Source organism: Oryctolagus cuniculus, chromosome 1 (genome assembly GCF_051225735.1).
Source record: "Oryctolagus cuniculus isolate XC-2025 breed Fujian yellow rabbit chromosome 1, ASM5122573v1, whole genome shotgun sequence".
NCBI lineage: Eukaryota > Metazoa > Chordata > Mammalia > Lagomorpha > Leporidae > Oryctolagus > Oryctolagus cuniculus.
This window is the reverse complement of record NC_142867.1, coordinates 69007418-69122337: the sequence shown is the minus strand read 5'-3', so window position 1 is coordinate 69122337 and position 114920 is coordinate 69007418. Positions and strand designations below refer to the sequence as shown.

General features: G+C 44.2%; 1 protein-coding gene, 2 long non-coding RNA genes and 1 pseudogene across 7 annotated transcripts; 1 reads left to right on the top strand and 3 right to left on the bottom strand.

Annotated features, from left to right (window-relative positions):
- Positions 1-5784: 5784 nt before the first annotated feature.
- On the top strand, positions 5785-114703 carry INTS4 (integrator complex subunit 4). 4 transcript variants are annotated; one of them, XM_002708672.6, is made up of 23 exons: positions 5785-6048; positions 8273-8467; positions 17829-17946; positions 19398-19504; positions 39857-40042; positions 40775-40825; positions 42369-42457; positions 44664-44784; positions 47435-47506; positions 48950-49124; positions 58067-58272; positions 67412-67554; positions 75223-75338; positions 76569-76702; positions 79246-79403; positions 92270-92363; positions 96054-96134; positions 99352-99482; positions 102984-103043; positions 105383-105542; positions 105747-105890; positions 109419-109539; positions 114303-114703. In XM_002708672.6, the coding sequence occupies exons 1-23, from the start codon at positions 5995-5997 to the stop codon at positions 114479-114481; spliced, it is 2895 nt and encodes a 964-aa protein (XP_002708718.1). In that variant the 5' UTR covers positions 5785-5994; the 3' UTR covers positions 114482-114703. The 4 variants fall into 4 exon arrangements, 3 of the variants coding, with proteins under 3 accessions (XP_002708718.1, XP_089187606.1, XP_089187604.1); XR_016233027.1 differs by lacking the exon at positions 67412-67554; XM_089331478.1 differs by lacking the exon at positions 48950-49124 and having other exon boundaries at positions 5976-6048.
- Positions 25384-31805, bottom strand: LOC149128459 (ras GTPase-activating protein-binding protein 1-like; annotated as a pseudogene). The gene is made up of 3 exons (XR_016233037.1): positions 27042-31805; positions 25813-26724; positions 25384-25453 (listed from the first exon to the last, which is right to left on the bottom strand). The product of XR_016233037.1 is annotated as a ras GTPase-activating protein-binding protein 1-like (transcript).
- LOC108177230 (uncharacterized) lies at positions 79609-89096 on the bottom strand. Its single transcript, XR_001794046.3, has 2 exons — positions 88908-89096; positions 79609-79823 (listed from the first exon to the last, which is right to left on the bottom strand). It is a non-coding gene; the product is annotated as an uncharacterized LOC108177230 (long non-coding RNA).
- LOC149128458 (uncharacterized) lies at positions 110054-113097 on the bottom strand. The gene is made up of 2 exons (XR_016233067.1): positions 112932-113097; positions 110054-110209 (listed from the first exon to the last, which is right to left on the bottom strand). It is a non-coding gene; the product is annotated as an uncharacterized LOC149128458 (long non-coding RNA).
- Positions 114704-114920: the final 217 nt, after the last annotated feature.

Here is a 114920-nt window from a genome sequence, read left to right as displayed (position 1 = left end):
GCAGGAGCCAGGAGCCAGGTGCTTTTCCTGGTCTCCCATGGGGTGCAGGGCCCAAGCACCTGGGCCATCCTCCACTGCACTCCCTGGCCATAGCAGAGAGCTGGCCTGGAAGAGGGGCAACCGGGACAGAATCCGGCGCCCCAACCGGGACTAGAACCCGGTGTGCCGGCGCCGCAAGGTGGAGGATTAGCCTATTGAGCCACGGCGCCGGCTTCATTTTACTTCTATACTTCTGTTTCTCTTATCCCCGCGGCTTCCCAGCGTCCGCCCCGAGGCGGCTTCTCGGCGCCTCGCCCCGCAGCGGCTTCCCGGCTCTGCGCGGCTTCCCAGCTTCGCGCGCGCTCTGCGGTCTCCATGCCTTTTTGCGGCCGACCCACAGCCTCCACGCTAGCCCCGCACTCTTCTAACTACTCGCACCCCGTGTGCTCTCTCCGTGCGTGCCCCGCGCGCTCTCTGCACTTGGCAGCTTCCGCAAATCACGGCCTAGCTCACGTTTCCGCTTTTCGGTTTAGTTTTCAGTCTAAGTTCCCCGGGCTAACCTGACGAATTCCAACCTAGCTTAAGTCTCCGCTTTTCGGTTTGGCTTCCCGTTTTTTGCTCCCCAGGCTAATCTGACGGATCCCAACCTAGCTTACGTCTCCGCTTTCGGTTTGGCCTCCTGTCTTTTGCTCCCCGGGCTGACTTGACGAATTCCAACCTAGCTTACGTCTCCGCTTCGGCCTACCCCCACGGCTTCATTTTCCCTAGCTTATATTTTTCTCTAGCCGGTACATTTCCTAGCTTTCTTCCAACAATATTTCTCTCTCATTTCTCCTGGCTTCTCCCCACAGTCCGTATCCAAGTCTGTTTCTTCTAGCTTTCACTTTTGCTTTCAACCTTAGCTTTCTCCTAGCTTCTCCCCGCAGTCCGTATCCAAGTCTAAGTTTCTTCTAGCTTTCACTTTCACTTTCAATCTTAGATTTCTCCTAGCTTCTTCCCGCAGTCCGTATCCGAGTTTGTTTTTTCTAGCTTTCACTTTCGCTTTCAATCCTAACTTCTTCCAGCACTTTTTCCATCCGGCTTTTCCCTAGGCTCTTCCCTAGTCTCTCTCTCCGGTATTTTCCCGCTTTTTCCCTCCTAGGTTTCATATCTGAGTCACGGCACCATTATGTCGCTCCCCCATTAGTGGAGGAACGACACTAGACCCTGTGCTGTTCTTTTGTCTGCTCGGCTCTTCCTGGGTTAGCTGCCGGTCCCTCACTCGTGGAGGAACAACGCCGTCCTGGAGGTGGAGGGGCGGCACCCCCGCCACTTTCCCTGCTTCCGCGGGAGCGGCACACCGCCGGCCGGCTCTCTCGGGGGCTGCTCAGATGTTCCTCAGGTGTTCCTTCAGATGTTCCCGGTGCATGTTGTCTCTCTCCTCCTTTATAGTCCTCTTCCACCAATCCCAACTCTGCTGCCCACATGCCGAGCACGCTGCTCTCCTCCAATCAGGAGCAGGATCAGCTCCTGCAGCTTATCAGTCAAATTGGCGAGAGGCAGCTGTGTAGAAGTTTACTCCTCCCCAGCGCCATATTGTGGGAGAGCAGATGCATAGAATAAGTCTTAATTCCAGTATCTTAGTCTAGTCTCAGTTGCTCCCCACACCAGGAGCCAGAAACTCAGTCTAGGTCCTGTGGAGGGTAGCAGGGCTTCCATATGTGAGCTGTCATCTGCAGCCTCCCAGGGTGTGCATTGGCAGGAAATGGATCAGAAGCTGAGGTAGAACTTGAACTCAGACACTCTGATACAGGATGCAGGCATTACAAGTGACAGCCTAATTTGCTGTGCCATAATACCTGCCCCAAAGACTGTTTTTTTTTTTTTAACTTTCTCCCGAAGACAGTTTTTAAATTCAACATTAAAGCGTTTATGTTCTTATTCACATACCAATACGGCCCCAACCTCTCAACTTTTATTGCTTTTTCCTATTCCCAGTATACACTTTACGAACTAAATTTCTTTTTTTATTGCAACAAATTCCTTCATAAAGCCATGTTTTTAATAATAATAATTATGATACTTTCTATCAGTTGTTAAGATGCACAATTTTTTAAAAGATTTATTTGAAAGTTAGAGTTACACAGAGAGAGAAGGAGAGAGAGAGAGAGAGAGAGGGAGAGAGAGGTCTTCCATCTGCTGGTTCACTCCCCAGTTGGTTGCAATGGCCAGAGCTGCAACGATCTGAAGCCAGGAGCCAGGAGCTTCTCCTAGGTCTCCCACATAAATTCAGGGGCCCAAGGACCTGGGCCATCTTCTACTGCTTTCCCAGGCCATAGCAGAGAGCTGGATCGGAAGTGGAGCAGCCGGGACTCAAACTGGTGCCCATATGGGATGCTGGCACTGCAGGTGGCAGCTTTACCTGCTACATCACAGTGCCAGCCCCAAGATGCACAATTAACACCTCTGAAATCAGGATTGTGTCTTTTAAAAAAATATTTATTTATTTATTTATTTGAAAGAGTTACAGAGAGAAGTGGAAACAGAGAGAGAGGTCCTCCATCCGCTGGTTCATTCCCCAGATGGCCGCAATGGGCAGAGCTTTGCCGAGCTGAAGCCAGGAGTCAGAAGCTTCCTCCCAGTCCCCGACGTGGGTGCAGGGGCCCACAGACCTGGGCCATCTTCCACTGCTATCCCAGGCCATAGCAGAGAGCTGGATCAGAAGAGGAGCAGCTGGGATTAGAACCGGCACCCATAATATGGGATGCTGATGCTTCAGGCCAGGGTGTAACCAGCTGTGCCACAGTGCCAGCCCCAGGATGGTATCCTAAAATTGCTGCTGGCCAATTGCTTTTAGCAATTAATGTCAATTTTGGTACTACTTACATTGTTTTAAATTACCATTTTTTAAAAAAGGTTACTCTATAATCTGACATTGAGATGAAGTTTTTATGTGCACAGAAAAAGCTGGAAACACAGCAGTATGACATAAGATACAAATTTATGTCTAAGTAATGAGTAAGCTTAAAAGAGCTTTCAATAGGTATATATAACAAATCTAAGCAGTAATAAACCATTTCAGCATGCTTAGTGTAATTCATAAAAATGCTTATTTTACAGTTACCAGAAGCTTAGATTTGATAGACTATGATGACCATGTTAACATAAGCTTAGGGGTCAGCATTGTGGCGCAGTGGGCCATGCTGCCACTTGCAATCCAAGCATCCCATGTAGGTGCTGGTTTAATTCCTGGTTGCTTCACTTCCAATCCAACTCCCTGCCAAAACATGGGAAGGCAAGAGAGGATGCCCAAGTGTTTGGGCCAGTACCACCCATGTAGGATGTCTGGATGAAGCTCCTGGCTTTGGCCTGACCTAGCCCTGGCTGTCATGGCCATCTTGGGGAGTGACCAAGAAGATGGAAGCGCTCTCTCTCTTAGCTTGGCCTTTCAAATACATAAATAAATCTTAAAAAAAAAAAAAACAACTAACAGAAGCTAGCACTTATTGAAGACACTGTTTGCTAAGTGTTTTTTGTTTCCCTTGACACATTTGTATAACCTATAGTCTCTGTGGTCTAGCATTCCGTTCCTTCTTATGAAAAACTAATAAAGCTAGATTAAAAGTTTGCATTGTGGGTTAAGCTGTAGCTTGCAATGCTGGCATCCCTTATCACAGTGCAGGTTGGAGTCTCTGCTTCCACTCCATTATTCCTGCTAATGTGGCCATAAAGGCAGTAGAAGATGGATCAGGTACTTGGGCCCCTGCCTCTCATTTGAGAGATCCCAACAGAGTTCCTAGCTCCTGGCTGCAGCCTTGCCCAGCCTTTGCTGTTGCAGGCTTTTGGACAGTGAACCAGTGGATGGAAGATCTCTCTTTTTTCTGCTGCTCTTTCAAATAAGTAAGTCTTAAATTTTCTCTGCAAGGCTTCCTTGAGGCAATTAGTTCTGTTTGAACCACATTCCAGTTATGCAGCACACTTCAGTTGCTCTGTAAAAGATCAGCTTGGGAGGCCGGCGCTGCAGCTCACTAGGCTAATCCTCCGCCTAGCGGTGCCCGCACACCGGGTTCTAGTCCGGGTTGGGGCACCGGATTCTGTCCTGGTTGCCCCTCTTCCAGGCCAGCCCTCTGCTGTGGCCAGGGAGTGCAGTGGAGGATGGCCCAGGTGCTTGGGCCCTGCACCCCATGGGAGACCAGGAAAAGCACCTGGCTCCTGGCTCCTGCCATCGGATCAGCGCGGTGCGCCGGCCGCTGCAGCCATTGGAGGGTGAACCAACGGCAAAAGGAAGACCTTTCTCTCTGTCTCTCACTGTCCACGCTGCCTATCAAAAAAAAAAAAAAAAAAAAAAAAAAAAAAAAAAAAAAAAAAGATCAGCTTGGGGGGCTGGCGCTGTGGCGTAGTGGGTAAAGCTGCCGCCTGCAGTGCCGGCATCCCATATGGGTGTTGGGTTCGGTCCCGGTTGCTCCACTTCCTTTCCAGCTCTCTGGTATGGCCTGGGAAAGCAGTGGAAGATGACCCAAATCCTCAGGCCCCTGCACCCGCGTGGGAAACCCGGAAGAAGCTCCTGGCTCCTGGCTTTAGATTGGCGCAGCTCCGGCCATTGCGGCCAACTGGGGAGTGAACCAGCAGATGGAAGACCTCTCTCTCTCTGCCTGCCCTTCTTTCTCTGTGCAACTCTTTCAAATAAATAAATGCATCTTAAAAAAAATCAGCTTGGGTTCTGTCTTCCCAGACTGTAAGGCCTTGAAAGTAGGCTATCTTTCCACATTTCTGAGTCCTCTCTAGCTACTATAGCCTCTTGCTTTTTCTAAGTATCCTGCATCACCTTTTTCTTCTTTCGTTTTTTCCCTGCATCAACTTTTAAAAGAACAAAACAATGAAGAACTAAAGTTTCCTGTAGATTATAAAACTTGCCCACGGATTTATTAACGCTAAACACAGGTGCTGACTTCACAGTCTATACAACGGTCCCACATATTCATTCCATTGTCTGCCAGGTTAGGTATTACCAGCGCATTTGTCCTCGCGGCCACTTACTCATTCAGTGCCACAGCCTAGTCTGTGCGTGGGGAAGCTTTTTGGATGACCCTTGGTCTTGACATTCTTTTTTACTGTGTTGTAGCTTTCAGAGTAATTGATTCCTTAAAGGATGAATAACTTTAGAAAAACTGGTGGGAGCAGGAAAAGGCATCCCATAGGCTTGTGTGGTGGCGCAGCCAGCTGTTCCAGCTGCTCTGCTTCTTATGCAGTTCCCTGCTAAAGCGCCTGGAAAGGCAGCAGATGGCGGCTCAAGTGTTTGGACCCTGCTACCCAAGTGGGAGATCCGGATGGAGTTCAGTGTTTCTGGCTTCAGCATGGCCCAGACCCCCAGACCTGGATGCTGTGGAAACTTGGGGAGTGAATCAGTGGATGGGAGATCTCTGTTTCTCCTTCAGGCTCTCTCTCTGACTTTCATTTACATAAATACTTAGGGCGAAAAGAAAAGAAAGACAAGGCACCACAGGGCAGGGGAGGAATATCGCAAGCTTGAACAAAGGCAAGGCACAGAAATAGCAAACACTGGGAACAGCAACAGACGACGGGACTGGCGGCTTAGCCTCTTTCCCTTATTTCGTGACCCAAAACTCTTATGGGGCTCCAAGTTGTGTTTCCAGCCTCGGTCGCCCCGCCCCGTTCCTTTAACTTGTATTTTCTTCCACCGCTTTGCTCTGCGCCAGTCTCTCCGTCACTCGGAGACCACCAGCGGGCTTCCGAAAGGGCTGATTGGCTCAGCCTCCTTTTCAGTCCCGCCTCCTTCGGCCTGAGGCCCCGCCCCCTGCGCGCTACGCTCTCGGTTTTTTCGTTCTTCCGGCGCAGGCGTCATCAGCGGCCCAGTCTGGCGCTACAGCTGTCGAGCAGCAGGAAGCGGCCTCTCTTTCCTCAGATCCCGCTGCCTTGTGGGATCGCGGCGGGTTCCTCTCGTCCAGAAGGGTTTCCGGGTTTCTCCAGCCCCGCATCTGTCGCTGAGTACGGAAGCTGAAAGGGTCCGCGGGCAGCATGGCGGCGCACCTCAAAAAGCGGGTGTATGAGGAGTTCACTAAAGTTGTTCAGGTAAGTCCTGGCAGGAAGGGTCCCGGTAGCCGTCGAGGGTGGGGAAGCCATCCGGGCCTCAGGCAATCTGCCCGAAGAGGCGCCAGGAGTCTGTGTGGAGTGCCGACGACTTGATAGGCTGAGACTGCACGGTAGTGGGCGTGTTAGTTTGCAGTCGCTGTTGTTATCAGCATGTGTAACCGGACATGTTTCTTAGAAGAAACAGATCATGCTTTACAGTTTACAGAACTCTCCTGTTATTTCTTTCCCACACAGCCTAGCTAGATGGGGTTACGTTAGCATCCTCGGTGGACATTGCGGCTAACGGACGGGTGCAAAGCCGCTTCCACAGAAGCGCCCAGGGGAAAGTTGGGCTGTAAGCAAAGCTCTAAGGGGCTGGAAAAGGGGTCTGTAGAGTTCCTCACGGTCGGATAAGAGCAGGCGAGGGTGACAGGCATCGTCTTCACTGGGAGGGAGCTGTTACCTGGGAAGGAGGGCAGTGCCCTCGTCCCTTTGGAGTTCTCAGTGACTCTCCATGGGTCTCCACACGGATATCGCTAAAGTAGAGGCTGGTGCCGAGGCATCCTTGTGTCCTACTTCTCCAGTCACCCGAGGATTTTGTTAGACTATACATGCTATTAAGTCAATCATTTGGGGGAGTGAGGCAGGACTTTGCATTTCTGACAAGCCCCCAACTCGTGCGGGAGGATCAGCAGCATCCTTAGGGCTTTAGGTTTGTAGACTAGCAAAGTGTAGACCATCCAGCAGGAAGTTGATCCCTCTATTTTTTTTTTTAAGATTTTATTTATTTATTTGAGAGGTAGAGTTACAGTCAGAGGGAAAGACAGAGAGAAAGGTCTTCTGTCTCTGGTTCATTCCGCAAACGGCAGCATGTGGCTAGAGCTAGGCTGATCTGAAGCCAGGAGTCAGGAGCTTCTTGCCAGTCTCCCACATGCCTGCAGGGGCCCAATGACTTGGGCCATCCTCTATTGCTTTCCCAGGCCACAGCAGAGAGCTGGATCAGAAGAGGGGTAGCCAGAACATGAACCGGTGCCCATAGGGGATGCCAACGCACAGGCATAGGCTTAGTCTACTACACAACATCACCCGTCCCACAGTGACCACACTAATTCAATTCTTTTCTAAGATTTTTATTTGAGAGGTAGAGTTACAGACAGTGAGAGGGAAAGACAGAGATCTGCTGGTTCACTCTGCAAATGGCCGCGATCGCCGGATCTGGGCCGATTTGGAGCTAGGAGCCAGGAGCTTCTTCTGGTGCAGGTGCCCAAGCACTTGGGCCATCTTCTACTGCTTTCTCAGGCCATAGCAAAGAGCTGAATTGGAACAGGAACAGCAGGGACTAGAACCGGCGCACTGCAGGCAGAGGATTAATCTGTGCCACAGTACTGCCCCATCCATACTTCTAATAAAGGCAGAGTAGTTGAGGTAAAGATAGTTAACTGGAATGAGGGTAAAATTTTTTTCTTCAGTGTAAATTACAGTTTCCATCAGTTTTAATTTTCTGATAAAGCTAGATGAAACTCATGGATGCCTCGGCCATCTCAGTATATTTCTAGAATTGTTATTTTTTTTTTTAAGATTTATTTTATTTATTTGAAAGTCAGTTAGAGAGAGGAAGAGAAAGAAGTAAGAGATGTTTCAGCCACTGGTTCACTTCCCAGATGGCCACAATGGCTGGAACTACGTTAAGCTGAAGCCAGGAACCAAGAGCTTCCTTTGGGTCTCCCCCATGGGTGTCAGGGACCCAAGCACTTGGATCATCTTCTGTTGCTTTCCAAGGCACATTAGCCAAGAGCTGGATCAGAATTGGAGCAACCAGGACTCAAACTGGCACTCACATGGGATCCCAGCATCACAGGAGGTGGCTTATTTAACCTGCTACCGCGTGGTGCTGGTACTGCATTTATTTTCTAATAAAGAATTAAGTAGATCATTAATGTGACCCCTTAACCCCAAAGCTGCAACAATCCTCAGAGAAAGAAGCTGAGACTTGGAGAAATTCAGTGGCTAAACTTGTAGGAGCTAGGGAAAGACGGAATTATGACTCATGGCCTTGTCTTCAATGGAGTGCTTTTTTTCCAGTCTACATTACTGCTTTTTCCTAAGGTTAATTCTGTTAGCTAAGTGGATGATTTGTTATAAGGGAAAATTATTTCCATCAAGGAGGCAAAATTAAATTTGCAGGCTCTTTGTTTTCACGTTTTATCTCTACATCCCCTTACAGCAACAACAGGAGGAAATTGCGACTAAGAAACTCCGACTGACAAAACCCAGTAAATCCGCAGCACTCCACATAGACCTGTGTAAGGCCACCTCCCCTGCAGATGCTTTGCAGTACCTCCTGCAGTTTGCCAGGAAGCCTGTTGAGGCAGAAAGTGTGGAGGGAGTGGTCAGGATTCTCTTGGAACATTATTACAAGGTAAGAAGATCTCGTGGACCTGTTGGGAGTGTGTGTATGAGTTGTGTTGTGTCTGCACATTGCCTTAATCCTGAAAATAAGTAAGAAATAAGTAAGCTTTTACTGAGTGTTTTCTCTGTGCTGGTACTGAATTCAGAGATTAAAAAAACAAAAGCAGCATGTTCTGTCCTCATGTTCTGTCCTCAGAAGCTTACTAAATGGAGACAGACATGTAAACAATAAGGTGTGTCGTGTCAATGAAGGTATCGTCAGTGTAATATGTACAGAGTGCAGTGGGAGCACAAAGGAGGAGTAAACATCATCTACAACCTTTCTGTTACTGTGATGTCTCTGGAATGTAGCCCTTCTTCATCCTGCTATTCCTATCCTAATTCAGGGTCCCCATATGTAACTGAAATAACCCTCATTTTTTCTTTTTAAAACGTTATGTATTTAATTATTTTCATTTTATTTGAAAGGCTGAGAGAGAAAGAAGAGAGACAGATAGAGATCTTCCATCCTTTGGTTCTTTCCCCAAATACCTGCCGTGGCTGGTCCACACCTAAGTCAGGAGCCCAGAGCTCTGCATTGGGGGAGGCACGCAAGTACTTGAGCTGTCATCTGCTGCCTCCCAGGGTGAGCATTAGCAGAATGCTGGATAGGAAGTGGAGAAGCCAGGGCTTGAACCAGGCACTTCTGTATGGGATGTGGGCTTCCCAAGCAGTGATTTTGCTTTGTCACATACCCTCTTTTTTTTTTTTTTGAGTGGCAGAGAGGCAGAGGCAGATCACACATACACACACACACACACACACTCACATACTCACACAGTCACACACACTCGGGGCTCCCATCTCACATGCCCACAGCAGCTCCTGCATGGGTCTGATGCCAGAAGCCACCAACCCAACCTAGGTCTTCCATGTAGGTGGCAAGGATCCAACCCCCTTCAGCAGTCACTGCTGCCTCCCAGGGTCCATACCAGCAGGAACTGGAGTCAGGAGCTAGAGGTGAGCATTGAACCCAGGCACTCTGATATGGGATATTGACATTTCACCTGGCATCCTAACCTCTAGGTGGAATGGCAGGCCCTGGTCTTTTTTTTTTTTTTTTTTGTTTAGTTTATTTGAAAGGCAAAGTGACAGAGAAGGAAAGAGAGAAGAGAGCTTCTATCCGCTGATTCACTCAAAACGGCTGCAATAGTTGGGGCTGATCCAGGTTGAATCCAGAAGCCCAGAGCTCCATCTGGGTCTCCCATGTGGTGGGCAGGAGCCTGAGCACTGGAATACTGGAACCATCTTCTGTTGCCTTCCCAGACAGATTATCAGGGAGCTACGTCAGAAGCAAAGCTAGGTGGGACTCAGCTGGCACTCCAGTACAGGATGTTGGCATTATAGGCTGCAACTTAGTTTGCTGTGCTACAGTACTGTTCCTCCCCCCCACCCCCGTCTTTTATTAAACTTTAGAACAATTTCCATTATTTTGGTGATGTTGATCTGATGAAGAAACTAGGTTACTTGTTGATAAAACGTCTTGTTTTCTGGATTTGTTACAACCTTTGGAGCTTAACATTATTCTATTCCATGTGTTTGTTATGGATGGAAGTTAGATCTGGAGACTTTGTTAGATTTAGTATAAGCATAATTTTTGGGAATTTTAAATATTTTATAGCAGATGATTTCTACTTCATATGCACCTTTCAGGATGCATGCTATATGTTTAAAATATTTTTTTAAGATTTGTGTTATTTATTTGAAAGGCAGAATGACAGAGAGGGACAGAGTAAGAAAGAGATCTTCCATCCACTGGACCAAAATGGCCCAATATGGCCTCAACACCCAGGGTAGGACCAGGCTGAAGCCAGGAGCCTGTAATTCAAACTGAGTGTCCCATGGGAGTCACAGGGGCCCAAGTTCTTTGGCCATCCTCTGCTGCTTTCCCAGGTACACTGGCAAGGAGCTGGAAGCAGAGCAGCAGGGACTCAAGACAGCATTCCAACATGGATTGCTGGCTTTGTAGGTTGTGGCTTAACCTGCTGTGCCACAATGCTGGTTCCTTTTGGAAAAAAAAAAAAATTTGTGAACATTTTTTTTAGATGGCTATTTGTTTATATACATTTACTTGAAAAGCAGATTGACAGAAAAAGAGAGATCTTCAATCCACTTCCCAAATGACCTAGATACTTAGGGCTGGGCCTGGCCAAAGCCAGGAGCCTGAAACTCTAACCAGGTCTTCCACATGGGTAACAGGGGCCCAAGCCTTTGAGCCATCATCCACTGCCTCCCAGGATGTATAAGCAGGAAGTTAGATCAGAAATGGAGTAGCTAGAACTTGAACTGGCCCTCCAACCTGAGATGAGGGTGTTCCAAGAGGTGACTCAGTCTGCTGCACCACAATACCTCCTTCTGCATGCAAAGCCTTGATTTCTCATTTTGCAAGAGCTTCGCACTTTTCCCCTTCAGTCCCTCTAAACTGTTTAAAGCACTTATTCCCTTTACCTTTTATGTATGACATATGCTTGACAGAGAAAGTCCTGTCCTTTACATATATAATGCTTGAGTTTATACAGAATGCTTGCAGTTTTCCAAAAACCTGTGTGTTCAGAAATCATTGTCTTTTCTCATGCTATTTTCTTTTTCTAGAAGGCTTCTTCTGGCTACCCTGTGATCTGGTTAGCCATTTTCTCTGCTAAGCATATTCCATCCTCAGAGTCTGTCTGTTTATGTTTTCTTCTGCCTAGAACACTCCTCAGGTATTCTCGTGTTTGTGTCCCACATGTCATTCAAATTTTTGTTCCAACGTCACCGCTTCATTGAGGCCTTCCTTTACTGCTGTGGTTTTTTACTGGAATGACCTAACCCACCACAGTACGTCCTAACTCCTTGCCTTGATTTTGTTTTCTAGTACTTCTAATTGCCTATATAATTTGTTATAGTCCTGTTCTGTTTCCCTGTAGTAGAACAAAAGCTTTTATCGGGGCTGGCACTGTGGTATAGTGAGCTAATCTTCCGCCTGCGGTACTGGCATCCCTTGTGGGTGCCAGTTCGTGTCCTGGCTGCTCTTTTTCTGATCTAGCTCTCTGCTAATGGCTTGGGAAAGCAGTGAAAGATGGTCCAAGTGCTTGGGCCCCTGCATCCACGTGGGAGACCGGAAAGAAGCTCCTGGCTCCTGACTTTGGATGGCCAAGCCCCAACCTTTGCAGCCATTTGGGGAGTGAACCAGTGGATGGAAGACCTTTCTCTGGTTAAGAATGCCTGGGATAGTTGGGTCATATGGTAGATTTATTTTTAGTTTCAAGGAACTTTCATACTGTTTTCCATAATGGCTATATAAATATGCATTCCCACCAACAGAGTACAAGGGTTTCCTTCTTTCCACATCCTTGCCAGCGTTTGTTTTTCTTTTTCTTTTTTTTTTTTTTAAATCATAGATATTCTAACTGGAGTGAGTTGATATCTCACTTCAGTTTTGATTTATATGGGATGCTGGCACTGCAGGTGATGGCTTTACCCATTATGCCACAACACTGGCCCCCAAAAGCTTATTTCAAGCAGGGAGTTTTGATTTTTTTGTATTGCCTTAATGGGGAGGGTATGTAGCTTAACCGTTAAGACATGGTTAAGAATGCCTGTATCCTGTATCTGATTACCTGTGTTTGGTTCCTCATGCTAGCTCCTGACTCTAGCTTCTTGCTAACGCAGACCCTGGGAAGCAGTGATAGTGGCTCAAGTATTTGGGTTCCTGCCACCCACTTGCTCATCTGTCTCCTGTATTTCCTGTGAACTGGAAGTTAGATCTAAAGACCTTGTTAGACTTAGGGAGATCTGGGAAAGCAGTGGATAATGGCCCAAGTACTTGGATACCTGCCACCAACATGGGAGACCCAGATGTAGTTGTGTACTCCTGGCTTCAACCTGGCCCAGCCCTGGCTGTGGTGGTCATTTGAGGACTGAACCAGGAGAGAGAATCTCTTTCTCTGTGCCTCTCACTCTGCCATTCAAATAATTTAAAAAAAATTTTTTAAAGATTTATTTTAAAGGCAGAATGAGAGAGAGAGAGAGAAAGAAAGAAACTGCCACCCATTGGATTACTCCACAAATGGGTGCAATGGCCAGGGCTGGGCCAGGAGCGAGGAACTTCATCTGGGCCTCCCAACATGGACGCAGGGGCCCCAGGACTTCAATCATACTCTGCTGCTTTCCTATGCACATTAGCAGGAAGCTGGATTGGAAGTGGAGTAGCTAGGACTCAAACCTGCGCCCATATGGGATGCTGGCATTGCAGTCAGCTGCTTAACCTGTTATGCCACAATGTCACCCCCACCCTCTAGTTTTTTTTGAACAACTTTTCTCTCATAACCTCTTATTTTTTTTTAAAGCTTTATTTATTTATTTGAAAGTCAGAGTTACACAGAAAGAGAAGGAGAGGCAGAGAGTGAGAGATCTTCCATCTGCTGGTTCACTCCCCAGTTGGCTGCAATGGCTGGAGCTGTGCCGCTCTGAAGCCAGGAGCCAGGAGCTTCTTCCAGGCCTCTCACGTGGGTGCAGAGGCCCAAGCACTTGGGCCATCTTCTATGGCTTTCCCAGGCCACAGCAGAGAGCTGGATTGAAAGTGGAGTAGCCGGGACCCAAACCAGTACCCATTTGGAATGCTGGCACTGCAGGTGATGGCTTTACCCGTTATGTCAAAGTATTGGCCTCTCTCGTAACCTCTTAACTTCACTATTTTTGTTAGGATTGGCACGAGCAACTCCATTTTGATTCCTGTATTCAAATTTCTTTCACATCCGTTTGTTTTAGACATGGCACTCTGGGGGAAGTATGAAGGTTGGAAGAACTGGATGAGAGCAAAAATGCAGTTAGGGGTGACCATCTAAGAGACTAGTGTGGAGAAAGGGGATGAAAACCTGAACCGGGACAATTTTAATTGTTGAGAAGAGCAGTTCTTAAAGAGGGCTTACCTGGAGGTTTGTAACTTAGACGTGAATGAGTCGTAAATGAGTCTCAGTAGGAGGGCCAGAGTATTATTTCAGGAAGTTGAACTTGAGTATGGATGAGTAATTGTACTAGGTCACATACTTTTACTCCTTGCCTACCACTTTTTTCTCCATTTTTAAAATTGTGGTAGATAACATTCAATGTAGCTTTTTTTTTTATCTTGACCAATTTTAGTGTAGTTTAATGGTGTTAACATTAATATTGTGCCACTGTCACCACCATCCGTCTCCAGAACTCTTTTCATCTTCAAAACTAGAATTTTACTCATTAAATAATAGTCCTTCCCTAGCCTTTGGCAGCCACAGTTCCTTGACTGTATGATTTTGACTATTCTAAGTATGTCAAATAAGTGGAATGGTACAATGTTTGTTTTTTTGTCTCTGGCTTATTTCACTTAACATCATATCCTGCAGGTTTATCCACATTGTAGCATATGTCAGAATTTCCTTTTTTCAAAAAGGACTAGATAGTGTTCCATAATGTGTTCATAGCAAATTTTGCTTATCATTCATGTGTCAATGGATACTTGGGTTACTTCCCATGTTTTAACTATTTAATGCTGCTATGAGTATAGGTATACAAATAATTCTTTAAGAGTCTGCTTCCAATTCTTTTTTTAAGATTTTATTAGAAAGGCAGAGTTAGAGAGAGAGAGGGAGGGAGGGAGAGAGAGATATCTTCCATCCACTGGTTCACTCACCAAATGGCCATATGGCCAGGGCTGGGCCAATCTGAAGCCAAGAGCCAGGAGCTTCATCTGGGTCTCCCATTTGGGTGCAGGGGTCCAGGGACTTGGGCCATCTTCCATTGCTTTCCCAATTGAGTTATCAGGGAGCTGCATTGGAAGCAAAGCAGCTGGGACTCCAACCACTGCCCATATGGTATGCTGGTGTTGCAGGTGGTGGCTTTACCCACTATGCCAAATGGTGGCCCCCTGTTTCCAATTCTTTTTTTTTTTTTTTTTTTTTTTAAGATTTACTTATTTATTTGAAAGAGTTACACAGAGAGAGAAGGAGAGGCAGAGAGAGAGGTCTTCCATCCACTGGTTCACTACCCAAATGGCCGCAACAGCTGGAGCTGCGTAGATGCCCAAAATGGAGTTACTGGATCATATGGTGATCCTGTTTTTAATTTTATGAGGGACCATCCTACAGTTTTCTCTAGTGGCTTTACTATTTTACGTTCCTGCCAAGTATACAGAGTTCCAGTTTCTCCGTGTCTTTACCTATACTTGTTTAATTTTTTAAAAAGACTTATTTATTTGAAAGTTAGCATTACAGAGAGAGAGGGGGAGGCAGAGAGAGTGTGATCTTCGATTTGCTGGTTCACTCTCCAGTGGCTGTCATGGCAAGGTCTGGGCTAGGCCAAAGCCAGGAGCCAGGAGCTTCATCCAGGTCTTGGCAGGGGCCCAAGCACTTGAACTATCTTTTGTTGTTATTCCCAGGCCATTAACAGGGAGCCGGTTTGGAAGTGAAGTAGCCTGGACATGAACTAGCACCTGTATAGGATGCTGGCATCACAGGTGGATACATTATGTGCTATGCCACAACACTGACCCCTGTTTCCTGTTTTTTTTATTTATTTATTTATTTATTTATTTATTTATTTATTTTTATAGTAACCATCCTTAATAGGTGTGAGATTGTATCTCCTTGTGGTTTTCAAAAAAAAAAAAAGTTTAAATTAATTAACTAATTTTAGATATGGAGAGAGAGAGGAAGCTCCCCTCTACTGGTTTTCTCCTCAATGTCTGCAGCAGCCAGGGCTGGGCCTGGGCTGAGTTGGGAACTCAGTCCAGGTCTCCTATTTGGGAAACAGTAGCTCAACCATTTGAACCATCACTTGCTCCCTCCCAGGGTCTTCATTAGCAGGAAGCTAAAGTCAGAGAAAGCAGAGACTCAAACCTAGGCACTCTGATGAGGGATGATGGCATTCCAACCAGTGGCTTAACTGCTAGGCTTAAGGAAGACCTTGTAGTTTTGATTTGTATTTCTCTAATGATTAATGATGTGGAACATTTTTTCATATGTTTATTTGGATTTTTTGTATATCTTTGGGGAAATACCTATTCATATCTTTTTTTTTTAAAGATTTATTTATTTGAAAGGCAGAGTCATAGAGAGGCAAAGAGAGAGAGAGTTTTTTTTTAAAGATTTATTTTATTTATTTGAAAGTCAAAGTTAACACACAGAGAGAAGGAGAGGCAGAGAGAGAGAGAGGTCTTCCATCCGCTGGTTCACTCCCCAATTGGCTGCAACGGCCAGAGCTGCACCAATCCGAAGCTAGGAGCCAGGAGCTTCTTCCGGGTCTCCTATGCCACTGCAGGGGCCCAAGGACTTGGGCCTTCTTCTACTGCTATCCCAGGCCATAGCAGAGAGCTGGATTGGAAGAGGAGCAGCCAAGGCTAGAACCGGCGCCCATATGGGATGCCAGTGCTTCAGGCCAGGGTGTTAACCCACTGCATCACAATGCTGGTCCTGAGAGAGAGGTCTTTCATCCACTGGTTATCTCCCCAGATGGTCGCAATGGCTGGAGCTACGCTAATCTGAAGCCAGGAGCCAGCAGCTTCTTCCGGGTCTCCCACGTGGATGCAGGGGCCTAAGGATTTGGGCCATTTTCCACTGCTTTCCCAGCTGATAGCAGAGAGCTGGATCAGAAGTGGAGCACTCATTTCGGATGCTGGCACTGCAGGCGGCAGCTTTACTCACTATACCACAGCGCTGGCCCCTCCTATTCATATCTTCTGCTTGCATTTTTGTTGTGTTTCAGCAGTTCTCAATATATTCTGGTATTTTCAAATCAAGATCCTAACTTCATCATTTAAAGAAGTAGAAGATAATAAGCTAAACCCAAAGTTCATAGAAGGAAGGAGATAATTACTCTAGATCTGATGTTTGTCTGACTTACTTTTTTTTTTTTAAGAGGATGCCTTTTTTTTTTTTTTTTGACGGGCAGAGTGGACAGTGAGAGAGAGAGAGACAGAGAGAAAGTTCTTCCTTTTTGCCGTTGGTTCACCCTCCAATGGCCGCATCGCGCTGATCCGAAGGCAGGAGCCAGGTGCTTCTGCTGGTCTCCCATGCGGGTGCAGGGCCCAAGCACTTGGGCCATCCTCCACTGCACTCCCTGGCCACAGCAGAGAGCTGGCCTGGAAGAGGGGCAACCGGGACAGAATCTGGCGCCCCGACTGGGACTAGAACCCGGTGTGCCGGCACCGCAAGGCAGAGGATTCGCCTAGTGAGCCGCGGCGCCGGCCCTGTCTGATTTTCAAGTACTGGCTGTGTTCCTGATTCCAGCTACCTGCTAATGTATGTTCTGGGAAGCAGAAGGTGATGGCTCAAGAAATTGAACCCTGGGTGACGGCAACGTGACGCAGTAGGTTAATTCTCCACCTGCAGTGCCGGCATCCTATATGGTTCTAGTCTCGGCTGCTCCTCTTCTGATCCAGCTCTCTGCTATGGCCTGGAAAAGCAGTAGAAAATGGCCAAGGGCCTCTGCACCCACATGGGAGACCCAGAGGAAGCTCCTGGCTCCTGGCTTCGGATCAGCACAGCTCTGGCTGTTGTGACCATTTGGGGAGTGAACCAGCGGATGGAAGTGCTCTCTCTCTCTCTCTCTCTCCTTCTCACTGTCAGTAACTCTACCTCTCAAATGAATAAATAAAATCTTAAAAAAAAAAAAAAAGAAAGAAATTGAATCCTTGCCACTCATGTGGGTTATCTGGATTGAATTCCCAGATCCTGGTTTTGGCTAGCCCAGTCCTTTCTGTTGTAGGCACTTGGGGAGTAAATTGGTGGATGGAAGATCTCTGTCTGCCTTTCAAAATAAGTAAGAAAGTCAGTGATAGGGCAGCTGTTTGGCCTACTGATTAAGCTACTGGTTAAGATACTTCATCCCATATTGGAGTACCTGGATTTGATGCCTGCTTTGGCTCCTTATTATAGTTTTCTGCTATTGCAGACCATGGGGGATAGTGGATGGTTCAAGTAATTGGGTTCTTGCCACCGTGTAGGAGACCTGGATCAGTTCTAGGCTTCTGGCTTCAGTCTGGCCCAGCCTCAGCTGTTGCGGGCGTTTGTGAAGTAAACCAATAGATGGGAGCTTGCTCTCTCTCTCTCTTTCTGTTCCTTTCTTGCTCTGCATCTGTCTCTCTTTTTGCCTCTTAAAAAGAAAAGAAAAAAATAAGTGATCTCAGGAAGGATTTAAAAAGTTCCCATCTGTGTAGTATTTGGTGTAACATCCTGGATGAGAAAAACTGTCTCCCTTGAAGAATATAAAGTTAATTTTTTAGGAACAAATCCTTGAATCTCTTTTGTGATGTCAATTTTTTATTTATTTCTGTTTGTTGATTAAGAGCTTCAAGATGACAATAGCTTCTTTTGTTTCAGGAAAATGATCCATCTGTGAGACTGAAAATCGCATCCTTGTTGGGTTTATTATCAAAGACCACTGGATTTTCACCAGACTGCATTATGGATGATGCCATAAACATACTACAGAATGAAAGTAAGTTGCAGTTTATAAGCTGCCTAGTCAGAGTAGAAATATTTGGTTCTCTTTTTTTCAAAGATTATTTGAGAGAGTTACAGACAGAGAGGGAGAGACAGAGAGGTCTTCGTCTGTTGGTTCATTCTCCAAATGCGCTCTATGGCTGGAGCTGGGCCCATCTGAAGTCAGGAGCCAGGAGCTTCTTCTGGTTCTTCCACATGGGTGCAGGGACCTGAGCACTTGGGCCATCTTCCACTGCATTCCCAGGCCATTAGCAGGGAAGTGGATCGGAAGTGGAGCAGCCGGGACTGGAACTGGTGCCAATATGAGATGCCAGCACTGCAGGCGGAGGTGTAACCACAGCATTGGCCCCGAAATATTTAGTTTTTTTTTTTTTAATATAGAATTTAAAGCAACATTTTTCTGTGTTGATTTTTATTGAAAAAGAATTTGAGGGTGATTTAATAAAAACATGTACATATGTTTACATTAGCGTTAAAATAACAGTTTTATCTTTTTAAAAAAGGCTTATTTATTTTCATATAATTGAAAGGCAGAGGGACAGAAAGACAGACAAAGAGAGAGTGAGAGATCCTTGATCTCTGTTTCATTTCCCACAAATGCGCACAATAGCCAGGGTGGGTCAAGATGAAGCTAGGAGCCTTGATCTCTTACTGCATCTCCGGCATGGGTGCAAGGGCTCAAGCACTTGAGCTATCTTTTGTTGCTTCCCATGATCTGCATTAGCAGGAAGCTGGAGCATTAGCAGGAACTGGAGCTGGATATGGTATGTGGTATATGATGTGGTATGTGGTGGGCATCTTAACCAGCATCTTAACTGCTAGGCCAAATGCCCACCCTCAGTTTTCTTTTTCTTCTTCTTCTCTCTCTCTCTCTTGTTTTTTTCAAAAGATTTATTTATTTGGAAAGGCAGTGTCAGAGAGGGAAAGACAGAGAGAGAGACAGAGATCGTTCCATCTGCTGTTTCATTTCCCAAATGGCCATAACCGTCAGGCCTGGGCCAGGCTGAAGTCAGGACCCCAGAAGTCCATTTGGGTCTCCCACATGGGTGGCAGGGGCCTAAGAACTTGGGAGGTCCTATGCTGCTTTCTCAGGTGCATTAGCAGGAAGTTTATCAGAAACGGAGAATGGGGACTCAAACTGGCACTCTTATATGTGATGCAAATGTCACAAGGGGATGTCCAACCTGCTACAGCACAACACCAGCTCCAGGAGCACCTAGCATTTGTATAGGACTATGCCCAGTACTGCGGAAGAACTAATTTTTAGAAGCAATCTGTGTAGAAATTATAGTTTTTAGTTGAGTTTTAGGAATTTACCTTTTAGTTGAGGCTGAAATAGTAGAAGTCAGCTGATAAAAATCTACATGTTTGACCCAACTAAATTGGCTTTTATAGTGACCTCTTTTGGAAATGCTACAACTCAGCTTTTTAATCTTCCTTTTCTAGAGTCTCATCAAGTTCTAGCTCAACTGCTGGATACTTTACTTGCGATTGGTACTAAACTGCCAGAGAATCAAGCTGTTCAGATGCGATTGGTTGATGTAGCCTGCAAGGTAAGAATATAATTTATTCTTTTTTGAACAGTTTTTATTATTTGGAAAGATGGTTAGAGTTGTAAAATCTGCTGATAGCCATCCTAAAACTTAACTAAGGTTAATGGTATTAAGAGCTGCCTTTTTTTTTTTTTTTGCCTCTTGATCTTGAGTTAGGAGTAAAGTTAATATTATAAAATGAATTTCCTTATCTTCCTACAAGAAATGATAACTAGCTATTGTGTTTACTGTGCCTAGTAATATACTCTGCTGATTGATCATGTTTTATATTCAATTATAATTTGGCCATCACAATTCCTTAAGAATGTACTGAGGCTGGCGCCACAGCTCACTAGGCTAATCCTCTGCCTTGCGGCGCTGGCACACCGGGTTCTAGTCCCGGTCGGGGCGCCGGATTTTGTCCCGGTTGCCCCTCTTCCAGGCCAGCTCTCTGCTGTGGCCAGGGAAGGCAGTGGAGGATGGCCCAAGTCTTGGGCCCTGCACCCCATGGGAGACCAGGATAAGTACCTGGCTCCTGCCATTGGATCAGCGCAGTGCGCCGGCCACAGCGTGCCGGCCGCGCTGGCCATTGGAGGGTGAACCAATGGCAAAGGAAGACCTTTCTCTCTGTCTCTCTCTCACTGTCCACTCTGCCTGGCAAAAAATTAAAAAAAAAAAAGAATGTACTGATAACCCTGTTTGATAGAGGTGGAATTTGAGGTTTCAGGAGTGCAATTTTTCCAAATCTTCACAGCTAGGAGGTTGCTGAACCAGGTTATAAACTCTGGTTCCTCTGATTCCAAAACATATGTTCTTTTATTATGCCTTGTTGCTTCAGTAAACAGAACACTAGACACAAGCAACTGTTGTCAAAGTTTTTAAGTTCTTTTTTTATCTGATTATAAAAGAAGTATGTGCACATTGATTATACATTTTGATTTAATTTGGGCCTTTAGTTAACCTCCTTTTGTGTATAAGAGCAGACCCTAGAACCTTACAGAATTAGGCTTAGTTGTCATCTTTTAAAAATTTATTTGGGGCCAGTGTTGTGTTGTGATGGGTTAAGCCAACACCTGCAGTGCCAGCATCCTATATTTGGTACTTGTTCAAGTCCTGGTTGCTCCACTTCCGATCCAACTCCCTGCTAATGCGCCTGGAAAAGCAGCTGAAGATGGCCCAACTCCTTGGGCCCCTGCATCTGCGTGGGAGACCCAGATGAAGTTCCTGGCTCCTGGCTTCAGCATTGCTCAGCCCCTGCTATTTTGGCCATTTGGGGAGTGAACCAGCAGATGGAAGATCTCTCTCTCTATCTTTCTCTCTGTGTAACTCTGCCTTTTAAGTAAATTAAAAAAAAAAAAAAGAGAGAGAGAGATTTGGCTCCCAACTCATGTATATTGCAAAATCCTAAGTAAATGGCACTGAACAGCATGGCGTTTGATCCAATTATGGTGTCCAAAGGTGTGGCCTTTGGGAAGTGATTGTATTGAATTAGATTGCTAGGGTGGAGCCCTGGGATGGAATCAAAATCAGTTTGTAAGCAGAGACAGTAGATGCCCAGGTCCCTGTCTGTCTGCATCCTGCTTACTATGTGATCACTCCTCCACCATCCTCCAGCTTTACCAGACACCTGAGCCAAGGGGGCCACCAGTCCAACTTCATCTGCTTCCAATCCAGCTTCCTACTAATGTGCACTCTGGGAGGTATACGACGATGGCTCAAGTACTTGGGTCCCTGCCACCTACATGGGAGACCCAGAGTGAGTTCTAGGATCCAGGCATTCAGATTTGAAATGCAAGTGCCCAAGTGGCACTTAACTTATTATTATTATTATTATTTTTGACAGGCAGAGTGGACAGTGAGAGAGAGAGGGACAGAGAGAAAGGTCTTCCTTTGCCGTTGGGTCACCCTCCAATGGCCGCCCCGGCCGGCGCACCGCGCTGATCCGATGGCAGGAGCCAGGTACTTCTCCTGGTCTCCCATGGGGTGCAGGGCCCAAGGACTTGGGCCATCCTCCACTGCACTCCCTGGCCACAGCAGAGAGCTGGCCTGGAAGAGGGGCAACCGGGACAGAATCCGGCGCCCCGACTGGGACTAGAACCCGGTGTGCCAGCGCCGCAAGGCAGAGGATTAGCCTATTGAGCCGCGGCGCTGGCTGCACTTAACTTCTACACCAAAGGCCTACCCCTTCTTTTAATCTTTTTCATATTTTTACTGTGAGACTATCAGGTATATTTGAATTGTATTAGAGTAGTATATTTATGGAATTAGAAAGCCATTTCAGAGTCGCAGGACAGATTTCGTTTACAGAAAACACAAATATAAACCAAAATCACTTTGACAAAGTACGTTATTAAAAGCCTCAATGAAACAATCTAGAGATTATATATGTGAAAAGCAAGCATATCTCCTGTGTATAAGAATACGTATGAAGTTATGCTTGTGACAGGAGTGCCATACCATGTAAGTTGTTAGGTTTGCAATAATCGTTTCTTAAATTTGCTCTAAATTCACTTTTTACCACATAAATTCACATTCATAAATTCACATCTGCTGGTTTGTTCCACAAATCCCTATACCTGTCAAGATTGGGTAAGGGGCCGGTGCCGCGGTTCAGTAGGCTAATCCTCCGCCTGCAGCACTGGCACACCGGGTTCTAGTCCCGGTTGGGGCGCCGGATTCTGTCCCGGTTGCTCATCTTCCAGTCCATCTCTTTGCCTTGGCCCGGGAAGGCAGTGGAGGATGGCCCAGGTCCTTGGGCCCTGCACCTGCATGGGAGACCAGGAGAAAGCACCTGGCTCCTGGCTTCAGATCAGTGAAGCGTGCTAGCTGTAGCAGCCATTTGGGGGGCAAACTAACGGAAGGAAGACCTTTCTCTCTCTCTCGCTCTCTATCTCTCACTGTCTAACTCTGTCAAAAAAAAAAAAAAAAAAAGAAAAGATTGGGTTAGGCCAAAGCCAGGAGCTAGAAACTCAGTTTGGATCTCCCAGCTGGGTGGTATGGACCCTAGTACTTGTGATATTACCTGCTGTATTAACAGAGTGTGTATTAACAGGAAGGAGAATGAAGAACAGAGTTGGGACTTGAACCCAGGGGCTATACCAAACCCTTGCCCCTATAAACCTTTTTTTTTTTTTTTTAAAGATTTTATTTACTTACTTGACAAGAGTTACAGACAGTGAGAGAGAGAGAGAGACAGAGAGAAAGGTCTTCCTTCCGTTGGTTCACTCTCCAAATGGCCACAGTGCCTGGAGCTGTGCCAATCCGAAGCCAGAAGCCAGGAGCTTCTTCTTGGTCTCCCATGTGGGTACAGGGGCCCAAGCACTTGGGCCATCTTCTACTGCTTTCCCAGGCCACAGCTGGACTGGAAGAGGAGCAACCGGGACTAGAACCGGCACCCATGTGGTATGCCAGCACCACAGGCGGAGGGTTAACCTAGTGCGCCATGGCGCTGGCCCCCCCATAAACATCTTTTAAAAGTTTTTGTTTTGGGGCTGGCACTGTGTGTAGTGGGTAAAGCCTCTGCCTGCAGTGCCAGCATCACATATGGGCGGCTGGTTCAAGTCCTGGCTGCTCCACTTCCGTTCCAGCTCTCTGCTATGGCCTGGGAAAGCAGTAGAAGATGGCCCAAGTCCTTGGGCCCCTGCACCTGCATGGGAGACCCAGAAGAAGCTCCTAGCTCCTGGCTTTGGATTGGCGCAGCTATGACCATTGCAGCCAATTGGGGAGTGAACCAGCGGATGGAAGACCTCTCTCTCTCTTTCTGCCTCTCTTTCTATGTAACTCTGAGTTTGAAATAAGTAAATATTTTAAAAAAATGTAATTTATAAAAAAAGTTTTTCTTTTTTTTTTTGAAGACTTATTTATTTATTTATTTGAAAGGCAGAGTTACACAGAGAGAGGGAATAAGGGAGAGATAAATATCTTCTATATCTTCTATCTGCTGGTTCACTACCCAAATGGCTGTAATAGCCTGGTTTGGACCAGGCCAAAACCAGGAGCCAGGAGCTTCATCCAGGTCTCCCACATGGGTGGCAGGGGCCCAAGAACTTGGGCCATCTTCCGTTGCTTTCCCAGGTGCATTAGCAGGAGCTGGATTGGAAGTGGAGCTGGGAGGTCTTGATCTGGTGCCCATATGGAATGCTAGTGTTGCAGGTGGTGTTTAACCAGCTAAGCCAGAATGCTGGCTCCAAAAGTTGTTTCTAAATAATTTATTTTATTTGCAAAGCAGAATGGTAGAGAGATTGATCTTCCATCCGGTGGTTCACCCCCTAAATGTCTGCAATAGTCAGGGCTAGGCCAGGCTGAAGCCAGGAGCCTGGAACTCAATCCTGGTCTCCCACGTGGGTGTCAGGGGCCAAGCACTTCTGCCATCTTTCGTTGACTTCCAAGGTACACATTAGCAAAAAGCTGGAACAGAAGTGAATGAAGCCAGTATTCATTTAAACCGGGGACACTTCAATATGGAATGCAGGTATCCCAAGCAGTATCTTACCTGCTATGCCAAATGCCTACCCTAAAATGTAGAATTCAGTGACTTAATTACATTCATGTACAACCATCACCACCACACATTCACAGAACTCTTCATTTCGCAAAATTGTAGCTCTATGCCCTTTAAACTGTAACTCCCTATTTCTTGCTTTATTAGTCTCTAGCAACCACAAATCTGTTTTTGGTCTCTATAAATTTGACTTCTGGGGGTATTTCATATAAATGGAGTCTTACAATATTTGTGCTTTTGTGTGAGGCTTATTTTACTTAGCAGCAAGGTTAATCCATGTTGTACCATGTATCTGAAATTTTTTTTTCACTTTTTCTTTATTTGAGAGGTAGAAAATGAAAGACAGAGAGAGTGACTTCCCATCTACTATTCAGGTCCCAAAATTTCCACAACAGCCAGGTCTGGGTTGGGGCCATATCCAGGAGCTGGAAACAAAATGAGGGTTTTTCCATGTGAGTGGCAGGATCCTGGTTATTTGAGCCATCACCTCTATCTCTCCCTCTCAGGCTCTGCATTGACAGTTAAGTAGAATCTGGAAACTGGAGGTAGTAGTTGAACCCTGGCACTCTAATGTGGTATGTGAATGTCTTAACTGCTCCCAGAATTTTAAGAATGAACAATATTCCATTGTATGTATAGACCACATTTTATTTATCCATTCATCTGTTGATGGATCCTTGGGTTGCTTCTACCTCTTGGCTGATAGAAGTACAGCTGCTATAAACATTAGCCTACAAATATCCCTTCTTGTCCTAAATTCTCTTCTTTTGGATATGGGTATGATCTGAATTATATCCCTCTAAAATTCATATGTTGAAGCCCTAGCCTCTCAAGAAACTGTATTTGGAGGTAGGGTCTTTAAGGAGGCAGTTAAGGGGATAGGTTTTGAGACGGTGATTAAGGCATAGTGGTTAAAATGCCACTTGAGATGTTTGCATCCCATATGTGAGTGCCTGGGTTTGAGTTCTGGCTTGAGTTCTTGAGTTCTGGCTTGACAACAGCTTCCTGCTGTTGTACTCCCTGGGAGGTAGCAGATGATGGTCCATGTACTAAGGTCCTTGCCACCCATATGGAGATCCAGATGGAGTTCCTGACTCTTGGCCTCCATCTGGCCCAGTGCCAGCTGAAGTAAAATTGTACAAATGTAAACAGTTTATAACACACTAGGTCATACTCCAGGATATCAAGCTGGTTCTGTGGGAGCTAGGGTTTGTACTGTGTGTGAAGGTCAGTGAAGAGCAATTCACTCCCCTCAGCAGTTCCTTTCCTTTCTCACTTCAAATTCTGCTTTCTGCACCGCACCTCCATGGGGAAGGCCTCTCGTTCCACCACTCAGCCCATCACAGGGACCTCCAGGTCACCACAGGAAGTTATCTCTGTGTTCTCCTTCCTTCATGACCTAAGTTCTCAGCTCTTCCACAATTCAAAGAGACTTCACCTCTGAACATGATGGAGCTGTTACTAAGAGCCTTCTTTTTATTTTTTTATTTTTTTTAAGATTTATTAATTTATTTGAAAGTCAGAGTTACACGGAGAGAGAGGAGACAGAGAGAAAGAGAGGTCTTCCATCTGATGATTCACTCCCCAAATGGCCGCAACAGCTGGAGCTATGCCAATCCGAAGCTGGGAGCCGGGAGCTTCCTCCAGGTCTCCCATGTGGGTGCGGGGTCCCAAGGACTTGGGCCATCTTCTACTGCTTTCCCAGGCCATAGCAGAGAGCTGGATCAGAAGTGGAGCAGCCAGGTCTTGAACTGGCGCCCATATGGGATGCCGGCGCGTCAGGCCAGGATGTTAACCCACTGCACTACAGAGCCGGCCCACTAAGAGCCTTCTGAATAGTCTCAGATTCATCAAACACAAAGCCAAAATTGAATAACTTTCCACCACATTCCCGTTGTTCTGAAAGGAATCTTTAAGTTCTGATTTGTCCACCTCATGAGGCAGGTTGCAAGTTAAGAGCTGGTGACTCTCAGGGTGTCTCACAATTTTGGGGGGTTCAACATCTCCTTGCTCACCAGCTTCATACATAGGTCTGGGTCTCCTCTGGGGAGGAATGTTTACTTGCTGTTCTTGTACTCTTATCCCTCTGAGCCCTCTGCAGTGGGATCTGATGTTCAGGCTTAGATGCTAGATGGGGCTGTGCAGTGCTATCCCAGTGACTTGAATAGTTCCACTAGGTGGAAGGTTCTTACTGGTCACAGAAGCAAAGAAGATGTCCTCAAGTCTTCGTGTACTGTCTGAGCTATGTCTGTAGGGGCCTGAGAAGAATTCTTCTGAGCATTGTCAGTAGTTTTTTCTACTACTTGCTCAGACTTGTCCCCTTGGATTTCAGACATAGGTCCTTGGTCTGACTCTGGTTCAGGATCAGGCTCTAGTTCAGCAACAGGCTCCTCTGGATGTTCTTCCTAGTCACTGCTCACAGTCTAATCTCAGAAAGTTCCTAAATCATCAGGTACCACCTCAAATGTCTGCTGTCTTTATTCAGATTGCTCTACTTCCTTACATTTCTCCTGAGGCTCAGTGACAAAGCCACTGAAGACCTCATTTTGGTAGCTAACCATGACATATGAACGTGGAACTTATTTGCAACAGGAGCCTCAGGAATAAGGATAAATGACCACATGGATTTCCTGGTTAGACATCAGCTCCATCTTCTGGACCACCACAGCGTCATATAGAATGGCATGAGCATCAGCATGGCAGATCTTGATGTGACAGTTGGTGAAGTTTTGTGATATTACTTTTTTTTTTTTTTTGACAGGCAGAGTTAGACAGAGAGACAGAGAGAAAGGTCTTCCTTCCGTTGGTTCACCCCCTAAATGGCCACTATGGCCAGCATGCTGTGCCGATCTGAAGCCAGGAGCCAGGTGCTTCTCCTGGTCTCCCATGCAGGTGCAGGGCTCAAGCACTTGGGCCACCCTCCACTGCCTTCCTGGGCCACAGCAGAGAGCTGGACTGGAAGAGGAGCAACCGGGACAGAATACGGCACCCCAGCTAGGACTAGAACTCGGGGTGCTGGTGCCGCAGGCAGAGGATTAGCCTAGTGAGCCGCGGTGCTGGCCCGTGATATTACTTTCTTATAGGTTGCGTCTGCTGGCTTTACCTTTGAATCCAGTCCCCCAGGGACATAGAAAGAAAGAGTTTGTTCCATAAAATATTTAGCATTTCTGGGGGCTGATTCATCAGTTTGTAATACTGTCTCATAAATTCCCACCCACCCAGCAGGGAACTAGGCTTTTCCATAGCCGTTGTTTTGGTTAGTTCAACCTCCCAAGGTCACATGAGAATAAAATATAGGTTAGACAAGTTGCTCAACACTATGCATTGCACACAAGTGAGTGTTTTAGAAAGAATATTAATTGCTATGACTGCACACTTGGTGCTCCCTTGTTACTGACAGTGCAAGGAAGGTATGACCATTCTGTTTTGAGGATCCAAAGACTCTCATTGTACTCTGACTGCCCTTCTAAATGAAAATCTCCTTCAGATCCAAGCCAGGCTAGACTCCCTGGGCCAGGGGATTAAAGACTCCTGGCACATGAGAGGAGTACACATGAAAAGCCAGCTGGTAAGTTACACTTGTTCCCTGGCCACTGGCTCACTTGAATTTTGAAAATAGCTTGTCAAGTTCACAAGATTAGACAAAGTTTCTTAGATAAAATTGTTTATGGGGCATTCGGTGCAGTGGTTAAGATGTTGCTTGGGATGCTTGAAGCCTATGGTTGGCATAAGTACTTGGGTCCTGCCACCCACAAGGGAGACTTTGATTGAGTCCCCAACTCCTGGCTTCAGCCTGGCCCAGCCCTGGCTGTTGTAGGCATTTGGGGAGTGAAGTAGCCAATGAAAGATCTCTTTCGCTCTTCAAATTAAAAAAAAAAAGTTTCAATTGCTCCAAAAGAGCGATATGAAATAGTGTTTAACTTAAGGAATTTAGTGAAGGTTTTCTGAGGGAACTGATAGTTGAATTTAGGAAATTAAGCAAAAGGGATTTTAAGAGTGGATATGAAAATCATTTTAGGCAAAGGGAGCAGCTTATGCAAATTCCTGACTAGGAGCATACTATATTAAAAGAAGTTACTTTTCAAATAGATAAAAGTTAAACAATAACAACAGAGAGTGCAGTAAGGCCAGAGCAGTGGTTCTCAAAAGTGTGGGCTGATGACTCTTAGGATTTTTAGACTGTGAAGGGGTCTGTGGTATCTTTCCTGTTCAGCTGCTTATCTCTCAGGGACTAGAGTTTCTTCGTATACTTCAGACACAAAGAATTTATCATCTCAGATTGACTACAAAAATAGATATGAATAATTGCAAAGGAATTTGTAAATTTTTTTATTTATTGAAAGAGTTACAGAGAGAGGAGAAGAGACAGACTTAGATAGATCTTCCATCTGTTGGAGTCTCAAATGGCTGCAACGGCTGCTGCTGGGCCAGGCCAAAGCCAGGAGCCCGGAGTTTCCTTTGCATCTCCCATGTGAATGCAGGGGTCCAAGCACTTGGGCCATCATCTTTCTCTACTTTCTCAAATGCAATAGTGGGGATCTGGATCTGAAGTGGAGCAACCGGGTCTCGAACTGGCACCAATAAGGGATGCCAGTGTTGCAGGCTGAGGCTCAGCCTGCCATACCACAATGCTGGCCCCAATAAATTAATAAATATTTAAAATTTTTATTTTAGTTTCTAATGTAAGTAGTACTAATAGATATAAACCACATAAAAGCTCTTTAGAAGTCATTAATTGTTTTTTTAAAAGATTTATTTATTTTATTTGGAAGAGTTACACAGAGAGAGAAGGAGAGGCAGAGAGAGAAGAGAGGGAGAGAGGTCTTCCATCCTATAGTTCACTCTCCATTTGGCCACAATGGCTGGAGCTGGGCCATCTGAAGCCAGGAGCCAGGAGCCAGGAGCTTCTTCCCGGTCTCCCACATGGGTGCAGGGGCCAAAGGACTTGGGCCATCTTCTACTGCTTTCCCAGGCCACAGCAGAGAGCTGGATTGGAAGTGGAGCAGCAGGGACTTGTACCAGCGCCCACATGGGATGCTGACACTGCAGGCAGTGGCCTTACCCGCTATGCCACAGTGCCAGCCCCAAAGTCATTAATTGTTTTTAAGAAAATTTCTTATTTACTTACCTATTTGAAAGGCAGAGAGATGGTGAGAAACACAGATTTCTCATCTGTTATTGACTCCTCAGATGTTTGTAAGAGCTGAGCTTGGGCCAGGTTAAAGCCAGGATTCTGGAATGCAATTCAGGTCTCTCAAGTGGTTGACAGGGACTTGAACCATCATCTGTGCTTGCTGAAATGGACATAAGCAGGAATCTAGAATTGGAAACAGAGCCTGGATTCATATCCAGGCCCTCTGATGTGGGTTTTTGATGTCCCAAGTGACATCTTAATCCCTATGCCAAATACCCACCACAAATTACATTGTTTTTTTTTTTTTTTTTTTTTTTTTTTTTTTTTTTTTTAAGACTTATTTGTTTATTTATTTGAAAACAGAGTGACAGGAGAGTAAGGGAGAGGAACAGATCTTCCAGGGGGTCAGTGCTGTAGCATAGTAGGTTAAGCCTCTATCTGCAGCGCCAGCATTCCATATGGGTGCTGGTTCATGTCCCAGCTGCTCCTCTTCCAATCCAGCTCTCTGCTAAGGGCCTAGGAAAGCAGTGGAAGATGGCCCAAGTCCTTGGGCCCCTGCATCCATGGGGAGACTTAGAGGAAGCTCCTGGCTTCAGATCAGCCCAGCTTTGGCCATTGTGGCAATTTGGGGAGTGAATCAGCGGACGGAAGACTTCTCTCTCTGTCTCTTCCTTTCTGTTTTTGTAACTCTGCCTCTCAAACAGGTAAATAAATCTTTAAGAGAAGTTAATGAGTCAATTAAATTCACTATTTTTTAAAAAAAAAGGAAGATCTTTCACCTGTTGGTTTGTTCCCCAAATGGCCTCAATAGCCTGGGGCTCGTTCCAGACTAAGCCAGAGGCTCAGTATTCTATATGGGTCCCGCACATGGATTGCAGGGACCCAAGTACTTGGGCCATTCTCCGTTGCTTTCCCAAGAACATTAGAGGGGAGCTGGATCAGAATTGTAGCAGCCAGGTTCAGTGCTGTGATATGGAAGCCATCATCTCAGGCAGTGGCTTAACCTCCTGTGCAACAATGCTAACTCCCTGGTTATTATTTTTTACAAATAAGTAATTTGTGGAGAGAAACTTTGAGATTATAAATATTTTCTTCCTCATTAAACTTTTACCCACTGTTTAACAAGTTTTAGTACATCTTTTCTGATTTAGTTTTTATTGTGGTCTTTGTAAAATGGTGATTTTCTGACTCTTATTTTTCTTCTATGTCCATTTGTTGAAGGAGCCTGTCTCCTTCCCTCCCTCTTTACCTGCCTGCCTTTCTCCTATCTTCTGTTTTATTTAGTGTTATAATCTGCTCCTGTCATTTTTGGAAATTAAAATTGTCCCTTTCTAATAATTTTTAAATATGTGAGTAACTAGAACTAACAGAAGCCAGGAACCTGTTAATCCAGGTTTCTCACATGAATACCAGGGACCCATCGACTTGAGCCATCTCCTGTTCTCCCTCAGGAGAATATGCATTAATAGGAAGCAGGGATTGGGAGCAGAGCCAGGTGGGCACTCTGACATGAGATGCCAGAGTCTTTAGTGCTAGGACAAATCCTCACTCCTGTTGTATTCTTTGTAGCACAGTAGGGAGAAAGTTACACTTTTGGGTACTTTCCTGATATTTTTCAAAATTGTCTCATCTGTCTTCTCAGTAATCATTTTGTGATGTTGGATGACTGATCCGCATTTGAGAGATGAAAAGAGTTCACAGATTTGGACAGGAGATTAATATTTTCTTTTGTAGCATCTGCATAAGTGAAATAGTAGTCTTTTGCTTTTCTCTTTATTTTTGACGAATTTTGGAGAACAAAGATGTTGCTGTTTGCCTATAAGGCTTTCTTTCATCCTAAATTATTATTATTTTTTTGAAAGGTAGAAAAAGAGATGTTTCATCAGCTGGTTCACTACCCAAATGCCTATAGCAGTTGGGGCTAGACCAGGGCAAAACCAGGGCTTGAAACTCAGTATGGTTTCCTGCATGGGTGGCAAGGACCCAAGTACTTAAGCCATCACCTGCTGTCTTCTAGGGTGTGCATTGGCAGGGAGCTAGATCAGAAGTGAAGCAGCCGGGGTATGTACTGGAGTCGATGTGGGGTACTTGCGTTACAGGCAGCAGGTTTATCTGCTACATCACAATGCCAGTCCCTGAATTTCTTTTTCAAATTATTTGAGAGACAAAGAGACAGAGAGTGCCTCCATCTGCTGATCCCTTGCCAGATGCCTGCCAATGACTAGGGCTTGGCTAGGCTGAAGCTGGGAGTGGGGAACTCAATCTAGGTGGCTCACTTGGTGGTAGGTACCTAGCTGCTTGAGGGAAATAGGAATCCAGAAGCCTGCTTAGAAATCCACATTGAGGCTGGCGCCGTGGCTCACTAGGCTAATCCTCCACCTTACGGTGCCGGCACACCGGGTTCTAGTCCCGGTTGGGGCGCCGGATTCTGTCCTGGTTGCCCCTCTTCCAGGCCTGCTCTCTGCTGTGGCCAGGGAGTGCAGTGGAGGATGGCCCAGGTGCTTGGGCCCTGCACCCCATGGGAGACCAGGAAAAGCACCTGGCTCCTGGCTCCTGCCATCGGATCAGCGCGGTGCGCCGGCCGCAGCACGCCGGCCGCGGCGGCCATTGGAGGGTGAACCAACGGCAAAGGAAGACCTTTCTCTCTGTCTCTCTCTCTCACTGTCCACTCTGCCTGTCAAAAAAAAAAAAAAAAAATCCACATTGACATTTAAGAATCAATAATTTATATTGGGGAACTGGTGGTGTGGCTTAGTGGGTTACGCCTCTGCGTTGCCATGCCAGTGTCCTGTATCAGCCTGCAGGTTTGAGTCCTGGTTGCTCTACTTTCGATCCATCTTCCTGCTAATGGCCTGGGAAGGCAGTGGAAGATGGCCCAAGTACATGGGCTCCTGGCACCCATATGGAAGACTAGGTTGGAGTTCCTGGTCTTGACTTCAGCCTGACCCGGTCCCTTACCATTACAGCCATTTGGGGTGTGAACTAGCAGATGGAAGGTATCTCTCTTTTTATGACTGGAAGACCTGTGACTCTGCCTTTTTCTGTTGTTCTGCCTTTCACATAAGTACATCTTTTAATAAACAATTATTTCTGTCTGATTTAACTGAGTTTTTTTTTTTTTAAAGGATTTATTTATTTAGTTGATAGAGTAAAGGAGAGAGAAAGGAAGGGAGAGAGAGAGAGAGAGATCTTCCATCTTATGGTTCACTTCCCAGCTGCAAGGGCCATAGCTGGGCCTGGCTGAAGTCTGGAGCCTGGAATTCCATCTGGGTCTTCCACAGGCTGGCAGGGGCCCACATACTTGGGCCATCTCAGGGGCCCACGTACTTGGGCCATCTGCTGCTGCTTTCTCAGGCCTATTAACAGGTGACTGGATTGGAAGTGGAGCAGCTGGGACTTGAACCAGAGTTCATATGGAATGCTGGCATTGCAGGCAGTGGCTTAACCCGCTATGGCACAACACCAGCACCTAATTCAGCTTTTCCACTCATTGTTTTTAATAGTAAAAGCTTTAAACTAGTTGTTTTATTTTACTTTTATTTTTCACACAGATTGGTGTTGTTATAGAAGGTGTGGTTTGCTAACTGCTTTAATATGAAAAGGATAGTACTTTAATAAATATAAATAACATCTGCAGGCACTTGACAGTTCTTAATGGTGTTGATTGTGATGCAAGAAGTGATGATCTGTAGGGGAAGACATCATAAAATTGTAATTGTTGTCCTGAGGGTGTGATTTAGTCTCTTTTGGGCTATGATTCAGTGTGTAGTGAAAGGTTATGCGTCATTGTTGCCTGGTTACCTTAATAGAAGCCAGAAGGTTTTAGTTTACTGCTTGAAAATAAAAGTATTTGCAGCAGTGGTAGCAGTCTTTGAGGAACTAGTGTGTCATTCATTAGTTTAGTTATGAGAAATTGAAGAAAAACCCTGCTGCATTAATTTGACAGAGTTGTTGTCATCTTCATATCTCTTGACTTCTTGTAATTTTCAGTATCTTACTAGTTTTAAAATTCTCTTTGTTTCCATTTATTTGAAAGGCAGAGAAAAAGAGAGAGATACAAAAGAGAGAGAGAGAGAGAGAGAGAGAGAGAGAGAGTCTTCCATTAGCTGTTTCACTTTCATTCCCCAAATGCCCTCAACAGCCAAGTCTGAGTCAGATCAAAGCCAGGAACTTTATCTGAGACTCCCATGTGGATGGCCGGGACCCAAGTTCTTGAGCTGTTGTTTGCTGCCTCCTAGGGCATGTATTAGCAGGAAACTGGATCAGAAGCAGAGGTATTACTTAGCCCTTGCACTCTGATGTAAGATGTGGGTATCCCAAGTGGCAGCTTAACTGCTGTGCCACAATTCCACCCTTATTATCTTCTTTTGATGGATTATTCTGAGCCCTTACTATGTACCAGGCATTATATGGATATAAAAATATATGTGTCCCTATTTACTAACTTGGAGGCAAAATAATAACTGAATTAGGTTTAGAAGCAAGGAAGACTACTGTCTCCTATGTCAGAGTTCTTGGGTTTGAGTCTGTTCTGGATTTTAGCTTCCTGCTGATGCATACACTGGGAGGCAGTGGGTGATAGCATGAGTAGCTGGGACCCTGCCACTCATGAGGGAGTCCTGGATGGAGTTTGAGACATTTTCTTTTTTTTTTTTTTAAGATTTTTTTGTTTGTTTGTTTATTTGAAAGGCACAGTGATGAGAGATAAGGGGAGAATGAGAGGGAGAAGAGGGAAAGAGAGAGAGAGATCTTCCAGCTACTCATTCATTCCCCAAATGGCTGAAGTGGCTGGGGTTGGGCCAGACCAAAGCCAGAAGCCAGAAGCCAAGAACTCCATGAGGATCTCCTACATGGTGGCAGAGACCCAGGGGCTTGGGCTATCTTACTTTGCTTTCCCAGGAGAATTAGCAGGAAGCTGGATGGGTCAGCTGAAGCCAGGAGCTGGGAACTCAACCTGGGTCTCTCACATGGGAGATCCAACTACTTGAGCTATCACTTGCTCCCTCCCAGGGTACAGATTAACAAGAAATTGGAATCAGGAGTAGATCTGAGACTTCAACTCAGGTACTCTAATATAGGATGCAAGCATTCCAAGCAGCATCTTAATCTCCATGCCAAATGCCTGTGCCAGACCTATCATTCTTTACCTGTGAAATGGGTGATTGTTTAATTATGGCAGGTTGGGAGGAGGCAGGGGATTATTGAGAGTACTTACAATGTTAGAGTGGGAGAAAGTTGGAAAGATGGACATAGGGGTAGAATCGGGGCCAAGAAGAAAGAAACTACTTGTATGTATTTCAAATAAGTGATTTCATTTATAGGTATAAAATGCTGGAAATTTTGAATTTGAAAGGAAGATCTAAAGATCCTTCTTTAGTATTGGTCATTGTTTATGTAGTTACTGCCTCATGAAACCATGTATACACATGTGCTTTATATGTGACTTGAAAATTTCCTTACTATTTCAGATTATAGTAACATTATCTAATATTCTTTTATGGTTTATAGTACATAAAGATTTTTTCACATTTCTATTTCTATTTGACCCTCTTGATCAGCCTGTGAGTTATCTGGTATTATTTTTCCCTTTTACAGAGGAGAAAACACTCTGAGAAGTCCATTGACATACATAATGTTACACATCTAGTGAGTGCGAGCTGTAATTTGAAATCAGGTCCTTTTTTTTTTTTTTTAATTTACAGGTTTATTATAGGTCCTTTTTTTTGAAAATAGTTTATATTGTGGAAGAGTTCAAATTTACTCTTCTTTTGAGTATAGATTCCATAATTATTTATTCTTTACTATCTTTTTAATCTATTCTTATATATTAATGTAGCTATGATGCAGTTACTAACAGTAACTCCATTAATATCTCATACCAGTTTGTATGAAAATTTTCTTAATTGCACTAGAAATATCTTTTTATGGTTTGTAATGGATTTGAGTCCAAAAAGATCTACATATTGTATTGAATAGTTTTTAAAATGTCTTCTGATTTTTAAAAAGTTCCTTTTTGTTTTTTTTCTTTTTTTAAAAAAGATTTATTTTATTTGAAAGACAGAGTTACAGAGAGAGGTAGAGACACACAGAGAGAGGTTTTTTGGCCGCTGGTTCATTCCCCAAATGGCTGCAATAGCTGGAGCTGAACCAATCTGAAGCCAGGAGCCAGGAGCTTCTTCTGGGTCTCCTATGTGGGTGCAGGGGCCTACTTGGGCCATCCGCTGCTGCTTTCCCAGATGCATTAGCAGGGACCTGTATCGGAAGTGAAGCATCTGGGACTTAGGAGCTGGATCAAAAGTAAAGCAGCCTGGACTTAAACTGGCACCCATATAGAATGCTGGAGCTGCAGGCCAGGGCTTTAACCCACTGCACCACAGCACTGTCCGCCTGTTTTTTTCTTTAAATATCATTGAAGACATATCACTTGTCTTGAAGAATTTCCTGTATTCTGGATTTGTTTGAATGCTTCCCTTTGTTATCATGTAAATGTTGATGATGGGATCCTCTATGGATTAGTTTCTTTATCTTTTTAGATCTAGACTCTATTAGTCCTTGATGCCTTCCTTCCTTTCATTCATTAGGAGATACCCCAGGCTTTTTATTTTTTATTTTATTTATTTATTTTTTTGATAGGCAGAGTTAGACAGTGAGAGAGAGACAGAGAAAGGTCTTCCTTCCATTGGTTCACCCCTCAAATGGCTGCTGTGCTGTGCTGATCCGCAGCCAGGAGCCAGGTGCTTCCTCCTAGTCTCCCATGTGGGTTCAGGGCCCAAGCACTTAGGCCATCCTCCACTGCCTTTCCGGGCCACAGCAAAGAACTGGACTGGAAGAGGAGCAACCGGGACAAAACTGGCGCACCAACCGGGACTAGAACCCCGGGTGCCGGTGCTGCAGGCGGAGGATTAGCCTAGTGAGCTGTGGCACCGGCCTAGGCGTTTAGTTTTTTTTTTTTTTTTTTAAACTTTAGTCCTGGAACTAGCTATATCTGTAAGGTGCTCCATGAATCAGGTTTAAAAATTCCAATTCTCATTCACTTTTTTCCACACAAATGTCATTCACACTGATGATGATGATTCATTAGTAGGCAGTGCTATCAATTACACAATTGTTTTTTGCAAAATAATGTAGAATACAAATATCAGAATATCCTAAGATGTTTGAATAAACATTGTTTTGCTCAAGTTACTGTATGAATATGTTTTCATGTACTATGTTACACTATAAGATATATTTTTTATTGTGGGTTGTAGTCAAATTTGACTCTGTCGCTAGACCTTTCAAATAAATAAATCAGTATTTAAATGGTGGTGAGCAGAGCTAAAATAAAAATACTGATAGCACTAAATGCTGCCAAGGATGTGGAACACTAGTGCTGCTCTAGTGAAAGTACAAATCTAGTGAAAGTACAAATTAGTCTGGCCACTTTGGAAAACTATTTGTCACTATATTCTCTCTCTTTTTTAAAGGTTTATTGTATTTATTTGAAAGGCAGAGTTACAGAGAGAAGGAGAGATAGAGAAAGATCTTCCATCTGTTGGTTTACTCCCGAAGTGGCCACAACGGCTAGGGCAGAGCCAGGCTGAGGCCAGGAGACTGGAGCTTCCTAAGGAGCCCAGGAACCCACTCGTATGAGCCATTTTCTCATGCTTTCCCAGGCATATTAACAAGGAGCTAGATTGAAAGTAGAGCAGCTGGGACAGACACTGGCACCCACTTGGGATGCAGGCAACGATTTTAACTGCTATGCCACTATGCTACAATGCTGGCTGTTCCCGTCACTATCTTCTTAAGCTGAATACATGCATGTCCTGGTGTCTAGCAGTTTCATTCCTAGGTGTATACTCAACAAAAATGTGAACAACAACCGGCGCCGCGGCTCACTAGGCTAATCCTCCAGCATGCGGCACCGGCACACCAGGTTCTAGTCCCAGTCGGGGCGCTGGATTCTGTCCCGGTTGCCCCTCTTCCAGGCCAGCTCTCTGCTGTGGCCCGGGAGTGCAGTGGAGGATGGCCCAAGTGCTTGGGCCCTGCACCCCATGGGAGACCAGGATAAGCACCTGGCTCCTGCCATCGGATCAGTGCGGTGTGCCGGCCGCGGCGGCCATTGGAGGGTGAACCAACGGTAAAGGAAGACCTTTCTCTCTGTGTCTCTCTCTCTCACTGTCCACTCTGCCTGTAAAAACAACAACAACAACAACAACAACAAATTCCACATAATAATAATAGTAATACCATTATTCACATAGCCAAATATTGTAAATAACTCAGATAGCTGTCAGCAGGATTAATACATATTGGTATATTCACAAATGGAATACCACACACTTATTGGAGTGAGTGATCTTGATGCCATACCGTGAATGAATCACAAACATAATATTAAGCAAAAGAAGCTGATGCTGTGGCGTAGTGTGTAAAGCTGCAACCTGCAGTGCTGACATCCCATGTACACACCGGTTTGAGTCTCGGCTGCTGTGCTTCTGATCCAGCTTCCTGCTAATATGCTGGTAAAGCAGCAGAAGATGGCTCAAGTACTGGGGCCCCTGGACCCATGTGGGAGAACGGGAAGAAGCTCCTGGCTTCTGGCTTCTGATTTGTCCATCTCTGTCTGTTGTGCTATTTGGGGAGTGAAACAGCAGATGGAAGATCTCTGTGTATGTGTTTAACTCTGCCTTTCAAATAAATAATTCTTTAAAAAAAATTCTAAAAGAAAAAAGCCAGATGGTATTTGATTTTATAAAGTACAAAAGTAAACAAAATAAATCTATGATGACGCTTTATAAAGTTTGTGGAAATGGATTTAAAAGATAAGTTATTTTCCGTTTTTTTGTAATATACATTTTCATGACATTTTTGGAGACCTCTTTTATGCATGGATTTCTACATAGTTTGTCATAATAAACAAATTATTTTTTCCATGAACTTTTTAAAGAAAGATTTATTTATTTGACAGAGAGTGAGGGAGAGACAGAGCAAGAGAATGATCTTCTGTTCTCTGGTTCGCTACCCAGATGGCTGCAGTGGCCAGGGCTGGGCCAGGCTGAAGCCGGGAGCCAGGAGCTTCATCCAGGTCTTCCACTTGGGTAGCAAGAGCACATGTACTTGGGCATCTTCCGCTGCTTTCCCAGGCCATTAGCAAGGAGCTGGTTTGAAAGTGGAGCAGCCAGGAAACAAACCCATGCCCATATGGGATGCTGTGTTGCTGGCGACAACTTTACCCTCTGCCACAAAGCCAGTTTCTTCCATGAACTTTCTGAAGAAAGTACCTTCTTATGTGTTAGCAGTCATGCTTTTTGTGGCTGTGAAGGGTGGTGGTGGTGGTGGTACCATGGTAGCTGCGAGGAAGCATTACATGTATTTCTGAAGTGTTGATCGTGTTCCATTTCTTTATCTGAGTGCTTGTTATTTTTGTGTATTCAGTTTGTGAAAATTCATTGAGCTATACACTTTGTATTTCCATATGGATATTGAAAGTTTCAAAAATTTATGTGGCTGGCTTTGTGATACAGCAGATAAAGCATTCCATATGGGTGCTGGTTCCTGTCCCAGCTGCTCCACTTCCGGTCAGCTCTCTGCTCATGGCCTGGGAAAGGCAGTGGAGGATGGCCCAAGTGTTGTTTGGGTCCTACCACCACATGGGAGACCTAGAAGAGGCCCCTGGCTCCTGGCTTTGGCCTGGCCTGGTGCTGACTGATGTGATTGTCTGGAAGTGAACCAGCCAATAACTCTGACTTTCAAAATAAATAAAGTTTTTAAAAAATTACAAATTTTTGTCTTGTTTTGAAATTTGATAGCAAATAAAATGTAATTCAGGAATAGATTTTTTTTTGACAGGCAGAGTGGACAGTGAGAGAGAGAGAGACAGAGAGAAAGGTCTTCCTTTACCGTTGGTTCACCCTCCATTGGCCACCGCGGCCAGCACACTGCACTGATCCGAAGCCAGTAGCCAGGTGCCTCTCCTGGTCTCCCATGCGGGTGCAGGGCCCAAGCACTTGGGCCATCCTCCACTGTACTCCCTGGCCACAGCAGAGAGCTGGCCTAGAAGAGGGGCAACCAGGACAGAATCCGGTACCCCGACCGGGACTAGAACCCGGTGTGCCGGCGCCGCAAGGCGGAGGATTAGCCTATTGAGCCGCGGCGCCGTCCAGGAATAGATTTTTTTAAAAATATTTATTTATTTGCCGAGATCCCATATTGGAGTACCAGTTCTCATCCCTCTTGTTCTGCTTCCGATCTAGCTCCCTGCCAATGTGTCTGGGAAAGCAGTTGAGGATGGCCCAAGTGTTTGGGGCCTTGTCACCCAAGTGGGAGTCCCAAATGAAGCTCTGGGATCCTGGCTACAACTTGGACCATCCCTGGCTGTTGTGGCCTTTTGGGGAGTGAACCAGTGTATGGAAGATCTCTGTCTCTGTCTCTCTCTTTCTCTGTTTATCTCTTCATTTTCCATCCCCAACTCCTGTCTGTGTCACTCTGGCTTTCAAATAAATCAATCATTGAAAAAAACACTTCTGTACAACTCAAAGTGCTGGCAGTTGGAAATATCATTATATTTATGAAAATAACAAGGAGCTCCTATTTTCTGAAGAGTTTCTTTGGGAAATGCACATTCAAATAAGGTGATGCTGGAAATATACTTATTGGAGTCATCCCTGAAATTAGTGTAGTGTTTTTGTTCCTGATACTCTGTTTTTAATGATGTTTTAAACAGGTCCTTTTGTTCCCCTGTTTCTTTTTATAGCACCTGACAGATACTTCCCATGGTGTAAGAAATAAGTGCCTACAGTTACTTGGTAACCTTGGCTCTTTGGAGAAAAATGTCATAAAAGATGCAGAAGGCCTTACTGCCAGAGATGTACAGAAGATTATAGGGGATTATTTCAGCGACCAAGATCCACGTGTCAGAACAGCAGCTATAAAAGCTATGGTAAATGAGATTATGGAAACGAGTTGGGCATAGTTTTCAGTGCTTTTTTCCGCTGTTTTTAAGTTCGTGGTTAGTGCTGCCTTGGATGCATTCTGAATTTCCCCAATATATACTTATGTACATCTTCGGGGAGGTATTGGTGGTAGCATTATAGGAGTCAAAGATAAACATTCCTGTATAATTGGAGTGCTGTTCCTTGGGCTTCTCTGGTAGCTTTCCTCTATATCTCTTTAAGTATGAAAGGTACAAACCTAGTACCTTTTATAGTAGAATCAAGTCACATCTCTCCTCCAAGTCCCCAATCCTAGCAGGGAGGGAAATGACTTCATATCCTATGGTAATAAGTACAGTTGTAGTTTCTTTGTTTCAGAAGTATACATGAAAGTTACCAGGAGGGGGTACTTTTTATTGAGAGGTATTGTTAACCATTTCTTCCTTAGGAAGGGGTACTTTTAGTGGGAGGTGTTGTTAACCATTTCTTCCTTAGCCTTCTTACTATTTATGTGTTTTTTTTAATATGCCCTTTGGGCAGCCCATGGGTTAACTTTATTAAATGCTTGAGTGCTTCTTCTGAAAAGTCTTTCACCAGGTATTCTTTTTTATGTAGCACTGGTTTTAGCTGAAGGGAATCATGTAAGTCTGATATAATGGGAAAATCTGTGAGATTGTAGGGGGGCATTGGAAATACTGATGGGTTTCTCCAAGTACTCAAACTATATCTTTATTATCTAGTTGCAGCTTCATGAAAGAGGACTGAAGTTACATCAAACAATTTATAATCAGGTATCTTAAAAATTATTATCTGGAAGAGAATGCTGTGCTCCAGGCTTTTGGGTTCGGTGTGGTCCAGCCCTGGGGAGGGTGGCTGGTTCTCAGAATTTGAAAAGATAAGGGCTTTAGCTGGCTAACAGTGGATACTTTAATTGGGATGACTGTGAAGTCATACCCCAAACATACAGAGTTTTTGGACTGTGTACTTGAATAGTACTATCCCAAATATACTTTTCAGGAAGAATTTTTAGAGTAGGTAATAGAGTACTACTCCATGTGAAAAGGGTCTTTATGGGGATTTGGGTAACTCAATGTGATTGCCAGAGTACATAAAGAATATTGTAGTGTTGACAGTAATAAAAATGTCAGTGTTGCTTGGGCCATACCTGGCGTCTGTTTGGGGCACTACACTTGATGAACTTGAGTGTTTCTGGAGGAGGATGACCAAACCACGGGATAATAAGAAAAGATGTCACATGAATGTAGAAATGGTAAAGAAAAGGCCTTATGAAGTTGTGAAAAAGCTGGTTGACAGCTTAATTAAAAAGGTTTACAAGGTGGTGCTTCTCTTGGAGAATAAATGGATAAATCTAGTGACAAGCAATTTAAATCAATGCTCAGAGGCATATTTTGCTAATCTCCCAAGAGTGGTTTTCTCTCTCAAGGAAAACTAATAATTAGTTAAGCTCTTCTGACTGAAATATAAGCCAAGTTGATGTTACAAGATGAATGGATCCAAAATGTTGGTGTTCATATGATCACCACCTTCTCTCCCTATAGGAAAGTTATGTGGTAGACAAAATAATTAAAGGAACGTTGGAGAGTAATGACTCAGAGGAAAGGAAGTCAACTGATTCAGATATTTATTGGCGTAAGACTGTCAGTAATCTAGGCAAACAATGATGAGGGCCTCAGGGAGTAAGGGCAGAATGGTAGTGGAGAATTTGAGATATATGGTAGAATTTGGTTCTATAATGAGTTTGATTTTGTTTATATTGAGTTTGGAAGGTTGGTGTGACATCCATGAAGAGAATTCCAGCCATAGGTAGTTACGAAAGTATGGAGTTCTGGAGAAATCAGAGCCAAAAGTGGATATTTGGAGTTATCACTATCCATGGGGCATGAGGATACCCAGGCAGAATGAGTAGATCAAACAGAGGCCAGTATTTCAAACCAAAGTAAGCTCAAATGTGTGCTTTATGTTGAAAGGAGGGAGGAAATCCATCTTTGGTGTTTGAGCCTGTGAGACTGGTACTGTGTGATTCCAGCAGGCTTTGCTAGGTTTGGTGCTATTCCAGCTTGTTTTTGTGTTCTCTTGTTAGTCTGTGATTCTGCTTTCAGGCATGAGATGGAAGGGTGTGCAATCAGAATACAGCCAGAGCAGCTGACAGAGGCCCTCAGTTTTTTTCCTTTGGGAAAAACTTAAAGAAGTTAAAACCATCCACAAGTATTTTGATTGACATCTTATCTTGTTACCCTGTCTTCATTTTGAAAATAGTTTGACCATCACCTGGGAGGACGTGGACTAATGAACATTTGAAATCCTTCTTTGCAGGCCTGTAAATTGCTCTCTGATGACTATGAACAAGTACGCAGTGCTGCAGTCCAGCTTATCTGGGTTGTCAGTCAGCTCTACCCTGAAAGGTTAGTGAGGATGTAAGCCAACTTTTGTTCATTGCTAAACCTTTTTCTCTCCTCTTACCATGCAGAAGACCTGCCTCCAGAAAAGTGATGGTTAGATTTTTGGAAGGTGAGGTGATATGGGGGAGAACGATAGACCCTGTAAGTCAGAATGCCTGATCCTCACTGTTCATCTCTGCTGTGAACTTTCTGTGTCTCTTGGAAAAGATGCGTTAGCTCTTTGGGTCCCAACCTCCTCTTCACTTATAAGTGAATAGATTGGTCTATATTTCATAGGGGCTTTCAGCACTTTTTTTTGGCTTATCTTTACAATTGCTGGGGACCTCTGTTAATTTTTTTTTTTTAAGATTTATTTATTTATTTGAAAGTCAGAGTTACACAGAGAGAGAGAGAAAGAGAGAGAGTCTTCCATCCGCTGGTTCACTCCCCAAATGGCCGCAATGGCTGGAGCTGCACCGATCTGAAGCCAGGAGCCTCATCCGTGTCTCCTATGCGGATGCAGGGTCCCAGGGACTTGGGCCATCCTCTGCTGCTTTCCCAGGCCACAGCAGAAAACTGGACAGAAGTAGAGCAGCTGGGTTTTGAACCTATATGGGATACCAGTGCTTCAGGCCAGGGTGTTAACCCACTGCGCCACAGCACTGGCCCCATAGGGGACCTCTTTTAATTTGGCTGAGGCCAAATGCCAGATAAAGCTGTCTGGTGAGTTTGGGAATAATGATCCCTTATATAGTGTTTTGTGGTTAAAAAACGTTTTCATAACAATTAAATCATTGATTCTCACAGTGAATCTTTGAGGTAGATAGAAAAATAATATTCTGTTTTATTAGAAGAACTCCTTCTATAGGAAAAAAGATGCTTTCTCCCTTTCATTAAACTGACTTCTCGGGGCTGGCACTGTGGCACAGCAGGTTAAGCCACTGCCTGCAATGCCACATTCCATATTGGCGCTGGTTAAAGTCCCAGCTGCTCTACTTCTGATCCAGCTCCCTGCTGATGCGTCTAGGAAGGCAGTGGAGGATGGTCCACATCCTTGTGCCCCTGCACCCACTTGCGAGACCCATATGAAGCTCCAGGCTCCTGACTTCAGCCTGGCCCAGCCCCAGCTGTTGGCAACCTTATAGGGAGTGAACCATATGGGGAGTGAACCAGTGGGTGGAATATCGATTTTCTTGGATGGAAAATTTCCCTCTCTCTCTTTGTGTAACTCTGCTTTTCTAATAAATAACTAAAAATATTAAAAAAAAAAAAAAGCCCTGTTTGGGGCCGGCACTGTAGCATAGCAAATTAAGCTGCCTTCTGCAGTGCATGCATCCTGTATGGGCACAGTTCAAGTCCCGGCAGCTCCACTTCCAGTCCAGCTCCCTGCTAATGTGCCTGGGAAAGCAGTGGAAAATGGCCCAAATCCTTAGGCCCCTACACCCTCATGGGAGACCCAGAAGAAGCTCCAGGTTCCTGGCTTTGGATCGGCCCAGCTCTGGCCGTTATGGCCATTGGGGAGTGAATCAGCAGAAGGAAGCTCTCTCTCTCTCTCTCTCTCTCGCTCTCTCTCTCTGTAACACTGCCTTTCAAATAAATAAATAAGTCTTAAAAACAAAAACAACCTATCTTCTAAAATCTAAAAGCTAAAGTGAGTTAATAAGCCTGTATAGGCATGGGCTCCATTTTTCTTTTATTTTCCCCAGAAATCTTTTATTTAAGGAATATGAACTTTCCATTTTTCATTTTTTAGGGTATAGATCCTCCCTTGCAGCACCCCCCCCCATGAACACACACAGACATAGGCTCACATATACTTACACAAAGACTAATCAATGATTCCTGCTTTTAGAACCTGATTTGCAAGTATGTTTTATATTGATTTAATCTGAGATTTACTGTTTTTACAACCGTTCTAATATAGGAGATGATAAAAAGGATATGAAATATGCTATGGTAGCCAGTTTTGGTTTCTTCATACATACATCTTTGAAGTTTTGGTGGGTTATACACTTTTATTTTAAAAATACTAAAAATTTGCAGTGCAGCTAAAAGGGGATTAGTTTATGTTCCTAGGTTGGTTTGTATACTCTGAAATGTGTTTCATCATTCTAAGATTTAAATTATTCAATTTGTCTTTTCCATGTGTACCAGTTTTCTTTTTTTTTTCAGTTTATTGCCACCTTAGGCTCATGTTTTGTCATATATGTCTTCTTTTCTTTTAATTTAGCATTGTCCCAATCCCTTCTTCAAATGAAGAAATTCGTTTAGTTGATGATGCCTTTGGAAAAATTTGTCATATGGTCAGTGATGGCTCCTGGGTGGTTCGTGTTCAAGCTGCAAAACTATTGGTAAGTTATACTTTCTTCAATAAACACATTGTCCCTTAACATTTACAGACATATTACACATACACATTGCACACACACACACACACACACACGTATGTCTATTTCTATAAATGTCATAACTAGAAAATCTGAAGTTCTTTTTGAGTACTTCCTCTCTCAGGGCCCCTAGCTCTGCCACTCTTGGTGAGATTGTTGGCTGAATGCTTTGTACCTGACTATACCAAATGTAGATCTAGTGATAGTTTTAGCCCTGTGACCAATACTTATGTGAATAACTGCTGAAATCTATGTCAAGGCATTTTTTTTTTTTTTTTAAGATTTATTTATTTACTTGAAAGTTAGAGTTAAACAGAGAGAGAAGCAGAGGCAGAGAGGAAGAGGTCTTCTATCCACTGGTTCATTTCCCATTTGGACGCAACAGCTGGAGCTGTGCCGATCTGAAGCCAGGAGCCAGGTGCTTCTCCTGGTCTCCCATGCGGGTACAGAGCCCAAACACTTGGGTCATCCTACACTGCCTTCCCGGGCCACAGCAGAGAGCTGGACTGCATGCGGAGCAATTGAGACAGAATCCAGCGCCCCAACTGGGACTAGAACCCGGGGTGCCGGCGGTGCCGGCCGCAGCCGAGACTAGAACCTGGGGTGCCAGCGGTGCCGGCCGCAGCCGGAACTTTAACCAGTGCCCATGTGGGATGCCGGCATTGAAGGCGGTGGCTTCACCTGCTGTGCCACTATGCCAGCCCCAAGGCATTCATGAAGTAATAAACAATATGGATGATTTTAGTATTTCTTGCTAATAGGTTATATGCTTGTCCGAAGTAAAATAGAGTTAAGCCAGCTCTTACTAGTCTTTATTTTTGAATTTGTGTTTTGTTTTGAATTCAAGCTTTCTCTTGGTTTATGAATATTTTAAAATTCAGAACCATCCAGTCATCTGTTAAATCTTTTCATTCAGCATTATGGAGTAGGGCAGGTATTTGGGTCAATTAAGTTGCTGCTTGGGATGCCTGCATCCTGTATCAGAGTGCCTGATTCTAGTCCTGGCTATTCCACTTCTGATACAGAATTCCTGCTAATGCATCCTGGGAGGTAGCAAATGATGACTCAAGTACTCGGGTTCCTGCCACCAATGTGGGAGACACAGATGGAGCTTTGGTCTCCTGGCTTTGGCTTGGTCCTTCCCTGGGTGTTGTGGCATTCATGGAATGAACCACTGGATGGGAGATCTCTCTCTCTCTCCCTTTTAAATAATATGAAAATATATAAGTGTCCGGCGCCGCGGCTCACTAGGCTAATCCTCTGCCTTGCGGTGCTGGCACACCGGGTTCTAGTCCCGGTCGGGGCACCAGATTCTGTCCCAGTTGCCCCTCTCCCAGTCCAGCTCTCTGCTGTGGTCCAGGAAGGCAGTTCCTGGCTTCGGATTAGTGCAGCTTGGGCCATTGCGGCCAACTGGGGAGTGAACCAGCAAATGGAAGACCTCTCTCTCTCTCTGCCCCTCCTGCTCTCTCTGTATAACTCTGACTTTCAAATAAATAAATCTTTAAAAACAAACAAACAAAAAAAGGGACCAGCATTATAGTGTAGCAGGTATAACTGCTGCCTGTAAAGCCAGCATCCCGTGTGGTCACTGGTTCAAGGCTCATCTGCTTCACTTGTGTTCCAGCTCCTTGGTAATACACCTGGGAAAGCAGTGGAAAATGGCCTATGTGCTTGGGCCCCTGCACCCAAATGGGAGACCTGAATGAATCTCCTGGCTCCTGGCTTGGCCTGGCTCAGCTCTGGCTGTTGTGGCCGTTTGGGGAGTGAAGTAGCAGATGGAATATCTCTGTCTGTCTCTCTCTCTGTAACTCTGCCTCCCATATGGGCACCGGGTTCTAGTCCCAGTTGCTCCTATTCCAGTCCGGCTCTCTGTTGTAGCCCAGGAGGGCAGTGGAGGATGGCCCGAGTGCTTGGGCCCTGCACCCACATGGAAGACCAGGAGGAAGCACCTGGCTCCTGGCTTCGGATCGCTGCAGCGCCAGCCATAGCGGCAATTTGGGGGGTGAACCAAGGGAAGGAAGACCTTTTTCTCTGTCTCTCTCAGTGTCTAACTCTATCTGTCAAAAAAAATTAACAAAAAAATTTTTTTTAAAATGTCTTAAAAAATGTTTTCCTGGGCTAACGCCGTGGCTCACTTTGCTAATCCTCTGCCTGCGGTGCTGGCACCCTGGGTTCTAGTCCTGGTTGGGGCACTGGGCACTAGTCCCTGTTGCTTCTCTTCCAGTCCAGCTCTCTGCTGTGGCCTGGGAAGGCAGTGGAGGATGGCCCAAGTGCTTGGGTCCCTGAACCCGCATGGGAGACCGGGAGGAAGTACCCGGCTCCTGGCTTCGGATCAGCGCAGCACCTGCGGTAGTGGCCATTAAGGGAATGAACCAACGGAAGGAAGACCTTTCTGTCTCTCTCTCACTGTCTGTAACTCTCTCTCTCTCTTCTCTCTCTCACTTACTCTGCCTGGCAAAAAAACCCAAATTTTTCCTGACAATTTAGAATCTATAGACATCTTTATTAGCCAGAGAATTATCTTTATGCATAAAGTTACATAAAATTAAATTTTCATGTCAGTTTTCAAGTCATACAGCTTGTTTAATATGCTCTGGAATCTTTATTTTTGCAGGGCTCTATGGAACAAGTCAGTTCTCATTTCTTGGAGCAGACCCTTGACAAGAAGCTGATGTCAGATCTGAGGGTAACTTGGATTCTTCGTTATTTACACTGGGTTTCTTAACCAACATCAGTATAGCTAAACATTGAGTTGTGTTGATATTATTTGGCAGCGCTTGCACTTTTTAAATTATTGTAGGTAACTAGATTACCTTTTGTTTTAAAATCTTAGTAACTTGATCCAAATTACAACTTTATTAAATCTTTTTTTATTATAGCAAAATAAACAGGTTGTGTTTTATAAAGAGGCAAGATTAACTTTCTATTTGTTAGAAACTAAAAAGATCTGGTCTCATTTTAGGAGGTGTTAGGACATTTCAGGAGTTCTTTTTAATAGCAATTCCATCAGAAGAGTGAATGAGTGAAATAGAAGGACAGAGGAATCAATTTACTCTTACTGTCACTATCGTAACACGCTGACTTTGCCAATTTTGCCGTATTTTTCTCAGCCCTTTTTCTTGTGTACATAACTTAAACAGTGAGTCACCCTTTGCAGATTAACATTGTGTCAGGTATATTATTTCATATTGCTAGTTTCTTAAGTAATATTGTTATAGATTCTATAGTATTCTGTTAGGTAGATGTGCCATTGCCTTTTATTTCTTTTAGTTCTCTTCACACATATTACTCCAAATGGTTATGGAGTTGACATTTGTGCTTTTGGAACATTGTCGTGTGTCTTTGATTTGAGGTGGTTGTTATATATATATATGTGGTGTCATGGAACTGTAAAGAGGAATTGCTTATGGTGAATGGGGAGAGATGGGTGATGCAGGGTTTCCAAGACATATTATATTGTAAGGTGTAAGCTTGACACACTTCCTTTTACACCTAGGTAATGTATCTCATCATTGCCTCTGAGATGTCAGCCATGAGTTTTGGACAATGGAGAAGATTCACAAGAGGCTGATAAATAGAAGCAGGGTGCCAGTTCATTCATTTGTGATGAAAAGCATAAGAGTCGAGTAGACTAGACACTTACCTTTGCAGACCATTGCATTCCCTGTTAGGCAATCTGTGTGGAAAGTGAATTTGCTAGATGGCTATTTGATAAGCATATTACATTGAACAGAATGGTGTTACCATTACCTCCGATGGGACTGAAAATAATTATGTTCTAGAGTCAGTGGATAGTCTACTCAATGGAGTGTTTGGATGGGGAATGCTGTTATTTGCCTCTCTGGTGTTCCCATGTTGTCATGGCAACTGTAACCTGCTGTCTGACCAACACATTCTTCAATGTCTTCATCATCTTTAATTTGGTTACTGCTAGTTATTACAGACCTAAGAGCTTTCAGTTTCACTTTAAGTGCAATTTGCATTTTTCTGCTCTGAACTATTGAGTCATTTTTGGAAAGTATAACTCTCAGAGATCAGTTTGATTTATAGTCTTCCTGTGTTCTTGGGGCATACCTTATTGTTCTTTCATGAGCCTCCTGAAAGTCCTCCTTGTTGCTATCTTCTACAGAGGAAGCGTACTGCACATGAGCGTGCCAAGGAACTTTACAGTTCAGGGGAGTTTTCCAGTGGCAGGAAGTGGGGAGACGATGCTCCTAAGGAAGAAATAGATACTGGGGCTGTGAACTTGATCGAGTCAGGAGCTTGTGGAGCCTTTGTTCATGGGTTGGAAGATGAGATGTACGGTAAGTATGACTACATAATAGTAATAGTCGCCATTTACTGAGGAACTGCTCTGTGTCAGTATTGTATAGGGTAGCACGGTTGTCTTGTTTTGTCCTCATAGTCTGTGAAATAGCCATTTTGATTTTGATTTTACAAAGTGAAGAGGCTGAGATTCAGGTAATGTGATACAGTGGTTAAGAGCATGGGCTTTGGGTTCGTTCAGTTTTAAGTTCCAGCATTTCCACTAAATGAAGACAATATTAAGTGTCTGGTTTGTGAGAATCAAATGAAAAAATATATATGTGTCTGTGTATGTGTCTGTTTGATGAAGCATTTGACAATACATAAATTGTTTATACCTAAGCATAAAAATTTATTTATTTATTTATTTATTTTTATTTTTTTTTGCCAGGCAGAGTGGACAGTGAGAGAGAGAGAGAAAGGTCTTCTTTTGCCGTTGGGTCACCCTCCAATGGCTGCCCCGGCCGACGCACCGCGCTGATCCGATGGCAGGAGCCAGGTACTTATCCTGGTCTCCCATGGGGTGCAGGGCCCTCGTACTTGGGCCATCCTCCACTGCACTCCCGGGCCACAGCAGGGAGCTGGCCTGGAAGAGGGGCAATCGGGACAGAATCCGGCACCCTGACCGGGACTAGAACCCGGTGTGCTGGCGCCGCAAGGCGGAGGATTAGCCTAGTGAGCCGCGGTGCCGGCCTAACTGGTAGTAAAAATTGAAGCTAATAATTTGTTCTTAGACATTTAGCTTGTGAGAGATAGAAGCAGGAATTAAACCCAGGTGTAACTGGCCACAAAGACTTTATATGACTTCATTTAAAATATTTCTTCATTACCAAAGGACGTTTTCAAGGCATGCATTTATCCTAGCTTTTAAGATGCCCCTGTCCCGTATCAGAGTGCCTGGGTTCTATAACTTGTTCTGCTCTTGGCTCCAGCTTCCTAGTAATACAGGTCTGGGAAGCAGTGGTAATGGTTTAAATAGTTGGGCCTCTGCCACTCACATGGGAGACTTGGCTAGAGTTCCTGGCTCCAAGCTGGCTCACGCTTGGTCATTTGGGGAGTGAAGCAGCAGATAGGATCTTTTCCTTCTCTTCTTCCTTCTTTCATGGGAATAAAATTCTGACTTAATAGGTTTTCCCCCTTTGATTCTTAAAAAAATATTTTATTTTTTATTTATTAGAAAGGCAGAGTGACAGAGAGAGTGAGAGAGCACACGAGAGAGCGAGAGAGCTTCCATTGGCTGGTTCATTTCCCAAATGGCCACAACGGTCAAAGTTGAGTCAGGCTGAAGCTAGTGCTGTCCCAGGTGCATTAACAGGAAGCTGGATCAGAAGCGGAGCCACCTGGGCTGGAACCTCTGCTCATATGGGATTCTGGCAGTGGCCCAACCCACTGTGCCACAATGCCAGCCCCCTCTTTGGTATCCTAAAGATGTTGCTCCATAGTTAGATGTCAGTATCTACATTTGTTCTTCGGTAGATAACATGTCTTTTTTGCTCAAGCTGCTTTTACGATTTTTCTCTGTATCACTGATTTTAAGCAATTTGCCTTGGTGTATTTTTTTCTTCATGTTTCTTGCATTTGGTGTTTTTTGAGCTTCTCGGAGCAAATAGTTGATAGTAGTTATCATGTTTGAAAAGTGTTCAGCTATTTTTTTTTTTTTTTTTTAGAATGTTTTGATGGCTATGTGGCCCTTTGGATACTCCAGTTACCTGTGCATTAGAGTATTAAAGGCATTCTGCACTCATCACAGGCTGTTCTTTTTCCTTATTTTTGTTTCCCTCTGTGTGTGTGTGTGTGTGTGTGTGTGTTTGACAGGCAGAGTTAGACAGTGAGAGAGAGAGAGAAAGGTCTTCCTTCCATTGGTTCACCCCCCAGATGGCCTCTACAGCCAGTGCGCTGCGCCGATCTGAAGCCAGGAGCCAGGTGCTTCCTCCTGGTCTCCCACGCGGGTGCAGGGCCCAAGGACTCATCACATATGAGTACTGGTTTGAGTCCTAGGTGCTCTGCTTCTGATCCAGCTCCCTGCTAATGGCCTGGGAAAGCAGCAGAGACTTAGGCCCTTGCCATCCACATGGAGACCCATGTGGAGTTCCATGCTCCTGGCTTTGGCCTGGTCCAGCCCCAGCAATTGTGGACATTTGGGGAGTGATCCAGTGAATGGAAGATCTGTCTCTCCATCTGTTATTCAAATAAAAAATAAAAAAAATCTCATCCAGTGTGTTTTTCATGTCAGATATTGTGTTTTCACCCTTAGAAGTTCAATTAGAATTTGGGTCTTTTTGGTGTCTTTCATCTTTCTACTTACCATGGTTAATCTTTACCTTTTTTTAAAGATATATTTATTTATTATTTGAAAGGCAGAGTTACAGAGAGGCAGGGGCAGAAAAGGGGGGGGTCTTCCATCGCTGGTTGACTCTCCAGTTGTCTGCAACGGCCAGAGCTGCGCTAATCCAAAGCCAGGAGCCTGGAGCCTCTTTCAGGTCTCCCACGTGGCTATAGGGGCCCAAGGACTTGTGTGTAAAATATGTGCCATATTTTACTGCTTTCCCAGGCTATAGCAGAGAGCTGGATTGGAAGTGGAGTAGCCAGGACTCAAACTGGCACCCACATAGGATGCTGGCACTACAGGTGGCGGTTTAGCCCATTATACAACAGGGCTGGCCCAGCGCCTGGTAATTTTTAATTGAATGCTGCGTGTTGTAAATTTTACTTTGTTTGGTAGTGAACATTATTTCTTATTTTTGTAAATATTCTTGAGCTTATTCTGGGATGCATTTTGCTCAGGCCTTATTTTTAAGCTTTGCTAGACAGGGCCACGGCTGCATTTAGTCTGGGGTTTATTTTTCTCCGTTACTGAATTAAACTCTTCTGAATAAACTGCTACAAGGCCTTGTATGAGTTCTGGGAATTGTTTCCTCTAGTCCTTTTGGGTGATTCTTTTCCAGGCCTCAGGTTTCCTCACAGATCAGAACTCAGCTGAAGACCAAGGAGGACCCTTTGCAATCTCCCAAGTTTTCTGTCTCCTCGTGTAGTTCTTTGCTTTCTGTGAACTCTAGCAACATTGTTCTCCCCAGACATCCAGCTCTGTTAGCTCGGGGAAACCAGTAATCTGAAAATTCTTCAAGCACTAAATTGCTATAATGATGGAACTCATCCCATTTATTTCCCATCTTTTAGTGATTTCTGTCCTTCATTGCCTTAGGTTCAGGGTCTGAAATAATTGCTGTTTGTTTGGCATACAGTCATGTTCTGCATAACTTTTGGTCAGTGATAGACTGCTTACATCACTGTGCTCCCAAAAGATGATATTGGAGCTGAAAAATTCCTGTCACTTAGTACTGTCATAGCTGTTATAATGTCATAGCACAACACATTACCCTTGTGCTTGTGGTGCACATACAGTCATGTACAGTATATATGTTTGATAATGATAATGACTGCTATTGGTTTATGTATTTGCTATATGAGTACTTTTTATTATTTATTTATTTATCTGGGAGACAGAGAGCTCCTGTCTACTGGTTTACTACCCAAAAGCCCTGAATGCAGAGGTCTGGGCCATATTGAAATCAGGAGCCGAGAACTCAATCCAGGTCTTCCACATGGATAGTAGGAGCTCAATTACTTGAGCCATCACCTGCTGCCTCCAGGGGTCAGCTTAACCTAGAAGTTGGAGTCAGGAGCTGAGACTCTGATATGAGATACAGTCATCTTTACTACTAGGTTAAATGCCTGCTCCTATAATTTTTTTTCTATTCTTTTTTTTTTTTTTTAAAGATTTATTTATTTATTTGAAGTCAGAAGAGAGAGAAGAGGCAGAGAGAGAGGTCGTTCATCTGTTGGTTAACTCCCCAACTGGCCACAACAGCTGGAGCTGCACCAATCCGAAGCCAGGAGCCAGGATCTTCTTCCTGGTCTCCCATGTTGGTGCAGGGGCCCAAGGACCTGGGCCATCTTCTACTGCTTTCCCAGGCCATAGCAGGGAACTGGAATTGGAAGTGGAACAGCTGGGACTCAAACTGGAGCCCATATGGGATGCCAGCACTATGCCACAGCGCCGACCCCCATCATTATTTTCAAATGTACTCCTACTTAAAAAAGCTTAGTGTAGGGGCCCACACTGTGGCATAGCTGGTGAGGCTGGTGGCAGCATCCCATATGGGCACCGGTTTGTGTTCCGGCTACTCTACTTCTGATCCAGCTCTCTGCTATGGCCTGGAAAGGCAATGGAGGATGGCCCAAGTCGTTGGGCCCCTACACCTGTGTGGTAGACCCTGAAGAAGTTCCTGGCACCTGCTGGGCTTCGGATCGGCACAGCTCGGGCCATCGCAGCCAAATGGGGAGTGAACCATCGGATGGAAGGACCCCACCCCCCCGCCTCTCCTTCTCTCTCTGTAATTCTGACTTTCAAATAAATAAATCTTAAAAAAAAAAAAAAAAGCTTAGTGTAAAGCAGTATGCCATTTTATATCAGCAGTAGCCTCATGCATCACAAAATGTGTCTCTAGATTGTATCAGGAGGCTGTACCAAGTAATTGACCTATACATCTTGGTTTGTGTAAGTACATTCTGTAATGTTCACATAACAGTGAAAACACTTTAATGATGCGTTTCTTAGACTGTATCCCCATCATTAAGTGACACACGACTGCATTTTGTATTTGTCTTGTCCTGGTAGGATAAAGCTGGGCTTTGTTACTCCTTATAATAGAAGTGCTGTAAAGCACTGGTGATACAAGGTGAAACACCATTATATGACGCTGTCTCTGTCACATAGATTACAAAAGGTCAGTACTTTACACTGCTTGACTCGGCCTCCTCATATTCAGCGAGGGTCACAGGCATGGGAAGATAATGTTGACTGTTCAAATTTTACAATAAACTTGTGTCAGTGAAAGGATTAAAACCCTAGTCTTTAAAAAATTACCTCAGGATAGAACTTCTTACAATGGCAAAAATATTATTTGGAAAAACAATTTTTAACCAGTAGATGTAAGAGTTGGAACATATTATCCAATTTTCTCTAAGATGTTCCTTGTGTAGTCTTCTTGTGGTACTTGTGGATCATTTGTCCTGTCTGAATGCTCAAATCCTTTATATAAAATTTACATAAAAGCTATGCTTTATCATTCCATACACTTCAAATCATTTCTAGGTTCCTCTAATACCTTATGCAGTTATAAATGATATCTAATTGTTACACCGAATTGTTTAGGGAATAGTAGCAAGAAAAAAATTTCATGCATGTTTAGTACAGATGAATTCTTGTTTCCATTTTTGAGCAAAAGTTAGTTGAACCCATGGATATGGAACTGTGTAGGAATTAGTTGAAGTTGTGGTAATTTCTAGTCCACAGCGCATTGGGATGACCATAGTTCATGATAATGTATTACATGCTCTATGAAGAATCTGAAGACAGGATCTTGCAGGCTGTAAATATGAAAGATAAGGAAATGGAAGTGCTAATTACTTCATTTGATCAGTTTATAGTGTATACATGTGTTGAAATATTAACCTGTACCCCATAAAAATGTACAAGAATTATATGTGTATTAAAAAAGGAAATTATGCTAGATGAGTAACTGAAATCCATTGCATTTGGTTTCTGTTGTCTTTTTTCTTTGGCTAGTTTCTGTAATTTCATCATGATTAATACTTATGCAGTTTAGTTATAAGCTTTTCATCTTTTTAGGATGAACTAAATCCCTAAAATTTAATTAAAGTGGCTGGCACCGTGGCTCACTAGGGCAATCCTCCATCTGCAGCCCCGGCACCCCGGGTTCTAGTCCCAGTTGGGGCGCCAGTTCTGTCCCGGTTGCCCCTTTTCCAGTCCAGCTCTCTGCTGTGGCCCGGGAAGGCAGTGGAGGATGGCCCAAGTGGTTGGGCCCTGCACCCTCATGGGAGACCAGGAGAAGCACCTGGCTTCTGGCTTCGGATTGGTGCAGCGCGCTGGCCGTAGTGGCCATTTGGGGGGGTGAACCAACGGAAGGAATACCTTTCTGTCTCTCTCTCACTGTCTAATGCTGCCTGTCAAAAAAAATTTTATTAAAGTAACTTAAGTTTGGAAAGTGAACAGACCCTATTCAGGCATCAATGAGAGATAAAGAGACAAATAGACATAGGTTAATCTGAAGCTGGTCAACTTCCCAAATGCCCACAATGGCTGAAGCCTGGAGCCAGGAACTCAATCCAGGTCTCCTGTATGGGTGGTAGGAAAACAGTTAACTGACCATCACTGCTGCCTCCCAAGATCTGTATTAGCTGGAAGCTGGAGTCAGAAGTTGGAGTCAGGTGTCAGACTCCAGTACATTGATGGAGACATAGGTGTCAAACCAGTATGTTGACCACTATACTATACATACGCTTCCTCACACATACTTTTTTTTTTTTTTTTTTTTTGGACAGGCAGAGTTAGAGGGAGAGACAGAGAGAAATGTCTTCCTTTTCCGTTGGTTCACCCCTCAAATGGCTGCTACGGCTGGCGTGCTGTGGCCGGCGCTCTGCGCTGATCTGAAGCTAGGAGCCTGGTGCTTCCTCCTGGTCTCCCATGCGGGTGCAGGGCCCAAGCACTTGGGCCTTCCTCCACCGCCCTCCTAGGCCACAGCAGAGAGCTGGACTAGAAGAGGAGCAACCGGGACAGAATCCGGCGCCCTAACCGGCACTAGAACCTGGGGTGCCGTCGCCGCAGGCAGAGGATTAGCCAAGTGAGCCACGGCGCCAGCCACACACATACTTTTAGTTATCTAATTATTCCATGTTCTCCTTCCCTTTGGGGACTTTGTGTGAGCAGTTTTTCTGCCTAGAAAGATCTTTTCTTGCTTTTGGACTAGTTGCTCCTTGAGGTATTATTTTATGGTTCAGTTGTTCCAGAAAGCTGCCTCTGGTCATGGTGACTGAGCTATGTCCCTGTTTTGCCTTTTCTGTTACTCCCTGTGGTTTTCCATTGGAACACTCTTAACTCTGTAATGCTATTAATTATTCTTGTTTGTAAGTACTTATCAAGTGATAATCTATTCTTTTTCATCTTTGTATATTGGTACTAAGTACAAAGGTAGTAAGTAACTGAGCCAGGATCAGATTACACGTGTTCAGATGCTAGTGATCTTTCTGTTATCTCTCTCTCTCTCTCTCAGTATAGCATGTTGCTTTTCTCTGCCCTGGACCCTCTTAACAAGTTGCCAATTTTAAACATTCCTAAAAGCCCTATAGAAATGCTAATTTGCTTGTGTATAGCCAGGCTGTACAGGAGGTTAAAACAGGTTTCCTGGCTTCTGCTTGGAGTTGCATCAGCTCAGGTCATGTCAGAAGTTCCTCTGTGATTTCCTTTGTGGACTTGGCAGGGTTATACATAGGTCAGTATAGTGAACGGATAAAACCCTAGGAAGAAGAGCCAGTAGTAGTTAACATGCTTGGATTCATCTGTGGCTTGCTTTATGATTATTAGGAATTTCATGTGTAAATTATATTATTCTGAAGTAGAAAAATCCTTCCCTTCTCATGAAAAGGAAGAATTCATAAGTACCAAGAAAAATGTGAATCATCTCCCTTTAATGTAATAAGTCTACTTTTAATATGCCTTTAAAACCTTTCTTAGACAAAACCAAAATCCATTTTTGAGTTTCAATCATAATTTTATTTAAGTTTTTTATTTCTTAAATAAACCATATATTTTGTTGTATAACTGTTTGGGAACCACTGAAATAAAACAACCACGTTTGAAGTCTTACACGCATTTTCTGTCTCTTATTTCTTGTCTCTCTGTCTTGCTTAGTACAGGGCCTGGCATGTCGTATTAAGGAAATATTTCTTAGTGAACAACTGAAGAGCTTCCTGGGTTTTGTGACTTCACAGTTACATGTTCTGAGCATATAGAGGTAGAAGATGTACCTCTGTTCACAAAAGCCATACCCGTGCCCTTATTGAGCCTTTAACGTATGCCAGGCAGCGCATTACATGCTTTGCCTGCATTAGCTCATTACAATTCTGTAAGGGAATGGATATCTCCAGTTAACAGGTGTTAAAATTGGGTGCCAGGAAATTAAGTTACTTATTCAAGATCATTTTCCAAATTATTGGAGGAATCACTTTCTACAATGCGCTCTGAGACCTATGCCATTCTATAGCATGTACCCTTAATCATTTATGATGCTAACTTAGAATCAACATACCTGGGTCCTAGACTTGTCTCTGCCCTCACTCTGAGGCAAGTTAGTTCACTCACTTTGCTGAATCTTATTTCTGAAATGAAAATAATATCTAGATTATTATAATCTTAATAGGGATAGGATTGTGGCATAGCAGATAAAGTTGCTATCTGCAACACTGGCTTCCCATATGGGCACTGGTTCATGTCCTGGCTGCTCCACATCCAATCTAGCTCATATTAATGGCCTGGGAAAAACAGTGGAAGATAGATAGCCCAAGTGTTTGGGTCCCTGCCACCCAGGTGGGAGACCTGGATGAAGCTCCTGGCTTTGGCCTGCTCCAGCACAGGCTGTTGCTCTCATCTGGGGAGTGAACCAGCAGATAGAAGATTTCTTCTCTGTCTCTCCCTCTCTCTGTAACTCTTTCAAATAACTAAATAAATCTTTTAAAAAATAATGATACTGACATTTTAAAAATGTTTTATTGTGATTGGAATCCTGAGGAAGTAGGACAACCTAGTTTTCAAGAAATTCAATTAATGTTGACACATGTGTAACTCAGTCACATGTATGTAATGGCAGGTTTAAATCTCAGTTCTTGTGCCACCAGAGTCCATGTTCTCAGATCACTGTGAAGGTGGTAGCTCAATCTGTGGAATGTTGGAAACCTCCCAGGCAAAGTTTATAGAGTGAGAGGATTGGAGAATGGAATACCGCCTGAATGAGAAGGAGTCCATCTTGGATTGTTCCCGTGGCCCCTTACTTGCTGTGCACTTCTGTTTGTCCCCTTTCCCCAGAGGTCCGCATTGCTGCCGTGGAGGCTCTCTGCATGCTGGCCCAGTCTTCACCCTCTTTTGCTGAGAAGTGCCTTGATTTCCTGGTCGACATGTTTAACGATGAAATTGAAGAAGTACGTCTGCAGTCCATACATACTATGAGAAAAATCTCCAACAATATTACCCTCCGAGAAGATCAGCTTGACACTGTCCTGGCTGTGTTAGAGGTGAGTGTTTCCAGTTTGTTACTTCTTTCTTTCTTTCTCTGAGGCTTTTATTTATTTATTTGAAAGAGTTATAGAGAGAGAGAAGGAGTGGCAGGGAAAGAGAGAGAGGTCTTCCATCTGCTGGTCCACTCCTCAGCTGGCCCAGCCAGCACTGGGCCGATCTGAAGCCAGGAGCCAGGAGCTTCTTCTGGGTCTCCCACGCGGGTGCAGGAGCCCAAGGACTTGGGCCATCTTCTACTGCCTTTCCAGGCCATAGCAGAGAGCTGGATCAGAAGTGGAGCAGCCGGGACTGGAACCAGCACCCATATGGGATGCTGGCACTGCAGGCAGTGGCTTCACCTGCTACGCCACAGCGCTGGCCCCTTGTTACTTATTTCTTCATCAGCTACCTGTTGAGTGTCTCCCACTTCCGCCCCTTTAACAGAACAACCCTGTGTGGTTCTTAGTTTATTTTTCAAGTATCTGTGCTAGGCATTGGTGTTACAGCAATGTATATGACAGCACAGTTCTGTCCTCTCATCACACTGCTCCTTCAAGATGGAGGAATCTGCCTGTGGATGGGAAATCTGAGTCAACTGTGTATTGCTCTGATTAGGAAAGTATCTAACCTAAGTTAAATTAAGTAAGGTTGGGGACACAGGGAAGGAAGAAGAAATGCTATAGTGGGCCGGCGCCGCGGCTCACTAGGCTAATCCTCCGCCTTGCGGCGCCGGCACACCGGGTTCTAGTCCCGGTCGGGGCGCCGGATTCTGTCCCGGTTGCCCCTCTTCCAGGCCAGCTCTCTGCTGTGGCCAGGGAGTGCAGTGGAGGATGGCCCAGGTGCTTGGGTCCTGCACCCCATGGGAGACCAGGAAAAGCACCTGGCTCCTGGCTCCTGCCATCGGATCAGCGCGGTGCGCCGGCCGCAGCGCGCCGGCCGCGGCGGCCATTGGAGGGTGAACCAACGGCAAAGGAAGACCTTTCTCTCTGTCTCTCTCTCTCTCACTGTCCACTCTGCCTGTCAAAAAAAAAAAAAAAAAAAATGCTATAGTGGTCATTTGAAGGAACGGCAGAATTTAATGAGTCTTTTTTTTTTTTTTTTAGATTTATTTGAAAGAGTGTCAGGGAGGAAGTGCGACAGAGAGAGAGAGATTTTTCATCCACCAGTGGGCACTATAGGCAGGGGTGAACCAGCCTGAAACCAGGAGCCAAGAACTCCATCCAGGTCTCCCACATGGGTGCCAGGGACCCAGGTACTTGAACCAACTTCTGCTTCCTTTCTAGGTGCATTAGCAGGGAGATGGATCAGAAGTGGAGCAGCTGGAACTTGAACCTGCCCTCTGATAGGGGATTGCAAGTGGCATCTTACTGTGCTGTGCCACGATGCTAGACCCTTTATTTTTTTTGTTTTTAAAAGTTTATTTGTGGGGGCTGGCACCATGGTATAGCAGGGAAAGCTGCTGCCTGCAGTGCTGGCATCCCATATGGGTGCCAGTTTAAGTCCCAGCTGCTGTACTTCCATTCCAGCTCTCTGCTATGGCCTGGGAAAGCAGTAGATGATGGCCCAAGTACTTGGGCCTCTGTACTATGTGAAGACCCAGAAGAGGCTCCTGGCTTCGAATCAATGCAGCTCCGACCGTTAATGGCCATATGGGGAGTGAACCACCAGATGGAAAACCTCTCTTGCTCTCTGCCTCTGCCTCTCTGTAACTCTGCCTTTCAAATTAATTAATTAATTAATTTTTAAAAAGTTTATTTGTGGGTCCAGCGCTGTGGTGCAGCAGGTAAAACTGCTGCCTACAGTGCCATCATCCCATATGAGTGCTAGTCTGTGTCCTGGCTACTCCACTTCTGATCCAGCTCTCTGCTGTGGCCTGTGAAAGCAGTAGCAGATCACCCAAGGGCTTGGGCCCCTACAGCCATGTGGGAGACCCGGAAGAAGCTCCTGGCTCCTGGCTTTGGATATGCTCAGCTCTGTCCATTGCAGCCATCTGGGGAGTGAACCAGAGGATGGAAGACCTCTCTCTCTGTGCCTCTGCCTCTGCCTCTGCCTCTCCTTTTCTCTAACTCTGCCTTTCAAATAAATAAACAAGTAAATCTTTTTAAAAAAGTTTGTTTGGGGGCTGGCGCCATGGCGCACTAGGTTAATCTTCCGCCTGCAGCGCCGGCATCTCATATGGGCGCCAGGTTCTAGTCCCGGCTGCTCCTCTTCCAGTCCAGCTCTCTGCTGTGTCCGAGAGGGCAGTGGAGGATGTCCCAAGTGCTTGGGCCCCTGCACCCACATGGGAAACCAGGAGGAGGCACCTGGCTCCTGGCTTCTGATCGGCATAGCTCTGGCGGTTGTGGCCATTTAGGGAATGAACCAGCGGATGGGGGACCTTTCTCTCTGTCTCTCTCTCTCACTGTGTGTAACTTTACCTGTCAAATAAATAAATAAATAAATCTATCTTTAAAAAAAAGTTTGTTTATTTGAAAGGCCAAATGACTAGGGAATTGGGAGTGAGGGCTGGCTATGCCAAAGCCAGGATACAGGAACTCCATCCGAGTCTCCTTGTACCAAGAACCCAAGCAACTTAGGCCATCATCTACTGCCTCCCATGTGCATTAGCAGGAAGATGGATATGGAAGCAAGACTCGATCCTAGGCACTCTGATAGGGAATGTAGGCATCCCAGGCTTTGGCTTAACCCACTGTGCCACAACAGCTGCTCCAGTGAATCCAGGGAGTATCACTAGTTATAGGATGGAAGCAGAGTTCTAAAAGATTCAAAGTTAATATTTTCAAGGGATTAAAAAGTATTCATGATAATGGTGGAATACAGTTGAAGAGGTGGTTAAGGGACGGGAAGTTTCTATAGATAAAACAAGGATCAAATAATCGAGTTCTTTTCAGCCTTTGATTTTGTTTTATTCTTCTGGGGAGTCATAGGCTGTTTCAGCAGAAAGAAATGTTAGAGACTGATTTATTCAATCATGTAGATTTACAGAGAAAAAAGCTATTTGCTTGTGGTCACATAGCTAATAAGTATTTATGCCAGGTTATGAACACAGAGTTGCTTCGTAGGCTGTACAACGCTGTGTGATTCTTAGTTTATTTTTCGAGTATCTGAATTTTATTTGTGAGCACCAGAGTTTTTGGAAGTGTAATATAAGAGGGATAGCAATTTAAAATTTAGTTCTTAGCACATTTATCACAGACTTCTGCCACCTACTTGAGAAAGCAGATTGGGTGCTTTGGTTTTGAAGGTAGTTACCATTCTCTCAGATATACAACGTTTCTATTTAGATTTTTCCTGGATTAGAAATTTTATTTATTTATTTCCCTACACAGGTGTATACTCTGTGTATTATCTTCCAGGTGGCCTCTGTGATCTTGCTACTCTTTTTCCTTTTGGCTTTCTTTCCTTCTGTTCCTTACCTTATATTTTACGCTGTGGTTGCTGTCCTACGCATCATGCATTTCCTCATCAGTTTTCCTCCGTCGTCATAGGTTTTCCCCCTTGCCTGCAAATCTGCCACTTTTCCCTTGATAGACTTCTGCTTCTTCCTGGTCTACTTCAGGTAACTTATCCAAGAACCCTTCCCTAACTACTACCCTCAGCATGGGTGGGGTTAAGTGCTGCTCCCCGTTGTTCCCATTCAACCCTTTGTATAATACCCTAGCATTGATCAGTATTTTTTCATTCTTCAAGACTGAGCTGCTCAAGGTATCAGCATTCTGGCTCTTTGCACTTTTGTTTTTAATTTGACAGATAGAGTTAGACAGTGAGAGAGAGACAGAGAGAAAAGTATTCCTTCCGTTGGTTCACCCCAAAAATGGCTGCTACAGCTGGAGCTGTGCTGATCCGAAGTCAGGAGCCAGGTGCTTCTTCCTGGTCTCCCATGCGGGTGCAGGGGCCCAAGCACTTGGTCCATCCTCCACTGCCTTCCCAGGGCCACAGCAGAGAGCTGGACTGAAAGAGGAGCAACCAGGACTAGAACCCAGCGCCCATATGAGATGCCGGCACCGCAGGCGGAGGATTAACCAAGTGAGCCATGGCGCCGGCCCCTCTTTGCACTTCTTTTATTCCCACTGCCTTGAGGCATCTGCCACGATTAGGTGCTCGGTAAATTGTTGCTGAGTAGCTGTGTCCCAAGCTATGTTTTAATGTACAGAATTGTTCACAGGGCCATCTGTATACTATTTGTGAGCACTTTTGTGTATAACTCACAAAGAATTTGTATAGCTATAAAGTCCTTAATTTGGAATTCTGTTCAAGTATTTAGACTTAGACGAGCTCATTGTCTCTAAACTGTTCCTTGACCATGTTACTCTTTGCTCCCTTATATTTACTGTGTGACTGTACTTCATTGCTATTGCTTTGAGCCTTAACTGGCTGATCCTTCCAGCTTCACTGGCCTTTGTTGTGATATTATCCCACCTAGAGAAATCCATTTATCTAAAAAGCACCACTGGAATTACAGGGGTATCAACAAAGTGGTTTCAAAACATTTAGGGTCCCTGCTCTGAAAGAACTTATATTCAAAGCGAGATAGAAAAACAAAATGATTTCAGATAGTGATACAACTTTCGCAGAAGATAAAGTGTGATAGAGGAGTGAGGATTTTCACTGTATTGAAGAGACTGGTAAAGCCTTTCACAAGTTATAATATGGGAGTTGTGTGTTGAATGACAAAAGCAAGCCAGCCATATCAAGACTGGGGAGGGAACTTCAGGTAGAGACAGCAGCTAGTGGAAAGGCTCTTAGGCACAAATGAACTTTGGTGTGTTTGCAGAACAGAGTATAAAGAATAATATAGGTGGGATATAGGAAGAAGGTAGAAATGTGATACACGATAAAGGCTGAGAGCTGCATAGGGAGGTAACAAGTGAAGAGCCTTATAGACCATTGTAAGATGTTCGGCTTTTATTCTAAGCAATACAGGAAACCATTGGAGGATTTTTGTGGGCATGAGTGACATGTTGACCCCCTCTCCTTTATTTATTTGAAATTCAGAGTTACACAGAAGGAGAGGCAGAGAGAGACGTCTTCCATCCACTGGTTCACTCCTCAATAGACCGCAAAGGCCGAAGCTGTGCTGATCTGAAGCCAGGAGCCAGGAGCTTCTTCTGGGTCTCCCACGTGGGTGCAGGAGCCTAAGGGTTTGGGCCATCTTCCACTGCTTTCCCAGGCCATAGCAGAGAGCTGGATCGGAAGTGGAGCAGCCAGGTCTCGAACTGGTGCCCATCTGGGATGCCAGCACTGTAGGTGGTGGCTTTACCTGCTGGCACTTAGCGCAGCGGGTTAAAGCGCCAGCCTGCAGTGCCTGCATCCCATATGGGCACCGGTTTGAGTCCCGGCTGCTCTGCTTCTGATCCAGCTCTCTGCTGTGGCCTGGGAAAGCTGTAGAATAAGGCCCAACTCTTTGGCCCTCTGCACCCACATGGGAAACTTGGAAGAGGCTCCTGGTCCTGGCTTTGGATCAGCTCAGCTCTAGCCATTGCAGCCATTTGGGGAGTGAACCAGTGGAATGGAAGACATCTCTCTCTGGCTCTACCTCTCTCTGTAACTCTGACTTTCAAATAAATGAAATAAATCTTTAAAAAACAATATCTAAATAAATGCCATCATAGGACATAAAGTGGAGAAATTACAACAAAAAAAGACAAAATAAGCTGGAAAAATATTTTGTATATTGAATGGTAGTTAAGAAACATATTATCCAATTGCAATGTGTAGACTTTATCCGGGGCATGACTAAAACAAACAAAATATTTGGGTCAATCAGGAAGATTTAAGTAATGACTTGATATTTAATATTAGGAATTTTTAAATTTTTAGGCATGAGATCAGTGTTTTAATTTTCTATAAAGAATTTTTATTTTTTAAAGAGTTTTTTGGAAATATTAACCAACATAATACTATAGTTTCTGTGATTGGCTTTCATCTGATTGGGAGGAATTGGTAAAGGGGTAGATAAGACTGTGAGTTGACAGTTATTGAAATTGGGTAATATATTCTACTTTTATGTATATTTCAAAGTGTACACATTAGAAAGTTTTTAGACCTTGGCATTGTGGTGTAGCTCTTAAAGCTACCACCTATGATGCCAGCATGCCATTTTGGTGCTTGTTTGATTCCTGGCTACTCCACTTCCAAGGCAGCTCCCTGCTAGTGGCTCAGGACAGCATGGGCCCCTGCCACATTTGGGAGACCTGGATGAAGCTCCTGGCTTGGGCCAGGCCCCACCCCGGCCTTGCAGCCATCTGGGTAGTGAACCAGTGGATGGAAGATCTCTGTCTCTCTGTCTCTCTCTCTGTAACTCTGACTTTCAAGTAAATAAATCAATCTTTAAAAAAAAAAGTTGCAAAACTAGCAAAAACTGTTTTGGAGATCCCAAGTAAGATTAGGACTGATGTGTGTGCGTTTATTTGCATAAAGATGCTGTTGGGGACCTTTTCTAATTATTTTGTGTGGTTAGCAGGAGATGTTGAGAGCAGAGTCTACTTCTCTGATGCCATCTCTTACTATTGGTTTTTTGTTTTTTCAACTCTAGTCGTGTAGGTTTTATGCTCTCTTTAAAACATGCAAACATTTTACATAAGGGAGTTGGACATTTGTGGATTTTGGTGTCTGAATGAAGTCCTGGAACCATTCTCTGATAATATGGGGGGACAACTGTATTTATTTTTGTCTTCCTACTTTTGATGTCCTGGATTTGATTTTAATCAATGCTGGATCCCTAGTACCTGACACATATAGGTGCTTGATGGATGTTTAAATGTTTAAGAAGTGCTTAATAAATGTTGAATGGATTAATACCTGGAGAAATGAATGAATTCTTTATGTCTGAGCTCACTTGTCACCTTCTCTGAAGCCTTCTGATCCACCAGCTCCTTTTTCCCAGAAAATTGAGAGAATCTTCATTCTGTGCTCTCATTGTAATTCCTATACTCCTCCTTAAGAGCAATGAAGTGATTGTTACTCTTTGTCCTTGTGCATATCTGTCTCCCTTCCTAGATACTAAATTTCTGGGGTGTAGGAATCATGACTGCTATTAATACTCCCCTTATTTATTTATTTGGGAGAGTAGAGGGGCAGAGGCAGAGAGAGAGAGAGAGAGTTCTTTCATCCGCTGGTTCACTCCCCAAATGGCTGTAATGGCTGGAGCTGGGCCGATTCAAAGCCAAGAGCCAGGAACTTCTTCCAGGTCTCCCACATGGCTGTATGGGCCCAAGCCCTTGGGTATCTGCTACTGCTTTCCTAGGCCATAGTGGAGAGCTGGTTTGGAAGTGGAGCAGCTGGGTCTCAAACCAGCACCCGTATGGGATTCCAGCAGTGCAGACAGCAGCCATTCACCACAAGCACCCATTTCACCACAGGCACTGGTACCCCACTGACTTTTTTTTTTACATTTATTTATTTATTTGAACGTCAGGGGCTGGCGCTGTGGCATAGCGGGTAAAGCCGCTGCCTGCAGTGCCAGCATCCCATATGGGCGCCAGTTTGAGTCCTGGCTGCTCCATTTCATATCCAGCTCTCTTCTGTGGCCTGGGAAAAGTGGAAGATGGCCCAAGTCCTGAGGAGACCTGGAAGAAGCTCATGGCTCCTGGCTTTGGATCAACACAATTCCGACTGTTGTGGCCATCTGGGGAGTGAACCAGCAGATGGAAGACCTTTCTGTCTATCTCTTTCTGTCTCTGCCTCTCTCTAACTCTGCCTTTCAAATAAAATAATTTTTTTTTTTTAATAAAGAGAGTTACACAGAGAGAGAAGTAGAGGCAGAGAGAGAGAGAGAGAGAGGTCTTCTGCTGGTTCACTCCCCAATTGGCCCCAACAGCTGGAGCTGTGCTGATCCAGAGCCAGGAACCAGGAGCTTTTTCTGGGTCTCCCATGCGGGTGTAGGGGCCCAAGGACTTGGGCCATTTTCTACTGCTTTCCCAGGCCATAGCAGAGATCTGGATTGGAAGTAGAATAGCAGGGACTTGAACCAGTGCTCATTGGGATGCTGACACTGCAGGCAGTGGCTTAACCTGCTGCGCCACAGAGCCAGACCCTACTTTTTAAGAGTCAATGATAGCATTACTATTTCTGAGTTTTCTTGTGACCCTTTCAGACATATGTGATCCTATACATTGTCACTGCAGCCTGAAATACAGTGTTCTGCATCCCTGTTCCTCCTTATACTATGAGTGACTTGAAATTACGGTTGTTATTATATTTCATATAATATTAATTGTGTTCATAGTATCCTAACACTTTCTATGGTGCCTGTTGCCAGTAAAAATTTTAACAGATTTTTTGAATGATAAGACAAATTGTATTGAATAAAACTTTGTAGAAGCTGGCGCGTGGCTCACTAGGCTAATCCTCCGCCTTGCGGCGCCGTCATATCAGGTTCTAGTCCCGGTCGGGGCGCCGGATTCTGTCCCGGTTGCCCCTCTTCCAGGCCAGCTCTCTGCTGTGGCTAGGGAGTGCAGTGGAGGATGGCCCAAGTCCTTGGGCCCTGCACCCCATGGGAGACCAGGAGAAGCACCTGGCTCCTGCCTTTGGATCAACGCGCTGCGCTGGCTGCAGCGCGTTGGCCGCGGCGGCCATTGGAGAGTGAACCAACGGCAAAGGAAGACCTTTCTCTCTGTCTCTCTCTCTCACTGTCCACTCTGCCTGTCAAAAATAAAAAATAAAAAAAATTAAAAATAAAAGAAAATCACAAAACTTTGTAGCATGTGTCTTGCTGTAGTTAACAGACTGTCTGATGATAGTCTACCGTATAATAGCTTATTTTTCCTATTTAATCGAAGTCTAAATCTAGGCATTCTGGGATCTAGGATAGCTGTTCAAGAAAGTTGAGGAACCTCAGCCCTGTCTCTCATTTTTCTTTGACCTGCTTAGCCTGTCCTTTGTAGTTTCAAGGAGGCTCTTGTATCTTCAACATCATGATTGAGTTCTAAACAGAAAGGAAAAAGTTTAAAAAGCAAAAGAGAGCAAAGCTGGTCCTATTCTTAATGACTAAAATGAGGTTCTTTTTAGGAGTGTCAGCCAGCAAACTTCTGAACGCTTTGTCACCTGGCTGCCCTAAATGAGAAGGTGGCTGGGGTCAAGGGATGGTGAATGGAGGCTGGTTTTGCTAATTAACAGTGACTGCTATTACCATTGCTAACTGTTTGTTGTTTTTTTAAGGATTCATCCAGAGATATTAGAGAGGCTCTTCATGAACTCTTGTGCTGTACTAATGTTTCAACTAAAGAAGGGATTCATCTTGCACTGGTGGAGCTGCTAAAAAACTTAACCAAGTACCCTACGGATAGGGACTCCATATGGAAGTAAGGACTCCCTCTCCCCCGTATACTGACCGAGTGTCATAATGTGGTAAATGTCTAATAGTAACATTATTTGGTGAATCATCACAGATTGAGGGTATGGCCCTCAATTTCCCAATAATTTAGAAATCTGAATTAATCTAACGAAACTCTCAGGAATCTGATTCCTAAAATGGATAGCACATAATATTATTAGTATTTTCCTAATAAATCTTCTGTAAAATGGATAGCACATAATATTATTAGTATTTTCCTAATAAATCTTCTGTGCCTACTATGTGCTGATGACTGTGCTGCAAGCCCTGTGGTAGGTGTTAGAGGTACAGAGATGAATCAAATGGATCTCCTGTTTCTTCTAAATAGTATTAATCATGCCTTTGTCTATTTTGCATTTTGTACAGGACTGCCAACATTATTATAGAGATTGGAAGCAGGCCAGCACTTGATGTACAGCTGGAAATTCTTAATCAGTTTTACCCCCAGTCACCTCTAGCTTTACCAACTACAGTCTTGCTCTTAACACTATTTGTTAATTTCTATTTGCAGAACTACTTGCACACGTGTAATATAAAATGTGTGTCATGAGGGTGGATATTGTATCATAGCAGGTTAGACCTCTGCTTGGGATGCTACATCCCATATTGGAGTGCTGGTTCAAGTCCTAGCACCTCCATTTCTGATCCAATGTCTTGCTTATTCATCCTGGGATACGAAGGATAATGGCTGAAGTGCCAGGGCCCCATCAGCTATGTGGGAGGCATGGATGGAATTCTGGACTCTTGGCATTGGCTGGCCTAGTCCTGGCTGTTTTGGCATTTGGGGAGTGCATCAATGGATGGAGGATCTTTCTTTGTTTCTGTCTCTCTGCCTTTCAGGTAGATGAATATAAATAAACATTTTTAAAAGAGATTTTATTTATTTATTTGAGAGGTAGAATTACAGGTGTGGGGGTGGGGGCCACAGAGAGAAAGGTCTTCCATCTGCTGGTTCACTCCCCAAATGGCCACAATGGCCAGAGCTGAGCTGATCCAAAGCTGGAGCTTTTTCTGGGTCTCCCACATGGGTGCAGGGGCCAAAGAACTTGAGCCATCTTCTGCTGTCACAGGCCATATCAGAGAGCTAGATCAGAAGAAGAGCAGCCAGGACTAGGACTGGTGCCCATATGGGATGCTGTTGAGGGCTTAGCCCACTATACCACAGCGCCAGACCCATAAATAAACATTTTTTAAAAAATGTTTGTTATGGTATTACTCATATTTAAATAAACTTATATGATAAAAATACTCCAGTTGTATATAGTTTACTGGTTTTCAGGATGATTTATAGGGGCCAGCACTGTGGTATGGCAAGTAAAGCTGCTATCTGCAGTGCCGGCATCCCATATGGGGGCTGGATTGAGTCTTGGCTGCTCTACTTCCCATCCAGCTCCCTGCTAATGTGCCTGGGCCCCTGCACCCACGAGGGAGTCAAAGAAGAAACTCCTGGTTTCAGACCTGACCAGCTCTGGCTGTTGTGGCTATTTGGGGCATGAACCAGCAGATGGAAGACCTCTCTCTCTCCCCCACTCTCTAATTCTGACTTTCAAATAAATAAGTCAATCTGTTTTTTTTTTTTTTTTTTTAAAGAATGAACTAATTAAAAAAAAGAATGTCATTTGAAGAAAGACAATTTATTACTGAAAGTAGGAAAACTGGGGCTAGTATTGTGGCATAGCAGGTTTAGCCTCATTTGTGATGCCAGCATTGCATTATGAACACCGGTTTGAGTCCCAGCTGCTCTGTGTCTGATCCAGCTCCCTGCTGATGCGCCTGGGAAGGCAGCAGAGGGTGACCCAAGTGCATGGACCCCTGCTACCCATGTTTATGTGGGAGACCCGGATGGAGTTCTAGGCTCCTAGCTTCAGCCCGGTCCAGTCCCAGGCTTTGCAGCCATTTGGGTAGTGAACCAACAGATAAAAAAATCTCTCTTTATCTCTCCCTCTTTCTCTGTAACTTTGTCTTTCAAATAAATAAACAAATCTTAAAAAATAAGCAGGTTAAAAGTAGGAAAACTGAAGGTTAAATTAAGTGTTTGGAAGACGTTGAAAGCTACAATACCAGGGGAGTCTTTGATCTTGATCATGTTTTTGGTATCTAGTTTTCTCTTTTGCCTTCTCTTCATGTATGTCTAATTTAGCCCAATTCATCCTACATTTGTTGATTTTTTTCAAGGAGAATCTCATCATTTTTAGTGTAAGTGATTTAGTGAGGATAAACACTTATCAGGAACTATATTCTGTGGAGATGATTAATTCTGCTTGATTAAGGAGTTGTTACAGAACTTTTCACTCAAAAGTTTTCTAGCATTAAAACAAGAGTTGTGGTATTTCGTGTCTTACCATTTTGTTTTTTTTTTCTTCTTTTTTTTTTTTTTTAGAGATTGGTTTATTTGAAAGGCAGAGTAACAGGGGAGAGGGAGAGACAGAAAGATCTTCCACCTGTTGGTTTACTCCCCAAAGGCCACAGTGACTGGTACTGTGCAAGGCTGAAGCCAGGAGCCAGGAACTCCTTCCAGGGCTCCTGTGTGGGCAGCAAGGGCTTAAGTACTTGAGCCATCATCTGCTGCTTCCCGGTACATTATGAGGGAGTTGCATTGGAAGTGGAGTAACATGGGTCCCAAGTAGCAGCTTAACCTGCTTTGCCACAATGTCTGCCCTGTGTGAAGTTGTCTTTATTGAGTGATTGTGGACAAAAAAATTCCATAACTGTATAGTGCTGCAAAAGATGTTGAGTTATCTGCTCTAATTGTCACTTAACTTTAAAATCTCTTCCCATAAATAATAGCTTTCTTTATAAATATTAAAAAATTACACATGAGAACAGCTGTTCGGTACAGCAGTTAAGATGCCGCTTGGGATACTAGCATCTCATAATGGAGTGCCTTTTTGAGACCTGACTCTGCTACAGATTCCAGCTCCTTACTAATTCAGATCCTGGGAGCGACAGGTTGTGGCTCAAGTGATAGGGTCCCTACTATCCACGTTGGAGACTTGAATGGAATCCCCAGTTCCTGGACATTTTGGAAGTGTACAGACAGATGGGAGGTCTTTCTGGTTGCCTGTCTCTATCTCTCAAATAAGATAAATTAAATAAAAATAAAATGGTAAAAGCAAAAAAGTAGTACGTTTTTAGGGTGTTGCTAAAGAGAGATGCATAAATGAAAGCACTGAAGGGGGTAATTTGTTGTGTTCATTTATCTTAAGTTCATTCAAGAAATGCTTTCTGAGCACTTGTTATAACCATATTACTGTGTTGGGTCCTGTGGAAATTTAAAAATGGATTGAGGGTTTGGTGTTTGGAACAGTGGTTAGAACGTGTCTTCAGACACCCCTACCCCCTATTGGAGTAACTAAGTTTGAGGTCTGACTCCAGGTTGCTCTTAGTGCAGTTTAAAGTGTATGATGGCTCAAGTAGATGGGTCCCTGCCATTCACATGGGAGACTTTGATTGAGTACCTGGCTTTTGGTTTGGGCTTGGCCCATCCTTGGTTATTATGGAGGGTGAACCAGGGGGTGGGAGGTTCCTTTCTTTCTCTCTCGTCTCTCTACCTTTCAAATAAATTTTTAAAAATTAAAAAATTTTTACAACATGGGTTTACTGAAAGACTGAAATAGCAGAAAGGGAGAGAAATAGGAAATATGTACATAAGAAAATAGACAAAAGAGTAAAAAATCAACTCTATTAAGAAGCCAGAATTGCAGCCTAGCTTAGAGAGACCCGGATATGTAGGGATCTATCTGCTGGTTCATTTCCCAGATGCCTTCAGTGGCCAGGACTGGGCTACTGGGAACCCAATCCAGGTCTCCCACATGGGTGGCAGGGACTTAACTACTTGAGCCATCACCTACTGCCTCCCAGGGTCTGCATTAGCAGGAAACTGGAAATGGGAGCTGGATCTGGGAATCAAACTCAGGTACTCAGATATGGGACGAATGTCTTAGCCAGTGCTGTTCTACCTTCAGCAGGTAGAAAAAGTGTCCTTCATTTGGTTGTTCATTACCTTATAATGTTGCTCATCTTTGCATTACCTAGATCATTAACTTAATGAGAACAGAGATTAAGATTTATATTTCTTTTTAATTCATAACCTGAACTTAACAAATAATAAAAAATACATGATTTCTTTACTAGTGTCATTCTTTATGAAGTGCCTTCATGTAACTGTAATAGCTAACGTTTGTTGGTTTCTTACCATGGTACACCTTAGTAGTATTTTCTTTTTAAGATTGTTTTATTAATTTGAAAGGCAGAGTTACAGAGAGGCAGAGGCAGAGAGAAAGAAAGAGAGATCTTCCATCTCACTCCACAGATGGTCACAATGGCTGAAGCTGGGTTGATCAAAAGGCAGGAGCCAGGAGCTTTTTCTGGGTTTCCATGCAGGTGCAGGGGCCCAAGGACTTGGTCCTTCTTCCACTGCTTTCCCAAGCTATAGTAGAGAGCTGGATCAGAAGTAGAGCTCTGGCTATTGAACCCCTGCCCATTTGGGATGCCAGTACTGCAGGCAGAGGTTTCACTTGCTACACCACAACACCAGCCCCACTATGTACTTTTATTTATGTTGTTTCATTTAATCCCTATAGCAACTCTATAAGGTAATTTTTAAAAAAAATTTTCCCCCAAAGAAACCTTTTATTTAAGGAATACAGATTTCATGCATTTCATAACTACAATTTTGGGAATATAGTGATTCTTCCCACCATGCCCATCCTCCTACCAATTCTCTCACCCCTCTTCCTTCCCCCCTCTCCCATTCCCAGTCCCATTCTCCACTAAGATCAATTTTTGATTGACTTTGTACATAGAAGACCAACACTATACTAAGTAAAGTGTTTAATAATTTGTACGCAAAACAAAACAAAACAAACCTGTTCATAAAATGTCAGGACAAGGGCTGTTAAAGTCATTGCATCTTTCTTTCTTTCTTTTTTTTTTTTTTATAAGATTTATTTATTTATTTGAGAGGCAGAGAGAGAGAGAGAGAGAGAGAGGGGTCTTCCATCCGCTGCTTTACTCCCCAGATGAATGCAGTGGCCAGAACTGAGCCCATCCGAAGCCAGGAGCCAGGAGCTTCTTCCAGGTCTCCCACGCGAGTGCAGAGGTCCAAGGAATTGGGCTATTTCCACTGCTTTCCCAGGCCATAGGAGAGTGCTGGATCGGAAGTGGAGAAGCCGGGTCTCAAACTGGCACCCATGTGGGACGCCAGCATCCTAGGTGGCAGCTTTACTCGCTACGCCATAGCACTGGCCCCAGTCATTACATTTGAAGTTAATTTCAATTCTTTTATCTTTTTTGAAACCTAATTAACTTTAAAGAAGCACCCAAGAATGATACATCTTTGGGAGCACTTAGACATAATTATAATACAATGCTTTGAGGACAGAGTTCCTGCATGGGATATTAGTGCACAGTGACTCTTGTTAATTTAACAATTAACACTCTTATGTAGATGTCAGTGATCACCTGAGGCTCTTGACATGAGCTGCCTAGGCTGTGGAAGCCTTTTGAATCCACAAACTCGTCAGTGTTATAGACAAGGATATAAATATGTAAAGTAGAAGTTCTCTCTTCCCTTCAGAGCAAAGTATCTTCTTTGATGACCACTTCTTTCCATTGGGGTCTCACCCACCAATGTCCTTCATGGAGGACTTTTTTTGCCACAGAATCTTGGCTTTTCATGCCTGGAATGCTCTTGTGGGCTTTTCAGCCAGACCAGAATAGCTTAAGGGCTGATTCTGAGGTCAGAGTGCTATATAAAGTGTTTGTCATTCTATGAGTCTGCTGTGTGGACTGCTTCGCATGTTGGAGCAGTCACTCTTTTTTTTTTTTTTCTAAAGATTTTATTTACTGGGGCCGGCTCTGTGGCATAGCAGGTAAAGCTGCTGCCTGCAGTGCTGGCATTCCATACAAGCACTAGTTTGAGTCCTGGCTACTCCACTTCCATTCTACCTCTCTACTATGGCAGGGAAAGCAGTAGAAGATGGCCCATGTCCTTGGACTCCTGCACCCACTTGGAAGACCCAGAAGAAGCTCCTGGCTCCTGGCTTCAGTTTGGCCCAGCTCGGCTGTTGAGGCCAATTGGGTAGTGAATCAGTGGATGGAAGACCCCTCTCTCTCTGCCTCTCTTTCTTTCTCTGTGTGTAACTCTTGACTTTCAAATAAATAAATAAATATTTAAAAAATATTTTATTTATTTTGAGAGGTAGAGTTACATACAACGAGAGGAAGAGACAGAGAGAGAGAGGTTTTCCATCTGCTGGTTTACTCCCCAAATGGCTGCAATGGCTGGAACTAGCCAATCTAAAGCCAGGAGCCAGATCTTCTGGGTCTCCCATGCAGTTACAGGGGTCCAAGTACTTGGGCCATCTTTTACTGCTCTCTGATGCAGAGAGCTGCATCAGAAGAGGAGCAACCAGAAGTAGAACTGGCACCCATATGCGATGCTGGCACTGCAGGCAGAGGATTAACCTACTGCATTCACTCCTTTTTAATTCTATTATTATTATTATTATTTTTTAATTCTATTATTAAGGTAATAACTTTTAATCCTATTGTGTAGGTAAAGAAATTTACCCACCCCAGGCTGTACTGTTTCAGACGAGATCTCTTTATTTATTTATTTACTTGAAAGAGTTATACAGTGAGAGAAGGAGAGGAAAAGAGAGAGAGAAAGAGAGAGAGAGAGAGAGAGGAGAGGTCTTCCATCAACTGGTTCACTCCCCAGTTGGCTGTAATTGCTGGAGCTGGGCCGATCCGAAGCCAGGAGCTTCTTCCAGGGCTCCCATGCGGGTGCAGGGGCCTAAGGACTTGGGCCATAGTCTGCTGCTTTCCCAGGCCATAGGAGAGAGTTTGATCGGAAGTGAAGCAAATGGGATTTGAACCAGTGCCCATATGGAATGCCGGCATTGTAGGTGGTGGCTTTACCCACTATGCCACAGTGCCAGCCTCCAGAACAGATCTCTTATTTCAGAGCTTCATCTGGGCTATCAGTTGTAATGCTTTTGACTACAAGTAAAAGAAAATCTGATTAAAGATATCTTAAGCACTAAGGTGTGATTGTTTTATATCACAAGAAATGAGATGGTTTTAGGATTGATCATTAAACAGTTTAAGAGTTTGGGCCCTGGTTGTTCTCTGCTGTTCTCTTGGAAGGCAATGTCTAGAGACAGAAAAGGAAGAGACATTCCCTTTCACACATTTCTCTTTATTTGGGTATTAAAACATTCCTGAGGAGCTCCCCGGCAGACTTTAGTTACTGGAAAATGGGAAGGGGCTTTCCACGGAGGGCTTCAGCGAGGGGTTCAGCCTTTGCATGAGGCAGCATTTCCAGGGGCACTTTGCTGCTTGCCTGAAACCTGAGGAAAATCAAGGCTCCTCTGGCAAGGAAGATGAGGGAAATGTCTGTTAAGCAACCAAGAAAATCTGCCATAATGGCTCCTTTATCTTTGAGATAACTGCGATTTTTGAGATGAGTTAACTGAGATCCAGAATTATTAGATGATTTATCTGAAGTCATAGAATTAGTAAGCATGGATAGTTGAAAATTTCTGATTCTGAATCAGGTTTTCCGGTTCCAATTCCTGGTCCTGTCTAAAGCACTTACTGATTTACTGAAGTATGCTCTTGTTTGTTTCAGGTGCTTGAAGTTTCTGGGGAGTCGGCATCCAACGTTGGTGCTTCCCTTGGTACCAGAGCTCTTGAGCACCCACCCTTTTTTTGACACAGCTGAACCAGATATGGATGATCCAGCGTGTATCCTTTGTGCTCAGGATGGGCCCTGCTGACTTGGCAGGGGACTTGGGCGTCTTTCTGTAGTGCAGCTAGAGAAGTCTAAGTTTTGTTTTGTTTTCAACTGAGTTTTATTGATTGCCTAAATGCCTATCAAGTAGGTAAAACACACTGAATCATAATTCTCCTGTTTCTGGTATTTGGTTTATCTCTGATTCTATATTAGATGGTTCTGTGTTACTAGGTTATTTACTCAGGGTATATTTTGAGATAGGAAACTACTCATCAATCATTAAAAATTTTCTTTTAAGGTTTACTTCATTTATTTGAAAGGCAGAGTTACAGAGAGAGACAGAGTAAGAGACATAGAGAGATCTTCCATCTGCTGGTTCACTCCCCATATGGCCGCAGCTGCCAGGACTGGGCCAGAGAAAAGCCAGCCAGGAGCTTCCTCCTGGTCTCCCATGTGGATGCAGGGCCCAAAGCACTTGGGCCATCTGCTGCTTTCCCAGGTGCACCAGCAGGGAGCTAGATTGGAAGTGAAGCAGCTGGAACTTGAACCAGGGCCCATAAGGATGCTGGCATTATGCCACAATGTAGGCCCCCAGTCATGACTTTAGCTACCTGGTGCTACATTATTTTTTCACGGGGATTGTACCATTATATACTTAGATAGGCATTGTGTTGAGTTTCTGTTTGTTGGTGTTCTCAGTTGCGTCAGGCTTTTTTTTTTTTTTTGACAGAGTGGACAGTGAGAAAGACAGAGAGAAAGGTCTTCCTTTGCCGTTGGTTCACCCTCCAATGGCCAGCGTGGCCGGCGCACCGCGCTGATCCGATGGCAGGAGCCAGGTACTTCTCCTGGTCTCCCATGGGGTGCAGGGCCCAAGGACTTGGGCCATCCTCCACTGCACTCCCTGGCCACAGCAGAGAGCTGGCCTGGAAGAGGGGCAACCGGGACAGAATCCGGCGCCCCAACCGGGACTAGAACCCGGTGTGCCGGCGCCGCAAGGTGGAGGATTAGCCTAGTGAGCCGCGGTGCCGGCGCAGGCATGATTTTTAAAAACTTTGGTAATTGTGAGCGTGGGTGTAACTGGGAAGTGTATCTCATTGTTTGAATTTCCATTTCTTTGATTATTAGAAAATCATAGTCTAAATTTTTTAAGGGGATTTTGGGAGTAGGATGTGGAGGTACCGCACTTTTGCCAAACTGAATCTCTTATAGTTTCAGGTTGACTTAACCAACTGATCTATCAGACATTGCAGTTTTGGTTCTTATTTTCAATGCTGCCAAAACCTGTCCAACAATGCCTGCACTGTTCTCAGATCATACCTTCAGGCACTATGCCTACCTCCGAGACAGTCTTTCTCATCTTGTTCCTGCCTTGAGGGTATGTTGAAAACATTTCATGTCCTTTCTTTTGTTTTTGTTTTTATTTTTGTTGCTTTGTGGTTAATAGCAGAAAGCAGATTATATGAATATATTCTTTGAAAGCTCATTCATTCAATTTTCTTTCTTTCTTGGATTATCTCTCATTGTTTTGTACTTCTATTTCTATGTTCTTTCCTTTTAAGAAGATTCAATTTTTTAATTGAATCTGGGTATAGATTATATGATGATGGGTAAGAAAAAAGAATTTGGAGTAAAAGATTGTATTTTAGATTAAGGATTCATATTTTAACAGTTGCATAAAACCATGATTCTCCTCAAGTGTTTTTTTTTTTTTAAATAACCAGAGCTTTATTATTTTTTTGAAACCTAGAGGTAAAGAAAAACATTTTTAAGTGAATCATAATGTTAATAATAGCAAATATGTAGTAAGTGCTGTGTGGAGGGGATTAATTTACCCCTGCTTAGAGATATTACTAGATGACTTCATTTAGAATAATACATGTATATTGTTAAAAATGTAAACTTCCCAAAGATTAGAAATGAAAAAAGAAGTCCTATTTTCTCTTTCTTCTCCATCCCTTTCTTGAAAGGTAACTACTTTTTCTTTTCCTTTTTTTTTTTTTAAAGATTTATTTATTTATTTGAAAGAGGTACACAGAAATACAGAGAGAATCTTTCATGTGCTAGTTCACTCCCCCAAAGACGTGAATGGCTGGAGCTTCCTCTGGGTGGGTTCAGGCGCCCAAGGACTTGGGCCATTTTCTGCTGCTTTCCCAGGTGCCCAAGGACTTGGGCCATTTTCTGCTGCTTTCCCAGGTGCATTAGCAGGGAGCTAGATTGGAAGAGGAGCAGCCAGATCTCAAACTGGCATCCATACAGGATGCCAGCAATGCAGGCAGTAGGTTTACTTGCTATGCCACAACAGTGGCCCCCACTTTTTCTTTTTTTAATAAACCTATTTTTAAAAACAGTTTTATTGGGGCCAGCATTGTACCCACGTGGGAGACCAGGAAGAAAGACTCCTGGCTTTCGACCAGCCCACTTCCAGCCATTGTGGCCATTTGGGGAGTGAACTAATGGATGGAAGACCTCTCTCTGTCTTTTCCTCTCTCTGTAACTGTGCTTTTCAAATAAATAAATAATTGAGGCTTTACAATTTTTTTTATTTGAGGAGCAGAGACAAGAGAGAGAGAGAGGAAGACAGACTGTCGGAGGGCTCCCATTTACTTGTTCAGTGCTCACATGGCTGGGGCTGGGTTAGGGCCGAAGCCAGGAGCTGGGAACATAATCCAGGTCTCCCATGCGGGTGGCAGGAACCCAATTACTTGAGGTATCACTACCTCCTTGGATCCTGCATTGGCGTGAAGCTGGAGAACAGAGCTGAGTATCAAAGCTAGGTAGTCTGATGAGGTATCTGGGTGTCATAATCACTAGGATAATAAACACCTGTCCAGGAAACCACTTTTTTTTTTTTTTTTTTAAGATTTATTTTATTCATTTGAAAGACAGAGTTAGAGAGAGAGGTCTTCTGTTCTGTTGGTTTACTCCCCAAATGACCGCAATGGCCAGAGCTGAGCTGATCTGAAGCCTGGAGCTGATCTAAATACAGGTCTCCTATGTGGGTGTGGGGGCCCAAGGACTTGGGCTATCTTCCAGTGCTTTCCCAGGCTATAGAAGAGAGCTGGGTCGGAAGTGGAGCAGCTGGGACTCAAACAGGTACCCACAAGGGATGCCAGGGCTGCAGGCGGTGGCTTTAACCCACTGCTCCATAGCGCCAGCCCTGGAAACTGCTTTTTTTTAACATTACAAGATTTATAATTATCTTCATATAAAACATTTGTATAGCATGCTACCTAAACTTCTTTGGGAATAAAAATTGTCACCTTCATGAGTTAAAGATAAAACTTAATAATATAACAATGGGGGCCAGCACTGTGGTGTAGTGGGTAAAGCCGCTGCCTGCAGTGCCGGCATCCCATATGGGTGCTGGTTTGAGTTCTGGCTGCTCCACTTCCGATCCAGCTCTCTTCTATGGCCTGGGAAGCAGTAGTAGATGACCCAAGTCCTGGGGCCCCTGCATCCATGTGGGAAGACCCAGAGGAAGCTCCTGGCTCCTGGCTTCGGATCATCACAGCTTCAGCTGTTGTGGCCAATTGGGGAGTGAACCAGCGGATGGAGGACCTCTCTCTCTCTGCCTCTCCTTCTCTCTCTGTATAACTCAGACTTTCATATAAATAAATAAATATTAAAATAATAACAACATACCAGGGGGTTAATTTTTAATCCATGTCTATGGTTAGAACATACACCATTTGTTTCTTTCTTCTGGCAGCCATTGCTGTGTTGGGTAGTTCATGTTTACATTCACTCTCTCCCCCTTCCTCCAGACTGTGGCAGAGGAAGAGCAAAAAGGTTATTTACAATATCTCCTAGGCTTTTCCCCTTTGCTTTGTTTGGCTTTCATTTTGTGTGGTTTCTTTGTGTTACCAAATGTTGAGCCATGAAACTTGATAGCTTTATAATCCCGCTGTGTTTGTTTAGTTACCAGGTAGAAAAGTGTTGTCATCAGCCATCTCTCCCAGCATCACTCCTCATGAGGACCCTTCCCAGCAGTTCCTGCAGGAGAGCCTGGAAAGAGTGTACAGTCTTCAGCACCTGGACCCTCAGGGTGCCCAGGAGCTGCTAGAGTTCACCATCAGGTATGGCAACCGTCACTTTTCTCTTTCTGAGTTTGCATTGCCGTCCTGCTCTGTTTGAATGGTTTTGAATGCTGGTGTTGGTTGTTAGGCTTGATTTTCTGACTTTTGGCCTGTTTTCCCACATGGTTTTAGGAACTATTGCCATTTGGGTCTTAGTGTGGTTTCAATATATTTTTTTAAAAAAAACTCTTTGATCAGTACAAAAGAAACTTTTAAAATTTTATTTCTTGTCTATGAGTTAGGATCGATGACAGAAATGCAATGTAACAGTGGCTTATTAGGAGGAAAGTTTAATTCTCTTTCATAGACAGGAAAAATGCTGAGATGACCATTGTAAATGTAGGCTTGTTCTTGTGTCTCCATCTTCTGCACTACTTGGCTTCTGCCTAAATTTCCAAGGTCTAATCTCTATTTTCCTGCCTGTGGGACAAAGGAAAGAACAAGAAAAGGGATCATTTCCATTCCCACCCCTTGTTAGGTACACTCCAAACATTGCACACTCTAATTTTATTTGCATCCCATAGGTTAGAACTTAAGTGAGATGTAGTCTTTATTTTGGGTAACTGATGCCTGGTTAATATTTGATGACTCTTACTCAGGACGAAGGGGAGAAAAAAATACTGAAGAATAATCAACAGGTTCTGCCTGACTTTATTAGAATGATCTGAATGCTATGAAAAGAATTGAAACCCATTTGCCTTTAGTAAAAGCAGTACTGTTTGTTTTTACAACAATAGAAAAATATGTTACTATTTGTTGCTTGGTTGAGAAGTCTCCTATCAGCCGCATTCACTGACTGGATAACTTTATTCCATACTGAGAAACAAGCTATATGCTGGAAGCAGATCGCCAGATAGGGTGTTGCCCTTAGAGAGCCCATGGAAGCAAGATGGACATAGACAGTGTGGCGGTGCAGAGTAGTGCTTTCTACTTTACTCATGCGTCTCTGTCCATTGCTGCATCTTAATGTGTTGTGAAGCAGTTCTGCTGCACCATCCTTTACATTACTGACCCCATTATGTTAGGTCATGTCAGTTACTCATTCTTTCACTTTGCAACATTAACCTTGTATTTATTCTAATAGACCAGATGCCAAGGATAGAGGGAAATACAAAATGGCCTTTGTTCTCAAGGTACTCAGTGTGTGTTACAGGACCTAGTGAGAAATCATTGATGGACTAAATGCTATAGTGGAGAGAAGTTTAGTGCTGTGCAGAAACATGTGACTGTGATTCGTCAACGTGGTAGTGGTCAGGGATGCCTCGCAGAGAAGAAGACCCAGTACGAAATGATGACTGAGCTTGTGAGTTTGGTAGTGCAGGTAATGGGGGGAAATTCTGAAGAGCCAGGAGATGAGGGAGAAAGGTCTCCTTGCAAAGCTGCAGTGGTGCAGTTTAGGATTGAGTGAATGGGGCTTTCAAAGTAGATTGATGTGGGTTCAAGTGTCAGCTCAACTACTTAATAGTTGTGTGTCCTTAGGCAAGTTAATTGCTCAGGGTTCATTTGTAGGGAAAAAAAAAAGGCTTTTCCTAATTTCAGCAGAGAAAAATGTGTGACAGTATGTTATATGACTCACATAATAATTGGGAAGGCTAAAGATACAGTCCAGGTTGAATTTCCAGAGCTTATTAGACCACCAAAAGAGCTGGTATTCCTTCTATAATGAAGAAGCTACCTTTGAGTCAGGATGCTAGTGATCTAGCTGTTGGCTTCACAACCTTGTCTTGTACTCTGTCTCCCACTTGAATTCATTCCTTATGCACAACTTGGGAGATTGTGTTTGACTGGTTGTGTTTGATGGTTCGTATGTGGAAATTAGCTCAAGGGAGTCTGGGAACTGTAGTTTTTCTATTTGTTTTTAAAGATTTATTTATTTATTTATTGAAAGAGTTATAGAGAATGGAGGAGAGACAGATTTTTCATCCATAGGTTCACTCCCCAAATAGCTGCAACTGCTTGACCCAGCCACACTGAAGCCAGGAGCCAGTACCTTTATCCGGTCTCCCATGTGGGTACAGAGTCCCAAGCACTTGGGTCATCTTCTGCAGCTTTCCCAGGTACATTAACAGGCAGCTGGATTAAAAGTGGAGCAACTGGGATGCAAATCGGTGTCCATATGGGATGCTGGCATCATAGGTGTTGGCTTAACCTGCTGTACCACAACTCCTGCCTCCAAAGGAAATGCAGTTTTTAACTTCACAGGCAATGCAGTCCAGGAAGTTACATTAAGTGAAGATTGGAATATGTGTGAGGAAGCCAGATTCACATAGCCCAAATACCAAATTTCTGTGTGTTTTAGATCACTCATTAGGAGACTTGGTAACTAGTTGGACATTGGTGGGAGTGAGAAATTGGGAGTAGTAAATGAATAGTCTGGTAATCCACTAACCCTATAAAATGTCACAGCCTGTTCTAGGCTCCTGTGGCAGTGCCATGGGGCAGGCTGAGCTGGGCTGAGAATGCCTGCCCCTGTGTATATGATTGTGGGTGGCACCAAGGGCACAAGTAGCCTCCTGCACCGCTTCCAGGGGGTGTTCCTTGCTGTGCTCTGGGAAGGCTGCACAGAGGCCTGTAGGGGCTCTGCCACTCTGAGGTTCCTTCAGCTACTCTGGCAGCAGGGCCTCCAGTGGCTCTGAGCCCCTAGTAGGGCAAGTTCACAAGGTCCCAGCGAGCAAGCTTTTTCAGTCTGACAAGAGAATACTGCTATGGACTTAATATCATAAACTGTTGGAGGCAATACTGCCAGTAATGATGCAGAACTCAAAAGAGTGAAAGCTTGTTGCATAATGATTGGAATGACACAAATCCTTATCAAGTTGGAACCTGGTAAAGAAAGCCAAGTAGTGTGAAGAAGCTGCATTGGCTACACAGGCTAAGGCTCAGTGATATTCTAAGTGATGAAGTGTTCGTGTGATACCATCTCTGTGATCAGTAACAATAAAGATTTCAAACACATGAAGTGATTTTAGCACCATAATTTGTTCTCTTGCTCAGTCATATTTTTGATATTTATTGAGTGTTTGCAGTGTGACAGAAGCAGTGCTTTAAATATGGTCTGCTGCCTGCTTTTGTGAGTAAGATGTGATTGAAAGACAGCCACACTCATTCATTCAGGTATTGTCAGTGGCTGTTTCCATGCTATGATAGGGCATTGAATACTTGCCACAGAGACCATATGGCTGGTAAAGCCCATAATATAGATTCTCTGACCTTTACAGAAAAAGTGTCCTGCCTCTTCATAAGCTGTGGACAGTCCTTGGCTCTGTGAGCCAAGATTCTGTTCCTTGCTGCATCACTTGTGAAGTGATACCTCAGTCATATTCTCTTTTTCTTCGCCTTCACCAATTTACTTAGTTTTAGAGGCCACTAAATGAAGTGTTGGCCCTGAGCCCAGAAGAATAAGCTCTACTTCTTGAGTCATCCCACCTAAATAAACATTGAGGTTTTGTCCTTGACAGTTTTATCCTGTTGGCACTAAACCGAGTGCAAAATGCACAAAAACGACAATTTGGTCAGCAGCTGAATTGCTGGATGCTAATAGGTGATCAGTAAACACCTGTTGATTTGAATGCCTTCGGGTCTGGGTTTTATGAGGTGACAGTCCTGCTGGGCTTTGGGCTGAGCTTTTGGCAGACCAGTATTCTCATGCTGTGCTCAGCCCTGGGCACTGTGTTTCTAGCCTGAGCGTGTTCTTAGGAGGGTCATCAGAATAATGAAAGATCAGGAAAGGAAAGTAGATGGAGCCGTAGCTATTGAAGGCCTACTGTACTTTACAGACATTATTACAGTTATGAAGTAATCTGCTAGGAAGTGGCAGAACCAGAATTTGAATTTAGCTCTGACTCTAAAATTGATGTTTTATGATACGCAGCACTGAAGGGGATTTAGGTTGGATTTACTTATAAAATAGCAAGAGCCTTTCCAATGTAATCAACTGCAACTGGAGGATCTAAATTTTAGAAGAAAATTCAGGGGCCCATGCTGTGACACAGTAAGCCACAGCCTGCAACAACCAGCATCTCATGTAGATGTGATTTTTGTTTTTAAAGATTTATGTGTTTATTTGAAAGGCAAAGTTACAGAGAGAGAAAGAGACAGAGACTACTGGTTCACTCCCCAAATGGCCACAATGGCCAGGGCTGGACCAGGTTAAAGCCAGGAGCCAGGACCTTCCACTGGGTCTGCCACAAGGATGCAGGAGCCCAAACACTTGAGCCATCTTCTGCTTCTTTCCCAGGCGTACTAGCAGGGAACTGGATCAGCATTGAAGCTGCCGGGACTTGAACTGCCACCCATATTTGATGCCAGCATTGCAGGCAGAGGCCTAATTCACTATGCCACAATGCTGGCCCCAGATGTGATTTTTTAAAATTAATATTTATTTGTTTGTTTGAAAGGAAGAGCAACAGAGAGAGATACTTTTCTTCTGCTGGTTTACTTCCCAAATGGCTGCAACAGCCAAGACTGGGTCACATTGAAACTAGGAGCCAGGAACTACATTCTGGTCTCCCACCTGGTGGCAAGTACCCAAGCACTTAAGCCATCTTCCCAGGCACATTAGCAGTTAGCTGGATTGGAAGCCAAGCATCTGGTACTCAAGCTGGCACTCCAATATGGGATGCTGGTGTTGTAAGTGGCTGCTTAACCCACTGCACCACCACAGCAGATGCGATGTTTTGTGAGGTTCTGCTGCCCTTCATTAGAAGAGCTGTTATCTGTCAAATGCCATTGTATACCCACTCCTCAAAATTCACTGAATTTGAAGTCAGACATTGGGAATTATCACAGTTTTACAAGGAGTGAGCTATAATTTGCAGTTGGCTTGTTCACTTACTGTAAGGTTTCTGAGTATCCAGCACATTCTCTGTGATGTGAGCACTCCATGGTAAATAAAGACAGCCAGATAAAAACGGAGCTTACATGAGTTGGCATAGGGTGCTCTAGAAGAATGAGAGGGGCAGGCATCCTTCTTTGGATGGGGTAAGCTTTGACCTGAAGAACGAGTAAGAATTAGCCAAGTGAAGAAGGGATAGGGCATGATCAAGGACTAGGAACGGGAAAGTTTCAGACCAGAACATGGGTGTTTCTAGCTTTTCATCACACTGCTCTGTATCTGGTTAACAGTTTGTATGAAGTAATACTTCCTAGAATAATGAGATTTGAAACATAAAGAATCCTGGGCCCTCAACTCCCTCATCTGTAAACTAAGGATGCTGTGTATCTCAGAGGACTGTTATGAAGTTTGTTATAATAATATGTGAAGAGCATTTTGAGGAAGGCAGTTACGAAAGTGTTCACTGGGCATTTGTGAACTTTTCCTTTAAAATCTAGATCCAACTGTGGCTCACCTGACACATTGGAAAGGACTAGCTGTTTTATAAGTAAATCCAATCTAAATTTTCTGAGTGTAATCATGTTTAACATTCACTATTGAATGCTACAGTCACTTTTCTGCTGTTTCTCAAGAGATTTAATGACCTCCACTTTCCACACACCGGTTCACTCCACAGATAGGCCAGGCTGAAGCCGGGAGCCAAGAGCTTAATTTGGGTCTTCCACGTGGGTGCAGAGGCCCAAGCATTTGTGCCACCTTCTGCTGCCTTTCCCAGGCCATTAGCAGGGAGCTGGATTGGTAGTGGAGCAGCCGGGTCATAAACTGGCACACAAATGTGATGCCATCCATTTGAGGCAGCAGCTTTACCTGCTACTCCACAACACCATCCCCAATTATATCACTTTTGAAGTGTTCCACAATAAAGTTGTAATTTTGGTGTAAAACAGCTCACTTTAATCTGGAATCGATACGACTTCATTTCTGGAATCATTAGAAATACACTTCTTTTCTTACGGGAAGTCATTTATACACTAAGTAACTATAAGGACCGTGGGATTTCATGCTTGAATTCTTTAGAATCCTCCTTTTGTTGTTCAGCTTTTTTTTTTTTTTTTTTTTTTTTTTTTTTTTTTTATTTGACAGAGTTAGAAAGTGAGAGAGAGAAACAGAGAGAAAGGTCTTCCTTCTGTTGGTTCACCCCCAAAAAGGCCGCTGCGGCCGGTGCTGCGCCGATCCGAAGCCAGGAGCCAGGTGCTTCTTCCTGGTCTCCTCTGCGAGTGCAGGGGCCTAAGCACTTGGCCATCCTCCACTGCCTTCCTGGGCCACATCAGAGAGCTGGACTGGAAGAAGAGCAACCGGAACTAGAACCCAGCGCCCATATGGGATGCGGTGCCACAGGCAGAAGATTAACCAAATGAGCCACGGCGCCGGCCCCCTGTTCAGCTTTTAATGTCACTAAGGAACATTGCCAGTTTTGTAGTCTGGGAACTAGTCACTAATTAAAGAGGTAGAAATAAATGCTTGTAACTTACAATCATCTAGGTGCAAGGATGAATATAGATTTTTTTTTAAAGATTTATTTATTTAGGCTGGCACTGCGACTCACTAGGCTAATCCTCCGCCTGTGGCACCGGCACCCTGGGTTCTAGTCCCAGTTGGGGTGCCAGATTCTGTCCCAATTGCTCCTCTTCCAGTCCAGCTCTCTGCTATGGCCCAGGAAGGCAGTGGAGGATGGCCCAAGTGGTTGGGCCCTGCACCCGTATGGGAGACCAGGAGGAAGCACCTGGCTCCGGGCTTTGGATCGGCACAGCGCGCTGGCCGTAGTGGCCATTTGGGGGGTGAACCAACGGAAGGAAGACCTTTCTCTTTGTCTCTTTCTCTCTCACTAACTCTGCCTGTCAAAAAAAAAAAAAAGATTTATTTATTTATTTGAAAGAGTTATACAGAGAGAGAAGGAGAGGCAGAGAGAGAGAGAGAGAGAGAGAGAGGTCTTCCATCAACTGGTTCACTCCCCAAGTGGCTGCAACAGCTAGAGCTGCACCGATTCGAAGCCAGGAGCTTTTTCCTGGTCTCCCATGTGGGTGCGTTGGGCCATCTTCTACTGCTTTCCCAGGCCTCAGCAGAGAGCTGGATTGGAAGTGGAGCAGCCGCACTTGAACCGCTTCCCATATGGGGTGCTGGCACTGCAGGTGGCGGCTTTACCTGCTATGCCACAGCACTGGCCCCAATATAGCTTTTAAAAAAATCACCTGGACCTTGGGACCGGCACTGTGGCATAGCAGGTAAAGCCACTGCCTGCAGCTAGCATCCCATATGGGCACCAGTTGGAGCCCTGGCTGCTCCACTTCCTATCCATCTCTCTGATATGGCCTGGGAAAGCAGTAGAAGATGGCCCACATCCTTGGTCCCCTGCAGCGATATGGGAGACCTAGAAGAAACTCCTGGCTTCTGATTTCAGATCCAAATGGCCCAGATCTGGCGGTTGCAATCATTTGGGGAGTGAACCAGCAGATGGAAGACCTCTCTCTCTCTCTCTCTCTCTCTGCCTCTGCCTCTCTGTAACTCTGCCTTTCAAATAAATAAATAATTATTTTATAAAAAAAAATCACTTAGACCTTGTAGTATTTTTTTTCTAAGATTCCATGGTGGCTGGCTCCGCAGCTCAATAGGCTAATCCTCTGCCTGCAGTGCTGGCACACCGGGTTCTAGTCCCAGTCGGAGCGCCGGATTCTGTCCTGGTTGCTCCTCTTCCAGTCCAGCTCTCTGCTGTGGCCTGGGAGCACAGTGGAGGATGGCCCAAATCCTTGGGCCCTGCACCCACATGGGAGATCAGGGGAGGCACCTGGCTCCTGGCTTCTGATCAGCGCAGTTCGCCAGCCGCAGCGGCCATTGAAGGGTGAACCCATGGAAAAAGGAAGACCTTTCTTTTTCTCACTGTCTACTCTGCCTGTCCAAAAATAAAATAAATAATAAATAAATAAATAAATAAAAATTTCCATGTTGTGTCACCAAGCTACTAAGAGATACTAAATTACTAGTTATAAATTTAATGTTTAGAGATTGTGAGAGATTGAAAGTAATGTGTAGCCATAAGTAACTTTTGATTTGCATATCCAGTGTTTTTTCCCCATCTTTAGCATATTTAAAAAAATAACCAATTCAGCATATTGTGTAAGTATCAAAAAAACCCACAGTATACGTATACTTGTTTTCTCCTAATTATTTAAAAAAATAACTCTTTTTTTTTTTTTTTTTTTTTTTTTTTTTTTTTTGCATCACAGATTCAGGGTTGCTCTAGTGTGTGTTCCCAGGAGGGCTCTTTTGCCTTGCCATATCACATCTGTAGAAATGTGAACCAGTGTATCTGGGTTTATGTTATTAACAATTTTTTTCCTTTATTTTTCATTTTTGTTTTGAAAGGCAGAGAATGAGAGACAGACAGATAGATGAAGAGCCACCCTGTGGCTCACTCCCACAACAGCCAGGGCTGGGCTAGGCTGTAGTCAGGAGCCTACAACTCAATCCAGATCAGGAGTGGAGGAGCCAGATCTCGAACCAGGCACTCCAGTATGGAGTGTGGGTACCCCAAGTGGTGAACTAACCACTGAGCCTAATGTCTTCTTCTGCAACTGGTTTTAAATCAGTTGTGGTCTCACCTGTATTGTATGTATTCATAAATAATGAAAAGAGTTAACTAATAAATAGATAAAAAGAAGACTTTTGGAGCCGGACAGACCTGGGTTCATGTCCTTTTTTTGCCACTTATTTATTCTGTGACCTTGTGCAAGCCACTTAAACTCTGGTCTTCAGTTTCGTGCTCAGTGAGATGGGATTAACTGCAATTCATGTTGTGACGATTAAATGAGCACAAATTTGGAGATGCATAGCACAGTCCAGTGTACATAGAAGGTGCTCTTTTTATCTTTCTCCTTTAGTAAGTGATGGTCTTCCAATGTATGCCTAGATTGAAGCTTCCTGAGGACTGTGAGCATAAAGAGATTCAGAGATGAAACACTATCACACAGAGGACTTTGCCCAGGGCTAGCAAGTTTCCATGTAGGTTTGCCTAGTAGTTCAGATTTCCCATGGCGATTGGATTGGGTTGCATCTTGTTCTATGTAATTCAGAGCAATTGCTACAATCCAGAGACAGGAGAATGACTTAATATCTGAAGGCAGTTACTATATAGTCAGCTGGTCAGTGTTTTTTTTTTTTTTTTTTAAGTATTTATTTGTGTTCATCCACTTGAAAGGCGCAGTCTCACACACACACACACACACACACACACACACACACACCCTTCTTGTTTACTCCACAAATGGCTACAACAGCCAGGGCTGTGTCAAGGTGAAACCAGGAGCCTGGAACCTCATTTGAGTCTATCACATGGATGACAGGGGTCCTATTTGAGCCAATATCTGCTGCCTCCCAGGATGCATTAGCAGGGAGCAGATCAGAAGCAGAACAGCTGGGACTTGAACTGGCACTCAGTATGGGATGCAGGTGTCCCACGCTGCAGCTTAATCTACTGTGCCACCACATCTGTTCCTGTTCTCTATAATTATTCAGAAAGCAGAATCTTCCTGGGTGATGAAATGCTTCAGAAATAGAATGGTTCAGGCGTGTCTCTTGTGAGAAACACCAGAGAAGTCAGAGAGAGACAAGCTTACCACCAAATTCACATTTTTCATGTTGTTAGTTTGTTCAGGGTTTGTGAGCAGGCATTCCGGGACAAACTGAGGCCACTCAGTCTCATGAGAGAGATGATATCTACCATAGTCACAATTTCTTCTGTCAATTTGGGGATAATTTGCTCTGTGCTCCTCTGTGGGACATCTCTTTTGTAGCATCAAGGCCCCCTAGGAAACAGATTATTATCATAAAATTGCCAACTGTGCATAAGATTAGAGGGAGGGGCTTAGTCCAATGGACAGCTTTGTCCAGGCTACTATGAAACCTGAAAAAGCTTCCCTGGTGACCCACAGTTATTGTTTCTATACAGAATTTTGATGTTGCCATGAAAAATAATGAAGTTTCCTGTGAATGGTGAGATGGATTGTTAGGTAACATATATGCACAAGAAAAAAAAAAGCAGTACAAAGGAACTGGTAATGGTGGTTGTCTCTGGGAAGGTGTACAGTGGAGTAGGACACCAGAATGCAGATATAAGGAGGAGGACTATTTTGATTATTTACTTCTTAGTATCTTTTGAATCCTGTATCTTATAATTCTATACTTTGGATATATATTACCTATTCAAAAACCAATATTGCTAACCCCCAAACAACTATTTTAGTGTCCCTTCTCATTTCTTTTCCACAGGCAGATACGTTTTTATATGGATGCAGTCATTGTGTCTACCTATCTTCAGTTAGGTAATGAATAAATTTTTTTTGATAGGCAGAGTTAGACAGTGAGAGAGAGACAGAGAGAAAGGTCTTCCTTTTTCCGTTGGTTCACCCCACAAATGGCCACTACGGCCGGCACGTTGCGCCAATCCGAAGCCAGGAGCCAGGTGCTTCCTCCTGGTCTACCACGCGGGTGGCGGGCCCAAGGACCTGTGCCGTCCTCCACTGCACCCCCAGACTACAGCAGAGAGCTGGCCTGGAAGAGGAGCAACCAGGACAGAATCCGGCACCCCAACTGGGACTAGAATCTGGTGTGCCGGTGCCGCAGGGGGAGGATTAGCCTAGTGAGCCGCGGTGCCGGCTGGTAATGAATACATTTTAATGAATTTATTTGAGACACAGAGAGATAAAGACATAGAGATTGAAATAATAGAATAAGGGAGAATGTGAGTGAGCATTCCCATCCAGTAATTTACTTCTCAAATGCCTTCTATAGCTGGGGGCACTGAAGCTGGGTGCCAGAAACTCAGCTCAAGTCTCCCACAGAGGTGGCAGGTAGTGAAATTACTTGAGTCCTCACTTCTGCTTCCCAGGGTCTGCGTTAGCTGGCAGCTGGGATGAGGAGCTGGGGTCCAGTATGGAGCCCAGGCACTCTGATGTGGGATGGGAACTTCTTAACTGCTGGCTTAACCAGCAGACTAAACTCCAACCCTCAATAAGAATATTTTAAATTAAAGGCGTCAGAAAACTTTATCTGAAACTAGCGTACAATGGTTATTTATTTCTTGCTATCATCTAATGTTTATATCTCCCTACCCTAAAATTTGTATGTTGAAAGCCTAACCCCTAAGTGATGGCAATAGGAAGTGGTGTCTTAAGGAAGTAATTTGGTACTGCGATAGAGCCCTCATGAATGGGGTTTGTTCTCTTATATATTTATCCCTTGCAGCATGTGATGACACAGTTAGAAGCTGCGCTCTGTGAGGAAGTGGGTCCTCACTAGACACCGAATTGTGGGTGCCTTGATTCTCAGGCTCTGGAACTGTGAGAAATGAATTTTTGCTGTTTTTAAGCCAAACAGCCTGTGGTATTTTGTTGTATAGCAGTTTGAACAGACTAAGACATTTACTTGTATGACCAGAAATTAGAATGGAATGATCAGGTAGCTTATTTGTGTCATTATGGACCCAGTTCTGTCTCTGGATTTTTCTTAGCCTTAGAATTGGTTTTATCCCAAGGCTTTTTTTCCTTGTGGAGTTATGGCTGTCAGTGGCAATTAGGGCTTTAAGCACGCTTGCTCAGTCCTGTGAGACAGAGTCGGACACATCAGCCTGCTCCAAGCATTGAATGTAAGTCCCTCCAGTTAGACTGATAAGGCCAATTTAGGTCACATAACCAGAGGGATGATATACACTAATTGCCTTCAGCTGATCAGACTCTACCTGCATTTGGGCTTGGATACATGTTCCCTGGAATGAAGTCAAGGTTCAGTTTGTCGTGAAGAAGTATAGAATGACTAACTGGCTAGGCAACCAACAGAGTGTACCACAAATATCTTTTTTGAAATTCTATTTAAAATTTTCATGGAGAAAAAATTTGTTCATTGTATAAGAAGCTTGGACAATAAAGTGTAGTTTGGAGAAGGCATTAAAAAGCACCAATAAGGGGCTGACACTGTGACATAGCAGGTAAAGCCGCTGCCTGTAGTGCCGGCATCCCATCTGGGTGCTGGTTGGAGTCCTGGCTGCTCCACTTCTGATCCAGCTCTCTGCTAATATGCCTGGGAAAACAGTAAAAGATGGCCCAAATGCTTGGGCTCCTGCACACATGTAGGAGACATGGAGGAAGCTCCTGGATCCTGGCTTCGAATCGGCCCAGCTCCAGCTGCTGCAGCCATTTGGGACGTAAACCAGAAGATGGAAGACCCCCCCCCTCCCGCCCCCGCCTCTGCCTCTGTAACTCTGCCTTTTAAATAAATACATAATTCTTAAAAAATAAATAAAGCAAAGACCCTTCTGCCCTCTCCCTGCAGCATGACACCATGAAGCCCCCTTACTTAGTTCATGAACATTCACCCCTACAATAGTTGAGGCATTCCTTTCAGAAATGATTGGAGGGTACTTCAGAATGGAAAATGGAATTAAAACACAAGTTTGTTTAAAAAAAAATCTATAAACCATTTTAGTATACTTTTCTTCTATGCATAGTTTTTACGTAGTTGAGATCTTAAGCTCTCTTGTCAATTTGTATTTTAATAACTTTAGTGTTATTGACTGGATGTGCCATAACTTAACAGTTCATCTACCGTTGGATATTTAAGTAGTTACTGAGTTGTTACTATAATAGTTTACAGAGCAGTGAATATTATGGGGCATAAACTTTAATTTCTGTTGAATATTTCCCTTTTAACTGCTTTTCAGTGTAAAGCTGCTGATGAAAATAATTTACTATTTGTGTGACTTTTATTACAGAGTATAATTGTGCTTTCCAAAATATTTTATCAGTTTAAACTGCTATCAAAGTGTGAGTGAACCAATTTCATTGTAACCATTCTATCATTTGGTGTTGTCTTTTAGAAACTTGCGAGCAATTTGCCAGATGTAAAGTGAGAAAATGCTTTTGACTTAAATCTTTAAGTTGGGTTGCCCTTACCCTGTGTTTGGCCTGGATTTTATTTCCTGTAGGGATCTGCAAAGACTTGGAGAACTTCAGTCTGAATTGGCAGGAGTAGCTGACTTTTCTGCTACCTATCTTCGATGTCAACTACTCCTCATCAAGGTTGGTTTGGAGCCATTATTTTGATGATTGTGATGAATGTACTTTAAAGACTTTAGCAGGGTTTGAGGTCATAAAGTGTAGAAATTTCTGGTCTCTTGTGACCACTTATTAATGGAGAAATTACGGCCTTCAATGTAATTGTATTTGTCTCTAATTAAAAAAATGTTAACTCCTACAGGATTTGTTTAAATTTTGGGAGATTCCTTTTGTTATTACAGAATTAGAGCTTATTGGATAATCATTTTAATTGGAATTACAAGGATTTTAAACTGTTTCATATAATTTGATTGGCAGAGGACTTATATGAACTTTTATACTTGAAATGTTCATTTCACTTTGTCAAAGTTAAAAGTTTAGTTTCATTATTTTTTCCCTTAGTTTCATTATTCTTAAAGGGACTAAGCTGCTAGCTTTTCATATTAAGTAGATTTTTTTTTTTTTTTTTTGGACAGGCAGAGTGGACAGTGAGAGAGAGAGACAGAGAGAAAGGTCTTCCTTTGCCGTTGGTTCACCCTCCAGTGGCAGGATCCGATGGCAAGAGCCAGGAGCTAGGTGCTTTTCCTGGTCTCCCATGGGGTGCAGGGCCCAAGCACCTGGGCCATCCTCCACTGCACTCCCTGGCCACAGCAGAGGGCTGGCCTGGAAGAGGGGCAACCGGGACAGAATCCGGCGCCCCGACCGGGACTAGAACCTGGTGTGCCGGCGCCGCTAGGCGGAGGATTAGCCTAGTGAGCCGCAGCACCGGCCACTAAGTAGATTTTTCAAAAAAGATTTACTTATTTAGTTTTATTGGAAAGTCAGAGTTACACAGAGAGAGGAGATGTAGAGAGAGAGAGAAGTCTTCCATCTGCTGGTTCACTCCACAGTTGGCTGTAATGGCCAGAGCTGCGTCGATCCAAAGCCAGGAGCTTCTTCCAGGTCTCCCACGCGGGTGCAGGGGCCCAAGGACTTGGGCCATCTTCCACTGCTTTCCTGGCCATAGCAAAGAGCTGGATCGGAAGTGGAGCAGCCGGGACTCAAACCGGCGCCTATATGGGATGCCAGCACTGCAGGCAGTGGCTTTATCTGCTACACCACAGCGCTGGCCTGAATACTAAATATATTACACATACAGATACACACAGTTGGTACGCAAGAAGCTATTTAGGTTTGCATTGTTAAAAGCTGATTAATTTTACTACTGTTAATTTAAGTATAATTTATTCAGTGGTTAAAATGAGGTTGTCAGCGAAGAAACTTAAAAACAGCCTCATTCATGTAACTGCTTAAGTATAAACTACATTTTGTGTTCTATGTTCATACACTTTTAATGATCAATGTTTCTGTCTAAATATAAGTGGTGATGTTTAGGCTTTGTTTCTGTTTAATAAGGCTTTTTACCATTGGCTAAATGAAAGAATGTATCTTTTTAAAAGAGATTTATATTCTGTAAATAAAAATTGGTTGAAACAATAAAAAAAAGAACTGAAAAAAAGTCCTGATTAAAGTAGTTCAGTAGTTTTCAGTGTCTACATCAGAGTTTGCTGTAAATTTAGGCTCAGAACTTAGGAAAGCCCTCCCTTCTTACTTGTAAAGCTTTATCTTGGCTTTAGTTCAAAAGGTTCTTAGTCTTCAAAATGATTCATGGTATTTGACCAAAGTCAGAATAAATGAGGGAGTCAGAAATTACCTTCCCTTATAAAAGTGGGAGTTTATGCTAAATATATATGTAGGGTCTTGCAGGTCTGTATATCTATTTGAATTGAAGGTGAGTATATACAGCTGAGGAAAGTTGGGATTGAAATAGCATTTCTTTCAAATGTTTCTTTGTAACCACCATCATAGGCGAGATAAGGAACATTTCCATTCACCCTCCAGTGTTCCTTCTTTCCCCTTTGCAAAGCTGTTCGGCTTTTCAAAGTTCTGTGAACCAGGGCTAATAATAACTCTGCCCTTGGTGTGAAGCAATGTGTGTGAAAGCCCTTGGCCCAGTGTCTGGTATGCAGTGAGGGCCATGAAAATGTGGTCTTCTGTGACTTGTTTTCTTTCCCAAAGAAATACAAGATGGCCTTTGAAAGCAATCCACTTTTCCACAGTTGGAAAAGAGAAGAGATCACTCCTAAGAGGAATACAGAACTATGTTGATTATTGTCAAGGGATAGCAGAGTAGGTAAGGTGCTGAGCCCTAGAAATTGAGGCAGACATATGTTAACAGGGGAAGAGTTAAATAAGTAGTGGCACAACTTCTCAACAGGATATTCTATATCCAATAATGATCTTTATGGAGAATTAGAACATAGTATGACAAAATAGTTAAAGTATAATGTAGTGTACTGTCTGACTTAATATACTCTATATATATATATATTAAGAAATGATTAGAAGTAAATATTCAAAAAGTTCTGTAGTCTGCAGTTAAGTTCTACTGCTGTCCACTATGCTGGCACTACTAGATACATGTGACTTTTGAGCACTTCAGATGTTGTTATTTCAAACTGATAAGTGCTGTAATAACAGAACATAGGGGATTTCTTAGTCTTAGTATGAAAAAATGTAAGCTATCTCATTAATCATTTCAAAAGTATTAAGTGGTAAAATGATAATAGTTTGAATATACTAGTTTAAATAAACTATATTTAAAATTAATTTCACCCATTTATTTTGCCTTTTAAAAAATGAGGTTGCTGGAAATTTTTAAATTATATATGTGCCTCACGTTATATTTCTATTGTATAGAGTTAGTTTAGATTTCCTTTTTACTTTTTTTAAGATTTATTTTTATTTATTTGAAAGGCAGAATGACAGAGAGGGAGAAATAGAGAAAGAGACCTTCCATCTGCTAGTTCACTCCCCAAATGGCTCCAACAGCTGGGCCTGGGCCATACTGAGCCAGGAGCCAGGATCTCCATCTGAGTCTCCCACATGGCTGTCAGAGGCCCAGGGACTTGGGCTATCTCCCTCTGCTTTCCCAGGGACATCGAAAGTGGAGTGCTGAGACGCGAATCAGTGCTCTGATAGGGAATGCTGCAGTCACAGGGATGGCTCCAGTGTAGGTTTTTCTGTTTTGTCATTCAGTTGCATCTGTCATTAGATGACATGAGAAAATAAGAGAGTACAGCAGAGGTTTTAGAGGAGAGATGAGGTCATAAGGATGGATAAGTGAGGAGAGATTTGGAAGGTAGAATCTGTGGCTGTTTATGATAATTTTGAGTATAGAGGGATTGAGAGAGGGAAGATCTGGGAAAGTTACTTTTTTCTACTTTGGGTTTGTTGGCAAGGTAACAGGGCTACATAAAGCAGAATGAGTGTGGGAGCAAAGGAAAAGAAGCAAAGTCAAGAAGAAGAGTCTAAATGGCTCAGGTTAGTTCAGTGACTGGGAAGAAGGGAGGCCAGCCTCCACATTCTGCTCAGGTTCTGTGGCTCCTGCACTTCGCGCTCCTGCCAGGTGCGAGCTGAGGTGCAGGGCCTTTGGACTAGCAGCTGGATCAAATGGGCAGGAGCTGATTTAGCCCAAACTATTGGTCCCCTTTTTCTCCTTAAAATGTAGAGCTTATTGGCTTAAATGAATGATTGAGAGGAAGTTCTGATCAAGGTAGATTTTCAAAGCAAAACAAAGATGTAAATCTCAGATGTTATGAAGAGGCTTCCATAAATGCATGGAACATGGAATAAAAAGATGATGTTATCTTCTGTCCTGATCGGGCTGGGTAGGCTCTGCAGGAGAAGCTGTGGAATGTGGCTGCCCCTTTATATTTGAAGCAGAGTGATTTGGCCTCAGCAGCAGCAAAACAGGTAAGTTTATTGATACCTCCTTAAATATAGGTCTTTGTCTAGGATTTATCTATTCCAAGGCAAAGGCAGTGTCCCTCCTGGGATTCCAGGCCTCTGCAGGGGTCTCCCTGATTTCAGATTATGACGGAACTTAGTGATAGGAAAATAACAGAATTAGAGCATGGGGTACAGGTTTTGGAGTCAGGGGCCTAGATTGTAATCTCAGGTCCACTTGAATTTGTTGGGTAATATGTAGTATAACTTACCTTCCCTGGAATTTTCTTCCTCTGTTACATGTGGCAGTTGAATTCAGTGATTTCTAAGATTCTTTTGTGTTCTCATTAAAATTTCATAAATGCTATTATGAATCTTTCATCTAAAAATACGGTTTATCTCGTTTTGAAGTTGTTTATAGTTTTAGCTTGTACCATCTCTTGAATGTTGAAAAGTCTTTAAGTTTTTGCTTAGTTCATTATATAGCATTTAATTTAAATTCTTTTGAGTTTATTTTTTGCTAGTCCTGAGCAGTTCACCTTCATTTTTTTTTTTGTTTGTTTTTTGTTTTTAAGATTTATTTATTTGGCTGGTGCTGCGGCTCAATAGGCTAATCCTCTGCCTGTGGTGCCGGCATCCCAGGTTCTAGTCCCGGTCGGGGTGCTGGATTCTGTCCCGGTTGCTCCTCTTCGTGTCCAGCTCTCTGCTGTGGCCCGGGAGTGCAGTGGAGGATGGCCCAAGTGCTTGGGCCCTGCACCCCATGGGAGACCAGGAGAAGCACCTGGCTCCTGCCTTCGGATCAGTGCGGTGTGGCAGCCATTGGGGGGTGAACCAATGGAAAAGGAAGCCCTTTCTCTCTGTCTCTCTCTCTCACTGTCCAATCTGCCTGTCAACAACAACAACAAAAAAGATTTATTTATTTGAGAGGTAGAGTTACAGACAGAGAGAGGGAGAGAGAGAAAGGTCTTCAATCAGCTGGTTTACTCCCCATGTGGCTGTAACAGCTGGAGCTGGGCTGATCCGGAGCCAAGAGCTTCTTCTGGATCTCCCATGTGGGTGGAGCAGCCCAAGCACTTGGGCCATCTTCTACTGCTTTCCCAGGGCATAGCAGAGATCTGGATTGGAAGTGGAGCAGCTAGGACTGGAACCCGCACCCATATATGATGTTGGTACCTCAGGCTTAGCCCATTATGCCACTGCTCCGGCCCCTCACCTTCATTCTTAGGTACTGGGACTTGGTGAGCTCCTGTGAATCATGTCTTTTAGACAGTGAGTCTGCATATGACGCAGTGATTATGAGCCTGTAGGAAGCTAATGATGGCAGCTGTGAGTGTTACATTACACTTCACTAAATGATTTCAAGTCTATTATAAATGATCCTTACAGTAATCCCACTAGACAGGAATAAGTATTAAGTGCATTTCATCAATAAGGCTGTTAAAGCTCAGCAATGTTAAATTTGTAGCAAAATCAGGACTTAGTACCCAGAATCCTCGGATACTCCTGATCTCTTACCGAGTTTAGATTCTCTCTCAGACCTGATATGTGTTTTACTGTTGGGGAGAGGTGGAATTTAATGACTAGAATCCAGAATGAGGCATGCTGGCACGAGTGGGATAAGGGTTCAGCAGTTTGGAAAGAAGAGAGCAAGGTAATTACCATTGTTACACACCAGATACTGTGCTAAACACTTTGCAAATCCCATTTCCTACTTAAAAAAAAAAGTTTATTTATTTAAAAGTTTCTACTTACTTGAAAAGCAGGGAGACAGAATAAGAGAGAGACAGAGACACAGAAAGAGGTAGAAATCCTCCATCCACTGGATGACTTCCCAAATTTGGAACAGCTGATTCTGGGCCAGGCCAAAGCCGAGAGCCTGGAACTCCATCATCTCACATGAGGATGGCAGGTACCTAAGAACTTGAACCATCATCTGCTGCCTTCCAGAGGCACATGAGCAGACTCGGAAACAGAAGTGGGACTTGATCCCAGACACTTTGATATGGGATTTGGGCATTCTAAGTGGTGGCTTAGCCCACTGTGCTTCTATGCCTACTCTCCCTACTTCACTCCCAATCTGATACTTTAAATGTTTTATGATGTTTCTGCTGTTTCTTCCCTTTTTACAGAAAGGGAGAACTGAGGCACTATATAATTAAATGTCTTGGGGTCATTTCTGTAATCCTAAGGCTTTCAAAGGCAGCAAGCACAGAGGGAAAAGAGAAGCATCTTTTGGCTAGAAAGAACTGATTCGGATAAAATTGAGCTGGAATTTTACAACTTGATCTGGGCTCACAGACACTGTTTTTTGTACTTGTTCCCTCTCCAAAGTCTGTCAGAGCAAGCTTATAGAATGGTCTACCTGGATGACTAACATGTGGCTAACATGTCCTGAGACTTAGTTCTTGGAAGACTATTTCTTGGGTTTCTGTACGTAGTACCTGTAAACAAACAGTTTCCAATTTATAGTATTTTGACATAGTTTTTTGACTTTATAATAGAGTGAAGGCAGTACACATTCAGTAGAAACCTTACTTCGAATTTTGAATTTTAAATTTTAATTTTTTCCTCTGGGATACTGATATGTACTATGCCCTGCTGTCATGTTGCTGGCAGTAGCAGTAGGCTGCAGCTCCCAGCCAGCCATGTGATCAGCTGTTACTCTACTGTGTACCGTGTTGCTAAGCTATGCTGTTGGATAGAACAGGTGTTTTGAGTGCATTTTTGGCTTAGGATGTTTGCAGCTTACAATGGGTTTATCAATTGTAACCTCATATTAAGTTGAGGAATATCTAGTATTTCATTTGTTCCCACAGCACAGGAAGTTTGATTTAGGGTAAACAAATGATGCCTTGTAATTTTTTTTTCACTTTTTAAATTATAATTTCTAAAAAGTATTTTTAATTGATACATAGTCACACATATTTATGAAATACAAATTGTTTTGCAGTTTTATCAGTGATTAAATTTTCATATCTTTACATCAGCAATTAAGGTGATTTTACTACCTGATAAGTTATTTTTTAAAAAATTGACAAACTATTCTCTTTTGACAAGACAAACTATAATAATTTCTCTCAGAACTTGAAAATCTCTATTCATAGAAATTTCAAAAAAAAAAAGGCCAACTCAGAGTTTCACCCAAAATGATTGTTTTAATTGTAGAATTATTGTAGAATTCTCTAATGCTCTCATGAGACTGTGATATTTTTACTGATTGTTGACTACTTTCTTTTCCTTACAGATCATGGAGGAGACCTACAAAATGGAGTTCATGTACAGTGGTGTAGAGAATAAGCAGGTGGTGATTATACATCACATGAGGCTGCAGGCCAAGGCTTTGCAGCTTATAGTGACAGCACGGACTACTCGAGGGTAAGATGTGGGGTTGGCAGAAAGTGTGGCATTTTATTGTCAAAGACACTTCTGAATGCATTCAGAGATTTCAGAAATGTTAAATGATAAGAAAAATGAATTTAGGGAACGATTAGCTAAGGGACATGCAATCTATTCATTTTAAAAAGGTTTTCTAAATTCTGTTCTTGAATAAAATTAGTCTTGGAAATCTAATTGTGTCTCTCCCTTGCTAAAACCTACGCTAAGTTGTGTTGCTTGGTAGAGTGGGTGTACGTGACCTCAGCACAGCACAGGACTTCCTCTGGTGATAAGGACATTCTGTTTAGCTCTACTTGATTGGTTTTGTCAAGAATTTAGTTCCAGGAACTTTTTTTTTTTTTTTTTTTTTTTTTTTTAAGATTTATTTATTTGTTTGAAAGGCAGAGTTACACAGAAAGAGAAGGAGAGCAGAGACAGAGAGGTCTTCCATCTGCTAGTTCACTCCTCAGATGGTCGCAATGACTGGAGCTACGCTGATTGAAGCCAGGAGCTTCCTCCGGGTCTCCCACGCAGTTGCAGGAGCCCAAGGACTTGGGCCGTCTTCTACTGCTTTCCCAGGCCGTAGCAGGGAGCTGGATCGGAAGACGAGCAGCCGGGATTAGAACCAGTGCCCATATGGGATGCTGGCGCTTCAGGCCAGGGCATTAACCTGCTGTGCCACAGTGCCGGCCCCATATTTTTATTTTTAAAAATATTTATTTCATATACTTGAAAAGCAGAATGATTGAGGGGGTGTAGGATGAGAGAGCATACTTCAATCTACTCCCCAAATGGCTGGACCAGATGGAGACTAGGGACCTAGAATTCTATCCTGTCACCCATGTGAGTGGCAGGAACCTAAGCACCTGAGCCATCATCTGCTTCCTCCCAGGTACATTAGCAGTGATTTGGATCAAAAGTGAAGGAACTGGGCCTGAAATCAGGCACTCTGATACCGGGTATGTGTTTCTGAAACAGCAGCTTAACCTGCATGGCCACAGTGCCCACCACTATTTATTTTTAAAAATTTTTTTGGGGGCCAGCACTATGGTGCAGTGGGTTAACACCATGGCCTGAAGCACCGGCATCCCATATGGGCACCGGTTCGAGTCCCGGCTACTCCTCTTCCGATCCAGCTCTCTGCTATGGCCTGGGAAAGCAGTTGAAGATGGCCCAAGTGCTCGGGTCCCTGTACCTATGTGGGAGACCTGGAAGAAACTCCTGCCTCCTGGCTTCGGATCTGCTCAGCTCTGGCCGTTGAGACCATTTGGGGAGTGAACCAGTGGATGGAAGACCTTTCTCTCTGTCTTTCCCTCTTCACTATCTGTAACTCTACCTCTCAAATAAATAAAACCTTTACAATTTTTTTCTTTGAAAGCCAGAGACAGATTAGAGAGATCGTCCCTCTGCTGTTTCACTCCCCAAATGCCTGCAATAGCCATGATTGGGCAATGCTGAAGCCAGGAGCCTAGAATTTTGTGTGCATTTCCCACATGGCTGGTATGGACCCAAGTATTTGAGCTATCATCTCCTGCATCTTCAGGTGCAATTTAGCAGGAAGCTAGATCAGAAGCAGAGCTGGAATTCCAGCCAGGCACTCAGATAGGGAATGTGGGCATCCTAAGAACTGTCTTTTAATTGCTGCACTATGACCCTTGTCCCTGAAATGAGATACTCTTAAAATGAGGCTAAGATGCTGGTGTTGATAGTGTAGCAGGTTAAGCCACAGCAGGTTAAGACGGCAGTATCATCCCATTTGAGTGTCGGTTCAAGTCTCAACTACTTTACTTCCCATCCTGCTTCCTGCTAATGTGCCTGGGAAAGCAGCAGAAGACAGCCCAGCCCCTGCCATCCACATGGGAGACCTGGGTGGAATTCTGGACTCCTGGCTTTGGTCTGGCCCAGGTCCAGTCATTGTGGTCGTTTGGGGCATGGACCCGTGGGTAAAAGATTCCTCTCTGACAACTCCACCTATCAAATAATAAATAAATAAATAAATAAATAAATAAAATAAATAAATATTTAAAATAAAATGAGACTTAGAAAGTCAAGATAGAGAGAGGAATATCATCTTTGTGTTGGGAAAATAAGCAACAAAACCTTTTCTCTTTGTGCATGAAAATTTACCTCGGGTCCAGCTTTGTGGCATAATGGGTTAAGTCGTGTATGATACTGGCATTCCACCTGGGTGCCAGTTCAAGCGCTGTCTGCCCCATTTCTTTTTTTTTTTTTTTGACAGGCAGAGTGGACAGTGAGAGAGACAGAGAGAAAGGTCTTCCTTTTTCCCGTTGGTTCACCCCTCAATGGCCCCTGTGGCCGGTGTGCTGCAACCGGCGTACTACACTGATCCGAAGCCAGGAGCCAGGTGCTTCTGGTCTCCCATGCGGGTGCAGGGCCCCAGCACTTGGGCCATCCTCCACTGCCTTCCTGGGCTGCAGCAGAGGGCTGGCCTGAAAGAGGAGCAACCGGGACAGAATCTGGTGCCCCTACCGGGACTAGAACCTGGTGTGCCGGCGCCACAGGCAGAGGATTAGCCTATTGAGCTGCGGTGCCGGTTTGCACCATTTCTGATCCAGCTCTCTGCTAGTGGCCTGGAAAAGTAATGGAAGATGGCCCAAGTCCTTGGGCCCCTGCACTCACGTCGGGGACCTAGATTAAGCTTCTGGCTCTTGGCTTCAGCCTTGCCCAGCTCTGGCCATTGCAGGCATTTGGCAAGGAACCAGCAGATAAAGCTGTCTCTCTTTCCCCCTGTCTGTGTAACTCTGCTTTTCTAATAAATAAAATCTTTTTTTAAAAATAAAGGAAAAAGAAAATTTACCTTTGGTTAACTTTCTTGGTTCGTTCCCTAAAATCCTGTTAGGGTTACCTCTATGAGTAGGCCCCACTGCTACTGGAAAAATGATCTCTGAGTGAATTGCCTCTGAATCAGAAGGAAGTATGAATCTCCGGATGCAGGCACCATAGCTTTGGGCTTCCTTCAGTGCAGTGATTGTTGTAACCGGGCATAACTCTCTTGAGGACCCTGGCAGCTGTGTTTGTAGAGTTGTTTCAAGAGATATTAGCACCCAGCGAGCATGAGGCTCCTGAGCTAGGATGGTCTTCACATCTGCCTAACATAGAGCTCATCTTCTTATACCTGAGCTGTCAGACAACTGTGAGGACCCTTCCAGGACTCCTGCACTTAGGGAACGTGACACTGCACTACTGCCTGCAAGCTTTGCTTCTGGCCTGTGTCCTCGGTGAATCTGCTACCGACTGTGGACGGTGACAGTCTTTGGTTTTGAATGTTTGCGGAGTCTATTGGGCTCTGCATTGGTTTAATCAGGTGTCAGGATCCTGACAGGTACTTGACTCTGGGTCCATGAGGAGCGCTGTGTTTCTCTTTGGGGTCATGTGTGATGTGCCATGTAGGCCCAGGTCCCCAAGACTTCTGGTCTTCACTCCTCACATTGCCCATTTCACAAGCAAGCTACTTATTTCTTTTACATTTCTTTTCTATAGAGTTGACCCCTTATTTGGGATGTGTGAAAAGTTTTTACAAGAAGTGGACTTTTTTCAGAGGTAAGTATTTCCTAACTCTGCTGGTTTACTGTGTCACTTATGCAAGAGAACAACCTAGGCAACAAGAGCAATCGCCAGCTGTGTTCCTGGGTTATGCCGTTCAGCCAATCTCTCATCTGAGGCTCTGTGCCCTAATTTGGTATTTTCTTTAATGGTGTATAAACTTCTTTGAAGTCCGAGTTTCAAAAGTAAACATACAGCTGAATAATAAAAACATCAGCAATCAGTTGTGCTCAGCAGTCAGCTGAGCCATAAAAAGATAAGTATTATGAAGAAAACTTCTACACTCGGTTGGTGAAAAAAATCAGGACTTCTCTGTTTTTTGACCAGTTCTTAAAATTACATACTTCTCCATAAAGAGTTGTTCTGTAATTCTGAAGGTAACTTTTATTATATGGATTAAATATGTTCTCATCGAGTTGTTTTTGAAACAAATCAGTTTAAACCAATGTAGTGGATGAATGGAAAGCTTGGCAGAGAAGTGGGAGTTAAGGTAGTGATCAAACCCATTGTGTGCTGGCAGTATAATACTGCAAGGCATTTATGAGACATTTAAACACTGGATTTAGTCTGATAATTCATTTCTTTTTTTAATCAGAGATAAAAACCTAATTCATTATATAATGTATCTTATCAATTTACATTTTCAAGTATTCAGGTAATGCAGACCCAAATATTTTCTTTTGTGGCAATAGCACACTTATGAATTGAGCTTCAAAGACAAAGAAAAAGTCATATAAAATAACTGATACACTGTTCTGCCCAAAAACATAAGAACTGAGACTTAACACTGGGAGAATTCATTTCTTGAGCCATTGTCCGTACCCTCATGAATTTTACCTCTCCTGATATATTTATGACACTACAAATCTATTCTTTTTTCATTGGGGTGATCTCTTTTTGTAGGGCTAAGTTGCATATACCACCCTTCACCTGTAGGTGATACTCTGTGGCACATTTAAAATCCTGGCTTCTTTTTTTTTTTTTTTTTTTTTTTTTTTGACAGGCAGAGTGGACAGTAAGAGAGAGAGAGAGAGAAAGGTCTTCCTTTGCCGTTGGTTCACCCTCCAATGGCTGCTGTGGCCGGTGTGCTGCGGCCAGAGCGCTGCGGGTGGCACACCGAGCTGATCCGAAGCCAGGAGCCAGGTGTTTCTCCTGGTCTCCCATGCGGGTGCAGGGCCCAAGCACTTGGGCCATCCTCCACTGCCTTCCCGGGCCACAGCAGAGAGCTGGCCTGGAAGAGGGGTAACCGGGGCAGAATCCAGTGCCCCCACCAGTACTAGAACCTGGTGTGCAGGCGCCATAGGCGGAGGATTAGCTTATTGAGCCACGGCGCCAACCATAAAATCCTGGCTTCTTAGGTGAAATAAGTTCATGCCTTAGTTTTGATTTTAAAGTCTGTTTTTACATAGTTGGGTTGAAGAGATTTTCAGAATGGTGACAGTTCTTCCGAGTGTCTTGTCTGTTGGTAGCCAGAGCTGCACATCTGTTCTTTTCTTTTAGATTTATTTTATTTGACAGGCAGAATTACAGAGAGGGGAAGAGACAGAGGTCTTCTTTCCATCTGCTGGTTCACTCCCCAAATGGCCATAATGGGCCGATACGAAGCCAGGAGCCAGGAGTTTCTTCCAGGCCTCCCATGTGGTGCAGGGGCCCAAGCATTTAAGCTATCTTCCACTGCATTCCCATGTCGTTAGCAGAGAGCTGGGTCAGAAGAGAAGCAGCCAGGACACAAGCTGGCACTCATGGGATGCCAGCGCTGCAGGCGGAGGCTTAACCTACTACACAACAGCGCCGGCCCCTGCACATTTGTTCTTAATTCAGTCTCTGAGTCTGAATGGATATCACCTCACCAGGGAATTTTCTTTTTTTTTTTTTTAACTGTGCCCTTCCACAAGGCAAAGTGCTGTGGACTCAATCTGAGCTGTAAATAAGTTACTTGACTTTCTGAGTCTCACTACAGCATCATCTCTTGTTTACTGTATGTCGCCAGAAACTCAAACAGTCCTTGGCATTTGATAGGCCCCAAAAACATACCAGCTAAACTAATTATCAAGCCTTTAGCATGAAGATAATTGTATCAGTATACAGGATTTCTATTTAGAGTAAATAAGTTCATGTAAAACACTAGTAACTCACACACAGTGTTTGCTTAATAGTTAGAGGCTCTTACAATGATCACACGTCACTGAGGCATCATGTTTGAGTGCCTGTTTGTCTGGGTCGTGAACTCTGAGCTCTTCCTACTTTATCACTCTTCCTGTGTTGAGGCTGGGCAGTTGTTTGGGGCTCAGCTTCTGGTGAGTGATGCAGTCAGTTCCTTCTGTTTGCTCCCCCAGGTGTTTCATCGCTGACTTACCTCATTTGCAGGACAGCTTTGTAGACAAACTTCTTGATCTTATGCCCCGCCTCATGACATCGAAACCTGCAGAAGTGGTTAAAATTCTACAGAACATGCTCCGACAGAGTACCTTCCTGCACCTCCCCCTTCCAGAACAGGTCAGGGTCTGTTACTCCTTTAAGCCAAATCTGACCAGGTAGTGAAAACTGTTCACCTTAGTGAGCTTCTTGGATCAGTGGAGCAGCTGGGCTAGGGCCCTTCCTCCGATTGGCTCTCTTATGCCCATCCATTGAGCAAAGAGCATGTTTTGTTGCCCAGGGATGACCTGGCTTTGGAATCATTGCATTTTCTCCTGCTTACAGATCCACAAAGCATCAGCCACTATCATTGAGCCAGCGGGTGAGTCAGACAACCCTTTGCGGTTTACATCTGGGTTGGTGGTGGCCTTGGATGTTGATGCAACCCTGGAACATGTGCAGGATCCTCAGAGTACAGTAAAGGTTCAGGTATGCTGGGTTTTGGTCCCTGTGGAGCTTCCTGACTGACCTTGTGTTAAACATTGAACTTAGTGCCCCTGTATTCCCTACCTGAGGGACAGAAACTGGGCAGGGAGAAGAGAGGAGCCTCTGTGGAAAAGAGCCTGGGCTTGACTCCCACCTCTGCTGCTGAATGTGGTCTGGAGCCTGATACTTTAAACCTGAGCATCAGGTTCTGAAACTGACAAATACAAATAGTTGACAATGAAATGAGGTGAAGTATATGAAGCTTCTACTACCCGGGAGTATTTGCTAAATGACAGAGCCCTTTCTCTGCTGACAATGTGAAAGGAAGAATTGGTCTTTTAATACAATAAACTATAATAACTAAGTCCTTTTCAGGTGACAGATGTGTCGGTTAGCAAACAAAACATATGGATGGGCAAAAAGAAGTATTTTTTTTTAATTTTTTTTTTTGACAGGCAGAGTGGACAGTGAGAGAGAGAGACAGAGAGAAAGGTCTTCCTTTTGCCGTTGGTTCACCCTCCAATGGCCGCCGCGGCTGGCGCGCTGCGGCCGGCACACCGCGCTGATCCGATGGCAGGAGCCAGGTACTTATCCTGGTCTCCCATTGGGTGCAGGGCCCAAGGACTTGGGCCATCCTCCACTGCACTCCCTGGCCACAGCAGAGAGCTGGCCTGGAAGAGGGGCAACCGGGACAGAACCCGGCGCCCCGACCGGGACTAGAACCCGGTGTGCCGGCGCCGCAAGGCAGAGGATTAGCCTAGTGAGCCGTGGCGCCGGCCAAAAGGAAGTATTTTTCCTAAGTGAGGTAGATATGAGAGATGTACTAGGGATACTAATCAATTCAGGGAATCTGCAGTTAAGACCCACAGTTTGACCTCAGCCACCTGTCCGTTTGTTCACGTATTCAGTAGTGCTTACTGTGTTAGGCATGCGAAGTGCTGAGGTTCCAAGGTAAAGATATCACTGTTCTTGCTCTCAGGATGCTCACCGTTTCACTGAGAGACAGACAAATGGACAGGCAATTATAAAAGAGAAATTCAGCATGCTGTGGTGGAGGCTGAGGAGGAAAGGTTTTGTGGAAACACGGGTCCAGGGGTGGGATCTGAAAGGAGGAATTAGCACTACGAAGGAGGTGGCAGGAGGCATTCTAGGCAGAAGGGAAATGAGCAGAAGCAGGGCTGCAAGAACTGACAGGCAGGCTGACTGGGGACGGAGCCACAGTCAGCAGCAGGCAGGCTGACTGGGGACGGAGCCACAGCCAGGAGCAGGCAGGCTGACTGGGGATGGAGCCGCAGCCAGGAGCAGGCAGGCTGACTGGGGACGGAGCCGCAGTCAGGAGCAGGCAGGGAAGGTACATTGCAGATCACGAGACCTATGGGGATCTAATTCTGAACTAGTGACAAAATTGGACTGTGGTTTTTTTTTTTTTTTTTTTTTTTTTTCATATGAGTGGTTCTCTACCCCAGCTGCACTTTAGAACTACTCAGAAAGGGTTAAAAAGTACTGATGAACACACCTCAGCCCACCAATTAAATCAGAATCCTGGGAGTAGGGCCCGAGGGTATCAGTATTGTTTTGAAGATCTCACTGGTGGTTCTGATATGCAGTCAGTGGTTCTAATGAGAATCACTATTTTACAGTGTCCATGAACAAAAGTTCACTGACCAGTTGAGCATAAATGAGATTGCAGGCTGATTATTTTATGTGTCATATGCTAGTCTCACTCCTGAAAAATCCCCTCTGAAGCACTTCCACTACACGTGTGGACAGAATATTTTCATGCTCTACAGATGGGGAGGTGGGAGTGCACTGTCCCATTGTGACAGCTCCAGCAGCTTGGAAGTGCTCCCCAATTTCACCACACACTCTGACTTCCTTCTCTGTTCTAGGCACTGCTGTAGGTGCTAGAGATGTAGCAGGACACAGGCCTCAGAGATTACATGGCGTGATTACTTTCTCTGCTAAAATAATGTCGAGCTGGTTTTTAAGGCAGGCCCTCAGGAACTCCACTCATTGATACCTTTGTTAGTCCAACCCAGGTTCCTGATTATAGCTAATTATAAGATGTGCTGGGAACTTGAGTTGTTCTGAAATTGAAGATACAATTTATAACGGCCATTCCCCTCCACCCCTACTTTTTTTTTTAAGATTTATTTATTTGAAAGGCACAGTGACAGAGAAATATTCCATCTGCTGGGTTACTCCCTCAAATGGCCACAATGGCCAGGGCCAGGACAGGCCAAATCTAGGAGCCTGGAACACAATCTGGGTCTCCCAGATGGGTGGCAGGGGCTCAAGTGACCCATCTTCTGCTGCCCTCCAAGGCGCAGTAGCAGGGAACTGGATCAGAACCAGAGCAGCTGGGACTTGAACCGGAATTCCAGTATGTGTTGCTGACATCACAGGCAGTGGCTTAATCTGCACCACAACACTGGCCCCTTCCCCCTAACCTTGGGCAACAGATTGCTTTTTCCTTCTTTATGTTTTTAACAATTTTGAAAGGCAGAGACAGAGTTGGGGAGCGAGAAAAAGCTATCTTCCACCTACTAGTTCACCCCCCAAATACTTTAAATGCTAGGGCTGGGCCAGGTCAGACCAAAGCCAGGAGCCCGGAATTCAATCCAGGTCTCCCACATGGTGGCAGGGACCCAAGCACTTGAACCATCACTGTTGCCTCCCAGGGTTTGCCATCGCAGAAAGCTGGATTCAGGAGCTAGACCCGGGAATCGAATTCAGGAACTTAGATATGGAATGTGAGCATCTTAGCTGGTAGGCTAACCACCTGCAGCCTCTTACATGCCACTTGGTGATGGATGCTAGGCCGTGATACGATTCAAAGCCAGGATGGAAGAGTCATTCTGACCATTCTTATGGGGGTGCCTGTGAAGAATAGTCACAGTCAGGGTTAATATTCTTACCTGTCCTTGTACTTAATAGAGACAGTGTACTTCTGCCATTCATTTATCAGAAAATCAGGAAACATTTACTGAACACCGCATAGTGTTGGGGCAGCAGGGATCATTGAGATGTCCACAGTGTTGCCATCCCCTTAAGGAGCACACTTTTATGAAGACTAATGTCATCTTTTTGTTCTGGAATTCACAGTAGTTGGCACAGCCCATTTCATTAAAAGCTCATCTACCTTTGGGGACAGCAGTATGTTGTAGCGGGTAAAACTGGCTCCGGCAGTGCCAGCACCCCATATAGTTACTGATTCAAGTCCTAGCTACTCTACTTCTGATCCAGCTCCCTGCTAATGCACCTGCCAAAGCAGCAGAGGATGGGCCAGGTGCTTGGGCCCCTGTGCCTACAAGGGAGCCTTGGGCGAAGCTCTTGACTTTGGATGGGCCTAGTTCTGGCTGTGTTGGCCATTTTGGGGGAGTGAACCAGCAGATGGAAGATAGTCTCTCTGTCTCTTCCTCTCTCTCTCTGTAACTCTGCTTTTCAAACAAATAAACCAATAAATAAACCTTAAAAAGAAAAAAGCTCATCTACCTTCTACTTCTTTTTCTCATTTTTTGCCCTTTTCAGGTCTTATATCCAGATGGCCAGGCTCAGATGATCCACCCTAAGCCAGCAGACTTTCGGAATCCTGGCCCTGGGCGGCACCGTCTCATCACTCAGGTGTACCTCTCCCACACTGCCTGGACAGGTGAGGCATCGATGGGCCAAGGTGGACAGGAAAATAATGTGCCTGAATATCACGCACACTTTGTAGCATTTGGTTTTTGTAGTTTGGAAAAACATAATTGGATCATGCATGCTGAGGATTGAATTTCGTTACTTAACGAGTTTGTAAGCTCCAACTGGGTACATTTAGACTAATGTGCTTTGACTGTAAATAACATGATTCTGTTAGAAGGTGTACATATAGGAAATTAGAGCAGAATCTCAAGGCAAGAGCCCAGGGCTGCTTGCCAGGAGACTCTTTAACTGTGCCACTTACGATGTGACCTTTGTCCAGGTGTAATGGATTCATGTTACTACAGCAAAATACCAGAAAAACTAACTTTACCAGTAAAAAGGTTTATTTGGCTCATAGTTTGGGAGGTTCAAGTCCAAGATGTGTTGGCCTCTGATGCAGGAGGCAATGGTAGGGCATGGAGTATAGATAGAGGACGGATCACACTGAGACAGGAAGCAGAGCAGCTGGGCGCAAGTCAGGCTTTTTGATTTATTTATTTTAATTCATTTATTTTTATTTTATTTGAGAGAGAGAGAGAGAGAGATCTTCGGTTTGCTGGTTCCCTGAACAGATGTCTGCAACAGCCAGAGCTGAGCCAGGGCAAAGCCAAGACCCCAGAAGTCCATCCAGGTGTCTCCTATGTGAAAGACACAGGAACTTGGTTCATCAGTTTGCTTACTAGGGTGCACATTTACAGGAAGCTGGAATTGAAGTGGAGCTGTGACTACAACTCAGGCACTTCATCAGCCTTCTCTAGAACTACCTCCTGAGGGCACACCCCTGGGAACCTAATGACCTCTCACCTTGACCTCATTAATTGGATTAAGTCTCCACTCTCTCCCAGTGGTGCCATCCTGGGGTCCAAGCCTTCAACAACTGGGCCTTTGGAGGACACTGAAACTAGCACCTAAACTGTAGCAGCATTCCTTGAATCTATTTCCTTATCTTCAAACTGAAGATTTTTCTTTTTTTAAGGTTGTGTGTTTAGTTGCACTGAATTAAGGACATCCAAATTCACTGTGTTCCTGGGCTTTGCAGTTGCCCTTAGATTTATGAATGGCTGTCTCCCTTCTCTGTAGAAGCTGTGTGGTTACTAGATTAATTGCTTTGGTTTATAAGGTGGGTTCAAATTCTCTTCCAGCTGTGGATTTGGGCACTTAGTCACTTAGAACCTCCTTGAGCCTCCAGCCATTCTTCAGAAATTGTAACAGGATGGGCATTGCAGCACAGCAGGTGAAGTTGCCAATTGGGAATGCAGCATTCCTTATCAGAGTTCCATTTTGAGTGCCGGATACCCTGCTTTTGATCCAGCTTCCTGCTAATGCATCCTAGGAGGCAAAAAGTGATGGCCTGGCTGGTGCCATGGCTCACTAGGCTAATCCTCCGCCTGCGGTGCCGGCACCCCGGTGTACAACTTTTGAATTATAGCGGCTTTCCTCCCCATAACCTCCCTCCCACCCACAACCATCCCATCTTCCACTCCGTCTCCCATCCCATTTTTCATCAAGATTCATTTTCAATTATCTTTACATACAGATCAACTTAGTATATACTAAGTAAAGATTTCAACAGACTGCACCCACATAGACACACAAAGTATAGAGTACTGTTTGAGTTGTAGTTTTACCATTAATTCACACAGTACAACATATTAAGGACAGAGATCCTACATGGGGAATAGGTGCACAGTAATTCCCGTTGTTGATTTAACAGTTGACACTCTTATTTATGATGTCAGTAATCACCCGAGGCTCTTGTCATGAGCTGCCAAGGCTATGGAAGCCTCTTGAGTTCACCAACTCTGATCTTATTTAGAGAAGGCCATAGTCAAAGTGGAAGTTCTCTCCACCCTTCAGAGTAAGGTACCTCCTCCTCCTCCTTCTTTTTCTTTTTTTTTTTTAATTTATTTGACAGGGTTATAGACAGAGAGACAGAGAAAGTTCTTCCTTCCATTGGTTCACTCCTCAGATGGCTGCTACGGCCGGCGCTGTGCTGTGCCGATCTGAAGCCAGGAGCCAGGTGCTTCTTCCTGGTCTCCCATGCTGGTGCAGGGGCCCAAACACTTGGGCCATCCTCTGCTGCCCTCCCGGGCCACAGCAGAGAGCTGGACTGGAAGAGGAGCAATCGGGACTAGAACCCAGCGCCCATATGGGATGCCAGTGCTGCATGAGGAGGATTAACCAAGTGAGCCATGGCGCTGGCCCAGTACCTCCTTTATTGATGGCCTGTTCTTTCCGCTGAGATCTCACCCAGAGATCTATCTTTCTTTTTTTCTTTTTTTTGCCAGGCAGAGTGGACAGTGAGAGAGAGAGACAGAGAGAAAGGTCTTCCTTTGCTGTTGGTTCACCCTCCAATGGCTGCCGCGGCCGGCGTGCTGCAGCCGGCGCACCGCGCTGATCCAATTGCAGGAGCCAGGAGCCAGGTGCTTTCCCTGGTGCTCTCCCATGGGGTGCAGGGCCCAAGCACCTGGGCCATCCTCCACTGCACTCCCTGGCCACAGCAGAGGGCTGGCCTGGAAGAGGGGCAACCGGGACAGAATCCGGCGCCCCAACCGAGACTAGAACCCGGTGTGCCCGTGCCGCTAGGCGGAGGATTAGCCTAGTGAGCCGCGGTGCCGGCTCACCCAGAGATCTTTCATTTAGGTTTGTGTTTTTTGTGTGTGTGGGTTGGTTGGTTTGTTTGTTTTTGCCACAGTGTCTTGGGCTTTCCATGCCTGTGAAATTCTCATGGGCTTTTTAAGCCGGATCCGAATGCCTTAAGGGCGGATTCTGAGGCCAGAGTGTTGTTTAGGGCATTGGCCATTCTATGAGTCTCTGTGGATCATTCTCTCCTTTATACTTCTATCAATTAATATTTGCAGACACTGGTCTTATTTTTGTAATCCTTTTGATACTTAATCCTATCTTTTTGATCAAATATGAACTTAAACTGATCACTTTAACAATTAAGATGGCATTGGTACATACCACCTATATAAGATTGAATTGGAATCCCCGGGCACGTTTCTAGCTTTACCATTAGGGCTAAGTCCTAGTGAGCGTGTGCCGAACTGTACATCTCTGCCCTCTCTTATTCCCACTCTTATATTTAACAGGGATCACTTTCAGTTAATTTTAAATGCCTAAGAATAATTGTGTGTTAATTAAAGAGTTCAACCAATGGTATTAAGTAGAACAAAAAAATACTAAAAGGAATAAAATAGTAAGTTGTTCCTCGACAGTCTGGACAAGGGCTGACCAAGACATTGTTTCTCATAGTGTCCATTTCACTTCAACAGGTTTCCTTTTAGGTGCTCGGTTGCCACCCATCAGGGAGAACATATGATATTTGTCCCTTTGGGACTGGCTTATTTCACTCACCATGATGTTTTCCAGATTCCTCCATTTTGTTGCAAATGACTGGATTTCATTTTTTTTTTAACTGCTGTATAGAATTCTATAGAGTACATATCCCATAATTTATTTATCCAGTCTTCTGTTGATGAGCATTTAGGTTGATTCCATGTCTTAGCTATTGTGAATTGAGCTGCAAAAAAAATTGAAGTGCAGACCGCTCTTTTATTTGCCAACTTAATTTCCTTTGGGTAAATTCCAAGGAGTGGGATGGCTGGGTTGTATGGTAGGGTTATATTCAAGTTTTTGAGGAATCTCCAAACTGATTTCCATAGTGGCTTTACCAGTTTGCATTCCCACCAACAGTGGGTTATTGTCCCTTTTTCCCCACATCCTCGCCAGTATCTTTTGTTGGTAGATTTCTGAATGTGAGCCATTCTAATCGGGGTCAGGTGAAACCTCATTGTTGTTTTGATTTGCATTTCCTTGATTGCTAGTGATCCTGAACATTTTTTCATGTGTCTGTTGGCCATTTGGATTTCCTCTTTTCAAAAATGTCTATTTAGGTCCTGGCCCATCTCTTAAGTGGGCACAGGGTAGACATTTTTAGCAGAAGTGTTTGCTGACTGACAACTTCTTGTCCACTAAGATAAGGTCTGTGCTGCACACAGCCCCGAGGCCCGAGAGTGGACAGCACAGGAAGAGTGTGCTTCTCTGGTAGAAGAGGGGGCCACCTGTATCTTTGTGACTCCTTGTCCTGAGGCTGGCAGGCCTTGGCAGAAGACCATTTTTTAAAAAGCTCTCGGCCGGCGCCGCGGCTCACTAGGCTAATCCTCCACCTTGCCGCGCCGGCACACCGGGTTCTAGTCCTGGTTGGGGCGCCAGATTCTGTCCTGGTTGCCCCTCTTCCAGGCCAGCTCTCTGCTGTGGCCCGGGAGTGCAGTGGAGGATGGCCCAAGTGCTTGGGCCCTGCACCCCATGGGAGACCAGGAGAAGCACCTGGCTCCTGCCATCGGATCAGCGCGGTGCGCCGGCCACGGTGGCCATTGGAGGGTGAACCAACGGCAAAGGAAGACCTTTCTCTCTCTCTCTCACTGTCCACTCTGCCTGTCAAATAAAAAAAAAAATAAAAATAAAAAGCTCTCAACTACAGGGAACCCAGAGAGGCCTGGGCAGGGGGCAGCTAAGAAACATCACCTTTGTAGCCTCACAGGATTCAGGCTGGGAAAGTGTTTTTTTGTTTTGTTTTTGTTTGGTGAGGGTGAAGGGAGGGATGGAGGCAGATGAAGAAATGTTCTGGAAACCCTTCTGCTTCTAACTCTGATGCTGCTTTTATGTGACCGTTCTCTACACCCTGGCAGTTATGCACACTGTAGAGGATTTCTTTCTTCCTTCCAGAGCCATGCCAGGTGGAAGTAAGGCTGCTCTTGGCCTACAACTCCAGTGCTCGCATCCCGAAGTCACCCTGGATGGAGGGTGGTGAAATGGCCCCCCAGTTGGAAACCAGCATCGAGGGCACCATCCCCTTCAGCAAGCCTGTGAAAGTGTACATCATGCCCAAGCCTGCTAGGCGCTGAGGCCCACGCAGCCCGCACTGCCACGGCCCACAGGCCCTTCTTCGGGCTCATAGGGAGCCAGAACCTGGAGCACTTCACCTGGAAATGGTGTGTAGGCATAAGATTATGCAGCCTTTTCTGTCTCATCTGGTATCAAAACAAGATAAATTATTTTGAATTAAAAATCCAAAATATTCATCTGTGTTTTTTTCCTGCTCATAAAATAAAGTGAGGAAACACCAAGCTATTCTAGTTGCTGCTCCTTGAGGAAACTCATGTAAGTTCTGCATTTGTACCACATGCTTACATGCTTGTGCCTCAGGTGGGAGGCACAAAGATCCAGTTTCTCAGCCACCTTCAAAGAACTGGTTATTTGAGCCACGGTTCATTTCTTAAAGTGACAGCCTATTAAAGTGAGGGCCAATTCTACAGCAGCGTTAACAGCTGTCCTTTTTCACCA

Coding starts and splice junctions, on each gene's coding strand:
- INTS4 (XM_002708672.6), top strand. CDS start 5,995: ATGGCGGCGCACCTCAAAAAGCGGGTGTATGAGGAGTTCACTAAAGTT. Junction 47,507..48,949: donor AGCTGATGTCAGATCTGAGG/GTAACTTGGATT, acceptor TATCTTCTACAG/AGGAAGCGTACTGCACATGA. Junction 99,483..102,983: donor ACAGCACGGACTACTCGAGG/GTAAGATGTGGG, acceptor TCTTTTCTATAG/AGTTGACCCCTTATTTGGGA.